The sequence below is a fragment of the Amblyomma maculatum genome, chromosome 3 (assembly GCF_055883805.1).
Source record: "Amblyomma maculatum isolate TAMU_Amacu chromosome 3, ASM5588380v1, whole genome shotgun sequence".
Classification (NCBI taxonomy): Eukaryota; Metazoa; Arthropoda; class Arachnida; order Ixodida; family Ixodidae; genus Amblyomma; species Amblyomma maculatum.
Genome location: NC_139346.1, coordinates 36,934,812 through 37,078,990, shown reverse-complemented (window position 1 = coordinate 37,078,990; position 144,179 = coordinate 36,934,812). Strand labels below are relative to the sequence as shown.

The 144,179-nt window shown below is 45.1% G+C and overlaps 4 protein-coding genes across 4 annotated transcripts in view; all 4 read right to left on the bottom strand.

Moving 5' to 3' along the window:
* LOC146194536 (3-beta-hydroxysteroid sulfotransferase-like) overlaps positions 1-4,964 on the bottom strand; it is a 9,209-nt gene extending 4,245 nt beyond the window's left edge. Inside the window, exon 1 of the mRNA XM_084596076.1 lies at positions 4,925-4,964. The gene's annotated coding sequence lies outside the window, so the exon portion shown is untranslated. The remainder of the gene's footprint in view (positions 1-4,924) is intronic.
* A 20,426-nt stretch (positions 4,965-25,390) lies between these two features.
* On the bottom strand, positions 25,391-29,121 carry LOC146194535 (3-beta-hydroxysteroid sulfotransferase-like). The gene is made up of 2 exons (XM_084596075.1): positions 29,030-29,121; positions 25,391-26,563 (listed from the first exon to the last, which is right to left on the bottom strand). The coding sequence occupies exon 2, from the start codon at positions 26,546-26,548 to the stop codon at positions 25,589-25,591; it is 960 nt and encodes a 319-aa protein (XP_084452201.1). The 5' UTR covers positions 26,549-26,563; positions 29,030-29,121; the 3' UTR covers positions 25,391-25,588.
* A 16,940-nt stretch (positions 29,122-46,061) lies between these two features.
* LOC146194534 (sulfotransferase 1C2-like) lies at positions 46,062-104,770 on the bottom strand. The gene is made up of 4 exons (XM_084596074.1): positions 104,684-104,770; positions 101,383-101,565; positions 49,391-49,727; positions 46,062-46,869 (listed from the first exon to the last, which is right to left on the bottom strand). Exons 3-4 carry the CDS (start codon positions 49,720-49,722, stop codon positions 46,245-46,247), a joined length of 957 nt encoding a protein of 318 aa, XP_084452200.1. The 5' UTR covers positions 49,723-49,727; positions 101,383-101,565; positions 104,684-104,770; the 3' UTR covers positions 46,062-46,244.
* Positions 97,070-129,579, bottom strand: LOC146194533 (amine sulfotransferase-like). The gene is made up of 2 exons (XM_084596585.1): positions 128,971-129,579; positions 97,070-97,278 (listed from the first exon to the last, which is right to left on the bottom strand). The coding sequence occupies exons 1-2, from the start codon at positions 129,449-129,451 to the stop codon at positions 97,070-97,072; spliced, it is 690 nt and encodes a 229-aa protein (XP_084452711.1). The 5' UTR covers positions 129,452-129,579.
* Positions 129,580-144,179: the final 14,600 nt, after the last annotated feature.

Genomic DNA, 144,179 nt, shown 5'->3' with positions numbered 1-144,179 from the left:
CAATTCGGATTTTTCAGGTGCGGGAGATAGCCTTACATTATCAAGGTAACTAACAACTGCATCGATACCTTGCTGTAGGGTCTCCTCTACTGCTCCAGGAGACCCAGAAGTGCACCTAAAAGTAAGGTCGTCTGCATAGATTGTGTGTTTTAGGTTTGGGATAGACGCTAAAATACGAGATAGAGGAGCCATTCCAAGGTTAAAAAGGGTGGGTGACAGAATAGCGCCCTGAGGAGTACCACGTGTGAGGGGGAAAGAATCAGATATCAAATCGGGGAGACGGAACTTGGCCATACGGTCGCGATGAAATGCTGTGAGGTAGCCATACATCTTTGGACCACAGCCAGTAGAGGCAAGGATGTTTAATAGAGGATCGTGGGCAAGTTTATCAAAGGCTTTTCGCACATCAAGGGCCACTATGGCTTGGATCTGGGAAGTGGGCAGAGGGTCAAATTCGAGCATGAGGAGAAAAAATATGTCCTGAGTAGACACACCTTTTCGGAAGCAAATTTGTTGAGAGGGAAAGAAATCTATGGATTCAAGATGAGTCTCGAGCCGAATGAGCACCATCCGCTCCATGGTTTTTCCCAGGCGTGATGTTAAAGAAACTGGGCGGAGGCTTTGAAGCGCAGCTTTTTTTGTCTGGCTTTGGAAGTAGGGTTATAAGTGATTGTTTCCAAGATGCTGGGAGTGTGCTTTCTTCCCAATGTAAGTTTATAATGCTCAGAAAATGTTCTTTGTCGTTGTCAGAGAGATTTCGAATGAGTGAGTATGTAATCTGGTCTTCACCTGGGACTGATTTCCGCTTTAGCTGTTCTAGCGCCCAGTCGAGATCCCAGAGGTTAAACGGCTGATCGAGTTCAACATTGGAAGCACCAGTGCACGAAGTATAAAGGCTGGGTAGGGGAGGAGGAATGTAGAGATCGCGGAGTTGGGCTGTTAAGACATCCGCGCCTAGTTGAGAATAGGGCTTCTCGAGAGTGGGAACAGACACCGGTTGAGGCCCGAGTAGTTCTCTGATTAAATGCCAGGTTCTTTTTTGATTTAGTGTGCCGCTAATGGTGTTACAAATTTTGTTCCATTGATTGGTGTCAAGTGTAACGCAGTGTTTTTTAACCTGTCGCGTCAATTCGGTGACTCGGTCAGAGAGGCGAGCATTGTTGGGCTGAGTGCGAAGAGTGCGCAAGAGTCGTTTCCGCCTCTTCCAGATGCGTACAAGGTAAGGGTCGGGATTATTTGACGGGGCTGAATTGGAACTCTCCTGCGTAGCTTGTTTCTGAGCATGTTTGAGTGCTTTTGTCCAGCTCTGAAGACTGCCAGTAGTAGGAGAGGTGTCGCGTATAGTGCGAAAGGTATTCCAGTTTGTGTGGGAAATTTTACGTTCAGGCGGACGGGTAAGGCTAGGGACAGTGATGTTAATAATGTAATGGTCGCTGAGCAATTTTTCATCTGTAACTTGCCAGGTGACCTCTCGAAGTCCGCGGCCCACTGTGAGGTCTGGCATGGTGGATTGTCGGTTCCTGTAACCTTCCCGGGTAATGGAGTTTGGGGTGTTATAAACAGTTAATTGAGCTCCGTTTAATGCGTCGTTGAGTATACGGCCAGGTCGGAAGGTGTGTGAGTAACCCCAGATAACATGCGGGGCATTAAAATCCCCCCCTATCAAGAAGTCGGAGTCTCGAAACAATCTTGAAGTAGAGTGCATTAGCGGTTTGAAAAGCGTGTACTCTGTAGGAGGGTTATAAAAATTCAGAATGGATAAAGGGCGAGCTAAGTGATCAGAATACAGTGTAAATGCAATAAGGTGACGTTCAAGACGACTGGGGACTTCAATGGCCTCAAATCGGATGTTCCGACGAATATAGGTTCTCACTAATGGGGCACAGTCGCTGTCATTCGCTGCATGCAGGGCACGGTAGCCCGGAATACCTTTAAGAGCACGCGATTCTTGAATGAGATTGACGTGGGGCTGCGAAGGTAAAGTCAGAAGCCATTGGATAAAGAGTGTTCGATTGGTACTCAGGTTTCTGCTATTCCACTGTACAATGTGTATGTGATTGTTCCCTGCCATTCTTAAGCTACGTTAGCGCGCTTCTCGGGAGAGACAGAAGAGGATGAAGCAGTTGCTTCAGGGGATGTAGATGGACGGGGCCGTTTAAGAGAATGATTTAGGAAATCCATGCGTTCGTCATCCTGCAGGAGATTGCTAAGGAGGGTATGCATGAGTTCGAATGCTTGGCGAATGGCGGAAATTTCTTCTGGAAGGTACCAGATAATAGGGTCATTTCGATCTTTTATGTGGCGCATATAATTCTCAGATGTGATAACTGGTGTGGAATCGGAAGATGTATAAGAGAAAGGTTTGGGAGGGGAAATGGGAAGTGGCGGGCTCGGCTTACCCGGGGGTGGGAGCGTAGCTGGCTTGAGAAGCGGACGTGGGGCAGCTGGCAGTTCTTGAACTTCTTGATGCCAGACATTGGTCCGAGGGGGTGGTGCCGTCTCAGACGTTTTTGTTTAGGTACACTGGCCCCTTCGTCGTGGTTACTTGTTTAAAAGAAGTAAGCTATGTGATCGCAAAAGTTACTTCCCACAATCTCAGCTACCGCACCACGCAAGTAGCTCACATGGCTCGTTTTAAGCGCTGCGTGCGTCGTCCAACGTGATTTGCTCAAGGAAGAGCTTCGGCTGCAAAGGGAGAAATTGTCACGCGCTACGCAGTGACAATTTCATGGATCACTGCCTTGTCGTGGCGGAGGGGCTTGCGAAACTCGATGAAGTCGTGAGCTCTGCTGTGTAGGGCCACCCAAGATAGACAGGTCACGGCAGAGAGTTCTGACAAAATGTGATTCACTGGAGAAGGTAATGGCAACCCACTCCAGTATTTCCTGCCAAGAAAACCCTATGGCCAGTCACAATACCATTAATGATATGGCGCCGAAAGATGAGCCCCACAAGTTGGAAGGCGTCCCACATGTTACTGGGGAGGAACAAAGGGCGATTCCTTGTAGCTCCAGGACGAATGAAGCGGCTGGGCTAATGCCAAAAGGAAAAGGCTGACTGCCGAAGAATTGACGCGTTTGAATTGTGGTGCTGGCGAAGACTCTTGAGAGTTCCTTGGACTGCCAGAAGATCAAATCAGTCGATATTGTCGGCCATAAACCCTGACTGCTCATTGGAGGGTCAAATTTCTAAAGTTAAAGCTTAACTACTTTGGTCATTTGATGAGAAGAGAGGAGTCGCTGGAGGAAAATTTGATGTTGTGAAAGGTTGAGGGTCGCCGGAGAAGGAGTAGGCAGCGAACGCGATGGTTAGATGGCATCCTCGAGGCACTGCAGATGAAGTTATATGATGTTAGGAAGATAGTGAGAGACCGGAAAGCGTGGCGTGGCATGGTCCATAGGGTCACTGAACTGAACGCAGTGCCTGGTGAAAAGAAGTTAAAGTGATGGCATTGAAAAGAGGAGGCTGATGATGTGCGAGGGACGCTGGCCTGTATACCTGTTCTTCCTCGATTTCATCCCCATCACCCCCATCACCAGCGTTGATCTGTGAATAAGCGCAACCCACCCTTAATAATATTATGAGCGAAGAATCACCATCCTGGCACTAGCAGACGGTAGCAGGCAGCTGACATGGCCGAGAACTTACTAGACATTACATTTGGCAGCAGCTGCCAACACCTGTGGCTCTTTTCACGAGGGAGGCTGACATCAGAAACAGCCTGCTAGGCCCTTGAATTCAAGTTGCCCCTATGACTCGCAGGTACGTTCAAACGGCTCAGTTAAGAGCGGGGCTTTATATGTGGGCTGGTATTCTAGGCGGTCGCTTCGTACCCTTAAAGGCAGAGCTTACGTCTGTCCCGTAATATTTTATGTAGCTTACGAAACGAGCGTGAAGGACGTTTAAAGGATGTTCACGAACTTCAAACATTTCGAATTACAAAAAAAAATAAGTAAAACATGTTAGAATTCTAACAAAAGCTCGCAATACCACAGATATGAAAGTTATACTAGCACATCAGCAGTGAAAGCCAGAAAAAACGATAGTTTGATGTTAAATCAGAAATATGAGATCATTACAGACCATCACAAAAGTGAAACAATATCGCTTAGAAGACTAGAGACAAAGTACAAACAAAGGGAGAGCATGCATGATGAGATTAAATGTTGAGAAAACTCCCGGATTAATATATTTTCTGCGGTGTATATTAAACCACAAGTATCTAACTGACGCCCCAATTCAAATACGCTGTTGGTATTATGCAAATACTAATCAACAAACTTTTTTATGCGGAACAAAATACCGAACTGCGTGTGGACAAATGGCTGAGAGACGAACCGCAATTTACGAACGACAAAGTTGGACTTGAATCAAAGGCATGGTTTTAGGGTAATCACATAATAAGAATTAAGATGGACAGACCCGAGAAAGTAGACGACGAAGCGTAACCTGCAGACTTTTGTGAGATTTAATATAGCCTCAAACATTTTACGTTCCCACCTCGTTAAGAGAACAAAAAATATCTTTCAATATTTTAGAAATACACTTCTTGTCGATCTGAAATTAACCTGCTGCTGTGGTAATTGCGACACACTGTTCCTGCAAGCTTTAGTCAGCACCCGCTCACATGACTTACTCCGCTCCATGCGTGCTCTTTAAGCTCGAGATGCTTTACGTACACGTATATTTGCGTATACTTCAGCCCCACGTTCTACCAACAGCCTGCAAACGAAGACCGTTACCCATTAACACCATTGTTCAGTTTGGAAATGGGGCATTCTGAGATACAATAGAAGCAGCAGTCAAGGGAAATGTGCTCGGAGTTCAAGACGGCCACTATAAACTACAATATAAGCACGTGTCCAGAAGTGATAAAATGGAATTGTTGTGCTATATTTTACCCAAGACGAAACTAAGCGCTTACCGGTGCTTTGTACGTAGAAGTTGATCAGAATGTTTTCTCGTTTCTAGAAAGCAATAGTGGCACTATTACGAGGGGCCCAAATGCTTGGTTACGCCGTTTATCAGCACATGCTTGCGTCGAAGAATCGAGCGTTAAATCTTATCTAGTGACGCACAAAGGGTCTCTATTCTCTTTTGCTCCTTTACTTCATGGCCTCCCTTTTGGACTTCGAACCGCTACAAATGACACAATTGTACTCGACCACGTTGATTACACCGTTTTCTTCTCTTTTAGATGCCTTTAGGAGCTCCTGATAATATACTTTACTTTGGCCACTCTTATCAGTTTCAGTCCCTGATAATACCCCCCACTCAAAGACTAGATAAATATTCAACATGACGGCATATTTCCTTCAGCCACAGCCCTACAAAGGGGACTTGTATATTATTCTGCTCTCCCCAGCGATGGTTGATCTCGGTGTATGATTCTCAAAATACCACCTATGTTAACAATTCTCTTTTCACTGCCGCGTAGCGCAGTGCGTTGAAACAAAATACCTTATGAAAAGATTCCAATGTAATAAATTATTCAGTTTGTGCAAATCTTACATGCAGTTAATGTTACATTGTAAAGAAAGCTTTTGGTGGCAGAGTAACTGAATCTTGCGTAAGTATGCAATGTTGTTGAAACCGCATCCGTTGATCTACATCCATGGTCTTTCATCAAAACAACTGGTGTGTCATGTCGCTGGTGACTAAAATGCGTCCGCATCCGCTGTTACGATCGAGACTCGCTAGATGCAGTATCATCGAGTTAGGCCAGGATGTAATGTAAGCGCCGTTTCATAAAAGTCCCGGTCTTTTGTCGCGACTCACTACAATCCCGGTACGTCCAAAATCATTGCGAGGTGAATGGCGTATGCAAGACGAACGGAGGGGTAGGTGATAGAACACCATTTTGCAAAAGCACAATAAACAATATCGCACCAGTTGTAAGCTTAGCTTTCACAGCCAATCCTGAAAAAAAGAAAAAGGAAAACCATGCTGTCCGTAGTCTTAATTATAACGCAATGTATCAAACAGCGTTAATAATTTCTGACCTCAGTCAATATAAATGTTGCAATAAAGAATGCGATTCAACAGAATGTACGAATATTGGATGGATACGTTGCATTCAAACTCTAAAGGGAAGAAACGTTTATTTACAGCACACGCATATTTTCATAGTTTGAGTCTTCTTGGCGGCGTCTTCTGAAGGCTGCTCGCCGCATTCCACCACTCCCACTGCTTGTAATTGTAATTCAGGGTGATCTGTTCTTAAAATAAAGCTTTAAGTGCGAAGTTTACTTTGTTTCTGAGACTATAGCGCGAAAATTAACTGACCGAATGCCGCGCACTGGCAGGAAGCGACAAAACACACACACACACACACACACACACACACACACACACACACACACACACACACACACACACACACACACACACACACACACACACACACACACACACACACACACACACACACACACACACACACACACACACACACACACACACACACACACACACACACACACACACACACACACACACACACACACACACACACACACACACACACACACACACACACACACACACACACACACACACACACACACACACACACACACACACACACACACACACACACACACACACACACACACATCACACACGCACTCACGCACACGCACACACACCGATACACGAACACACCGGATGTCCCAGCCAAATCTAATCAAGGTTTTAAAAAGTGCGGTGAGTCTAAGCCCAGTGAAGCTAATTGAGGGTAGTTCAGAGTCGCACTTCCTAATCAGCAGTATGCCCGCCGCGGTGGTGCAGGCGTCAGGGAACGCGACTTCAGGGCCTAAATAAACAGGATTGAATCCCGGCCGCCCCAGTCGTTTTCGAATGAAGAAAAACTAGGCTGCCGTGTGCTGTGACATATCTTTGCAAGGTCGGGAACCCCAGCTGGTCGGAGTTTCTGCAGGCCGCCACTACGACTTTTCTAACAGCCAGAATCGCGTTTGGACTTTTTAAGCCTAGCAACAAACTATGGACGTAATCTGCACTACATTTCATTTAATAAGACTAATGAATTACTAAATAAAGCATTTTTATTTATTGGCCTCAGAAAAGAAGTGTACTTACAAAAGTTGTAGACTACATCGAAAAACTATCTAGCTACGTTATTGGTTTGGTTTGGTTTACGGAGTTTAACGTCCTAAAGCAACTCATGCTATGAGAGACGCCGTAATGAAGGACTCCGGAAATTTGGACCACCTGGGGTTCTTTAACGTGCACTGACATCGCACAGCACACTTGCGCCTTGCTTTTCGCCTCCATCGAAAAGCCACAACGCTACAATTTACGTATCTTGATTAAAACCGCTAGCTACGTTATTTTCATACCGCTACAATTTACGTATTATGATTCATAGGCCTTACAAAATGTTGTCACGTGACCAGGTGTTATTTTATATCATTCGCCAGGTGCTTACTTTAGGCTTTATTGGAGCGAGCAATACAGAGAAAAACGGGTTTTGTTATCTGGGCTGCGTCTCCTGGCTTTCAAGGAGCGCCGCTCTCGCTAGGGAGGTTTTCTTTCTGTTTTTTTTTTCTTTTTTTTTGCGCGGAACACTGTTTTCGGCTAGTACAAGTTTACATAGATGCTAGCATTACAGAAAGAACGCAGCTAGTCGTTTTCCGACAATATCTGCAACTTTTGTATTGACGTTTCTTTCCTGAAACCAAACATAGCTAATTATTCTACCCAAATTATTTAGCTTTTATGATTGAAAATATAGCGCAGATTAGCATAGGTAGCTCTGAACACCTCTTTGTTTGTTTCACTGTGCAGGAGCCCACCGTATATTTAAATTTTTATTACCTTAGTCACATTTACCTCCGGCTCCAGTTATACATGGGTTGGTTTGGTTTGTGGGCTTACATCCCGAATCGACTCAGGCTGTGACAGACGCCGTAGTGGAGTACTCTGGAAATTTCGACCACTTGGTGTTCTTTAACGTGCACCGGCATTGCTCAGCGCATGGGTGCCTTGCTTTTAGCTACCATCCCCCATCCTTGTCTTAATATATGTTACGCACACATGGTGTTGCAAGGCAGAACTCAAGTAAATTTAAAAATAGGAAGGTAAAATAACATTTGCAGGAATGAACTCTTGGCCCCGGCGGGCATAATATGCTGCAAAGCTCCTCTAATTGTTCATGTCATTAACAAAAACCCAATAATTAATACTGTAATTTCAGCAGTTGGGTGGTTTCCCTCAATGGGGCGTTTGATGAAATGAACGTGACGATACTATTTCAACTTTTCAATGCAAAGAGCATTTTTAAAGGGCCTAGAATGCAAGGGATCCGACGCATTTTTACGCAGGCTACAGAAACTGAGCGCGCGAGGAGCACAGAAAGCATGGCGTAAGCGCAGCGTCCGCCAGCCACATGCGAAATTCGAAATGCGTGTGCTAATTTCCCAAGAACGTGGGTACTTCTCACAGCTCAAACCGCGGCCCACATTTTCACCTGGAATGGAAAAAACTCAGAGCGTGGAACAGATGATTTATCATTGATGTCCTCGAGTATGTTTCTCTCCGACCAGAGTAAGTGTCAGGTTGCCAACTCTTATAGAGCCGTCCCGGTTTCAGTATGAAAGTCACTCTCATGGCACAGGTGCCATCCGTGTCATGTGTGTTGAAATTATGCAAAACTAATGGCAAATGGACTGTCGATAGTACTGCTGCCAATTACACTGTTGATAGTACTAAGAAATGTGTAATCGATAGTGTTTGCTATCGATAGTAGGATCGGTAGTATTTCTTCCGGTAGGTATGTCGATCATTATGCAGATTGTGTTAAGCTATATATTACCAAACCGTTTACGAGTACCTACTGTTAGCAATGCTCAGAGCGTGAAATTTATGAGCAACTTTTTGCACTTAAATACGGAAATTCCAAACTGTGCAAGTAATCAAGCTCGTAGAAGGCAAACGCTGTGCGATTTTTAACGTGTATATGCTTGTCATGACGTTTCTAACACACAACCAAAGCAGAATGAGAAAAAGAGTTCTCTCCCGCATCTGCTGTTCATCGATGGTACAATGCTTTTACAAGTGCACTGTGGCACCAACAAGATATAAAAAAAATAGAGGCCATCCTACACCACTACTGTATTATACGAAATTTTCCCATAAGTATATATAACTTTTTTTTTTTTACTTTCTTACTTCACCAGAGTCGAAATAAGATGGCTTAGCATGCCGCCCGTCACATCCAGCGAAATATTACTCAGGCCTGCATTCGGGATATCTATTACTGCTTCTTGAAGTGCCTTGTAAAGTTTAAATGCCTAAAACGACAAAGGCTGTAATATCAGCTAGGAAACTACAATCGGTTCTGTACAAATGGTGCTGTTACGAGTATTTGAAAGCTGACAATTATTACACTGACGAAATATTATTCGTCTCCGCCTTGACGCTGAACGTTCTGAATAGGCTTACATGGCACAAGCGGCCGTTGCTAATGTTTTAAAGCAGAAGTTATACTGTAAAAAAATAAACGCGGATCCTGTCAAGAATAAACGCTAAATTGGTAATTCAAACCAATTTCTGTTCAGAAGCAGGAGCGTCAAACGACGCGTCTCGGGTCGCTGTTGCGAGCAGAAATAAAATATTGCCGACTGTTCACACTTTTTATATTGAGAAATTAAAAACAAAATGACGTCACCACAGCGGGGAGAATCATCCCCACAGATACTAACAAGGCCTTTGCATCACGTTCTCTTTCATCAGCGAACTTCAGATAAGCGATAATGGATCAACCAATAAATCTGCGCGTACGGACTTGGGTAAAGTGGCGAGAGGACACCACGTGACTCGACTCATAGTCGCGCTCCCAACTTCATTTGCTGCTATTTTGCCGCCCATCCGCCTGTCATGACGTAGGCTGCTGGGGCGCACAGGCCTTGTCAAGATCTCGGTAATTACGGGACAATGCACCTCACGCTTTGCCAGCAACATTGCTACTTTTGTTATCGGCGAGTTGGTAACCGCTGCGCCATGCTTTGCTGTAGGCATCTCCGGAAACGCATCATTAATACTAATCTTTTTGAACACGTCTGTAGATTTTCGAGCATCCTATTTTCGACACCATGGAGGAAGGAAACGTCAAGCCCCGCGCGGTGGCAGCACCTCATCGACCACCGAAAACACCGTCACGTTGGCCCCTCCTCCCGCAAACCTTACGCGAACGACACGGCGGCTCGCTAGCACCGACATCAGAAATAAAGCGTGCTAATGTTTTTTTGAATCTGGAATACTGAGGCAAATGTCAGGATTGAATCATTCTCCAGGATCGCTGACCAGCGCCAAATTGCTGGTAAGACCGATAACCGCGATACTATCAAGTTTCTGCTTACGCTAGCTGCTGCCGGTGCATTGCGGTTCACCGCTCTGCTTATACTAGCTCTGCAATTAATGCGTCGCCAAAGTTAATCATATCGTTTTTTTACGGCGGCAGAATAGGATTCACAATAAGGAAGTTCGGTTACTACACCATTTACGACAGCGTTGATCAGTTCCAAAGCGCCGGCCGCCGCAGCTTCGAAGATAAGTAATTTAGGCATGGAGGAAGGAAACAACTAAGGAGAGGCCTTGCCATTCCCAATGCATTGAAGAAAGTGTGGCGGAAGTGACGTCAAAATTTAGGGTTAGCCAAGTCGGGCCATTAGCAACGGCATCGCTGTTACTATGAGAACTCGGGCGACTAGCAAGAGCGTTGCTAAGGGCCCGAGGTACGTGAGCGTGGGAAATGCGAAGGGTAAAGGCCGCCGTACGCTCGTTTTTAGAGGCGCTGCGACCATCCGCCTTCCGCCAGCTCGCGGATGCGTTCGGCACGGGAGGCGCATAGCGTGCTTTACGGTCACTTTTGGGAGGAGGATTTCTCCAGCGCTCTGATTGGCGCGCCCGGCGCGCGCTGCTTCGAACGTCGAAACTGCATATGGCGGCTGAGGCGCTGGTTTGGGGAAACGTTTCCTCTTCACGGTGGCTCTCGATCATCGGCTATCACATTAATTTGCACCCTAACTGTAGAGTTATTGAGCCCCAGCATATTCAACACAAACAGTACGAACTCACCATTAGTAGAACGATTAAGTCGCCGGCGATGCAATCGTCCAACAACAGCTTAGACGCATGCATGCCGCAGCAGCGCCTGGTTTCGCCTTCTACTTGGTGTGTTTAAGTTAGTATGAGGAAAAGACAGCACGAATTTTTTCAATTACTCCCGGACATATACACTGAAAGGTAAAGTGTATATATTCATATCTCCCCTGCTTGTGTTCGCGCGTTCGCTTTGGTATAGCACTCGCGGCAAAGATGCAGGGGCTGGTCATTTAATGGTTTCATCTGAAATTACAGCCTAAACGCATTTTCAACAAGCCTGTTCTAATGTGAGAAAATAGACTGCAAAGCATAAAAAAACATGTACAGAAGTATTATTTACCGTGCGGTTCTCCCCGGTGGTAGCAATCTCTTAGTGGCGTACATTTCGCCACGTAATCCACATTTCTGGTTGCAACGTACAGCTGTGGTGTTGCATATGAGATATATTTGCATGCAGAAAATGTGTCTAGTTTCATGACAGTAACAAATCTTCAAAAGTGCATGGAATCATTTGCTATTCCATTCTTTCAATCTGTTTACTTCTTTAAAGACACTTAAAATAGCTGCTCAGCTAGTTTATTTGTATTCAGTTTGGTTTTCAGCACTATTCATATTTGATTCAGCAGCATGACTATGCTATTCATAATAAGTTTGGTTGGCAAAAATACAATTTGCATGCTCCCCCGTATGAAATACCAGTTTCTCCATCTCTGTGCTCAATGCTGCCTATATTAATGAGTACCTTCATGTCAAGTGCAGCATTAACTTCCTTTTCTTGAACTATTCCATTTGGGCTTCCTAGGTTTCATGTGTGTGCACTGCTTTTGTCATTTCAAACACTGAAAATAGTAAATGAAATCTGGCGATTGAGTGTTAACATGCAACACCGCTCCAGCTACTCAGCTGCGGCATGTACGGAAAAGGATTGTTATCAATTGAGAAAGCCTCTACCAGCCAAATTTCAAGTGAAATATTTGTACAGTTAGTGTTGAGCACAAATAAGCAAGAATTATGGCACAACTGTGCTGCTGCTGAGGAAGAGTCCATAATGTTTTCGAAACATCGCATGATATGCAATGACTAATTCTAAGTGCAAATATGTAAATATTAGATAATTTGTATGGAGTAAGGGTTTTATTCTTCTGTTGTTTTTTATTTCAGTGTTTCTCATACTTAAAAACAATACAGTCAAGAGTAAGCACTGAAAAGTTGTGACACTGCACGACAGAATAATAGTGCATGGCCGGAGCGGTCAGTTGGCCCCAAGAAATACAAGCCCCCACTGTCTTGCATCAGCTAAGGATTCCCACTTGTAGAGGAAAACTGTCTAGGTGCTAATTGTAAAACAATGACCAAATGTAATGGCATGCCACTTAGTTGCCAGGCCAGCATGCAGACTTGATGGAATTTTGAGTTGACTGTGAACATAAAATACTATACTTCTATGACTTCTGTGAATGAAATACTATACTTCCATGACTTGTGTACTTACCTATCCGAGTCCTTTGCTTTGTTTACATAATTATACTGCAAGCCCATACATCAAGTTCATCTTGGAGTGAATACACAGATCCTCAATACAATTCAAAGAACAGAAAACGATTGTAGTGGAATGTAAACACAGTGCATTTCTCCAAAAGAGTGGTGACAAAACTGCACTTAGTGATATCAATAAAATATCTCCTCTGAGAATTCAATACTCTTCTGAGAAAGAAGACTGTGCTTGGAACTCTGAACTGTCAAATAAAAGAAAAATGGATGGAAGCAAGTGTTTGTGGATGTTAGGAGTCTTTTCCAGGGGAGGCTAAATGCTTTGCAAACCCAAATGTTTTATACTCAGTGGCTTGTGTAACAAGTAACGAATGCTAAGACAGAGAGGCAAACAAAGAAGCACTCAACTGCAAGAGGTTTACTAGGTCAATATTACAACTGCGTATAATGAGAAAGCTGCTGGATATCATGTCAATCTAAGAAAAATGCTTTTAATGACTGTTTACAATCACCTGGCCTGTTTGAGACTGATTAAAAAAATGCCGGCGATGCCCACCAACGAACCGTTTGAAATTACGGTTGCATTTTGTACTTACACTTATTGCCTTACACTGGCAGTGCTTTTTTTTTCTCAATGCCACCTGTGCTCAAAAACCCATCTTATATAGCTTTGTGTTTTGGATTGCTTATCTCACTGAATTTTGTGTATTTACGGGCACATGGAGGCTTCTGGGTCATTTTACAATATCACCAAGCTGCAGGTGTACCGTAAAGAACACATTACATGCTTTGGCCAACCGCTGCAGGATCCTTCGTCGGGGAGTCTGTCTCTACAAAAGCATTGAACGTAAACGTACGGACCAGTGTGGCTTTATATAACTGCCAGAGGACACAAGCATATATAATAGTCATTCGCAACTCATCCATATGTGCCATTTAGAAACTCAAATAGCATCTGTCTTGCAGTGGAAACATGCCGCTATGATGCTACGCGTGCTGACCATCTCATGCTAGTAGAAGTATTTGCAGTAGGGCTAGTTGGTTCACACTGACCAATGGAGTGGCGCAAGGATATGTTCACGGGAAAAGAAGATGGAAAGAAAGAGTGCCTTTCAATCCCTCTTTTTTTCCTGTGATCGTGTTCTTGTGCCGTTTTATTGATCATGTTATGCTGTGTGGCCATTTCTTGAATGCGTAACAACGCCCGCGCTTCACTGCCACGAGAAGGTTCTAGTCTGTGCCTGGTTCAATAGCCCTGGGTTTAGATTGTCCCACCAGATTCTGCTCGCCTGTGGAGCTCATGCTGCTTGATATGTCATGCTGTCACGTGTTATATGCGTGTAGGTTTCTATATGCATTCCTGACTGTATTAACGTTTTTGCCTGTGTATCAATGTTACTTTTTAGATGTTTCCAGGATCCTGCACAAATTCCTGTGGAGCTTTGTGGATGCGTTCCCTCCTGCGCTGTAGTCTGTTCATTTCCTTCTTTGCCATTGTCATTTCCCTTCATTCACTCTCCAGGCCTTTGGGCTGCGTCGTCCAGGCCTTTGGGCTGCGGCCAGCACTACTGCTTCTTGTGCACCTTGTTTTTGTGCTTTTCGTTTCCACTTTGTTCCCCTTAAAACTGGATAGAAACTACTCCATGCACACTTGGTTGTACCTGTCTGCTTTACTGCGTAGTCCCCAAGTAGACAAGAGGGGGGGGGGGCTTTTATAATGCAGCAGTGATACATAGTGATATGCATAATATATAACAGTGATGGTCGTACCTTGTAAACTAGCAGACAGTGCTGTTTCGCCTTTGAGCAGTGTGGATGAACATATTGCTGGGTTCTTTTCTATCACAAATTGAATAAATAGATAAGTTGGCAAAGCACTACTCTTGCTCATTCATTGCAATCGTGTTTTCTTCACACATGCAGCCTTGTACTGTAGTCTCACTTCTTCACACTTGTGCAGTGTTGCATGTGCAGACAGGCTCTGTGGGATTTTCTATACAACGGGGTCCTTGCAATGGGTGTGTACAGTGACAGCCTCATTTAGGTGGACATTATAAATATACCCAGTGAGCTCAACAGGGCAAGAGAAGTACATTGCTCTGAGAGGACACATAACATGCTGTAAGGTGCTGTGTTCCAGAGTCGTGAAGCGCACTAAGCTTTCGGTCAGTCCGATATTGCTAATTAGGTACATGCTGACGCAACTGCATTAATTGCCACTTGAAAACCACATATGTGGAGTACTTAGAAGCTCTCCAGTGATTTTAGCTGGGTGTAACATAGCAGAGAGGATTATCAAGCGAAATGACAGGTAAAATTTGGCAAATTTATACTTATTCCGTAAGCTGAAAACTAAAGCCAAACGCTTCTCAATCCTGCGCAGAAATATAGCTGAGAAGAGTAATCTATTAATTTGCTGATATCCTCCCTATTAAATGTTTTTGACCAGCTTTAAGAGCTTATCTGTGTTGGAGCTCTGAAATTCCTTTTACATAATTTTGCTTTTGTTTTTATTTGGTGCTTAGGGGATTTATTACTTTCACTGTTCCGCCATGAGCCTTTCGAAGTTTGGATTTCTTTGGTTAGTTCTACAAACGCTCTAATCGTTGCCTCTCAGTCACATGTTTTGTGTTTCTTTGGTGTTGTGAAATTCAACTTAAACAACATTCAGAATCTATGTGCCTGCTTTGCGATGAACAGTAAGGAATAGTCGTCAGTATCCATAGGAAAAAGTAATCGGGACACCCTTTGAAGGAGAATTATGGCTGAAACTGGGGTAATACAGCACCTATGAAATATCGATCATTTAGCATTTGAGAGCCGCTTGTTCAGATCATTTTTGCTCAGTAATGTGTGCGTTTATGTGTTTTTCTATTCACGTAGAAGATGTCCGAGCTGTTTGGCAGCTTCGCTTGCTGATCATCTCTGCTGAGCATGCACTGTGTTTATTGGATGCCACTAACAATTTAATTTGTGCCTCCATTATCCTACACATAGTAATAAGACTACAGGTTTAACCTCCCTCATTATATGAAAATTCCAGCCGAGATAGGCTACAGGTTTAACCTCCCTCATTATATGAAAATTCCAGCCGAGATAGGCATAAATCCCCACATTAACCAAACTGTATAAACATAAGTGCGCGGCGCTAGGATACCTAGTCTAACTCAGGATACAAGAGAGTTCGAAGGCTGCAATCGGATTTCACCTCCGGTCATTTCTTAAATTTGAAGTACACGTTGCGGCGCCTGCCAACAAGGCCATGTCCTATAGTCCCGTAAAGATATATAACCGGGCGACCAGTCAATGCTCGGCCATGTCAGTTACCAACTGTTATAGCTATGCTCGTGATATTTCGCTCACAACGCCGATGTTGGACTTTCCTGGAAACGTGGACATAGAGACAAGGATGTTGATAGAGACTTGAACATTAGAGAGTTTAGCTCTAAATGCATGCGCTACGCTTGCATTAAATGCCCTCGGATCGGCACGCAGCGGTCAATGAACGAGTGAGCGACTGACCGAATGCGGCCGTGGTTGACCGGTCAGCGCTAGCGTTTAAGTAAAGGTCTCTACTAACCCTTCGCGTTGAAAGTGAATTTTGATCTCTGATATGCGCCTTTGCATGTTGAAGCGGCAGGGCTGTCACATGAGAAATTCTGTATTGAACAAGATGTCTTTTGTAGGCAGTTTAAAAGTATTACATCACGTAAGCAGTAGATTGGTGCATACCTGACTGCCATGTCTCCCTCAAATACGGTCTGAATCTTATGTATTGGCATTTTGTTCCTGGAGTCAGTAATAAACACGTGAGCTGATTAGCCATTACCAACTATTAAAGGTTCGACGAAAAATACCACAGACGAGAAAACTGCAGGGATATCAGTCTCATTTTTTAGCCCGGGCCCGCCACGTGCCCCCCTAATCATCACATTAAGTAGCCCAGCCAGGCCCGCAAACCTCGCCGAGCCATGGAAGGCTCAATCTCTCAGAAACGCACGAGGTAATGTCCTTACTGTGAGCTATACTAGTCTCCTCCTACACATATAAATAACTCGCCGACAAAAAGCTCACATGGCACTTACCCATAAATATTTTGGAGTACCCCTGAAAGTTATAACAAGGCTTGTTTTCCCGGTCAGCGTTCGAAATGTGGTCTAGTATATATGCAAAACTAAATTGAAGGAACTTGGAACTTCTAAGGTTGAAATGAAAACATTCCACAGATGCCTGTTAAGCTACTTTCACTTTCATCAGTACTTTTAAGCTATCATATTTGGACCTTGTGTTATGCAAATATTCAAGCGTCCTCGTATTAAGTGCGATGACATTTTTAAGAGCGTTAGTTCTTACTATTTACGCTTTACATTTCGCGTCAGTCCTATGTTCAAAAACGTGGTAGCGCATGTCATCATTTAGCATAGTATTAGAGTCTAGTAGTGCGTCATTACTTTCAAGTGACCGCCTTATGTAAGCTAAGATGGTGACCGAGGTGTGCCCCCAGGCGATCAGCGTGGCACGCCGCCATAGATATGACGTCCTTTTCAAGTGAAATCACGTCAGGTGGAGGAGTGACTTCTCACCCCCCAATGATAAGGTAAAGTAACTCACCTGCTTGTCTCTTGGTCATCACACAATAGCGCCTATGATGGCCCACCGCCATACCTAGAACATCATCACACTACGTGGCCACAAAAGCAAAACCACCAGGTAGCGAGCCACCATAAAAATTAAGGTGTGACGTCACCGCAGGTTTACCCTTAGCTCGCGCGTGACCGCTGCGCCAGCAGTTAACACTCAATGTGTCGTTCCGCTAGTTTTTGCCGCCCAGATGGTTGCTGAGATTGGGCAACTTAGAGCTACGATTTCTGTTCAAATTACGGTCTACTCATTTGGCGCCGAGGGTTCAAAGTAGTGGCAAACGATTTGGTACATTAGGAAGCAAAGAATTGCTGATCGAGTTGAGACTCTGCGTGTGTGAGGGCTTCGCACCGACGACGTTTGGGCCTCGAAACCCAAATGCGGTAACCTTGGGAAAGCCGTGGTGGCCGGGCTAATATTAAGGAACGGATAATACATCGTTACAGAAGACCGCCACTTTGTCAGAGACTTGCGGAATGCCGTGGTGACCGGACAAGGTGGCGCCGCAGGACGCCACTTCGTCACTTCGGGACGAAATTTTTGGCACAAAAATATTAAACCTAAGACTGAAACTTGTATATAGCGGAATCAGCTCATTGGATATAACGAAGGTGGTGACCGAAATTAGTCTAATCTGAACGACAGAGGTTATTGGAGGCATAGTCGAGACGTATCAGCTAAGGCTCCGGAAAAAGCGCGCTCACTCACATGGTGACGGACAAGGATGGGAGACCCGACCCCATATAGGGCGGCGATGTACAGTTGCCGCCATTTTTTCAAACCTCTTCAGTCAATCAGTCAATCAATCAATCAATCAATCAAAGTGATCTTTATTTGTATGCAACGAAATACATAAAGAATATTTGGACCTATAGCCGCGGGGCTAGTAGACGGTCCAGTTCAGTTCAGGCGTTCAGTCGTGTCCGACTCTTCGTGACCCTATGGACCATGTCACGCCACGCTTTCCGGTCTCTCACTATCTTCTTAACATCACATAGCTTCATCTGCAATGCCTCGAGAATGCCATCTAACCATCGCGTTCGCTGCCTACCCCTTCTCCGGCGACCCTCAACCTTTCCCAACATCAAATCTTTCTCCAGCGACTCCTCTCTTCTCATCAGATGACCAAAGTAGCTGAGCTTTAACTTTAGAATTTGACCCTCCAATGAGCAGTCAGGGTTTATGGTCGACAATATCGACTGATTTGATCTTCTGGCAGTCCAAGGAACTCTTAAGAGTCTTCGCCAGCACCACAATTCAAACGCGTCAATTCTTCGGCGGTCAGCCTTTTTCACAGTCCAACTCTCGCATCCATACATCACAACTGGAAAGACCATAGCACGGGTTATACGGATCTTGGTTGGTAGACTAATGTCTCTGCTCTTTACTAGGCGGTCAAGGCTAACCATTGCTCTCTTTCCCAGAAGCAGGCGTCTCCTAATTTCATGGCTGCAGTCTCCTTCCGAGGTAATCTTGGCGCCCAAGAATAGAAAATCTGTCACAGCTTCCACTTCTTGTCCATTGATGCTCCAGGACTTGATAGGGCAAGACGCCATGATCTTCGTCTTTTTAATGTTCAGTTTAAGCCCAAACTTCTCACTCTCTTCTTGTACGCGCATCAGAAGTCTCTTGAGTTCCACTTCACTTTCTGCCATTAAAGTGGTATCATCCGCATATCTAAGGTTGTTGATACGTTTTCCAGCAATCTTCACTCCAGCTGAAGACTCGTCCAGACCAGCCTTCCTCATGATGCACTCTGCATATAGGTTAAATAGGCAGGGCGACAGTATGCAGCCTTGCCTCACCCCTTTCTCAATCGGAAACCAATCAGTAAGACCATGCCCAGTTCTGACTGTGGCCTCTTGCCCTTCATAAAGGTTCCTGAGGAGACAGATGAGGTGAATTGGAACTCCCATCTCTTGGAGAGCTTGCCACAATCTGCTGTGATCTACGCAGTCAAACGCTTTCGCATAATCAATAAAGCATAAGTAAATGGGTTTCTGGAACTCTCTTGCTTTTTCCATGATCCAGCGAAGGTTGGCAATTTGGTCTCTAGTTCCTCTGCCCTTGCGAAACCCAGCTTGCACGTCCGGAAGCTCCCGATCCACATACTGCTGTAGCCTACCTTGCAGGATTTTTAACATCACCTTGCTAGCATGCGAAATAAGCGCGATCGTGCGGTAGTTGGAACAATCTTTGGCACTGCCTTTCTTTGGAATGGGGACGTAAACTGACCTCCTCCAATCCTGTGGCCACTGCAGGGTTGTCCAAATCTTTTGACATAATGTATGCAGTGTGTTAACAGCGTCGTGGTTGAGGTTTTGAAGCAACTCAGCTGGAATACCATCAATTCCGCTAGCTTTGTTCTTAGCAAGGCTGGCTAAGGCCCATTCAACTTCACTCTTCAGGATGCCCGGCTCGAGATCAGAAATCACAACCGTCCTATGTTGGGTTTGCACATCCGGGTCCTTCTTGTACAGTTCTTCTGTGTATTCCTGCCACCTCTTCTTTATCTCTGAGGCTTCAGTGAGGTCCTTGCCTCGTTTGTCCTTTATCACGCCCAGCTTAGCACAGAAGCTTCCTTTGATATGTTTGATTGTCTTATACAGAGCTCTTGTGTTCCTTAATTGGCTGTTGTCCTCAACTGCTTGACACTGTATGTTCAGGAAGGCATTCTTATCTCTCCTTGCTATTTTCTGAAAATCCGCATTCAGCACCTTGTATCTTTCTCTTTCCCCCATACCTTTTGCCATCCTCCTTTCCTCAGCTATTTGCAAAGCCTCTTCAGATAACCAGTTTGCTTTTTTGCATTTCTTTTGCTTTGGAACTACCTTAGTAGCAACTTCTTGTATTATATCACGAACATCAGTCCACATCTCTTCGGGCTCTTTGTCTTCTAGATCTAATTCTTGAAATCGATTCCTCACTTCCACAGCATATTCTAATGGAATCTGATCCAGATCATACCTGAAAGGCCTTCTAGTTTTCTGCGCTTTCCTCAATCGAAGCTTAATTTTGGCAACAAGAAGCTGATGATCGGTGCCACAATCGGCCCCAGGCCTTGTTTTTACTGCTTGTATAGCGCTTCTCCATCTCTGCCGGCAAATAATATAATCGATCTGATTCCTGTACAGACCGTCCGGTGAAATCCATGTGTACGGTCCAGTACAGAATAAACGTGATCAGGCAGCCGTAATGAGCACACAAACACAAAAAAAAGAATAAAACGAACAAACAAACGAACAATCAACACGCACGGAAGAAAATACGTTTCAGCAAACAATTAATAGGCGAGTAATACAAAACGCAAGCGCACAAAAAAAAAGGGGCGGGGGGATTATTATCAAGCAGAAACTTGTTCAGTTGTAAGGATATTAATTTTTCAAAAACAGTATTGATTATACTAAGCACAGATATAGGTCTGTAACTACTGGGATCATTGGGATCTCCTGTCTTGTAGACTGGCACAACTTTCGCAATCTTCAAGTTTATTGCATACTGGGAGCCAACCATCGCATGGTTAATTATGTTGCATAAGGGAGTGCAAAGAATTTCGATATTGTCTTTTAGCCCCTTCGATGGTATTCCGTCATAACCACAAGCTTTGTTTTCTCGCAGAGTTTTAATTACTGACCTCATTTCTTCTTCAGTTGTCTCCCGTAAAGCAAAGATATTATTTTTCATATAGGTCTTCCTAAGTGAGGCGTTGTTGAAGGGAAGGCATTAACCAGTTTCCTTCCGCGGTCGACGAAATTATTATTGAAGGTATTAGCCACCTCCTCTGAGATTAAGTCCGGAAGGATATGTTCTTTTTTCTTTAATTCAACAACATCGCTCACAATCCCCCATATCTTTTTGGAATTTCTTTCCTGTCTCGTAATTAGATTAGCGTAGTATTGTTTCTTTAAGTTCCTCATCATGGCGACCGATTTATTTCCGTAGCATTGAAACTGTTCCCGGCAATACCTATTCGTCCGATTGTTTTTCCACTTATGATAGTATAAATCTTTCTTTTTCAGGACTTCAAGTATCGCTTTTGTCATCCAAGGGCATATACCATGGTCGTAGTTACGCCTAATGTATGTGTAAGTGGATCGGTCAATGACGTCTGTAATTTTTCTTACCAGATACTGATATTCAATATCTATGTCGTCATCATGCATGCCTTCGAAATCGGTACACTGAAGCAGCGATCGCACTTGAGCGTAATCGATTCGGGTCGTACGTTTTTTAAATTTCTTGGAAGGATAGCGCAGAGGGTCACAGGGATAAAAAAGAAAGATGGGATTGTGGTCTGAGATGACAATGTCACACACACCGGCAAAAACATTTATGTCCTTGTTGCAAAGCACATGGTCAGTCAGAGAGACGGAGTGGTTAGTGACTCGAGTTGGCTCATCTATAACATTTGTCAAGTTAAAGGACGGTATCAGCAAGAGGTAATCACGGCAATCAACTTTCAACAAATCAATGTTAAAATCACCACAGACAATCAAAGACGATTTACCCGTCGCAAGCGATAATAGCGTAGTTTCCATTACGGAATAGAATTTGTTTAGACAAGTGCTAGGTGGGCGGTAAACAACACCTATAATGACGCCACACTTCAGTTCAATAAACAGTGTTTCAACTATACCTGCTTCATAACTAGCATTGCATTTAATGCAGTAATCGATCCCTTTGCGAACAAAAAGTGCGAGGCCGCAACCATGTGATACACTATCCCGTGGTCGCGAGAGGAAATTGTACCCATGAATTTCAATAGTTTTACCTTGCTTTTCGATGGAGGCGAAAAGCAATGCGCTTGTGTGCTGTGCGATATCAGTGCACATTAAAGAACCCCAGGTGGTCGAAATTTCCAGAGTCCTCCACTACGGCGTCTCTCATAGCCTGAGTTGCTTTGGGACGTTAAACCCTACAAACCAAACCAAACCAAACCTTGCTTGAGCCATGTCTCTGTCAGCGCAATAACATCAAAACGATACGAGACATGTGACAGATAAGTAACCAAATGATCGAGGTTTTTCCTAGCACTCCGGATGTTGCAGTGTAACACAGATACCTGACTGCACCCAAGCCATATGTTTTCGATTTGAACAGAAGTGTAAGTCATTCAAAGATAAAGCGATTACAGAGTAGCTAATTTTTACTGTACCTGGGCGAGGTCAGCCATTCGCGTCACCTGCAGTACGTGCGAGTTGTCTGTCTTGCGCATCAAGATTTTACATTCTATGACCAGGCATACTTCCAACCCTTCTCTTTTTTTGCCTTCAGAGCGTGGCCCAACAGCACCTTCTTTGCCGGGCACAAATGCTCGTTTACATAGACTGATGAACTCTTTACTTCTGAGCTGTTGAAACGCAGGTGAAATGTGTTTAGTCTTTATTTTTTGGCAGCTTTCAGCATTTTGTATCTAGCGGTATGGGAATGAAATTTAACCACCACATTTGACTCTTTGTTTGTTCATCGATGGCACTCGGTGAACGACATCAATGTCACTCTCACTGATTTCAATTTGCAAATGGCGGGATATATCTGTCAAAGTAGCGACAAGGTTTCCACCCTGAACTACAGGAAGCCCCTTGATTTCCAGATTACTTCTCCTACTATACTGCTGCAAGTCAGTCACCTTTTCTTCACGTCTTCTAGTTCTTTCAAGAGGCGATCGTTGTCTCTTATTTCTACGCTTGCAGCTTTCACATTTTTCAGTTCCTTTTTCATTTCAACTATTTCTGCCTTAAGCTCCTCAAAACTTCTGGTAATGAAATCCATGGGTTTCTGCACTGGCTCAAGCTCATCTTCAATTGCCTTTTTATATCATGTACAGACGGACGGAGCAGTCCAAGAGCCGCTATATAGCAACAAGTACCTTAAGTAAAAGAAGGCTCACACACGTACCTGCACAGAATGAAGCAGGCAGTTAGTTGCAGCTCAACGTTACAGCGTACTGGACTGCTATGGAATGGTGCTGAGGATGGGCTAGACAGTGGCTTTTATAGCCTTCCTGTGACGTCGATGCCCCTTCGAGCTGCGCAAGCGCAGCTGACTGGCGGACGATAAAGTGTCGCCGACGGCCCTTCAACAGCCCAACAGCAAAGCGCAGGCACAGCTGGTATCTGGCAGACGCAGCACGTGGACGCTCGATGTAGGCAGTAGGCAGGATTTCAGGCGATGGCTTGAGGATTTTTTTCGATGACAGGCTTCACAGAATGAAGCAGGCAGTTAGTTGCAGCTCAACATCACGGCGTCCTGGACTGCTCCGGAATGGTATCATCGTTAATAATGTAAAGTAAAATTCAAAAAAAAAATATTTTTAAACATGAAACAAACAATTTTTAACGTTCTTCAGTAGAACCCATGACAAGGGGTGGTTGCAATCTTGTATTGACCAGAATTTCGCGAGCTTAATTCCTGGCCGGACTGGTTCGCTTTCATCAAATACAAAAAGCAAAAATGCTCGTCTGCGTCCCACCTACAAGGTAACAACAACGCAGCTACATGCTTTCTGCCCCATTAGAAATGGGTCACGGGGGCCACGATCGAACCGCACACAATATTCAGTAGCCAAGCGCCTTAACCACAGCAAAAAAAAAAAAAAAGAGAAAAACACAGTACGAGCAAAATTAACTAAATGGCCCAATATACCACAAGTATTTTTGTCACCGCGCACCACGGCTTCACTCTACCTTTCTGAAAAAATGTATCGCCCCAAGTGTAGCTCTCTCTGTCAGCGTGAATCGCAAGCCGGGCATCGACGCCGTGTATACGGCCCTAGCCCGGTCTATGCCCACCCAGGTAAGGATCAGTGAAACCGCTTATGCACCTCTGCTGCTTAGCCAGTTCATTTTTCAGGGGAAGACTAGGTTAGGCATCATTCAACAGCCCTAAGCTGGTCTCATACTCCTAGAATACATTTTATTTTTATCAGCTCGGTTGAGTCAAATAGGGTCGCGAGACAGGGAATTTTCTAATACCGAAATCTGAATTCTTTCAGCCAGCAGAAATATATGTTTCACAAAGGAGTATTCTGGAAAATATTAAAAGGTGCTCTTAAGGCTTCCTAGGTGTTGTATTGCGAACACATTGCGAGTCCTCTTATGCCGCATCGTGGATTCGCCCGAAAACACGCTGGCAGACATTCGCCGCACTCAGCTCGACGGCTTGTGAGTATATGGCATATATACTCAGGTGAAATGAAGGATTAGTGCAAACTTCACAAGACGACGATGTTCATCGCATAGCGCAAGTGTGTTGAAGGTACAACTCGATGAAGACGACGATGTTTATTGCACAGCACGAGAGTGTGTTGCAGTTTTACATGAGACGTGATCGGCTGCGGAGGTGGTATTCAGCTCTCATGCCTAGGCCAGGGATGCGGATCTGTTCATTCTCGCATAGGTTCGAAGCTTTTTTAATGCTAGCTTTTTTTTTCTAATGATAGTTCGCGCAGACACACTGTGCGCAAAGTTACTAAACACGCCACGATTGAAACAAGAAGCGCTGTGACACAAAAACCTACACGTCTAACAAGCGAAATTGAAATGTGAGTTCAATTTCAAGAACAACACTTTGACTCATGAGGGAAATAAATAAGAGGAAATAAGGGACGAACTAAGGGGAATAATACTAGTACGAGAAATTTACGGAATAATTTATAACAGCATGCACCTTTGGACAAAAGCAATAAAGTATTAAAAAATAACAATAAAAATTACGTTAACATCACACAGATATTCTCCCTTTCACATTCTTTAAACATTTTGTGTTTTAATACGACGCCGGTTATGTGCTTCTAAGCGCTCAATGATGCGATGGCATTAGGCGCCGCACTGATAAAATTGCACTGCCCGATATAAGAACTGTCACTGCTCAGAAAAGAAATATTTAGTGTGCATCTTTGACGCTGGTAGTTGCCTGTCACCTTTAATGGAGAGCACTTCGCCTCCCCACCAAAAATGACCACCATGACTCTCCACTTATCTGCATTGGGTTGGTGCTGCCCTCACCACACGCCCCAGATGACACGTAGAGATGCTTATTGTGCACAGAGTATTATAGCCGTCTGGCGACATAATTCTGAAAGCAGAGACAAAGCTCAATTCAAAGGTATTAAAAACTTTTTATTGCTCTCGGACAGCGTATGTATAAGTTATTCGCATGTTCTTAGGCATTCTGATACGTTACATTGTTCGCAGAAAAGTGTGTATATTCTTGACTGGCACTCTTCTCTGCAAAACATCCTCCTACAAAATGACTTTTTAGTAGAGCAATACATTAGCGTCGGATTCCCTGTGACGCCTTGAAGAGTACATTTTTGCTGTGTCGGTAGGCTCTAGCACCCATCAGACAAAAGTTGCAAGGTCTCTTCTCTTACGTCTCTCCAAAGATTCATGAAAGACGAAGACTTCTCGGCTTCACGAATCCTTGTCTCCATTCGTCGCAGGAGTTCCGGTGTAAAGTACTCTTTCCAGCCTCCAACTTTCGCAGATCTCACAAACGCGTATCGATTTCCGTCTCCCTCGTAACCTTCTTTGCAGGTTACCTTCCGCCGGGAAAGCAAATCATTCCACTGAGGATTCGCATTTTCAACAAGATTGAGGACAACCACACTTCGCATGTACTCGGGACTTGAGCAGTCCAGCAGCTGGCCGAGCAGCTTTTCATCCTTTTCTAATGCCTCGCCGTACTGATTTCCCAAGAAGTGCGCCAGCTTTAATATCCCATTGCGGGTGTCTTTTTTCAAATCCTCGTAAGTGATAAAGAATACGTTTGGCTCCTCACGCAGCGCGTACCCGGAGGCCACGTGTTCGAAGTAGTCTCCGTAACCGAAACTGCCACTGACAAAAACATCCAGAAACTCTGGAAAAGTGCCGTCTTGGAACTCGAACAGACTGAGGTTGCTGGCCATCTTGTAGAAGGAAACGCACACATCCCAGGGATTGCGGGCAACATAGATGTACTTCCCTTCTTCAGTCAGCAAGTCTCTAGTTAAAGGAAGGTGCGTCGAAAATGTTCTCAAGGGAAGAGTCGATTTCCACTCCTTGGTATCCATGTACTCTAAAAAGCGCCACTCTCTGGCAAGTTCGTCATACGTAGTAACGGGTTCCCCCTCTCTTAAGATGAGCTGCGTGATGTACTGAACCCAGTGTGTTCCACTCTTTGGAAACGTGTGCTGCATGACATCGCCCTTTCTCGCTCTGAACTTAAGAACTTCTCGCAAGATCTTTGGGTCTATGTTCAAGCATCTTGGTACCCCGTCTATAATTTGATACTTAGGCGCCCGACGCTGCATACTTTTGAAGGGACTCTGAAAAAACAAAAAAGGGCAGGAGTAAGTCATTATAAAGCCTCTGACCGCTGTGGACAGTAACGGAATCAATTAAATATCAGAGCAGCATTTTCTTTCATTCTATTTCTACGGTAAGTGAAGGTGATGGTTTAAGACGTGCACAATGAGACTTACAGACACCGCAGTTAAGAGTGGCAGATTGATTTCAACGTATAGAGTTTATTAACGTTTGGTATATTGCATTGCTAAGAGTATTTTTGCATATAAACTTCATCCAAATGCGGCTGCCGAATTTTCGGAGAAGTTTTACTTTTAAGACATCGAAAGTTTCTAGAGGTTTTTTCAAAATTCTTTTCATTTCATTTCATTTCATTTCTTTTCAGTATTTTTACCTGCAGTGTTTCCGAATACAAAAAGCTCCCTTATGGGATGCTTATTTTCCTGTGAAATTAGGTAGCATGTAGGTCACGTTATTTCCTTAATTGAAATAACTATAAGATGTTTATTCAAAAGTACTAAAGGTAAAAATCGCTTATGATGTGAGTTAATAAGACGACAAACTTTAGATCAGTGGCAAGCAGAGAAAGCTGCAACAAAGCATCATCTTATGGCATTTATTACCATATTGTTTGCGCATCACGAATAGAAGATAACCTTCGCGCTCGTATGTGGTACGTAATAAAAAGAGGAACAAATTTTATGCTAGTTCCTTTTTCTTGTATAACCTCTGTAGCCGCAAAATACTAAGCAATCCCTCCGATGGTCAGTATCTCTCAGCTGTAGAAAAAACGTTGATTCTTGTAAAAGCGCTTTGTGTTTTTAGAGCAAACATTGAAATTAAAAATTGGAAAGACAACATTGTAATAGTAATAATAATAAATATTAATATATTATAAATAATAATAATTGGTTCACAGGAAGGGAAAGGCTCAATATGCCATATTTGCTTCTGTGGACACCTGCAGCCCCGCTGGGGTGGCGCAGTGGTAAGACGCCCGACTACTGTGCCGGAGTTCCCGGGTTCGAAACCGACCTCGGCGGCTGCGTTTCGATGGAGGCGAAACGAAGTGGCGTCCGTGTGCTGTGCGATGTCAGCGCACGTTAAAGATCCTCAGGTGGTCGAAATTACTCCGCAGCCCTCCACTACGGCTCCCCCTTCTCTCTTTCCACTTTCAGTCCCACCTTCCTCCCTTCCCTTACGGCGCGGTTCAGGTGTCCACAGAGCAAGTGTGACAGATACTGCGCCTTTCCCTTCGCGTGAACCAACCAACCAACCAACACCTGCACCGCGCCGTAAGAGAAGAGAGGAAGGTGGGAGTGAAAGTAGAAAGAGAATGAAGAGGAGTAGTGGATGGCTACGGAGTGTTTCGACCACCTGGGGATCTTTAACGTGCGCTGAGCGCTGACATCGCAAAAACGCGGACTCCTCTTCGTTTCGCTTCCATGAAAACGGAGCCGCCGCGGTCGGGATCGAACCCGAGTATTCCGGCACAGTAGTAAAACATCAATAATTAGAAAGACAGTGATAAGGAGACTTCCATTCTTTGCACAATTGCCCAAGTGCACTACACGTGAAAAGACTACAACTTGCAACTACTGTTTGTCTCTATGTTACTTACTTATCGACTTTATCTTACTATACGAGTTGTTTGCATGCTTCGTTCCTAATACTGGACAGCAAGCGCTTGCACCTGCAAACAAAGATCTCATGATCGTGTGCGACCAGCGATATGTCGGAATCTATCAGTGGTATGCCGGAACACTAGCGTCATGCATATCAGCATGGCACTAATGTGTGACATACTGCGACTGCCTCCATTCAATATCTTTGTTGAGCCAAAGTTAATCACATGCGGACCAGAAATGATGTTTTGTGCTAGCTGCCATTCCATATGCCGGAAAACAGAGCAGCCATACTTTTAATGCGGCGTCCGGTGCCTGAAATGCTTTTAACATCGTATCTGACCGAACTCAAAGATAAATGCTATAAGCGCTCCTACGGCTGCTACAGGCTTTGGCACGTACCCAGAAGCGGAGCTTGAATGTAGTGCAAGCTAGAAGCAAACGTCTTAGCCTCTGAATAGCGCCATTTCTGATGTCAGAAATTTCTCAGGATGCCACAGACAGCAGAACCGTTTGAATGCATCCCTAGAGGAAACAGAGAAAGAGTAATTATTTTTTTTTCTCATCCAATTATGCTAGGGGTTTACAAAAAACGAGTGAACACTGCGTAGAAGCTGCAATGTTTGGAGCACGTTTTCGGGCTACAGAGCAACTCGGCCATTTTGAGTCGGGGTTTACTCACCTGCCAGCGGTGATTATAGTTGCGAAAATAAAAACGAAAAAATTTGTGACAAAATATTGAACAGATTAGCAGAACAATCCTTGCACATGGAATTTAAAAAATATAAGTAGAACGCATGCGAATAATAAAAGCCTTCTCCTGCTTACGCAAATTATAATTGTGAATAAACCAACTCTCACATGGGGGGTTTCTTGCAGCAATTTTGCGGGAGGTCGATTCGCTTTTCCGCGACGCTATGGGCGGAAATCGCTGGGCTGAAGTTCTATTGTACCCAACTCTCCTCGTTCACAGAGATTATATCCACAAGCGCCAAAATCGGAAATCCGGAGTGCGAGAGCTTGGCGCAAGATCTCTGACGCGTGCTTTCGCGTCAACACCCTGTACTTGATCTTTGGACATAGACAAACGACATATCTCAGCTGAGATATAATCTCCGATAGCACTACATTCTCATGCCAGTCTTTTGCAGAAAGTGAACAGTGGCCCTCATTGTTAATTTTTCGCGCATTTTGTTGCTCTCACCTCAAAATAACGCTATCATGCAAACACGTTCACAAAATCGGAATAAGAATGTCTTCTTTCGCACGACTTGACACATAATTCTACAAAAATAAAACACGTTTTAACTTTCTGCGCGCTATGAAGTGAAGACTGGCAGCCATCACTTAGAGGCAGCATACGTACTATAACAACAACCACCAGAATTGTGTGGCAACTAGGGCTGCCGTACTCGTGCTGCGCGGCAGCCTTGTACTGTGAAGTAGGGATAACGTGTCTACTTTGAAACGCGTAGGTTTTAGGGACGTTCACAGTGCTGGGCCAACCAATCTTCCATTTAGTGATATTTGTTTGCTCAGACACTACACCGCTTTTAAAGCAACGCAGACTGTCTCGGTACGGCGCCGATAGACCATTTTCCGCCAAAAGGAACATGTAACGTGTTTCTGTTAAAACATCGATAAAAAGCCAGATTGTGCTCGGTCTGGTGCTACGGCGACGGAATATTTATCACGCGTGCTTGGTGAACCCCAAATGGTGAAATGGAGGACTTAAATGATCCATTAAAGTATAGCATGTCACGGGCTGAGAATAAATTAACACTGAAACGCTAATCAGCAATGTAAGATCAACAACATACACCCACAGGTACAGCCAGCACAAAGCGAATAAAGGCAAGTTCAGTCTGGACCTCCCTTGCATTTTTGTTTCTGCTGTACAGATTCATTTATTGCAGATAGGTTTACCATTATAGATTGTTTACCTCACAAACAGAACCGCTTGGCTAACTGTGCGAAAATGCTCACAATGATTCACACCTTGCTTGCATGCGAAAACCTAGACAAACTGAAAAAGTAAAGCAATAGACAAAAATTTATCCAACATAATTTTCTAGAAACTAGAAGCCACCGCTGTAAGCTCAACGCAGTTTATAAATTCATAAAAAGAACTGTTACATGGTATGTGTAACATTTAAAAAAGACTAGTCAATTAGCAGAACATTCGCTTTTCTATCCCAGTGTTGGCGCATGAAAGCATGTCGTAATGCGCCATACAACAAGTGCAACACTACACATGCTTCAATATTCCTATTTCAGTCTGCTAGAACTAACACATTTTTGTTTTAATTTTTCAGTTTGTTTTTCTGGTTCTCCTCATGAGCACTCCTATCTCACGTAACAGATACCAGATGAGATGGACGGGCACAGCCGCCGTTTTGTGTGACGTAATAACTTCATGTGTCTTCGCAGAATTGGCAAGGACTTCTCACTTGGACAGCACTTCCGAGGTTCCTGTTACCTCATTGGAACCATTGGATCTGTGCCCGGACAAGCTATTATTGTTCCATGCAGTAACGCTTGCAAGGTATGGTTAATGTAGGGATTCATATCCGCGTCGGGTGGTGTACATATAATTGGTATATTATCACTGTATGCAGAGGAGTAACTGCTACGCAAAATCGAAACGGAAGTTAAAACGCAGGTACAACTGCCCATAATGGGCATTTCATTTAACCTCGCTATATCACCAGTCGTTTTTGTAATTGTAGGGTAATAAAATAATTTATTTCACCCTTACAGATGGTTAAATACGATCGGAGGTTAGGAATTACCACGAAGGATGAAAATCATACGAGCTGTATTTATGCGCTAAGGATATGCAATGCTAACAAGCACACCAAGTCACAGGTTTACGATTGTAGAGAAAACGGGACCAATCAAACAAGAACCAGGAACATCTCGCCGGGCAAGCACAAAAAGTGAAATTTGAAGGGGTAAGTACTTTCTGGTTAAATGATCACCGTTAGAGGTTAAATTGACTTGTTCAGGCGCAACATGTTAGTTGGTGTAATTAAGAGATGATGGATGAATAGAAGGTTTGTATCTGCATGATGAGCTTGAAATTGCAAGCACTGCTCAGTGGCCGGAACACACGCCAAGGCTGTGTGAGGTAGAATACATGGCCATTAGCTGCGAGAATAATAATAAGATTGATTATCGCAAGTGTCCTCCGCTTCAAAAAATCAGTTAATTTGCGCTCTGCAAGAATTTCTGCTGCAGTTGCTTATAATGAGCCATGCTGCCCGATTGCTTTCGGCTGATATCCAGTAGCTTAGGCATTTTCGGGAGGGTTACTTCATAGGAAGTGACATTTTTGTAGCGGAAGCTCAGCTACTCCATATAAAGCGCAGCATTTCTAATCTCAATAACCTTTAGAACAGACCACGGACCATCCGATAACAGTCACTAGACTAGCAGCTTCTGTAATTTTAAACAGATGTGTAGGAAAAGAAAGGTGTTAGGCAAGGAGACACAATCTCCCCAGTACTATTCACAGCTTGCTTAGAGGAAGTGTTCAGAGACTTGGAATGGGAGCAGTTAGGGATAAGGGTAGATGGAGAATACCTCAGTAAACTGCGATTTGCTGATGACATTGCCTTGCTAAGCAACTCGGGTGATGAACTGCAAATAATGGTTGATGACCTACACTGGAAAAGTAGAAAGGTAGGCTTGAAAATCAATATGCAGAAGACTAAGGTAATGTTCAACAGCCTCGGGAAGGAACAGCAGTTTACATTAGGTAGCGAAGTACTGGAAGTAGTACGCGAATATGTCGACTTAGGACAAGTAGTAACCGCAGATCCGGACCATGAAAAGGTAATAACAAGAAGAATAAGATTGGGATGGAGCGCATTTGGCAAGCACTCACAGATTATGACTAGCAGCTTACCGGTATCGCTCAAGGGGAAAGTATACAACAGTTGCATCTTACCTATACTCATCCATGGGGCTAAAACGTGGAGGCTAACCAAAAGGGTTCTGCTCAAGTTGACGACGACCTAGAGGGCTATGGAACGAAAAATGGTAGGGGTAACATTAAGAGATAGGAAGCGTGCAGAGTGGATCAGAGAAATAACTCAAGTTACCGACAGTCTAGTGGAAATTAAGAAGAATAAATGGGCATGGGCAGGACATGTAGTGCGAAGAGAGGATAACCGATGGTCGCTTAGGGTAACAAACTGGTTTCTAAGGGAAGGAAAGCTTAGCAGGGGGCGGCAGGAAGTTAGGGGGGCGGATGAGGGTAAGAAGTTCGCAGGGGTCAAGTGGATGCAGCTAGCACAGAACCGGGTTAACTGGAAAAATATGGGAGTGGCCTTCGCTCTGCAGTGGGTATAGTCAGGCTGATGATGATGATGATGATGATGATGGGAATGAACGGCGCAGTACCTGTCTTACCTCTCCGTGGATATCTGGAAACTTGCCGTAAGAGAATGGAAGAAGTGGGTGAAAGAAAGGTGAATGGGATGGTGTATGAGGTCTCCAAAAGGATTTCGACCATCTAGGAATCTAATATGCACCGACATCGCACAGCTCAGGGATGGATGATGCTGCGTTTCGCCTCCATCGAAGCGCGGCCGCGGAACAACTGCTGCGGAACAATTTCGTCCCGGCAGTGTGGCGCTAAATTTATAAAACAGCATAGTATATAGTTCCTTCATGAATATCTTTCAAGCGACGAGAATGTAGATTCACTTTTTTTTTCATATCTTTTGCTACATCATTTCGCTGCCTTATTCACATTATTCTTACAGTAAATAAATTCCTGCTTTCCTTTTTCTTTCCTCGTAATCCAAGCGATGCTCTTTTGAACCAATGAATTTAAGTTTCCAGCAAATAAGCTAATAGAAAGCATACACTTGTTTACGGATAAGCAAGTAACTTCACGACCGAACGCCCCACGGCTGCACTGGAATGTGGCCGCACGGCCCGCCTCTGTCGGTTGTGTACTTTCCAGTTCCAATGAATGTAACAAAAAGCATTCAATTTTTGAACGTACGGGCATTTGTTTAAGCTACACTATAGACCATGCTGCATCTACCTTGAGCGCTAGCTAGCTCCACATTTTCGCCTTTTCACCATTGTCCTGGCCTCACTCACAAGGTACCTTTTTGTTTAGGACCTGGTATAGTGAATGAGAGTAGACATTTTGTTACACTTTTACGCATGCGCACAAATATTGTATTGAACAGTATAATTGATTAACTCCTAAAAATTTAATTATTAGACCTCGTACATTTTATTACACGCCGCAAATGGCTGTCTGTTGCTGGTATTTTGCACGAAGGCAAAACAATGTGGCTGATGTTTAGCATATTCTGTGCACGTTTCTCTAGGAGTAGAGTATTCATTTTTATTTATCTCTAATTATTGATGCCCGCAGAAGAAATGAATAGCTGTACGTTTTTCACATAGGCCTGCAAAAATGTGCCATCGAGGTGTATTCGTACATTTGAAGCCCTCGACACATCGAGTACACCTTTTGACTTCCGTTATACAGATTAGAAATAAATGAAAAAATCTGCTGCTGGTATGATACTCAGTTTCACTGTATGTGGGTGCGCTCCGCGGTCCATTAGCTGAGGGACATTGAGATCATTGCTGCCATTGTTGTTTGTGGATGCCGACATGAATATTCTTCGGGGATGTTCAGGAATGTGGGTACGATTTAGAGGAATCGAAATACTGATCCCTTGGTTAGGTGTTCGGTGATTGTTTGTATTTAACCAGGTGTGGGATGAAAATCAGGTAAGCCCCATTCAATTTCTGGTGATGTTTTTAATTATTGGATTTTAATATTTTTCCCAACTCAAACCAAGATCAGGTGCCTGGGAATACTTAGATAAGGCAAGCAAAGATGATCTTTCCTTGCCGGTCTCCGGCAGTGCTTTGACGTGGTACCTCACTTTGAATATTAAGTTCTCGAATGAAATTCGCGTGCTTTGCCGAAAGCACTCGATATATTTCGACCGAACACCATTTTCTAAACCGATAGAGCCTCAAAGTTAGGAGCCCACTTAAATTCTCACCACTGCGTGTACACGTTGGGACTGTGCCTCAGCCGCAGCAACATCTCTTTATGGTGAAACGGCTATTGAGAAAGCCTGATATAGTGGGAAGTCAGTGCACACGTGATTAAGGTATTTCTACATGAATCAGAACCCATCGGATCATCGGAGCATGATGATGATTGGTAGTGTGGAACTTTTTCATGAAGGTTCCGAACAAGCGACGATTTAAAGTGACTTTAAAGAGAAAAATGAAGTTGGTTTTTATGAACGGAATATAGGCTTCTAATCCCAAAAAAGACCCTTTTAACGAAAGAAAACCTCTTATAGCGTTGAGAAAATCGAGACAAAAAATATAGGCATCGCCGCACAGCGCAGGCGTGCTATTTCAAGTAACAATATGTGCGAGGCGTTCCGAAGGCTATCTAACGTGCTTTAAGTTTACATGACTGAATTGTTAGGTACGTTTTGTTTTGAAACCACATACGCACTTTTATCACGCAAATGAGATCACAACAAATCAGCTTAAACGCAGGAAAGCAAAGGACACTAGCCCTAGATATTCTGGGCAGGCAGCCAGTTCTGGTCTGCTTCCTTTTCAGCTTTTGACTATCACAGCTATGCATTTTGCTTGCCCATGTGATTTATTTTTTTCTTGCCTCGGTTTAAAAGTGTGTTGCATAAGAGGGGAGTTCATTTTCTCCTCGCTTTTCGACGTAAATATCTGGTATTAAATTTATGCAGATTTCCAGTACAGGCTGTCTGTTTTTATTTGCTGACACGGTTGCTTGGGGACAACGAAACGGCTGGGTTTTGATTTATGCGATATTAAATGACACGGATAATAATTAGGAACGAATTGAAATATTTTCCTTTTTTCCCCAGGATTCAAACCCGGACCACTGCGGATCTTTACGCCAGTGCACCGCGCTCCATTTTTTTTTTGTTTTGCTGTGTACGGCCTACAAAACGTAGATCAATACGGACAAAGCATCACCGCCACTCAGGAGTACGTGGTTTTATTAAAACATTCTCAGGCGTGCCAGGTCATAAATAATGTTCACCTACTCAGGCGGTCGCTTGGGGCACGTTACATTTCTCTACTGAACCTAACACAGTCAATAAAGCACATTCTGAACGTACATTGACATCTGCCCGACAGAACAGCCATTCTCTTCTTTCTCAAAGTTTGAACGAATAGGACCATAAACACAGAACACTATGCCCTCATCTCTTTCAATCAGGATGCAGCGAATTGCATAAGGGGTTATGGGAAGTTCATTTATCAGATATGCGCTGTAGAATATCGTCCTAAAATAAGGCCGCCCACCAATCAATGAAGGGTTGTTCAACAGTCACGTTTTTATTTTCACAACCAGCAATTAGTCATTCACATTACGAAGATTCCTTTCAGCTCATGCAATACCTGAGCAGAAAAGTTGTTAAAATGCAGCTGGAAGAATAATGTTTAAAGATTAGAATATACTGCATGAATTTGACTTCCTGCAGCGCATCTTTTATCGGGCCTCGCAATGCATCCTCCAATACAAAGGTGTAGGCATCGTGGTCTCAAATAAGTCTGCGAATAGGTATTCCTTTCTTAAAGTGACCAAATACTGGAATACGTGCACACAGTATTCTGAAGGACACAGAAACGTCTGGATAAAACTCAGTCACTTTTACACTGATTAAAAGATATGACATATACCGGTAGCAAACACACGATGCATTCTTTGAACGCTTGCGCGTGACATGAACATCACTGCAGTATAAGAAACCTTGACAATCAGAAAAATATGCATGCTGCATCTCGTTCAAGTGCTGATTATACCCGGCCTTGCCGCGTGTTTGCTTTGTCTTCATCATATCAGCTTGTTTGCTCCAGAACTACGTCTTATCCCGATAGTGCTGTAGGGGCACCCTTAGATATAGCGCAGCTACAGTAGCCCACATCATAAGTCAAAACTGCGTGTGCCCCGACCCGGTGTCTATGCCATCACTTTTTCTTTATAAATTTATCTGTAGATCCTTGTACTTACAATACCGTTTAGCAGGGCACACAACATAGAGCAAGCTTTCGCTGTTATCACAGCTCGCAACGTCGTTGCATAAGCCAGCATTTCAACTTCCACGGCGTGCAGTTCCTATCCACGTATGTTTGCACCTCGGATGTGTACGGTAAGAAAGGTTTCGCAGATGAGACAAAACACAAAGGAGGTATGAGACATTTGTCTGAATAATGATTGAAGTGGCACTCTCTAAATGAAGTATTTTTTGAAGATGACCTGCGTTTAACGATCCTCATAATGCATTTTAACACTCTCTAAAATATTTTTCTCATCACTGCAGTATTTTATCATACAGAAAAACACTGGTTTGTGAACCGCTCAAATGGCTGCGAAAGGTCAAGCTCTAGCTTTTCTTCCCGACTCTAAATGGCATCGCAGTATTTCAGTACGTTCCTTGCAATACGAGTGCATATTCTTTTCGGGCACTCTAGAGGGAGTGCGCTATTCCGGCCACCCGAACGGAATGTTTCATTATTATTCATTAGCGTGACTGCAATTTTAAAGATAGTTTTGTTAAGCGTGGAAATCGACATCGCCGTTACACGATTGCCCCTTACGTGGTTAAAGTCTTTGGCTGGCTATTAGGTGTACCATATCACTGATGTGCCGCATCTATAATAAGCGTCAGAGAAACCAAGTCAAGAACTGTCGTACTGTTGAATTTCGTTGACATCACGACAGTGGTAAAGCTGCGTTTAGTATCCTCTTAAAGGAACGTTAGCAGTAGTTCAACGCGGTTTAGAAATGAAGACAAAATAATGCTTTGCAATATTCCTACAGGCAAAATTAAACCTACCTTTCTAATCAGATCAATGCCTTGTTGTCTACTATTACGCTGGTTTTGTTCGGCATACAGAATCGTTTTGAGATAACATCTCTTCACACAGTGCTTGCTACACAGCCTTACATCTGTGGTCTCGCGGAACCAATAAATGCCTAGGACTGTCGATAGGTGAAGGCAAGGGTAATAATAGTCTTTTGAAGTAAAACAAAGCACGGGTCAGTGGCAACAGTGTGCTGTGTCTTCTGTGCTGCTGCAGAAAGGCACATCAAAAAGGTTCGGCTGGTCTTCCGGAAGGCGTACATTCACCTAGGTTGTATACATGCGCATTTTGCTCGTGCAGTGCGTCACAGAAAAATATGGTTCCTTTTGCCTGATCAGTTTTACTTTGTAGGCGACCGTACGCCCAAGTAGTGTGAGTCATAGCACCTGGAGTGCCCCGAAATCTTCTCATCAAGGCGCACTTTTCCAGGCTAACCTTCTAATATTGCGATAAATACACCTGTAGGTAACGCTCAAACATCGAAAAACGCCGTGCTTTTGCAACGTAACCGCAATCACAGCCGGAGTCTAAATAGCTGCTCACTATAAAATTATTGCACATAAATACCAACAAAGCATCCCAGAACGAAACGCTTCGAAAAAAGTACCATCGTCGCAGTAATGTTCTTTCCAGTAATCAGGCACTTGAATTTTGTAAGCTTTCCTTGTGTGCATCATCTGATACTATCCAAAAGTCGTAAAATGGCTCTTGTGGGCTTTCTAGTTAAAGCACGCACAAAATCTAATGCAGGAATGCTCCCCCCTTCAAAAGTTCGGGTTTACATTTTGCACCTTCCATATGCCTGTCATCATGCACGAGGAGCCCAGATCGGATTGATTGATTGATTGAATGTTCTTTATTGAATGGGAAGGCTCATGGCCATGGATGGTGGTAAAGGGGAGTAGACAGAATCTTCATTGTTTAGGTCGTCACTCAAATCATATTGCTCTAACCAGGCCACTAAGCGAGCTATACTTGGCAAATATCCGATATATTTGTTTGCAAGGCATGCGTGAAGGACATATTGGCCGCAATATTGAGCAGAGGCGCCACTTTGCAGTGCAGCGGAGAAACTACTCAGTGTGTATTTACGTTCCCGTTTTCTGCTAGGCACTAGTCTTTATGTACGCGCTTACAACCTGGTGCTTGTTTCGTAATTCCGGTAGGTTTTTATTCACTCGTCTACATCGTAAGACAATTATGAGCAAGCTATCATCCCACGCTCCAATGAAGGGAATAAGTCTTCTTATCGGCTATGTCTTGCTGTGTCGTCCGTCGGCCTTCGGCGTTTGAGATTCTTCGTCGCATGGCATTTCAAAGCATTGACGGCGTCGTTAGGCGTCGTTTTGAAACAAACTGAATGGTCGCTGACGTCCATATATATTAATGTATTATCTGTGAAGCGCATACGACAAGGACGAGTATACGCTGCACCGATAATGTCTAACCAGCATGCAAAAGCATCTGATTTATCTTAATGTAACGACCCAAGCTTTTCAAACTGCGCTGTTTTGCAATCCAGCAATTCAAGCAAGAGCCGGCCGTAACACTGTTGCCGACCAGATGCAGATTGGCAGGCCATCCTACGATCTTCGCGGATCACGTTTTTTGAGTGCTTTCCTCTTGTCGCTTTGGTACAATCGCTACTTTGCTAATTGTTGTTGCTCTCTTCCGTGCAAAGCCATTGTTTGTTAGAAGCAGTAAGCTTCACCCAGGCTTAACTATTTCTCTTTCGCAGCTCCTTGCTTGACCATGTTTACTTCCAGGATAAACAGGTTTGATAGCCGCAATGACACGTAGAGAAGTCAGTTTTTGTCAAAACTGTTTATTGTCTACCCCTTGTTCTGATAATAATCGCACAGTTTTTATTTGCATAACTAGGTGACTGCTCGACATTTAGAGTGCTAAAGAAATGTTTCTTTCAAAGCACCTTGCCCGAGAAAATGCGCACCCATGCTCAATTATTCGCACTGTCTTGGCAGCGGCCAGCATTCGTAGCTTGCATTTCAACGAAAACTAATTGCAGCAGGCGTAAAATTTTGGCGAGTATGTAACTTTACTAACATGCGGCTTTTAATGGTGACATTTTTATTAATGTATACACTACTAATTCCCCAATAACGAAAGCCACACGCATTATAAATTTCAATATGCTTTCTTCGGACATTCTGCAGTCACACTATCATATTCGCTGACATTAGCGGCGAAAAGCAATTGTTTAGTACTATTCGCTCCACACGGTGCGCTCCAGTCAGCTGTCCTATGAGGCCACAGTTATTGAACTCTATTATGCCCAGTCAGCTGCCCTAAGCGGTCACAGTTATTGTACTCTGTGTTGCGTAATCAACTGTCCTATGCGGCCAGAGGTATTGTGCTCTATCTTGCCCAGTTGTCGTATGTGGCTAGAGTTGCTGTAATCTATCATGTCTATTCAGCAGTCCTATGCGGTCAGAGTTATTGCCCTCTATGATGCCCAGTCAGCTGTCCTATACGTTCACAGTTATTGTACGCTATTATGCCTAGTCAGCTGCCCTATGCAGCCAAAGTTATTGCACTCTATCATGTCCAGTCAACATATGCAGTCAAAGTTATTGTACTCTATGATATGCCCAGTTAGCTGTCGTATGCGGCCAGAGTTATTGTAATCTATAATTTTCAGTCCGCATTCCTATGCGGCCAGATGTATTGTACTATATCATGCCCAGTCAGCTGTCCTATGTAGCCAGAGGTATTGTACTCTATCGGTGGGACATCGTTTTGGGTAGTAACTCGCAGCTGTGCTGGCTTTGTCTAGCCAGAGTTGATGTGCCGTTAAAGCTGTGCGTGTGGTCAACCCGCCGGGTAGGATACGCCATCTGTGCTATATTTAATCAGTTTGGTATTTGAGTCGAGGTCTACGTGGCAAGCTGCGCAGTTTCTCATTTTTAAGGCATGTGAGGGCGAGTACCTCGCATCTGTGTGGGCATTGCAAGTTGCTAGCACAGCAACTAATATTGTCCAAATTTCGCTATTAACTGCAGTGAGGCAGTCGTTGAAGGCAGGCGCCGCGGCTTCGTCTTAATAAAGTATCTTGAGGTAACAGCGCGGAACGTGGACGGGAGCACAAGATTAGAGGACGACACAATCGTCCTCTAATCTTGCGCTCCCGTCCACGTTCCGCGCTGTTACCTCAAGATGCATAACCAACATGCCCAAGCTGCTATTCTAGTTAGTAAAGTAATTGTGGACGAGGATAAGCGTTAATTGCTCGCTGGATCTTCTTCAAAGCACCCTGTACCAACAGTGACACTGCATGAGGCGAAATGCACTCGCCGTAATTGACACTACATTTTCCTGTCTTACACAGGTATCTGTATCTGACACGAGCGCACTAGGAAAAAATGAAGAAAAAATCAAAACTTCTTTGGGCAAGTGTAACGCAATGAAATTATCAGGTCCAAGCACTCGGCACTGAAACAAATGTGGGCAAAACGCCGCCAGCGAACTAAAAAGATGGTTGGTTGCTGGCCTTCACTAGTGAAAAAATTGTATAGGCAATAACGTCACATTTTCTAACAAACTCTCACTCAGTTCACATACAAAATCGCGTACAAGTCGCATATAATCGTATATGATCTCATAGCTTCTTGTACATTATCATAACCTATGGGAGATATTTTATGATAATGGTGTGCACCGTATGAGATTTTAGCAATTTGTTGAGATTGTGAGAGGTTATTGCCCCGTAGAACTCTTGTTTTGTCAATAGGGTTGTTTTCCTTCAATCTGCTATTCTTTTCATCATCATTCGCAAATTCTATAGCTTTTTCACAAACATCGAGACACCTTAAGAAGTAAACCGCTCATGATTTCCAAAGGGCACGTTTCTTCACCAGTAACGCCGCCGTAAGCTTGGAAACAAACCGACTCCCCATGTGTTTCTGGGAGCACCATCGGCAGCCGATCCACACTATTGTAGCGACGGTGCCGCCAACTCTAGGTCGATCTCGCGGCGAATAATAGCATACGAAGTCGAATTTAGATCAATTGTCAGGAGAACGTACACACGACCAATTCTTTTCATTTTCAATGATTCTGAGCATTAGACAAGAGCCAACCGGTGAAAAGTGCTCACCAAGCCCTTTCTTAACCTTTAGCTCCCGGAAAGTTTTATCAGCCATAAGGCGCATAAGCCAGAAAACCCGGCCGTCATGCAAGTCTTTTAAAGATTTGAGTGGATGTACCTGCTCTGCCTACTTTGTGAGACGGCCGAAATACCTTGGAACGTTTCAAAGGGTTATGTGATGATGGTCGTCGGCTCTTCCAGTTACTTGCTGCATGTAAAAGCCTCCCATGACTGCTTTCTGTTCACTAAATCTCAATTTTAAAATTCTACAGTATTCTACCGCCAGTGGTAGCGCATGCCTAAATAGAAATTGCGTATCACTTCCTTAGAGCTGCTGGTGGTCACCTTTAAGTCTCTTTGTACAAGATCGAGGTGAAGCGCGCCATACGCTGCCGGAACTGATTCGGTGGTTTCTCGCGTCGGCCGCTTAGTGACGAGGAATGATCTGTTGTTTCTAATCGAAGGAACTAGGCACGGCATCATTTCCCTTCTTCTGGGGCACCTGTGCTCTTCTTGAACGGCGGCAGCACTGCAACTTCAGTAAAAACAAATACTATAGAATTGCAACAAAGCTTCAGACAAGTTATTTTGCAGCTTTGCCGTATAGGACGCTCTTTTCTATGTGTGCGCAGCACTTTTTTGTACTCACCTTGCTTTCCGTCGCACTCATCTGTAGAAAATTTCCGACCAAACTCTAGGTTCCTAGTAACATATAGTGCTCTGAAATTATTTTATGACAGTGGAAAGTTTTCTGTGGTTTTATTTCCAAATTTACAGAGCACAACGATACTTTGAAAACAATTTCCTTATCATCTGCGAGCTGGCCTCGAGACGGAGCAGAGTCGCCACCTTGCGGCTCAGCGGCGAAACCTACTCAGTGTGGATGCGTTTTCGCGTCGCGTGCCAGCCCGCAGTGATTTAAGCGCGCGCATGCGGCGTGTACAGGAGTGTTTTTGTTTGTTTCGCGGTTCCTGTGAGATTTTGCTTACCTATATGCCTCTTGAAAAATAAATATGAACACTCTATAACCCTACGCTTCATTAAAAAAATATATATACTTGTCCGTATCGAGCATGCTTGGATAAGGACATCATCCAACGCGGTCTTGTAGTGGTCTACGGCGCTTGAAATCCTTTGACATGCAATGTCTCAAACGAAGTGGTACTGTCGTTACCGCCGTGTCAAAGCAAAACAGGTCGCTGCCATCAATAAAAGTTAATGCAAACGCTCAGAAATCGCATATTCCCGTTTCTGTTTGGAATACCGCAGCTACTAAAACATATGCCACCGCAGACTGCTTCATATAGCAGAATGCAGTTTGAACAGGCCGCTCTGTGCGTGCTATGCCATCTGTATGGACGATAGAGTTGTGTGAGTACTTTTTTTTTCTTTTAAACCTCTGTCGCGGTGTCTTAAGGGCGCTCGACTGCTGATTTCGAGAACGGGGGATTCAATCACAACCGTTTCGAAAGGCGCTCCTCTGCTGTGGGATTTGACGCCACAATAAACAATCCCACATGGTAAATATGGTGTTAATAATGAAAAAAAAAAACACCACAACCAGCCTCTGCAATCATCCGTCATAGCCGATGCCGCTTTCATGCGTTAAACCTGGGCCAATATGCATTTCTTTTCTTTTTTTGTTGTTGTTGAAGGCTTCTGTGCATTCGTAAAAGTTTTAGTGAGCACATTTTGCTTTAGAGAAATGCTCGAATGTTTGGGAAACATATTCCCTGCACCTAATTGTTACCCTAAATATTACATAATACACCTAGATTAATGTACTTTACTGGTAGCCTATATAATCATTATAATTCCTTTTCGTCCAAGTGCGGTCTTCCGAGCAAACTCGTCTTTTCTGACAAGGGGAGTAAAACAGCTTCATGCGGGCTTAAATATCAGTGTTCAGTTCAGGAATACATCTTTATAGTCGCATGATAAAATGACCTCCAGTTCTTTAGCAATAGTTTTATATCCGGCATCTGTTTTGGAAGCAACCCTAATATTTTACTTCGCATAAGATTTAGTCACCGCTAAATAATTAGTGATAAATAAACTTTCAGCCTGTAAAATTGCTTTCCAGAACCTGACAGTGCCCATGCGCAGTTTATAACGATGTCTTAATCACAGCGAGTAATTCGTAGCTTGCACTTTAACGTTACTGAAAATTAATCGCTGATTATTGTAAATTCTGTTAAGTGTGTAAAAGTTCTCTCACACGGTGAAATTTATTGGCACTGCAAAATAACATAATTGCACTACTAATTTACCATTATATATTAACATCACAGTCGGAAATCCCTTATACTTTTCTTGGTTTCAAAAATTACAGTTAGTGGCGCATGCAGTATTGCAATATCACATTCTATGACAATGGCCGCAAAAAGCATCTCGGCGAATTCAATTCACTCAGCGCTGTACACGTGAACAATCAGCTTTCCTGTGCGGCGAGGTTTCCTGATAGTGTCGGCGTGATCTCATTTTTCGGGAATACTTGTGCACGGTTGTCTGGTCCAGAGTTGACGTGCACTCAGTCTAAAGCAACTCGCCATGCAGTGCGCTGCCAGTGCTACATTTAACCTGCTTAATCCTCGAGTCAAGTACGATATAATGAACCAGGCTTTCTCGCTAAAGTACTGCAGGTATCTGCGTGGGCTTGACACTAAATTCGCCGGTCTCACTCGCATGAGACACGCGCAAACTGTTTAAAAGTCGATGAGAAAAACAAAGCTGTCATTAGGCAGGCCCAAGCATTAGGCGCGTGAGCGCGGTACAGCGCAAGAAACGTGCAAAGTAAATCTGGTGGTCTGGTGGTTGCGTGCTTTGTTTTCCTAAAATCCGCTCTTCTTCTGCTGCATTGGCGAAATCCATCGATTTCTTTCTGCAATATTGCAGAAATACTGCAGAAGACACGTTTTCATCGCCAACAAACACGCCGTAAACTCGGAAGCAGACCTACGCAGCGTGCGTTTCTGCGAGCGCCGCCGGCCGCCGATCCACACTACCGGAGTGACGGTGGCGCCACCTCTAGGTCGATCTCGCGGCGAATTAGGGTTTCTAAAGGACAAGGTAGTTGTACAATATATTGTTACGGACGACAAGGAAGAAGAAGCGGGCAGTGGCGCGGGCAGGAGCATTCGCGCTAGGCCCGCGAACATTCATTAAACGTCATCTACCCTCGCCATCGGTCATGTTCTGTCTCCTGTCTTCATCGGCTTGCCGTATCGTAACAATATATACAGACAGAGTATTGCACCTGAAGGAAACTGAGCAGTCGTAATATTAAATGTTAGGTCTGTTTTGATGACCTTCAGGCCATCAAAATTTAACAAAAAACAAAACAGTTTCACAATCCACAAAAATAATACAAAAACAGCTATTGGAAGATTGCCGTGGAGAGTCTTACAAACACCTAGCTTCACATAGGGACGACTCGGGGGAATGTAAATGTTTACCACAAAACATTACGTACTTTATTATTCCAGAGTTTACGAGGAACGGATTGCTGTTAGTACATTAGAAATTACATCACTCACCTTCCTATTTTGCATAACAAATCCTCACATCAATTTTGGTGATAACTTGTGTTTCCTTGTTTTCTCTTGATTTTTATTGAAGTAAGCGCTTATTATTATCATCTAGATTCATATGGCCTGTTATAAGGAAGAGAAAAAAGCTGGATAATCTTTTGGATGCTTTTTAAGCCTCACCACATTATACAACTAATATCTGATGGGCCTTGGATTGGCTAGAAGGCGCTGCCTCGCAGCAGGGCTAAAGGTGATTTCACTGAATATTCCTCCTCCCGGTGCTAATGACAGGAACACTTCAGCCTGATCGAATCACGCGCGTACGCTGGACCGGCCCACTAGCAAACGTCTTGTGTAGCCTGAAAGGGCCATCAACGACAACCGTAGCGGCAGCCGGTCGCAACTATTAAATTACTCAAAACCTATTGGGCGCGCTAGAAATTAACAGCCACAGCTAGCAATTTTTCGTATTAAAATAAGCATTTATTCGGTGGCAACTTTTGGTGTTGTTTTTGATGTTCTTAGATAAAGCAACTTGTAATGTTTCTAACACAGGCCTTCATACCTTATGCAGGGACCATGTTTGTCAGTAATAGGGCTGCTGAAGAATTGGCGCATTTGTAAATGTATTTACTTTACTAGCAGCTTAAGCGATTATTTCTATGCCACTGCAAGGTGTTTACGAGGCAAACTTGTTTGCCATTGTTACGAACTCACCTGATATTAGTGGCACATAAAAATTTGAGCGTGGCCTCCCTTCTTAAAATGAAGCAATAACAGGAGTAACGTTTGCTGACAAGGAGACAGAACTGGTATCACAAAGCAGTGCAGATGCTGTCGGCACGATGTCATTTTCGACTGCTAGTATATAGATTGATGAAACATATACGAAATTACCTCACGGCCACAGACTTGTGTCACAAATTGTGACCGTGCTCCACTTCCTTTTTGTCTTCCTCCTCTTCATCCACTTATTCGTTTTTTTCCAGTTTAGAGTAGCCAATCGCTGGCCTTTCTGGTCAGCATCCCTGCCTTCCCTCCTCTTCCCTATCTGTCTACATGAAGTTCAAGGTGTAATTAAATAAAGGGCTTTCTGCAATAAGTAAGGAAAGTACTAACTCTTCTATTCTCTAATACGGCGTTCACTGCTTTCTCCTTGGCATTGGTCGCTAATTCACGCCAGCTTGCTGCCCTTACTTTTTTTTTGATGCTCTGCCGAGTGGCAGCGCTAGCTAGCCAAAAAGCCTTGACCAGCTTAGAAAAGTTTATTGATCAGAAAAAGTGAAGATAACAACAGGCAAAACATTATTGAACAAATTTATTAAACAACTTTTTCCCAGGTGCTGCTTTAAGCAGGACGATCATCATTGCAAAATGTTCCTATTACGTGATTTAAATTATTAATATATGTTACAATTTTCGTCTTTGTACTTACATCCTCAACAACGCTTGGTGGCAAAAAGTTCGGAAAAGGCTATGCATTGACTATTCCAAGTCCAAGCAATCTCAATATGCGACTTTCTCAAAGGCGCGAAGCTTTGAGCGCTTCATTTCGTATGTCGTCCCACAAATGCATGAAAGAAGCCTTTTCACCCTGGGCTTGAATCTTGCTCTCGAGGAGCTGAAGCTGCTCGGGTTTAAAGTAATTCCTCCAGTCTCCAACTTTTGCGTTTCGAACGATTCCGTACTTCGTGCAGTCTCCGCCATATCCATTTCTGCACCTCATCTTGTTCCTGGTCATCATGGCGTCCCACTCGTTTGTCTCACCTCCAGCCAGATTCATAACAATTACACTCTTCATGTAGCCAGGGGACGATCTCTCCAAGATCTGGTCTAGTAGGTCATTTTCACTGTCTTCGAGGCGCGCGCCATGCTGGTGCCCGAGGAAGTGGGCCAGCTTGATCACTGCGGTGCGAATGTCTGCTTTCAAGGCCTCGTATGTGAGAAAGAGGACGTTAGGTGCCTCTCTGATGGCGTAACCTGAAGCCACGTGGTCGAAGTAGGAGCCGTAGCCAAAGTCACCGTTCAGGAATGTTTCAAAGAATTCGTCAAATGTGCCATCTTCGAATTTGTAGATACTAAGGTTAGTTACCATATGGAACAGTGACACGCAGATGTCCCACGGGTTGCGAGCCACGTATATGTACCTGCGAAGAGAGTAGTTAAATAAGGTATTATTATATAATTTTAAATTTTATACGACCTGTTGATATAGAAAACAGAAAAAAAGTCATAGCCCATTCATTTTTCAATGTTACTCAAGCCAGTTCTAAACCTGCTTGCAAGTTCTAGCTAGATTATGAACATGAATAATACATTGCGGGCTAGTTGGTTGATCATAACAAGATAAAACAGCGCAAAACCACACACAGGACGCAGAAAGGTGAGACGAACACAGGAGCCTGTATTCGTCTCACCTTTCTGCGTTCTGTGTGTGGTTTTGCGCTGTTTTACCTTGTGTTGAGATTATGAGGAATCCACTCATCTCTTATCCGGTGGAATAGGCGCTGGTTCAATTTTTTATTATTACCTTATTTAAAAATGGACCAAATAAGAAAATGTTAATAAATAGTTTCAGCGAGGCTTGTTCACCGAAAACCTGATATCTTGTTTCACTTGTATCATTACTACGAATTACAAACAAGCTGCTATTTCATTAGGCGTCTTTATTTTGAGAATAATAATGAATCGCTTTTCAATCAAGCTGTTCCCGTCAGCTTCACATGTTTTCCCTCTTCCAAAGAACAAGTTATGAGAGTCGATACTTTTAGCTTTCCTTCCTGCTGCCTTTAGCAGAATAAGAGCTCAAGGACCTACCGAATGTCAAACACGGGAGAAGTTTGATTAGTACAGTCATTTGCAGCTGCCACCATATAATGACCAAAACGCACCTTCCTAGTTAACTTCGATCTTATCAGCTTACAGCGCGTAATGTCTGCCCAAATAAAAGAAAAAATTGTACCAGGAAAATGTTCGATCAATTTATTAGTTTGAAACATATTTTATTTCAAATTTACGGAGAACTAGTAGTCACCAAAGTATATGCACCGGAAAGGTGTGTTCAAAAAGACTTGTAAATACAAAGGAACTCTTGCAACTAATAAGGGTTAAAATTTCTTTGATACAACTGTTCATTACCCATCATGCCAGTCAAGTTTATACGAAGAATCAATTCACAATGCCATAATAAACACCCCCAGAAGTAGTTAACAATCTTTATTAGTTTATTTGCGTAGCTCCCTTGTGATGGCGCAGCACAGTATAGAGCAATAGCTCTACTCAAAGCAAACTTTGCTCATCAGAATGTACCTAATGTGTGTCACGGGCATGAATCTGGCAGGTGAGATGGCCGTGCACCCATTTCAAGCGGGTTCCGTGACGTAGAGATACCTCATCACAAACTCGGGGGACGCTGCGAACTCGTGCAGCTCATGTGAGATATGTGCATCATGGTATAGTAAGACTCAACCCTCCAGGCCTCCTTAATGCAGAGTAAAGACCACTAGTCTTAGGCCATAACGGCACTGCCGTACGGATTTCTTAATGCGACCGGCAGCTGAGTAATGTGGCAGTTCAGGAAAATATACTAATAAAATTTTGTGTGGTATTAAAGGTAGAGGTTAAGGGCTTGTAACTTAGCGAGCTGAAATTGCACGCGCGCAAAAGGGGAGACGCAGGCAGGTGTCGTGAAAGATATCGCGTAATAACTTTAAAGGCGGAGTTTAAGTGCCAGCGTTACCAAAACCGCTGTAATTAGTTTCATCCGGCGAATTATTTGGCTTACTAAATCGAGCTATCACTCGTTAAACAAGGTTCAGTAGTAGGGCCATTATCATCATCATTATCATCATCAGAAGCAACTTGACTCTACACACTTGAGGGCAAAGACCTCTCCCATATTACAACAAATAGCCCCGAAGTTAATTGCAGGCATAGAATAAACCCCGTTAATTATTATTGCAATCACTCTATGACAATATGCATAAATGCTCTGCAAAATGCGGAGGTCGCTTCTGTGAAGAGATTCTCATAGAGAGTTCCTCGTACTGACTGTGCTCGACCATAAATTGTTATTGATGACGCTTTCGCGCTTTTTGATTAGTGAAAGCAAAGTATCGAAATCACATACTTACTATAATGGTTTGCACTATGTGTTCCTTTCCATCCCATATTCGTTTTGACCTTCCTCTTACTACTGCAACAAAGTCTGACTATGCTCTACTGGCCCGTTGTGTATATTTTTCTAAGTTACAGTTTCTACGAGTCTTATTTCCTAGTGTTTGAATGTGCATTATCCAGGGGAGCTTTGGTAACGCGTCTGTGCTGCTGCGTCCTAATGTTCAAGCATGCAGCTCTGCTCACTTTTAATGAGTCTCATCGAATTCGTGTAAACGTCACCACAAACGGAACCATTTAAATCCAAAAAACGTAAAAAAGCAGTGCCAAACGATTGGAAAAAACTTGAACGGCCGGCCGATGTAAATCACTTGGTAGCCGTAGAAACAACGCAGAACATGTAGCAGCGAGCATAAAGCGTTATAATTATTCACGGATATTTAAGAACCGGATATTAAAAAAGACCTAACACTAATAAAAGGCCAAAAAGAGGAAGATGAGGGTTACTTGCTATCTTCTTGGAATGCCAGCATTATTTGGTCACGCGCTCACCTTCCCTCATTACTCAAGGTTTCCAGACGTGGGGGCAGGTGAGTGGCGAAGCATCGTATTGGTAGCGATGATTTCCAGCCATCGATGTCCACGTACTCCATAGGCCGAGTATGTCTTGAGAACTCCTCGTACGAGTCGATGGTGCCACCTTCTTTCAAGATCAGCTGAATCAAATACTGCACCCAGTGGGTTCCGCTCTTAGGATATGACCACTGCACAAGATCTCCCATGCCGGCCTTGAAGTTCAGTGCTCTTCTGATGGCGACCGGATCTACGTTGGCACATCTCGGGACACCGTCGATAAGTTGATAGAAAGGCTTCCGCTTTTCCATGACAGCTGGAGGGCAAAAGACCGAAAACAAAAAAAAATATAATTATAAGGACGTTTATGAAACTCCCTAATAAGACATTTGAGCGCAGCGATTGAAGTGCTTTTTTTTTACATGTGTGTTCAGATAAGTACGGTAGTCTAGGTCCTATGACCAGTCTTGTTCTCAATTAAACTTTATATGAGGTGGGCAAATGTCTGGACACAAAGAATGAGTCTTATTTTTGCAAGTTATCCTTTAGTTATCTCCAGAAAAAAATTGTATATCACTAGAGCTAGTAAACGCCGTTATTGCTATTTCAAAAACTTGCAAATTTGGTGACCTGCTGCTTTCGCGCAAAGGTTTTGTATTCCATGACATTTTACTCAATACGTCTATACAGCATTTACTTTAAAACAAACTACTAGAAAGCCGTTTCGTTATTTTAGTTGATTTTGAAAAAGATCGCAAACTTCGCATCAGGAAGGACGCGCTGCAAAAGTGTCCTTTTTCAACCTTAGATACTGGCACGATGCAATAGATTTTTTTCGCCAAATTTTTTCCCTTTATTATACGGGTTACTTTCGCAATTTCGTACAAAAGTTTGTGTTGCAGATTGCTAGGCGTGTTCTCCACAAGACATCTAAATTGCACGAAGTTTGAAAACAGCAAAAAGGGGACACTGTTTCCAGTTAAAAAAAAAAAATCTTCGATTTTTGTTAAAATCTCTATCAAGAATCCTCAGTACCGCAGAAATATTATGGCGTAAAAAGTGTTGCATTATATTGTTAAAAGGTATCAATATAAATACAAAACCTAGCGCTTGTCCTGAATACTGCCAATATTCATCCCTACATTCTGGCAAGACGCAATAAAGTGTTGCCACTGAACATTTTTGCCTGTATTATCAAGGTTATGCTCTCCGTTACTCAAGAAGCCTAAAGCTCTAGAGTTGTTCGTTATTTCTCCATATCATTTTGATTTAGGTAAAAAAATTGACAAATTCAGTTCGAATTTAAAAACTAACCCAACTTCGATTTTTATCAAAAGCAAACAAAAGCGGTCCAAATTACTTTATAAATATTATGCACTAAAATTATGGCATTATGTAAAGTAGAAGTATAAAAATAAATATAAAACCTAACGCTTGTTTTTACTCTGTAGAAGGCTTATGGCTTTCCCTTAAGGAGTAGACGTCAAAACATCGATTTATTACTTGCTGGATTCAGCTACATTTATATTATCATTATGTCTCTCATCTATCTGGGTGTGAAACAACCAGACAGGGCTTGGGAAAGTTTCGGCTTGTAATCGCCGACAAGCTATGGCCTCGTTATTATTTAAGGGGGGACACGGCTCTTTGGCACCGAAAATCGGCCTGAAAATCGGATTTTCAATTTTTTCATTTTCGTATTCCTCGCACCATTCCGCATCTGCACGCAAATTTTCATCCTTATACCCCGCGTATTTATGAAGTTATAGCGATTAAAAAATGCAGTACCACACCCACTGCCCTTTAAATTGTGGACAATGGACACCCAATTTCGATCGCCCGGCGCATGAGAACTACGCGCTCCACCGCGGCGATTTTGGTCTCGTTCGAAAGCGCGCGCTTTCGGCTTATTTTTTCTTTCGGAAAGCAACCCTGTGCGCTCCGCCTTCCCCATAAAAAACAAACAAAAAGATAGCATGCAGCGCGCGCTACTATTGGCCGGTTAAGGCACGTGATCAAAATGGCGTCGTTTGGTTGGTTCCGGCAAGCTAGCCCTGAAATGCGGACTCCCAGTGACGCCATTTTGTCTTTCTGCCGACCACGCTAGTGCAACGCGAGAGTCATGCCAGGCGCGAAGAAGTACCGCTCTTTGCACAAGTTCGGGCGAAAGCAACCAAAGAAACGCGTTAAGAATGCGACTTCGTTGCATACTGTGCAAGAAGCAAGTGCCAGTGCTGCGGGATTGTGTGACGATCACGTTGCGGGCGGCGACGCTTCTCCGATTCCGCTGGACAACGGCGCCGTTCTTCGTGCCGACTGCAGTCGTGTACGTATTGATACCGCGCCTGTCACTAACAGTGACATAACTCAAGTGAGTGCCCGGGAGCAGGCTACGCTTGATAGACTGGTATCGACGCCGGCGACGGCACGAAAGACCGCGCTGTTCGCCGATGCAAGTGGTGCGTCCGCAGAGTCAGATGCGGACGGAACAGCCTCCTATGCGGTAATTGACCTCAGCATTGTGAATATTCTTCTGGATGCCGTGCGGTGCAAAACGTGTCGTGGATGCGTGCGTTTAATTACCAGCGACCGGAGCTATGGCCTCGCCGTAAAACTGATCGTGCTGTGCGACAACTGCGGTGAGATTGCGGCCGAGTGGAACTCGCGGAGGATTGACGGCGAGAAAAGGTGCAATCCTTTTGAGCTGAATATTCTGGCTAGTCGAGCAATGCTGTCGACCGGTAACGGCCAGACAGCAATGAACGATATCTTTTCGGCGATGGGGTTGTCGCGGCGCGGGATGCACAACAAGACTTTTCAACGGCATCTGAAGAACACACTGCAACCCGCTGCTACCCGAGCCGCCACGACCGCTATGGCACAAGCCGCGCAGGCAGTGGCGAAGGTCTACGATGACTTGTGTTTTGGGCATAGGGGGAACATTGCCGTGTGCTACGACGGCACATGGATGACGCGCGGACACTCATCACATATAGGCGTCGGTGCCGTGGTGGAACTCTTCACTGGTTACGTGCTTGATTATGTGGTGTTGTCAAACTTTTGTCTGGGCTGCGAAATTGGTCCCAAGCCAAACACTGACGGCTACGAACTTTGGAAATCACGCCACCAGTGCCAAAAAAACACCAACTCCAAGGCTGGTCAAATGGAGGTAGAGGCTGGCAAAATTCTGTTTGAAAGATCTCTGCAGCGCCACAACATGCGCTACACAACCATGCTATGCGATGGGGACAGTCGCACGTTCAGTGCTCTTAAAGATGCTGCAATCTATGGCTACATTGAAATAGTCAAAGAGGACTGCATAAATCACGTGCACAAGCGTATGGGAGCAGCTTTGCGCAACCTCTTGCAGAGACACAAGGGTGCAGGGAAGCAAAGTCTTGGCGGCAGAGGAAGGCTGACAGCTGATCTAGTTGACAAGCTGGCAATATATTATGGCCGAGCGCTTCGATCAAATGTAGGTGATGTGGATGCCATGCAGCGAGCTGTGATGGCGACATATTACCACATCACATCTACTGATGACTGCCCCAAACACAGTTTGTGTCCTACCGGTGAGAAGTCATGGTGCCGCCACAACGCTGCAAAGGCAAAAGAGGAGCCTGCACCAAAGCACAATTACAGTCTGCCAAGAGATGTGGCTGATGCTCTTTTGCCTGTTTATAGTCGTTTATCAGAGAAGAGCCTGCTGCAGAGGTGCATTCGGGGGAAGACCCAGAACTCGAACGAAAGCTTCCACTCGGTCATCTGGACCTTTATCCACAAAGAGCGGCACTCATCACTGTTTGCTGTGGAAGCAGCCACAGCAGAAGCTGTGCTTCGCTTCAATGCCGGCTGCAAGCATACAGCAGCAGCAATTCTGCAAGAATGCAGTACAAATGTGACAGCAACTGGGTCCAGGAGAGCTGAAGAAAAGGACTTGCACCGTAGCGCACGTTCTGCAAAGAAGCGGGCGGCTTCGCTTGGCGTTGCTAAAACAGAAAAAAGAAAACACCGCGACAGCATGCACCCCGACTATGCTCCTGGTGCATTTTAATAGCATGAGGTCTTTGGGGTTGCCCTTCCTGATTAAATGCCGTGAGGCTTGAGTGCTTCCGACAATCCCCCAATTTTGGTAGTGTTGCATTTTTTAAAGATCAATATCTCTGGTCCTGTTCTTGCTATTGCTTTAAAAAATTTTTTTCTAGAAAGGGAATCCTGCGAGTCTCATGAAACCAAGGTAAATGCAGTGACCACAAAAGAAAATTTGCTGAGAAGGTTATGTTGTCTTCGGTACCCAAATGGAATTTTCCTTTCAAACGTTTCCTATTGCGTAACTTTGGCTCAAATTGGCATAGGCCATTAATTTTCGCTTCAGATCACTTTCCACCTGTTTCTGATCTTGTTGACATATCAATCATTGACATAATTTACACCTACATGCTGTGAAGTGTTTTTCCTCGTTTTCTCAAAACTGCAATTTTGAGGGTGCTGCAATTTTGGAGGAGAGATATCTCTTGGTCTATTTGTGCTATAGCTCTCATTCTTGTCTTGTTAGAAAGAGAAAACCTTCGACAGTGCCGTAGGACAAAATATGTACAGTTATTATGCGGCAACATTTACAGAATTAATTATCAATCTTAGGTGCCAACCTGGGCTTTTATTCATAAAAGTTTGACTTATTGTAACTTTGGTTCAAATTCTTCTACCACGTTAATTCATGACTAGCGGCACTCTATGATCCTTCTAGATCACTCTGGCAGGGCTATTCTCATCATGCCATAAAGTGTTTAGTAATTAACTCACCTCCAAACGAAGAACATGAATTAGGTAATATTTTGAAAGCTATTTCATCTACAAGAAAACTAATCAGATATTTGAAATCAGCATGCAAAAGTACATTAATGGTGCAAGTTTCAGTCAGATCCACCCATAAATAAGGAAAAAAGTTTTAAGAGGGGTGTCCCCCCTTAAGCTAGGATCCGGCGACGGCATCAGACGTCTTCCTAGTCTATAATTTTCGATTATTTCTTTATAGGTTGACAAACGTTCGTACATCGCCTGGCAGTCGGGTGGCTCCGCGTTTGCCCGGAAGTAGAGATCTAGGACTAAATCATGGGCCGCCTCGTTGCCGGGGAAGGACGTGTGTGCTGGGACCAAAATTAGGGTGATTTGGCGATCGATTTTAGTTGCAGCGTTTAGAATTCGGGTTGCTTCTTGGGAGACCCTGTCTTTTCCGATATTATAGAGAGCAGTTTTACTGTCGCTAGAGATCAATCTAGCGTTCGTTCCGACGCAAGCGAGCGCTATTGCGACCTCTTCAGCCGTGTCTAAGTTTCTGCTTCGGATGGTGGCGAAGACGACTGGTGCGCCGCTACCATCGACTACCGCGGTGACTGCCACCTCTGATCGGCCACTTGCAGGGTCTACGTAGGCAATTTCTTTTGCTCTGAATACGTTTGCTCTATTTAACAGCGCTTCTGCTCTCTTCTCCTGTCTCTCCTTGTGGTATGAGAGAAAAAATGACAAATGTAAACCTTGCAAAGCGACGGGACGCTCGACCATATACTTTGGGAATGCCTTTAGTCTCCGGGCGCTAGGGACAACATTAAAAGTCGAGAAGACTGGGTAACCCTGCTGCGAAGCGACGTCCCCGCTGACCAGTAAAAATCCGCCTGTTTGGGGGCTGAGGCCGTGAATAACCAATGTATATTCGGCAGTCCTTAGTCGCGGAGGTTCCAGCCTCCGTTCCTCAGGCCTGCGTGCCAGGAGCGGGGAGTAGGGGGCCTCCTAAATTGGTGAAAAATAAATTTTTAATCAATCAATAAATAAAGATATATTATGTAATATCTAAAGCCTTCTCAATGCTTACTTGCAGGATTAACGATAGCCTAAAATGAAATAAATGCGCTCTTTCCGGCAATTTCATAGGAGAATGCAAATGATGTTTGAACGTTTTTTCTATACTGTAATCTCTTTTACTGCTGGGTGAAGGATTGAGAAGCTTTGTAGAGGAAGTGCTGCGCCTGAATGCTCGTGTGGACCCACAGGCTGCTGAGGAAAACAAAGTGCGTGCCTTGATGCAGGGCGTCCGAAATGAGATTTTTGCCTGCCTTATATGTAATCCACCGGCTACATTAGCCAATTTCGTGGCCGAAGCGACTAACATGGAGCTCGCATTGGCACCGAGGACAAACCACTATCAGCGACTGGGCACCTATACAAACATCTCGAGCCTCGCTGCTTCTGGTATTAGTGGTGGTGGTCTCATTTACGTTCGCGAAATCATTCGCGAAGTCGTGCGCGAAGTGCTCAGGAGGCACTTCCCAGCTCCTGAGCAGCCTTGACTAGTTTCCATCGCTACAGCCATTCATGAGGAACTGCGAAAAGCACTCACTCCGAAAGCCGTCGCTACTAGGCCAATGTTTGCTACTGCAGAACAACAACGGGCTGAGAGTTATGCTGTCATTGCCCGTCGGCCACCGCCCGTACCTCACGAGTGCCAACGGGCTACGGATCCTAGACCTCGACTTCATGAATTCCTGGCGCAGCATGGCGCATACTCGTAGTCGTGGAGACGACAAACATCCGACATCTGGAGAACTGCGGACAACCGACCATTGTGTTTTCACTGTATTTCCATCTAAAGCCCGTTATACCTAGTGGCACGGGCAGAGGCAAAATATTTTATGTTTTTTTGGGGGAAGCCTCACCATATTATATGTATTTCCATCTAAGCCCGTTATACCTAGTGGCACGAGCAGAGCCATATTATTTTATATTTTTTTTCTTGGTAGCCTCACCATAATGTATGTATTTCCATCTAATACAATTTTGCTTTACCCATGGTCTTCCAGCCGTAGATGCATTGTAGGAGTTAAAAAGTCAATAGAACAGGAGAAAATCAGTAAACTAAAACTCGTATTGTATCATTAAACATTAGGAATACATTTGGAAACAGCAAAAACTCATAATGTCCAAAATCAGAGAATACAACTTTCCTTCAAATCTACTTTCAAGCATAAGGACCATCCTTACTGATAGAAAAATAATTTATTAAATTCAAGACCAGACTTTGTACTTTAGATTACAGAAAAGTGTCCCTCACGGATCATTTTTAAGCCCTCTCCTTTCATCATCATCATCATCATCATCATCATTACCCTGACTATACCTTTTGCAGGGCGAAGGCCTCTCCCATATTTCTTCAATTTATCCGGTTCTGTGGTAGCTTCACCCACTTGACCTCTGCGAACTCCTTAACCTCATCCGCCCACCTAATTTTCTGCCACCCCCTGCTACGCTGATAGAATGTAGTTATTTCAGACCTTTTCAAACTAAACTTTCCTTCAGAGACAAGAATTCAGACTTTTGCAGATGACATATCATTAGTTGTTTACGGTAAAAGTAGAAAAGACTTGGAGGATAGAGCAAATGCAAGCAATAATATAGCAGTATCCTGGTCAAATGAAAATGAATTTACTTGCAATATTCAGAAAAGTGAGTGTATAATTATTGGCAATGAATACCAAAACAGAATTCCAACAATCAAGAATAATATTGAACAACTAAGAAAGTATGTAATTATATTATTAAGTATTAACTTGTATTGCAAGCTCTCCTTTTTACATCACGTGAACAATATAAAAAGACAAATTTAAAACTATCTCACTACAACTTGCAAAATTCCACAGTAAACCATGGGGCATTAACCCATGCAACTCAAGTACATATATCAAAAAGGATTGGAAAGAATAAGAATGAAGCCTTTCTTTTAACCCTCTCATGCATGAATTAAACTCAGTGTGTAAAAAAATTATTTATCGCCTAAAAATGTCCCTATATGCCACAAAGATCACAAAAATACTTTAATTCAAGTAATCAACGACATCCTTATTATATTTTTGATGTGTCCCCATATAAGGACAACATGCCGTAAGGTGGTTTAGGTAATTGGCTTAAGTATGCAACAAAGTAGTGACAGTCTCAAAAATATAGAGCTTTCATACCAGAACACTGAAAGAGGCAACAAATCACATTGAAAGTATGGCGATGGGTCTTGCATACTCTGCTTATGCGCTGTGGAAAGACTCAAAGCACTCTGGACATAGAGGGACGTTGCAGCGACCGCAGAGGTACCTTGTCTTGCTATGGCAGGCAAGACTTCGAAAGTGGCTGGCGTACTTCAGGATGCTCTTCTTTGGGAAATGCTGCCCGCCGTCCAACCTTTTTTCCAGCGACACATGTTGAAGCACCCTCTTATTTAGTGATGGTGGAGGAGGATCGTTGGATGGGTGGCCTCGTCGCTTCGAGCTCTGCGCTACTTCACCGCTGAATATGAGCGCCTTGGCAACGCGACTTCGGAACTCAAGTTGGTCCATATATTGGTCCGTGCCTTTGTCCCACCTCCATACAATCCAGGCGTTCACAACTGCCGCATTTAGTAGGTGGAAGAACATTCTCAAGTAGCCCCTTTTGTTCCGCACGTCATTTCTCTACCTTGCAATCAAGGAATCCATGAGGTCGACACCTCCCATGTGTTTGTTGTATACTTCCACGGAGTATGGCCTGCTGACATCGATTACTTTTCTCTTTCCTGTTGAAACTTTCCCTAGTGCCTTCAGGGTCCCGTCCTGCATAGCTTGAAACAACGTGAACAAGCGAGTTATCCAGCCACCTTGTCACCGTGATGTTGTCCGCTTATGTGCAAATCGATGTGCTTCCCCTTCCGAGCGCTTTGAGCTCCTTCAAGGACTTTAGCTTTTTATCTGCTCCTTGCAGACAGTTTGCTCGGCATGTCCTGACAAACATTATGCCATCCTCTCTCAGTTTCCTGACGAGGGCCATGGATGTGAAGAAGTTATCGGCATAAAGTTTACGATTTTTTCCTTGAAGTCCCTCGGACAGTCTGATGACATCACCCGCATGCAAAATGCCCAGGCCTGGCATTCTGTAGGTAAGGTTTTTAGGTGGCGCTCTTGGTGAGGCTACACCTTCAATGCATGATGTCCCCACTTGAGGACACATGTTCTCTTCTCTGTATACAAGTCAAAATCGAGAAACAAATGCCAACAAATCTCGCTGACAATTTTCAAGAGTTATACTTGGCGCAGATAATTTTTATAGTCGAAAAGAGCTATCGGCTGTCAATGAATTAATTGTTGTTTCTTAGGAAGATTGAGAAACCTCAAACAAGCCGACTCCCCCTCAGAGCCTGGCGTTTGAAGAAACATGGACAGCTAGTGCCATCTATGAAACATGTTAGGAAATTTCACATGTCCTCATCTGAGGACTCCATGCGGCAGTGACACGCTCCGAGCGACTGAAGGAATTTTATAGCCGGATAAATAAGTGTCCTCATATGAGGCCCGTATGCATGAGAGGGTTAAGAAAGCGATGCTTCTCGGCCACTGTTTGGGTACTTAGGGAGTTAGGAGGGATGGGAGTGTAGCTTCGTCTTCACGGTTCTTCAAGCATTTGCTAGTTGCTTGCCATACGGTCGATCTTCGAACTTTAAGTCAACCTCTCTCACACTACTCGAAGCAGGCCGTTCTCACTGCCGTATGTAGCATTGGAATGTTGTATTTCGGAACTTGATAGAATCTGATCTGGTAGGGTGGGCATGTCGTCGTGTGGAATGTGCGTAATTTTGTTTCGTCCTCGTGAAAACAAGGGACATTGCCATATAAAGTGTTTTAGGTCTGCTGTATACTGTTCCTGACAGTGGGTGCATATGTTGTGTTTGAGTGTTTCGTGTCTTCCTAGAAACCATTTGTCAAGTATGTGTGGTGTGTAAGCTGCGTTTGTTATTATTTTGTTGATAAATATCTCTTGTGGTCAAGTGAGCCCTTTCGTGTTATCAAACACCGGCCTTGGTGGCGCTTCATATAACCTAAGCCTGCTGTCGTGTTTTATTTTGGTGCATGCATTGTACATCACTGATCTGCCAGGGGAGCATTTAGTGAGTATTGTTTGGGAAGGATTCAAGTATATCGGATTAGGCAAGGAGTTGGGGTGTGGGGCATTGTACCTTTCAGCAAGCCCACCCGCGTGCGCGGTGGCTGCTTGCGCGGCTGCCTTTCCCCGTCCGTGCCAGTATGTCGCAGTGTCAATATAATTTGAATTTCTATTCCAACTTCGCGCATTCGCTTCAGCCCCTTTCTGATGTCCTTGAGCACTGCCTCGTCTGTAGCTGATGCCGTGAGCTCTGCAATTGCTGCATATGATTTGGTTAAAATTAGATGTCCATTGAAATTCTTTTCTGTCTGCAGCTGTGGTAATGTTTATGGCTCTCCATAAGGCACGCAACTCGGCGTGTAAAACTGTTCCTCCAGGTAGGTGGCACGTGTGCTGTCCGTTGTATTGGGGCGCTGACACACTCACCTATGTCACACTCACCCTTTCATTTCTTATTGCAGCATCAGTGTAGATGTCTATTGTAATCCGCGATCTTGTGAGGGCAGTTCTCTGTTATGAAAGGTGCCTAGTTACCCCGTTCTGCCTACTAATAGGTCGTTGTGGCCTTAGTGCGATTGCCGGCGCCTCCCACGGGGGTGAAGTGTCTGTCCCCAGGAGCCTCGGAGCAGTGTTGATTCGGTTTTCCCATGCCATAATCTGCTGCCCTTGCGTCGTGTTTTCTAGTTGGGATCGCATTCTTATTTTTTCTTCTCTTGTAATGTCTTGTATGGGTGGTATGCTGAACAACTTAATCAGCACTTCAATTCTCGTGTGCTTGGAAGCCCAGTAATGATACAAAGAGTGGCCCTGTGTAGCTTTTCGATGTGTTTAAGTTCGCGATTAGAAAACTTATACACGGTTGCCCTGTACAGAATCCTGCCGACAGCAACCGCTCTATACAGTGTTTGACACGATTTTTGTCGGGCTCCACTGTACTTGTTTGAAATCCGGCGAATCATATGCAACATCGGAGTCCGGTTACGTTGCAATTTACGAATCCATTCACGAGTACTGTTGTAAATAGAAATCTGTGCCCCAAAATTTTTGTCTGCCAGTTTGCAGACGTGATGTTGTGTTGTCCAAGATGCAGTGTAATCTGCTTATCTGCCATCTATGCTTATGAGTTGTCTCTTTTCAGGCGAGAGCTCTAGCCTCACTGCTTCTAAGCTGTGAGTAAGGCTGAAGATTGCTCCTTGCAACTCCTTCTGCATGACCTCTTCATTTGGGTAATCGACTGCTTCTGTACATATGGTGACATGAAGCGGGCCGAAGTGTCTCTCTCTCGAGCGCTTCCGCTACGCTGTTTATGACCAGGTTATATAGCAAAGGGCCACTGATAGAGCCCTGCGGCACGCCCCTATCTAAGTCAGAGGTTCTGGGGCTCCATCCCGAAGCGTTACCATGAAGCCTAATAGGTCGGCTTTTGAAGGAAGCTGCATATCCAATTGTATGCTTTTTGGCTGGGATATCTCTTCGCTAATTCTCGTACGATTGCCTGTTGGTTTACATTATCGAATGCTTTGCGCATATCAATCGCGAGGATGTAATCTGGTGTCCGTTTACGAGACCTGTGGCTGTTTAACCTGCGGAGCAGCCAAAGGCAATCATGCGTGCCAATTTTCGGACGGAATCCATTCTGAGCCCAATGCAATTACCTAGGCTGTGCGTATTCGATACGTATGCTGCATTCTTGCGGCTATCACTTGCTCAATCAATTTGAGATGGTTGACGTGAGAGCTAATGGCCGTTGGTTCTCTGCACGAATGTCGTGTTCTGGTGGTAGCCTTGCAAGAACTTTTCGAGCATTTCTATAAGTTTCTGATTTTCTTTTCGCAGCTCTTCCACTTGTTGTTGGTAGACAGGGGGCAGCGCAGTTTCCGTCGACGAGTTCTGTCGTGCCTTGTCTACCTATGTAACTTCGCCCTTAACTGCATCAGGGTTCTACTTATTTTCTTTAAGCTCTTTAGGTGCACGATTAGGACAAGCCGATTTGATTGAAATGTGGCCTGGTTTCTGGCAGGTGACGCAGAATAACTCTTGATCACATTCTGTGTCTTTAGAGTGCAGCTGTCCGCCCTCCTTAAAAACCTCTTCTGCTGTAGAATACCAAGCAATAGGTACCAGTCCGTGGCAGTTATAGCAGGCAATGATTGTCGGTCTGTACTCATATAGCCTTGTGATTCCGTAATCGAAAACGAGCCTTTTCGGTAGCTGCTCTGTATCGAATTTTAATAGCAGCATGCTTGTCTTTCCTAGGAGACGCGCGTTAAGAATAGTTGCAGTTTCACATCTAAGGTGGTCCTTGATGTACTCAATGATTTGACCAGGACGCACCTTGATAACGCCCCGACTTTCTTCCTCACCTCGTGTTGTTGTTCGTTCAATCGTGACCTCGTACGTGCAGACGCTTCGGTTCGCTTTTCCGGCCAGTCGCGTCAATGCGGTAAGTCTATTTGCGTGTTTCTCATCTCTGATGATGATGGACTGATTTTTATGGCGCAAGGGCATCTTTGGCCAAAGAGCGCCAAAACACATGGTGAAGTGACAACTGAATTTAATAAAATGTCCGAGGTGAGGTGTTTAATGAAGTACTTAAATACGATGGTGTATAGGGCCTAAAAGTTTTTCCGGAGTGTGTAATCTAAAAGCAGTGGTGTATAGTGCCTAAAAACATTGAGTTAATGTGTCTAGTGGTCTGAGTAAAACTGAAAGGGTGAGATGTACGTGTTAAAAGAATAAGTTGCCTCAGCAACGATTTCTTTAAAAGAAAGCCATTTAATTAAAAGAAATGGGCTGACGCCCATGTTGATAAATGACTCCGTATAAAAAACCTACTTTTAATAAATATTTAAAAAGCCTTTCTAAAGGAAACATTGGATGATCGCCAAGAAAGATGGATGGATGTGGCGGTATTTGTTTCGTGTATAATTCAGGGAAGTGACGTCTCCTATGCTGTTCAAGTCTTTGACATTCAATTAAAATATGGAGTACTGTGAGCCGGCAACCACATCTCGAACAACGTGGTGCAGGAGAGTTCGTTAAAATGTATGAATGTGTTGTGTATGTGTGACCTATTCTCATCCTGCACAGAGCTACTTCTTTGAATCTGTTTTGTTTTTCTGTAGTGTATCTGCCTATCCTTGGTTTTATTGTGTGTAGTTTATTCTCCGTTGCCATGTCCCACTCCTCTTGCCATTGTTGTCTGATCGTGTTTTTGATGTGTGGCTTGAGATCCTGATATGATATGTTGTCAGTGTCTGTAGTGTTTTGAAGGGCAGCTGATGTAGCAAGCCTATCTGCTGCCTCGTTTCCTGGTATACAGCGGTGGCCTGGCACCCAACACAGTGTAATATTAAGTTCTAGTTTATGGGCAGACATAAGGGAGTTATAAAGGGAATTCAGGACTGGGTTCTTATTGTGCCACTTTCGAAAGGATAGGGACATTAAAACACTGAGGGAGTCTGTGTAGATGATCGATGTCTGCATTTTCTTTTTTATAATGTGTCTCACGGCTAGCCGGATTCCATGGCATTCAGCGGTAAATATACTTGTATGTCTGTTCAGTGTTTTTGAAACTGAAAAGTGTGGTCCATGTGCTGCACAGGACACTTGAGCAGACTTCGAAGCATCGGTGTAATATTCATCACAAGTGTACTTCGCCTGAAGTAACATGAAGTGTCGCTGTATGGCAATAGAGGATGCGTGCTTCCCCACTGCAAGAAACGACAGGTCACAATTAACAGCATGCATTTCCCAAGGGGCAATTAAGTGTTTTGGTGAAGTTGTATGAAGGCTGTTAATCGGAACGTCCAGTTGTTCAATATGCGTGGCAACTCTGACTGGATATGGCGGTGTTAGAGATGGTTTTCTTGAGAAGAGTGCTGTGCTAGTTTTGTCAAGCAGGAGGCGGCGACATGGATGGTTCAGTTGGCATAGTACCTTCATAGCATAAGTTACACAAGTAAATTCTCTCCTTCGTTGCAGTGACCATCGGTTCGCCTCGACATAAAGGCTAGCAATTGGGCTAGTTCGAAAAGCGCCCGTAGCGAGGCGAAGGCCGAGGTGGTGCACGGGATCGAGTAATTTTAGTGCAGAGGATGATGCTGACCCATAGACCATCGAGCCATAGCCTATGCGTGATAGAACTACACTATTCAGAAGGCTCAGAAGGCAGTCGCGATCTGTACCCCATGACCGGTGAGAGAGAATTTTTAGTAGATTCATTGTTTTGAGACACTTCAGTCGCAACTGTTTTATGTGGGCAATGAAGGAGAGTTTTTTGTCAACAACTACGTCAAGAAATTTATGTTCCTTTTTAAAGGCAAGGCTCTGACCATTCAGTGTAATGTTGGGGTCAGGTCTGACGCCACGCTGCTTAGAGAAAAGTACACAAACACTTTTTTCAGAGTTAAATTTAAACCCATTGTCATCAGTCCACCTGGACAGTTTGTTAACACCTAGCTGAATCTGTCTTTCACAGATGGCCAAGTTGCAAGATTTGAAGCTTATCTGGATGTCATCAACATATACAGAGCAAGAAATGGTTTTTGGCAACACACTTTTTAAAGAGTTCATTTTGACTATGAAAAGCGTGCAACTGAGAACACCACCTTGAGGGACACCATTTTCCTGTATGTACTGCATTGAGTATGCATTGCCAACACGAACTTTGAAGGCCCGCTCAGGCAAGTAACTTCGAATTGTATTCAACATGTTCACTGTGATGCCAAGAGAGAAGAGGTCGCGGATGATACCATAGCGCCAAGTGGTATCATATGCTTTTTCGAGATCGAAAAAGACAGATAAACAATGCTGTTTATGTACAAAAGCATCCCTTGCATAAGACTCGAATGCAATGAGCTGATCAGCAGTTGACCGCCCAGCTCTAAAACCAGCTTGGTTTGGATGAAGAAGACCACTGTATTCAAGGAAATGTAGGAGGCGGCGATTTACCATTTTTTCAAAAAGCTTGCATAAGCAGCTGGTTAGAGCAATAGCCCGATAACTGGCAGCAAGAGTGGGTTCTTTTCCAGGTTTTAATATCGGGATAATGATCGCTTCCTTCCATGCTTTAGGAAAGCGTCCTGTGGCCCATATTTTATTATACAGGCAAAGTAGGGTTTCAAGCGTGCCCGTACGCAGGTGTTTGAGCATTCCATATGTGACCCTGTCAGGACCTGGTGCTGTGTTCCCACATGTGTCAAGTGCAATCTTCAGCTCCTGCATGGTGAAAGGGCTATTGTACCCTCCTGTGCACGGTCTTTTATCACATATAGGCTTCCTCTCCTCAGTTACCTTGTGCCGCAAAAAAGAATCTGTATAGTGCGCTGAGCTGAATACATATTCGAAGTGTTGCCCTAGTGTGTCTGCTTGGTGTTCAAGAGAGTCACCACTAGTGCTGACAAGGGGTGTTGGGAGAGTGTTATTTCCTTTGAGTGCTCTTATTCTGTTGTATACTTTGTGAGAATCAGAACAAGAGTTCACAGAAGAAAGGAATGATGACCAGCTTTCTCGCTTGGAGATGCGTCGAACACGTTCGCCATTTGCCTTTGCGCGCTTAAATTCTATTAGGTTTTCAGCACTGGGGTATCGGCGTAACTTCGACCATGCCTTGTTTTGTGTTTCACGGGCAGTTTTACAATCTGCATTCCACCACGGCCTTCGTTTGTTTCGTGGCTTACTTGATGTTTGTGGAATGTGTTTTTCTGCAGCATCTATAATGTGCAGCGTGATCAAGAGTTGAGATTCGTCAACGCCTAAGCCAGTAACTGATGAACAGGGCAGAGCTGAGTGTTCCCTGAACATCTCGCAGTTGGCCACATATTCTTTAAATTTCCTGGGACTAGATGCATTTACATTTTTGTTGCCTGTGTACTTCACAGAGATGGGAAAATGGTCGCTTCCATATAGATCGTCAATAACAACCCACTCTGTAGCTGCCAAGAGCGTCGGAGAGCCAATGGCTAAGTCAATGGCTGTGTACGTATTATGAGCTGAGCTGTAGTACGTTGGCTGTTTTGAGTTGAGTAAACATGATCCTGAGGACAACAAGAACTTTTCAATTAGTGCACCTCGGAAGTCCGTTCTTGTACATCCCCATAATGGGTGGTGGGCATTTAAGTATCCGACCAGCAGCCATGGTTCTGGGAGTTGGTCAATCAGCTTTTCAAATTTTTTGTTGCATAGCCTATGATCTGGCGGAATATACAGCGAACATACCGTTGTTATTTTACCGAATATTAAGGCTTGTATTGCCACTGCCTCTAAGTCTGTGTTAATCGGGATGTTTCGACAAGCGATTGACTTTTGTGTTATAATGGCAACGCCACCGGAGGAGTGAGTACTGCCTTGCCTATCTTTCCTGAATATACGATACTGCTTGAGAAAACTTGTGTCTGTTGGTTTCAGATGCGTTTCTTGCAGACAAACTGTGTTTGGTTGGTGTTCGGCGAAGATTTCATATACGTCATCCAGATTTTTTAGGAGTCCTCGACAGTTCCAATAAATGATACTCTCGGCAGCCATTTTGGTAGGTGTGGAAAGAATATAGAGTAGGGTTAGGACTCGCCGCCCTTATCAGGGGGCTTAACTGGAGTATGTTTTTTTTATTTGAGACGGCCCAGCAGGCTCCGCCTCTCATTGGCGGACTCCCTAGGCGCCGCTGACGCTGCGGAGTCCGTGCTCACCTCCATCGCCTCTGGTGAAGGCATGGAGACAGGAGGTTTTTCAAGAGGAACAAAGTCCCTCTCAGATGTCTTTGGTGTCCCGGACGTCTGGGGGAAAGTGACCTCCGGGATTGCAAAGATTGGTGCAGCCGGTGGCTGCTTAGTGAGGAGCCGTGGTGGGAGCACGTCAGCAGCATTGCACTGCGTGCCCACCGTTACTAGACGCGGCCTGGCCCCTCTGCGGGCTGCGTTAGCCTAGGGAGCGGAGGAAAGCATTCTGTGCTTTTTTCGGGCCTCTCCGTATGTTATCTTCTCAGTTATCTGTATATTGATTACTTCTTTTTCGGCCTGAAAGGCTGCACAGGACCGTGAGTATGCAGGGTGGGTGCCCTCACAGTTCACACATTTGTAGTCAGTTGCACTGCATTTATCGGTTGCATGGTCATGCGCGCTGCATTTTGCACAGGTAAGACGTCCTCGACATGTCTGGCTACATGCCCGTACCGCTGACACTTGAAGCACCTGCGGGGGCTTGGTATGTAGGGGCTAACTTTGCATCGGATAAATTCCACATTGACAAATTCAGGAAGTGTGCTCTGGTTGAAGGTGAGAACAATATGTTTCGTTTTTATTTCTTCGTTCTTTCGCCTGATTGTTATTCTTCGTACTGCTGTTACACCTTGGTTCTGTAGGCCCTCAAGGAGATCTGATTCTGTTTCGTTTAGGAGGTCTCGCTCAGAGACAACTCCGTGGCAGCTGTTAAGACTGCGGTGGGGTGATACCTGAACGTCAAGGTGAGCAAACGTTTTTGTTATGAGAAGGTTGTCAGATTGACTTTTGTCTGATACCTCTATTAGCAGGTCACCAGATCCTAGTTTTTTCGCTTTGTAGTTTGCCCCAATGATGGCCTTCAGAGAGTTGGCAATCAGAAAGACTGACAGTTCATTTACTGGTTGAGATTCGGTTACAGAGTGCAAGACAACAAATTTTGGAAAGTTCTCAGTTGGTGTACTGATTTTTTGCGTCACTTCGGTGCGACTACTTTTCGAGGGTCGATCAGGTTTTTTTAAAGGTAGTTTTTCCATGCAGTATGGATTGTTTTAAGGGGTCCTAATATATGTCGCCTCTGGTTCACCCTTATACGCAGAGGAAGGTCCCGGAGCCCCTCGCCTGGTGGACAGGCCAGGAGCCCATCGGCCGAGGCTTGACCATGGCCTCGACTGCCACCGTTCAAGCTTTCTTCCCTTCACCTCTCAACCTATCACCACGGTACGGATTACAGCTTCGGTATGGGGGCTCAGGGTCCGTGGTGGCACCAAGCATCAACACCTAGTTTACACAAGGTGCCCTTGCGGGGTGTTTCTCATCTCTGACAGTTACCTTGACGCGATTTGCTACTGCATCGTAACAGAAAACGGCCAAATCTGCCAATTCCCAACTTTTTTCGGTCATTTATATCCCCTTTGTAATGGCATGTTTATGTATATTATGCACATGTTCTCGGTTGAGTGGCCTGATCGAGAGTGGAAAGAGAGGGTGACTTACCCGTTCAAAACGAAGCTGTTCAGTCTTCACTTTCCTTTGAGGTTTCGGTTTCTTGAATACATTTCTGTTCCCGTAGTCGCCGACGTCCTCACTTTCATCTTCGGTGTCCATTTGGTCGCTTGCGTGTTGCTCCTTGGTCTTAGTGAGTCTCACGGAAAGACCAATCTCAGCGTCGCCTGCGTTCGGCAGCTGCTGCGTTCTCTCCTCTTCACTGCGCGTTGGGCGTCGGTACGCCTTTTCCTGGAGGCTGCTTTCATTTTTTATGGTGCCTATACATTTTGATGAACCCGCAGCTCCCGCATTTCCGCCCCTCGGGTGTGAGGGAGCCGACGCCGGCTTCGGCATGGTGCGTCCTGACAGCCCGGCCAGGGCAGCAGCTGAACTGCGTCTGGGTGTTAGGGTTAGCAGTCTGTCGCAGAAAACCTTGTCGCAGCCGGAAAAACGATGAATTCAGATGTACAAAAATCACTCCGCACTCACCGTAGGTACTCTTGGCGACATTTTTCTGTGTTTCGTAGCAAAAAAAAACAATATTTGTGTAAAAAGTTTAAAAACATCGAACAGCCGAGGCGCCACACGGTTGCAACCTGCAACCTGCCTCTTCGATTCGAAAGAATAATTTTAGTTGGCTCGCCGATATGGTTTTCAGACAAATCCCATATGCAGGAAGCTAAAAAGCATACAAATAATACTTTTACTCAAAATAGCTAAAGGTTACCGCACAACCCCTAATTCAGTAATAAACGCAATTACAAATATACCACCAGTTGGTAACCATAATTTGTTCCGATCTTAAGTACAAGCCATTTGGGTGTCGTTCGTGTAGAGCTTCATCTTCTCCGCGTACACCATCACGCTTGCGTTCGGATGCTGGATGCGCTTCTGAAGTAGAATATCGGCCTTTTCTTTACGGATTGTGGTAATAAATGTCTGCAGAAATTATGCTTTGAACGTATCCCACGTTTGCAGGCGAAATTCATGATTGACGTACCAGGTCCTCACCGAGTCCTCCAGGGCAAAGTAGACATGGCGCATTATCGCGTTCGCGTCCCAGGCATTAGAAGTGGCCACCCGGTCGAACTGTTCCAGCCAGGATCGGCGTCTTCATGGGGAGACCATGAGAGCGATGGCGGTCTCGCTGCTGAAGCAGGACGTTGGCAGCTATCTCTTGAGTGTTCACAGTGATAGTCTGTGCTTGTAGACCGTAGATCAGAAAGCGGACCAAATTTTGGAGATAGGCTACGTTGTCGCCGGCTGCCTTGGTGAACAGGCATTTCTACCCTGGGTGCGTCCTTGGCTGCAGTCGCGGCTTGAAAGTGGCCTCTGATACATGAAAGATCGACCCAGCACCTCCACCAGATCTCACGTTGCCAAAAAGATGCGTGAAGACCACAAAGCAGGTAACACAAAAAGCCCAGCGTTAGCGAAATCCAGGGGCGTATTATTATTTTTACAGTCAGAGCGCGGGAAGGAACTTCGTTGTCTTCTGCTTGTCTTCCTTGTCTTCATCAGACTGGCATCAATATTATGTTTCACTCGACACGTGTGTTTCTTCAGGAACCATGTTAGTTCATTTATAATAATTATTATATACTCTTGATGACTTGTTATGAGTCGAAGATTGTAGTTCTACGTCATATCTACTGGCCAAATTAAGCCACAATGTACGCACCTGTACCAATACTACTAGTTGTTTGGCTGTTCAGCTAAACAGTTTTCGCCTCTTTCTTCTCTATTAGGTATGTCACACTGGAAGGGGCCTTCGTGTATGCTTACTGGAGCATGAATAGTCTTCAGAGGCTTGCAGATAGTGTAGTTTGGTTCCTCGCTCTAAGGGATGTGAAGGTTCCTGCCCATTCCTTTCACCAACGCGAATTTCGGTGATAGGCGAGGCAGATCAACCCGGATGTTATCGAGCTAGGCACATCTGGCGGCTGGATGACAAAAGGATGAGCGTGCCGTATATTTTGTTAATAAGCAGTTAGAGGATATATGTGGATCAAGGAAGAGCTCAGAGCAACCGATGACTCAAACTTGCTCTATGCTTTTCAGTGAGTCTGCAGATTGGTTATCTTATTTGGCTTGTATATGTATTCCGCATTCACTTAACTACGTTCCGATGTTAGTGAGCGTCTGTTTTGTCTCCTCCAAGTCCTTGCCTTCCCTTTAGGTCGATTTACCATGACACATTACCGACTCGACCAAATGGTTATCCATCTGCTTATCGACTTTATAGAGCTTCGAAAAACAGGCATTGGGCGCGATAAGTTGTTTTTTCACCACTCTAAGAGCAATGTGATTGCAGTAGCAGTGGCTGTGGTCATCGAATCTACCGCTGATCATCTTTTACTGTTCGCCCAGGCTACCAAGCCCCTGCAGGTCCCAAGTGCCTGTACACCGTTCCGTTTTCCAGCAAGTTGGTTTGCGCCCTGTCTCGTGTCAACGAGGCGCGAACTGTATCTCATCTTCGAGACGTTACCTTCCGAAATCGTGCCTTCGATGAAGCGCCTGCGCGAACATCCTACTTGCAGCCTTACACGCAGTCACCTCCAGTACCCCAGCTTCATTTCATCAGTGGTTGCGGTCATCGAATCTACCGCTAAGCGTCTTTTACTGTCCACCCAGGTTACTAAGCCCCTGCAGGTCCCAAGTGCCTGTACACCGTTCCGTTTTCCAGCAAGTTGGTCTGCGCCCTGCAACGTGTCAACGAGGCGCGAACTGTATACTCATCTTCGAGACGTCACCTTGCGGAATCGTGCCTTCGCTGAAGCGCCTGCGCGAACATCCTGCTTGCAGCCTTAAAAGCCGTCCTCTCTAGTATCCCAGCTTCATTGCAGCAGTGGTTGCGGTCATCGAATCTACCATTAAGCATCTTTTACTGTTCACCCAGGTTGGTGCCTTTACTCTCTTGTACCTTAGACAACCTTGACTTGCGACCACTGCTGCTGCCAACTCTGTTTGCGTCGCTGTGTACTTTGTACTTTGTGCGCACTTTTTTCACGATGCCAACCAAAGCCGAAGTGGCAAAAAAAATAGAGGACTTGGAAGCTATGTTTGAGGCCAGGATGAGTGAACTAGTTAATCAACTGGTCACAAGGGTAACTATCAAGATTCAGGAGTCTGGAGTTGACGTGGGTGGATTGAATAAGGAAATGTTTGACATGAATTCTAGCCGCACGCTATTGAATGATATGGTGGAAAAAGTTCAGAACACTCAAGCTGAGCACTTGGCTGCTAATAAAGCTCTCAAACTCGAGAATGAAATGCTTAAAAATCGAATCGCTAATCAAGATTAGCATTCCAGAATCAATAACATAGAAATCAAAGGTGTCCCGTGTATACAGGGCGAAGACTGCGCTACAATTGTGGCGTCAATTTGAGGGAAACGTAGCTGCCCTGTAGACACTTCTGACTGATATTGTTAACCGGCTCCCTGCACAGTAAGGGCCGAACATAATTGCTAGATTCATTTCCCGCTCCAAAAGAAATGACTTCTCGGTAAGGGCTCGCAAGGCACGGCTTGACACTGGTAGCATTGGTTTCTCAGGGGAAGAAAGGATTCCCACATACGTAAATGACCACCTGAGTATGGAAAACAAGAAACTTCTCACTAGGGCACGAGCACTCAAGAAGGAAAAGGGGTGGCTCTATCTTTGGACAAAAAGCTGTGAAATTTTGGCACGCAATTAAGAGAATAGCCATATCTTTCGTATTAAATCCGAGTCCGACTTGTCGACCTTCACCTAAGAATGCGTGCTCTTTCTCCCCATCTCGTTCATTAGAATAGCCTCGTACTTCACGCCCTTCTTGCAGGCCTAAAATTCATTTTAACGCTCGAAGTCTAAGAAAACATTCGGACGACATTGCTAACTTATTTTCAGCTGCTCAACACCAGTTCTCCGTAATCTGTGTCAGCGAGACTTGGCTGTCTGAAGCAGATAAAGAACTATACTAATTGCCTTCTTACAGCGCATAATACTGCCATCGTACAGATAGCGCTCATGGTGGCGCAGCAATCTTTATTTCCTCTTGTTATCATTATCGTCGCCGTCTTGATCTAGCTCTAGCAGTAATAAACTGTGAATCTGTATGGATTGAACCGGATGAATCGTTCTTTTTACAAGACAAAAAAAATTAATCATCGGTTGCGTATGCCGATCACCCTCGTTTCCTGTCAAAGATTTTTGTTCAGCTTTACACTCAGTCTTAAGCGCCTTATTTATCGAACGCAAAAATGTAGTTATAATGGGTGAAATCGCCATTAACACGTTAGACCCCAACTGCCCTTCACATTAAGATTACTTGGATGTTTTAGATATTCATTGTTTTGAAAATCTTATAACCATCCTGACACGCGTTTCGGCGAGTGGTTCAAGCTCACTTATAAATCCCGCCTTATCCAACCTAATAACCGCCCCCTATGCAGGTGCTTAGAGGCTGATTGAATTGATCACTGCCCTATTTTTATTTAACTGGATAACTGTGTTTACCAGGCTATGTATACACTCCGTGTTAAAAAAAACAAACACTGAGTGCTGCATTATTTCTTGAACGGATTGCCTGTGTTGACTGGTCAAAAATCAAGGCCATTGAAGACTCTTATTCAGTTCCTTCTGATTATCTCTAATGCTCTTAATCAGTGCTCTACTGTATCTACGCGCAATAAAAAATAAAATATACAGCTCCGAATTATCCCTGGATGTCTTCTAGCCTATTAAAGAGTTTAATAAAAAAAAGATGACCTCTACAAAAAGAGCAAAAAGCAACCATTTACCATGAGACTTCTAGCAGGCTATAAGAATTATTCTTACGTATTAGGCATGCTCCTCACAACAGCTAAAAAAAGTACTACGAAAGAGAGTTAAATCTAGCCGGAAATGACGTTAAGAAGAAGTGTAAAATTATTAAGGCCTTCCGAAACAGAACCACCTCAGAAGTTCCCATATCTACAATTACTTCAGGCGAGAAAACATATAGCGACCCGGTAGACATTGCTGAAGCGTTTAGTGATTCTTTTGATTGACCTTCAGGTAATTCAAACATTTTACAAGTCAATCATTGGAACGATCTCCCCATAGCATTTTCCCTTTTCCTGTGTCACCTGACGAGATCTGCAAACTAATACGCGATCTAAATAACCCAAGTCCAGGTCTGGATAATACACGTTCTTCTCATATAAAGATGATTGCTCATGTCATTTGCGATGTCCTCGCTCACATTATTAACCTGGTGTTCAAATCCGGAATTTTTCTATACTGCGTTGAAAAAGGCTAAGCTTATTCCTATCTTCAAAAAGGGAGATAAGCATACCATTTCCAATTACTGTCCCATCGCTATTCTGTCATTTTTCAATAAAATCATCGAAAAAGCCACTGTTGTTCTACTAAACAGCTATTTATCAAAATTTGACATTTTCTCACCTAACCAATTTGGTTTTAGAATGAGATTCTGTTGTGAATTAGCTTCGATCGCTCTCACGGACCAACATAAATCCTTCATTGATGCGGGCAACATCGCTGGTGAATTATTCATCGACCTCTCCGAAGCATTTGATTCCCTTAACCCTACTATTCTATTCAATAAGCTTGATGCTATCGGAATAACTGGGCCTGCCCTTACTCTAATCAAAAGCTATTTATTCGAAAGAAAACAAGCGGTATTCATATCAAAGACATATTCAAAATACAAGACTACTAACATTGGAGTACAACAAGGTTCACTTCTTGGTCCCCTCTTATTTTTATTATGCCTAAATGTCCTCGCTATGTGCCTTAATAATTATGTTTTCTTTATGCAGATGACACGACCAACTTAACCTCGGGTTCACACATAAACAAGGTGGTAGAAAAGCTGAATGCTGATGCAGACATTGTATTCAGCTGGTGCCGGGATAATATGCTGTCCATTAATGCATCCAAATCTTGTGTTATAGTTTTCAGCTCACCTCAGAAAATTATCTGCGAAACCCCGTCTGTTAATATCGGCTCAAACTCTATCATTGCTTCTGATCTTTTGTCATTTCTGGTGTGGAACTTGATAAACATCTAAAATTTCGGAATCACATCACATCTATTTCTCGCAAAATGGCTTATGACATTATAGTACTAATTAAAGTTCGCCCGTATGTTGATATTCCCACTCTCATTTTTCTATATTACTCGTTCATCCACACTCACATTCAGTACTGCATATCATCTTGGGGAAACACGTATACCCTTCGCATTTATCTTCCCGGCAAATTATTCAAAATCAAGCTATACGCATTATTGCTTGTAGTCACCGCTCATAAACGTCCTTCGTTTGCTCCAATCACACAGTATTCTTTCTGTGAACAAAATATTCGACTACAGTTTATGTATCAATGTGTAAATCTATTAGAGAGCTACTTCCATTTTCGCTAACCAGCATTGATCAAATTCCTTGTCGTACCGACACACGTTTCGCCAACAACAATAACGTCTTGCTGCCTAAACCAAACACTAACTACGGGAAACAAACAGTCCGATTCTCTGGTGCCACACTGGAATTCTTTACAGTATCTATCAAAGATTATTTACTGTTTATGCCTTTAAATCCGCTGGTCAGTTTTTGTTATCACACTGATCGTATTTTTCAAGGTAAACTGTTCCAATGTTATCCTTTATATCTTTTTATGAATTGTTTCTTATGTTTTCATTATGTGATTAGGTGTATAATCTTTTTCATTAAAACAATAGCGCCTGTAATAAATTGACGTTTCGTTAACCCCATCCCACTGACGCAAAATATTGTATAAATTTTCTAACCGCTCAATATTTATTTCTTTACAATATTCATTATAGGAGGCCCCGTCCACAGTCCTTGACTTTGGGACCTCCTTCTGTATTCGCGTTTTGTTAACCTTTTACGTACAATAAACATATAATGGGCTATTCAACCTATCTTTACGCATCTGTGAGATGTTGCTTGTTGTTCACAGTGCAATAAATTTTAAATCTACCCTTTCATTACATCTATTGATAACACTTTCGCTTGCACTAGGTAAGCATCCCAGCTGTAACTTTACAGTTCCTAACTGTACAGTTCCGTCGTGTTGAACGCGTTGTGGACTTCAGTGGAGCTGAAGCATGGAATGAATTGCTAGTCGAGTTAAAAGAGCCAGGAATTGCAGACTGAGATGGCCAATTTTGTTACAGTTCTGCATTATTATTTCGATTCGCGAATTGCTGCTTCGGTGTCAGCAAATTTGGACAACCCTGCAATGGCGACAGGATTGGAGGTAATTTACATCCCCATTCCAAAAAAAAGGCTGTGCCAAAGAGTTTTCCAAATACCGCACGATCGCACTTATTTCGCATGTTAGCAAGGTGATGTTGAAAATCCCCCAAGGTAGGCTGCAGCAGTATGTGGATCGGGAGCTTCCCGACGCGCAAGCTGGGTTTCGCAAGGGCAGAGTAACTAGAGACCAGATTGCCGACCTCCGCTGGATCATGGAAAAAGCAAGAGTGTTCCGGAAACCCATCTACTTCTGCTTTATTGATTATGCGAAAACGGTTGACTGCGTAGATCACAACTGATTGTGGCAAGCCCTGCCAGATATTGGAATTCCAGTTCACCTCATCTATGTCCTCAGGAACCTGTATGAACAGTCAAAACTGAGCATGGTCCTACAGATTGCTTCGCGATTGAGAAAGGAGTAAGACAAGGCTGCATACTGTCGCCCTGCCTATTTAACCTATATGCTGAGTGCATCATGACGGTCGGTCTGGACGAGCCTTCAGCTGGAGTGAAGATTACTGGAAAACGTATCAACAACCTTAGATATGCAGATGATACCACTTCATTGGCAAAAAGTGAAGTGGAACTCAGGAGACTTCTGATGCGCGTACAAGAAGAGAGTGAGAAGTGTGGACTTAAACTGAACATTAAAAAGACATCATGGCGTCTTGCCGTATCAAGTCCTGGATCGTCAAAGAACAAGAAGTGGAACCCGTGAAAGATTTTCTCTTCTTGGGCTCCAAGATTACCTCGGAAGGAGACTGCAGCCATGAAATTAGGAGACGCCTGCTTCTGGGAAAGAGAGCAATGGTTAGCCTTGACCGCCTAGTAAAGAGCAGAGACATTAGTCTGCCAACCAAGATCCGTATAACTCGTGCTATGGTCTTTCCAGTTGTGATGTATGGATGCGAGAGTTGGACTGTGAAAAAGGCTCACCGCCGAAGAATTGACGCGTTTGAATTGTGGTGCTGGCAAAGACTCGTGAGAGTTCCTTGGACTGCCAGAAGATCAAATCAGTCGATATTGTCGACCATAAACCCTGACTGCTCATTGGAGGGTCAAATTCTAAAGTTAAAGCTCAGCTACTTTGGTCATCTGATGAGTAGAGAGGAGTAGCTGGAAAAAGCTTTATTGTAGGCAAAGGTTGCGGGTTACCGGAGGAGGGGTAGGCAGCGAACGCGATCATTAGATTGCATCCTCGAGGCGCTGCGGATGAAGTTATGTGATGTTATGAAGATTGCGAGAGACCGAAAGCATGGCGTGACATGGTCCATAGGGTCACCAAGGGTCGGACACGACTGAACGACTGAACTGAACTGAACTTCTTACTTTTGGCTTCTTAGAATGTACCTAATTTATGTTTTTATTTCCTTGCTCGTATTTCGTTCTGTGTATTTCCTAAACCTGCACTATTACACGCAACATAACTACTTCACAAAGTATAAGACAACAGCAACCGCCCTAGCTCAGTCGGTAGAGCACCGCACTCAAATTTCCAAGTTCGTGGGATCGGATTTCAGCGGTGACATATGGTTGCTTTTCTTCTATATTCAAATCAATTATCGTAACATTTATTTATTACTTAGAACTGGCTAACAGACGCAAATAATCCCCTATATTTTCCTTTGTGTCAGTAGCTGTTTGCTTCCTTTTATACATTTATAACACTGATTTCGTCTAGCCGTTCATCGTATGCGGGTGACCCTGCGAGCATTGAAATTTCGATGGGTCACGAAAACCCCGAGCTTCCGCTACAAACAGTTATTGCACATAATATTTGGATTACGGTAGTAAACATCGTTGAGAGAAATCAGTTTTGAAAGCGATATAAGAGACCATGACTAACAAATTTGGGTAACGTGATATGAATTCATAACTTACAATAACACAGCTCTGACAGACACAGAGATGAGACACCATGGACGCTCACTAAGGAATGTAATCATGACATTAACAAAATATGCAAGTAACACGTGAAGCAATAATACAAACTGAAATAATCATGTTATTGTATTACGGTAAATTGTAGTATATTACAATATTATATCATATTACATTAATATTTTTAATATTACACAGTGGTTAGGGCCTTCGACTACTGTTCCCAAGCATTTGGGATCGAATCGCGGCTTCGGCGGCCACTTTTCGGTTTAGCCGAAAAGCTAGGCGCCCTCGGGCTGAGCGATGTAAGTGCACGGAATCCCAGCTGAACGAAAATTCCGGAGCCCTCCACTACGGCATCTCTCATAATAATAATCAATCAATCTTTATTTAATATGCGCAGGAACAACCATGTGGTCTTCGTGCTACAGCACAAATAAAAGAAAGAAAAAAATTAATATGCACACACAAGTTTTATAAAGTTCGATTGAACACAAATGAAGTAATAAATAACACATGAAATGAAACTGAGGCAAAAGTGTCATGGAAAGAAAGAAATCAATGAGTAGCATGTCTTATATACACAGTGAAAGAATTGTTGAGCACATCAAGAACAAAAAACGATAGGTAGATAAAAAACAACAAATAACTGACACTGATTACAGTAATATAACAATACACATAAAATAAAAAACCATTCCAGGCGCTAAAACTGCGTGGTACCTTAAACACAGGCTATAGAAGTACAGGAAAATATATTAAAGAAATAAAAATCAGCGCTGAACAGTAAGATTCGAATATAATGTTTAAAGTTAAAATATAAATAAGGAACGAACAAAGATCAGCTCAACTAACAGACAGCAAAAAACAGGAGAAAAAGCAAAAAGTGAAGTAAATATATAAGTTTAAACTAGAAAGTGGGAGATATATGCGATAAAGTACAATTTAGAATATAACGCTACGACCATCCAATGTAAATGAACAGAGCGAGTTTTGGAAGATGTCAAGGTGAGGACTAAAACAGGTCTAAAACCATTACATTACCATTACTAAACCATTACTAAAACCATTACATTCTGTCCAGAGGGGAATGGGAATAAGGAGACAGAGGAACTTGAAATGGTCTTAATTCCCTCATGCTCTTTCGCGGAGCGCGCAGTAGAATGTACTCTAAGAGCTGAGGACACATAATGCGGCATCTAGGAGTTTGTACAGAAAAATGATATCAACTGAATCATTTTATATCATTTCATATCAAAGAGAAGGAAGATTCAGTTTAGTGCTCCTTGTGGAACTAGAGGAGGAAGTTGCGCAAGGCAATCGATATGATTTTTTTTTTTTACTTTGTTAACATTGTCCAAGTTCAATTTGGAAGTGCCATTCCAAACAACCGACGCGTACTCTTAAAGCGGCAAGCATGTGGACAGGTACAGGTTTAAGAACGGAAGGGGAGTACGGAACTCTCTCGAAAGTCTGCAAACGAATCTCAGTGTGCGCATAGCCCGCTGAGCAAAGCGTTTAGTATGAGAGGAGATTTTGAGGGTGCAGTCAAAAAGTACACCGATGTCGTTAATTTCATCAACCCTGTCCAACAGCACAGAATTCACAAAAATAATGGTAGAGAAAGCTGTGTGTTTTAAGAGTAAATGAGACAACCCTAGTTTTGGAAGAATTGAGGGTAAATCGCTTCGTCGCACACCACTCAGAAAACGCAGATATGTCCGATTGCAACAATAAGCAATCTTGAAAAGAATATATTACCCTAAATATTTTTGTATCATCAGCATAAAGAAGAACCAAGGAGTTCTTGATCGCCGATGAAACATCATTAATAAAAGCAGAGAAGAGAAGCGGGCCTAATACAGAACCTTGAGGAACTCCACTGGTTTCAAGGTAAACGAAGGAGGTCTGTCCATTGACACTAATAATATTATTAATAATAAAATAATAATAATACCAATAGTCATTGCCGGGGTCACTTTGAGACATAAAATCCTATAAACCAAACCAAACCAAAGAAATGTTACAATTACATTTATATTATTCCCTGCTTCATCTGGATATATTACAGTGTGTCATCGCGTGCATCACCCAACATAACAGTGCTGCCTTGATAGCAGAATATGAGGCACTGGTTGATACATTTCTAGTAATTGTTGATTCATTTGACCTCTACTCTTCAGGGAGACTGGAAGCATCAGTTCAATATTCAAACCTCAGGCGTCTATAAAGAGTCCCATGTTGGACCTGAACTTAGCAATACATTTCTAAGCTATGTTGATAGAGCTATCAATAAGAAATCCCGTGTCATTTTTCAGAACATCGCTTGATATGTAGACGACTGTCTGATAACCTTTCATGGTCTGACTTTAACCGTTACTATCTAGAATGTTAAGTCTATTAAGCTAATTATTAAGAAATTAGTGGCTTGGAATTCCCCAATGCAGTTCAGAAATATGGCAGAGAACAATTGCTGGACCTCAGTTTGCACGTGCGTTCTTATCATTTGTGTTGGCAGTATCATCTAATAACTATGAAAGTATAAATGGACTGCTGGTTAGCCCACCCAAAGCTAGTGAAGAATGGCATAGTAGTTTCTGCGTTCGGTCAGAGGTTCGCAAGTCTTGTGCTGTCTGTTGCATCAAGTGGCAGAATGAAAAGGAGTGGTCATCTTGACTACGTTATAGCTAGAGCGTGTGAAAAAGTAATGAGGATGGTAAAAAATGACGCAATGAAGCGGAATAACCCAAATGATTCAAAGGAGGTAGGAGGTGTGCCGTATGTTTTCAAGTTGTCACATATATTGAACGTGTATACTGAAAAAAGTTGAATGATGCAATAACCTCACAATTTTCTCTCACGCGTATCGCCTACGATCTTTGCAGAATCTCCTACATTATTATAAAGTATGAAAGCTATGGATAATAATTATGTCACCGTGTAAGAATATTTGCGATTTTTATGCGATTGTGTGAGGGTATTGCCTCACAAAACATTTAGTTTTTCAGTGGCGGTAAATATAATATAACTTGCTTTCTGTGGTTATCATTAAATCTATATTATTCGTTTACAGCAGAAGAGGAGATCTGAGACTACTTAGCGTGGTAAATATCGTGCATGCTAGGTCAATTGTTCGCCGAAATTTATTTTATGCAGTTTTAGTGTTGTGTACAAGTTGCCGCTCTCTTACGGTGGCGTGTGCATTGGGCAGATTGGGTTCTGCATTATCAAAAACTTCAGAGCATTCACACTTTTGTAATAAGAAGTCTCCTAATTGATCCGTTCATCTAAACCAGCATCATTGTTCGTTTTGTTATCACCTGGTCGTTTTTAGCGGAAACATATTACACCGTCGAAGATTTCAGAAGTCAGTTCGCATACAAAAAGGAAACGGTAAATATGTTTTTTCCGGGATTCTCGATGAACAGAAGTCATTTGCACCCCGCCAGTCTGGTAAAGACTTGTCTCTTAGAAAATAGACGGTAAGGGATGAAAAGAATGATTCTCAAAATGAAAACAATGTTCCCAAGCAGGACAACGATGCGACGCGTTTTCTTTTTAAAATGGAAGCCGTTAATGTCCTTTAACCCGAATAAGAGAAAGCACGTCGCAAAATACAAAGAGTAAGTCCTCTTGGAACAATTGGGCAAGCTGACATAAAACTTCGGCTGTTGCTACCGTGTGTGCGGGAGATTACAGTACACGGCAGGTAGTGTGGGATACTTCCAGACTCAGCAGTAACTACGGATTTTGTCCACCCGTCTTTCATCTCCTCAAGTGAATTTATAGGAGAATACGTTGGAATACGGCAAGTGGCCGAGGAGTAGAGTGCCTCTTTACCGATCGCATTGGTTACCCTGAAAGCAGGATTTGGAAAACTTGAACGCAGAAGCGCTGTGTCGGCCGCCATCATTGAACAATTTTTCTACGTCTTCTCGAAAAGCTCGGAGTGGTTCTGAAGCGTCAGGGCAAAGAAGTCTTTGCCGGTTTGGCATGTCAGTAAAAAATTCGTGATCTACAGAGAGGCTTATAGTGCGAGACATACGAGGACAAGCAAGGGAAACTGGAGGAGCGCTAACTTAAAACTGAAATTGGAAGCAGAAAACATTATACGAGCTCGAGGAACTGCATGCGCATGCTCAGCTGTGCACTAGATTTGGATAAAGGGGATAGATAAGCCAAACTGAACCAAGATAATTTAGGGCTACTCCAATACAGATAAAGCATGAAAAAATCCAGGAAGCACGCGAGATAAATTACACAGCACTTAAAACCAAAGCTTCGTTTTGCAACAGAACAACCGACATTTCGCTCACGCACAAACCGATTACTAACCTATAACTGACACCTCAAAAATCTTCCTTGTTAGTTGTCTTTTAGAACGGCCAACAGATTTTGTTTTACCAAAACGTGGATGGCACTTACAGCTCAAACAAACTTTAGGCACGTTGTTAAATTTGGATGATTTAAAAGCCACAGCGTGTTTCGTTAGGCGCTGATTAAGACATGAGTCATTCTGGCCTACGTAGACGCGGCCACAGTACAGATGGACTTTATAAACAACGCCTACTTTGCAAGCAACGAACTTGTTGAAATGTTTCATGCTACGAGACGGTTTCGTATGGCTTTGGCTCGCCAGTGTGCAAAGGCTAGACAGTTTTCGAGGTGCCGTGAAAACGACGTCTACACCAAACTGCTTGCTTTCCTCTTTATGTTATGCAGTGCGCGATGAACGTAATCTGTCTGCTTGAGTGGTAGTGCTGGGAGTAGCTTCCCTTTTTTCACGCTTCTGTAGCAGCTTCAGCAAGCCTTTCGCAACAGCCGTCAGCACAGAAACAGGATAGTCAGGATCCTTGATGCGTTTGGCCTTAAGTCAGGAAGTCGGTTCTACTTGGTGAATACACGATTTAGAGAGCGCAGATTTAAAGGCAAAGAGACGATGGCACGCTTCACTAGTTTTGAATGAGAGGAAGGTAGAGGGGCTTCCTTTATGCGTGGCATATAGGCCCAACAAATGCGGCTTAATATCATGTTGAAATACAGTCTCAGATCTGGTAGCTCAAATGTAAAATTCACGGAACTGGTGACGGCAAAATCCGCCCCAGGACTGAGACAGCAAAATATTCAATGTTATGATCCCTTAGTTGTAAAAGGACCATCAAATCGTCGACAAAACTAAAAATATGAGCAACTATATTTACTCACTTATCGTGGAAGGCTTGCTTGTAAGTTAGCGCTCGTGTTGTGTCCCCTTCTTGTCGTCGCCTTTCTCGGGCTAAGCCTCCCTGTAAATCTTAACCTACCAACTGGCCCAGAACTGAACTTCGCTCAGTACAAATTTGCTGCCACCGAATGTCTAGAGAGTGATGAAGACTTGGAGCAAGTTGAACTTGCACCGGAGAGGGAAATGCAGCTAGGGGAAGTGGCCGAACACGACCGAAGCAGCAAGCCAACTGAGCCTCGAATATTATTCTCGAGTGGCCTTGGTCGAGCCACCGTCAGGCCTGGTAAACAGCTTGCCGAGCCATGCAGCTGCAGATGATCCGGTTCCAGCCATTGAGAGTGGGGAACAAACAGTAACCCTGCCACCTGCCGAGTCAAAAGCGAAAGTTGCCCATCCTGGCGTGCGACGGAAAAAAAAAACTTTCTACTTTCAAAATTAGCGTCATTACAGAACATGACAAAGAAAATTGCGCAGCCCATTAGTTTTTATCAGTCAAGGCAGACCTATGATGAATACGGGGATGCTGTAGACAGCCACACTTCTGAAGCAGGCAGAGAGCGACTAGAAAGGATTCAGAGGAGTCAGGACCTTTCATGGGCTGAGGCTCTGAGTTGCATTCTTGAAAGCAACAGCCCTAGTGCAAACGCTGACGTGGCGTACTACACGGCCCTTGCGCGATCCAAAGCGCCTCAGCTGTCGAAAGAACATGATCTTGCGTCAGTTAGCCGTGAACGACACGCCACACGCAACTAGTGTTGTGTGGTGAGACAGCGATGGAAACACAGAGCTCTGTAGCTGGCGTGGGTGAGCCATGTTTGGCATGAAGCACGAGCTGCTGCCCGCGATGTAGACACAGCGCCACACTTACACGAGGCCAATACTACAATCGCCTCAGTTTGCCGCCAGCTGGCCAGAGATGGCTGCCGTTGAAAAGCAAAATGAAGAGCGCTTCATCACAGTCAGTCAAGAATACTTTGCCTATAGAACCGAAGGCGCTGTCTGAAAGTGTGGAGAGCTTTCGCGGATCTCAGGAGAACGCTAGGGCAGAAAGAATGAACCAGACGCCTGCTGTACCCACATGGTGACTGATTTAATACACCCCTCAGACACTGGGCATTGTACTATGGCGGATGCGAGTTAGAGACGATGCTGAAAACTGAAATATATTTTTTAATCCATCATGAAACTTCAGGAGGAAAGCGCACAAGAAACTAATTTGCAAAATCTACCACCCAAACACAATATGTTCATTTGCACGTGGCAATGCATCAATATATACTGAAAGCCAAGTCATCGAAACTAAGAAAAAGATCGGTCATTGTCACATCTTTCTTAATTTGTGGCTGTGATGGAAATTTAAGTTTAGGTATTTTACAACTGAAAAGCATTTATTACCACGTGGAACAAAATGTACATGTTGTTGGGGGGGGGGGGGGAGGGAAGTTTCAACGTCTATGAATATCGCGTGCCGCGTACCCAAACCTAATCAACATGGCAGCCATCTGTCCATTTTCTTGAATATTTATGATCCATCTAACTCACCCTTGATATATGTACAACAGCCATTCTAAACTAAACAAATGTACATTGTCCGGTATTGCGGGCAGTTGATCTGAAACGTGATCTAACTGGAATTGCAACAGCTGCGCAAGAAGCCTCCTACGCTGCCTAAGGTATCAACACTCCTGAATTCATTGACCTTTTTAAGCATCTTGAGACAGGGGAAGCGAAATAATGGCATGTTACTATATGCAATTGAAAGAAGATAACATTCAATGAAATTCAAATCCTACCACCTAAACGTGGTTGGTTTTTCTTCTTGTTTTTATTTTTTTAGGCACGAAATTTATAACATTGAATTCCAAAACAGTAAAGTTACATTTATTCCTTTAAGACTTTCCTAAATTCGCTCACTGTCCGTTGTTCCAATTTCTCTATATTCATCTAAATTGCTTACCTAGGTTGTGGGGTTTCGCAGTCATAACAGGGCTCCGGCGTCGCTCTCGTTTTTTGTGTTCGCTTCCATTCACGCATGCACTCGTGGTAGTGGAGGACATACAGCATCCGCCGCTATCGACGAGACAGGAAACGAAACGCGCAGTATCTGCCACACTTGTTCTGTGGTCACCTGACCGCGCCGTAATAAAAGGGAGGAAGGTGGGAGTGAAAACGAAAGAGAAATGGGTGCGGTAGTGGATATGACGTCAAGGATGTGACGTCCCGCAATAGGAAGAGGAGCCAAAACGGGCATATGAAGAGCTTGACTTGTGCGGTTTAACATTCCAAAGCGGCTCAGGCTATGAGGGATGCCGTAGTGGAGGACTGGAAATTTCGACCACTTGGGGTTCTTCACCGTGCACTGACAACGCACAGCACACGGGCGCCTTGCTTTTCGCCTGCATCGAAAAGCGGCGGCCGAGGCCGAGATTCAATCCAGCGTCCTTGAGAACAGTAGTCGAATGCCGTAACCACTGCGCCACCCCGGCGGGGTGCATAGGAAGGGACTAACGCGTAATTTGAAAGTACGAAAGACTAAAATGGGCAAACACGAAAGGAATTGAGCTACTAGAAGCAACCAACCGCAGCCTCCGTTATTTCGCATTTCTCCAATGTAGATTCTGCAATGCTCTTTAATTATTTGTTCTGTCCGCGCGAGGCAGCGGAGGTGGCTCAGCTACAAAGCCTGTAGCAGGCCCGTGCAGTTTCGTTTTCTTCTTCCTACAGCCACAACAACAGCGCTGACACAGCACATGGACGCCTCTCCGTTTCGCCTCCATCGAAATGCAGCCGCCTGCAGTTCACAGGAAAGGAAAGGCGCAGTATCTGTCACACTTGTTCTGTGAACACTTGAACTGCGCCGTAAGGGAAGGGGGAGGTAGAAGTGAAAGCGGAAGATGAGAAAGGTGTGCCTTCGTGGAGAGCTTTCGACCACCTAGGGATCTTTAACGTGCACGAACATCTCACAGCACACATATGCCACTTTGTTTCGCCTCCATCGAAACGCAGCCGTCGGCGGTCGGAACCAGTAGTCGGAATCGAATTCTCCCAAAACCCACTAAATCCTTCGTCAGTGCAAATAAAAGACGCACACGCCCTTTTATTCGAATACTTTTGGCACCAGGTCACGCATTTCTTTCTGGCAACGAGCGCGCCCACGCGCTCGCCCGCGAACGAACCTGCCGGGCACCAGGAGGAAAGACTGAAGACAGCCAATTACCAGCTAATACGGAAACCGGAGAGGAAGATGCTCCGAGGCCATCGTCAAGCTCTCAGCTATCAACCACCACAGAACCACTCACGTACACACTTATTCTCGAATACTACAGACAACAACGAAGAACACTTCCCGCACCGCACAACTCCCTCTCCAGAGCAGGTGCCACTACCTGGCGACAACTTCAAACGCACACATTCCCGAACCTCTACCACAAACACCCTTTCTTTCCCTCGTGGTATCCTTCGATCTGCCAATCATGCGCGAGCACCAAACCAAACCTATACCACTCCATATTGGCGTGTACAAAGCCGCAAGGCTCTCCGCCCATTCCGCACCCCACCGTCTTCTCTTGGGAAGCTGCTCTGTCTAGCTCACACCTGCAAGATCAGCGACGGCTGATCGAGCGGGTGCGCGGGATAGCAGCAGCTGCCGGCATCCTGGACTGAGGAGGCCGCCTGAAATGAACACGACCACCTAATCACCAGTGCATAGTTATTGGGTTCAAATAAAATATTTTTTCCTCCTCCTCAAAAAACCTGCAAAAGTACATTTATTGAAGCGACCGCATTACTTCGCTGAGTTCACAGATTTCTGTCCGCAGACCGTGTCCGCAGAACGTGTCCGCCATATCGGGTCCGAAGCATTTGTGGAAAATTGTGAATTGGTAAATGTTAGTCATCATCATCATCATCATCAGCCTGATTATACCCACTGCAGGGCGAAGGCCTCTCGCATATTTCTCCGCTTAACCCGGTTCTGTGCTAGCTGCATCCACTTGACCCCTGCGAACTTCTTTATTTCATGGACATGTGCAGGACATGTAATGCGAAGAGAGGATAACCGATTGTCGCTGAGGGTAACAAACTGGATTCCAAGGGAAGGAAAGCGTCGCAGGGGGCGGCAGAAAGTTAGGTGGGCGGATGAGATTAAGAAATGTTAGTAAGTGGTGTCAATTGATAGAGCGTGACGTAATGTTGTATCCGAAAAAATAATTAGGTCAATAAGCTAATTAGGTAAACAGTTAGAATAACTGATTCACAGGAAAAGTAAGGCCCATTATCTGCCACTCTTGTTCTGTGGACAGCTGAACCGCGCCGTAAGGGACAGGTTGAAGGTGGGAGTGAACGCGGAAAGAGAGAAAGGGGTGCCGTAGTGGATATGGCGTCAAGAATGTGAGGTCACGCAACCGGAAGTAGAGACGAAAAAAGGCATTTGTATGCAAGGGCTTCGGAAACGGACCTAAGAGGTCAATGCCTTCTTGATAAAATGGAGGTAGTTGGTGGGGTCTTCACAGGGTGTACCAAGCCAGATGGAGCTGTGGTGGGACGTTTGTGTCATTGACATTGCTTGCGAGTGGCCACATATTGTTCAATCGTTGAGTGCATTCTTGGCCAGTAAAATCTTCCTTGAGCACGATGGAGTGTTCGAACCAATCCAAGATGCCCAGAAGTCGGATCATCGTGCATGACATGCAATACGTGAGCGCAAAGCGCCTTTCAAAACCACGAGTGGCTCGCTGGCCGATAGGGGAATAAATCATTCCATAAGAGGCCATCACGAACGCAAAAACAGCTTGTAGCTCGGCGGACGTGGGTGGCTCCAAAGAGGGGTGCAGGTTCTTGTTCTTTAGCTGTTCTGTTTCAGAAACTTTCGGGTCGGGAAACGCCGCCTTGAGGGCCGATATATAATTGTTGAAATAATCTGTCGGACTGTGTCCTGGCCACTGGCACCCTAGATAGACAATCTGCGTCTGCATGACACCTCCCGCTTTTGTAAACCACGACGAAGTCATATTTCTGTAACCGGAGGGCGCAGCGTCGAGGCCACCTCATTTGTCTCGAAGGTTCTGCAGCCAATAGTGAATGATTGGCGGTTACGATAGTGAAGGACCATCCGTACAAATATGAAAGGAAACGCTACACAGCGAAAACGCTTCAGACGACGAGAAGGTATTGGGTGGCAGAAGAGAAAAAAAAAGAGATGAGAAAGAAGAAGCGGTGGTGTTTTTGGTTGACACGGCACGTCATCGGGCTACACAGCGAAAATTCTTCTGACGACGAGGAGGTATTGTGTGGCAGAAGAGAAGAAAGAAGAAGCGGTGGTATTTTTGTTTGAGACAGCACGTCATCGGGTAGGCAACGTCAGCAAAGCGATGTACAAAGCATATAAAATACGAACACAATCCTAGTAAGCTGGAGAGCTCCTACACTCTCTGCGGGGGTTTAAAGGACTCAAGAGTTGCAGTTTTCTGGGGATACGGCATAGCACCATCACCATTGGCAAAATGTTCTAGGACCAGGGCTTGGCGCTCTTCATCCCGGTCTCGGCGGCGGCTTTTCGATGGAGGCGAAAAGCAAAGTGCCCGTGTGCTGTGCGATGTCAGTGCACGTCAAAGAACCCCAGGTTGTCGAAATTTCTGGAATCCTCCACCTCGGCATCTCTTATAGCTTGAGTCGCTTTGGGACTTTAAACCCCACAAACTAAACTATCAAAGCGGTACTTTTTCGTGTTCAAAATCAAGGCGGCGTTGTGCGAAGAGTTTAAGACGCGGACTAGATGGTCATTGGGCTCTTGGAAGTATTTCGCAAATATGATGACGTCGTCAATATAGCAAAAGCAAATCGCCCATGGGCATGTTCCTTGGTCGTAATCGCCACGCTCTGTCACGAGGCCACTAAGCTTCCTGTCAGGGCATTCAAAGTTGGTAAAAGATGGCATTGCCACTTCATGTAATTGCGCCGCTATGAATAAATCGTGCCTCAACCTGATTGAGGAAAGTGTGAAAAGCCAAATTTCCAGGCTTCGGAAGGCAGATTTTTCAGAGGTCTCGACAGAAAGGTAATGTGAAAGAATGGTGCCCAAAATGAAATCAATCACATCCGTGAATCAGCCAAGTGCCACAAGGTCGCGGTTATGTCGTACATTTACTCGATATCTCACCGCCTCTAAAAAGCCCGCAAATTTGAAGTTGACGTTTTATTGTCGTCTCGCAAAAGGTATACCAATATAAGCTCGGACAACGAAGGCGCGAGGCCTACCTACTATGTAGGAGGGCCAAAGTTGACTGTACCATTAACCATGCTGAAAGGAGGGTAGTTTGCGGAAAAGTGGTTGTGTACAGAATCCCCCTGTCTCGTGGCGCATAGTATGTAGGACAGACAGGAATTTGCCTAAACGACTGCCTCAGGGAACACTCTAATTGTTTGGACAAAGCAGGCGGCTCGAATTTAGCTATGCATTGCAGACAACGTGAACGCACCGGCCCCCCGCTGCTTCAAGAGACGTCTGTCATTTTTAAACACAAATATCAGACAGTAAGAGATTTAGTAGAAGCGCATCACATTGATAAGAGGGCTTCGCGTGTGTCGCAAAACCGTCATTGTCATTAATTAAACGGTAAAACGGCTTTCTTGTGGAGGTGTTGCGGGAAGTTTAAGATAGGATTAGCAGTTTTTTCGTCTTTGTATTTTGGTGGAATTATGTATAATTGTCGTTTGGGATAATAAATCATCTGTTGAAAGTCAGCGCTCCTGTTGTTCTGTGTGTTAGCGTCCTCGTTTTCCGCGCTGTTAAATAACGGTTAACAATCAGCTCGCCTAGCTTTCTATTCCTCTCAAGCGAAAAGCTTCACTACGAGGGTTGGAGCCGAGCTTCGTGTATGCCGTACGCCACGACTGGTTGACCTCACAGCCGAGGCTAGCTGCGCAGCCACGTCACAAAGCTCTGCCGGCGTTACTCAGCAAAGCTTAAGAGGTGTGCGACTCCCCTTCATTAAACAAAAATTAGTCTCCACCCGGGAATCGAACCTCCAGCCCTTAGACCCCCAGCCGAGCGCTTTACCGCTGTGCCATGGGTCGTGAGACGCTCTTCATAATTTCGCTTGTCTACCGTGAGGATGCAATTAGCGCGCAATTTTAAAGTCATCATCATCATCAGCCTGTTTATACCCACTGCAGGGCGAGGCCTCTCCCATACTTCTCCAATTAACCCAGTTCTTTGCTAACTGCATCCACTTGACCCCTGCGAAATTCTTAACCTCCTCCATCCACCTATAACTTTCTGCCACCCCCTGCTACGCTTGAGAGTACCGAAGACTAAAAGGGGGTAGCCGAGCCTACGTAAGAGTCCTGGAAGATATATATATACTGGCTGTACAGCAAACAAAGTTTTGCTTAAAGAAAGTAACAAAATTCTCACAAACAAATGTGTTAGTCAAGGAGACACGATCTCCCCAGTACTATTTAGAGCTTGCTTAGGAGAAGTGTTCAGAGACTTGTAAAGGGAGCAGTTAAGGTTAAGGGTAGATGTGAAATACCTCAGTAATCTGCAATTTCCTGATGACATTGCCTTCCTAGGTAACTCAGGAGATAAACTGCAAAGGTAGACTTGAAAATCAATATGCAGAAGACTAAAATATAGTTCAACATCTTCGGGAAGGAACAGCAGTTTACGCCATAGATTGTGAAGCACTGCAAGTTGTAGGCAAATATGTCTACTTAGGGGAAGTATTAACCGCAGATCCGAACCATGAAATGGAAATAACAAGAAGAATAAGATTGGGATGCGCGCATATGGCAAGCACACACAGATTATGACTAGCAGCTTGCCGGTATCACTCAAGAGGAAAGTATACAACAGTTGCATCTTACCTGCACTGACCTATGGGACTGAAATGTGGAGGCTAACCAAGAGTGTTCTAGTTAAGTTAAGGTCAACGCAGAGGGCTATGGAACGAAAAATGGTAGGGGTAACATTAAGATATAGGAAGCGTGCAGAGTGGGTCAGAGAAATAATTCAAGTTATTGACATTCTAGTGGAAATCAAGAACAAATGGGCATGCGCAGGATATGTAGTGCGAAAAGAGGATAACCGATGGTCGCTTAGGGTACCAAACTGAATTCCAAGAAAAGAAAAACGTAGCAGGGGGCGGCAGAACGTTAGGTGAGTGGATGAGGTTAAGACGTTTGAAGGGGTCAAGTGCATGTAGCTAGCACAGAACCGGGTTAATTGGAGAAATACAGGAGAGGCCTTCGCCCTGCAGTGGGTATAGTCAGACGGATGATGATGACGATGAAAGACCAAAATTATTAGATCACTCCATTAGGGTGACGTCAAGGTTGCGACGTCACCCACCTGCGGTCAGCTGTGAGGACCAAGCGGGAACGAGTGTGCTCCAACGCCGCCGAGCGGCGCTTCCTGCCTTCCGCGATTGATTTGATTGAAAACATCTTCATTCAGTATTCTCAGAACATGTGGGTGGGCCGCCTAGTCCGGTAGTCCATTGGCTGCTGCTGCGGCGCTGGCCCTCCCCACCAGCCAGTGCTGACGGTCAGGATCATCGCTGAGCAGAATAGCCTCCCACTGCTCCTCCGAGGGGTTGGGAATGGGGTCAACTAAGGGATTAAATTGGCATGCCCACACCATATGGTAGAGGTTAGCTACCGCTCCACAGTGTGGGCACTGCGGAGAGTATAGTGTAGGGTACCACAGGTGTAATTTAGCTGGTGTTGGGTATGTGTTGGTTTGTAGTCTCCTAAGGATGTTCTCTTCTAACTTATTGAGGGATTTGTGTGGTGTTGGGTATTCCTTTCTGGCTGTTCTGTATGGCGCGAGATTGTCAGCACACACTGCTAAACCTATCAGGTCACGGCACCCTTCATGGTCATCAGGGGGAGACGCCCGGTATAGAAGAGCTCGGGCATGCCTGTGAGCGGCTTCGTTTCCTGCTGGTAGTTCCAGGTGACCGGGAAACCAGATGATTGATGCTTGGTTGGGTGGGTGCTTAGTTAGCAATGACAACCCTGACTTATGAATCAATCCGTAATTGAAGTTGCGACAGGCGTTCTGGGAATCAGTGAGCACAACGGCGTTGGGGTTATATGATACAGCTAATGCAATAGCTGCCTCCTCTGCATGAGTGGGGTTATATGTTTTCACCGAGGCGCAGTTCACCATCGACCCCGCAGGCGTTGAGACTACAATAGTCATGACTCCATTCTGTGGTCCTGCTGCGTCCACGTAAAGGGTGTTAGTCTGCTTGTCCCATTTCTTCTGCAGGGCTTCCCCTCTTGCTATCCTCCTCTCGACGTTATATGCGGGATGCATATTCCGCGGAATGGGGTACACGTTGATGCGTCTCCTCACATCGCGTGGGACCTCTTCCGTTTGGTCAATTGTATAGGGCTGATTAACATGGATCTTCTCGAGCAGTTCTCTGCCGGGTGTTGTAAGTGCGAGCCTATTCAGTTGTGAGAGCCATTGTGCTTCCCACATCTCTTCGAGGGTATTATGTACTCCTAGAGCCATGAGCTTGGCCGTTGGCGTGGAGTTCGGTAGCCCCAGGGCTGTCTTGTAGGCTTTCCTGATGAGTGTCTCCAACTTTTCAATTTCCGACCTGGAGAGGTTAAGGAATGCCGTCCCGTACATTATCCGCGAGATCACGAAAGCTTGCACTAAGCGGATGGTGTCCCTTTCCTACATGCCATGGTGTTTATTTCGGATACGATGTATCATCCGGAGGATTTGCTCGGTGGATGTTGTAAGCTTCTTCATTGTGGTGGTGTTCTGTCGCCCCTGCGGGATATACTGCCCTAGGATCTTGATCTCCGTGGGTTTCTGTACTGGGTGGCTCTCTATATACACCGAGATGTTCTGTGCTAGGGGTGTCCTCGGGTTCTTCAGAATTAGCAACTCGGACTTTTCCGGCGCACACTGGAGGCCTCTCTCCCTGGCGTACCGGGCCACCGTGTCTGCTGCTGCTTGAAGACGCTCCTCGATCTCGGCGTCACTCCCCGAGTTGCACCAGACAGTGATATCATCCGCATACAATGTGTGTTTGATGCCGGGAATTTCGGAAAGAAGGCCTGGTAGATCTTTCATAGCTAAGTTGAACAAGAGAGGTGACAGTACCGCCCCTTGCGGAGTTCCCCTCGGGCCTAGAGTGATGAGATCTGATTTTATTCCACCGAAGTTTATAGTGGCTTGCCTGGCTGATAAGAAGTTTTTGATATAGTTGTAGGTTCTTGTGCCACAGTTGGTATCGGCGAGGCTTTGCAGGATATTTTTATGTAGAACGTTATCGAACGCTCCTTTCAAATCAAGTGCCAGGATGGCCCTTGTCTGTGACTTGGGAGGTGTCTCAAGGAGGTCTTTGTACAAGTACAACAGGGCGTCCTGTGTTGATAGGTGTGGGCGAAAGCCGAATTGAGTGTTAGGTAGGAGGTTGTTATCTTCTAAGTATCTACTCAGTCTCGTGTTGATGACCTTCTCTATGAGTTTCCCCCAACACGAGGTCAGCGATATCGGTCTTAGATTATCCAGTTTAAGGGGTTTGTTCGGCTTCGGAAGGAACCGAAACTCGGCTGTCTTCCAGGATATTGGTAACGTTCCTGTAGCCCAATGCTGCTCGTTGAAGCATTCCACCAGCGAGGTGGTGCCATCGCTGAGGTTAAATAAGAGCTTCGCTGTTATCTGATCTGGACCTGGAGCTGCATTTTTCCTCATGGCCGCTATTTCTGCTTTGATTTCTTCTTTCGTGAGTGGGATGTCCAGCTCAGGATTCGGCAGCCCAGAATACTCCGGCTGTTCCACGACTTGGTCCGTGCACAGATACCTGGTCTTGAGCTTTTCCATCAACTCTGTGTCCGTATCCTGTGTGGCGTGTACGATCTTCGTGAGCCTGTCTTTAGTGGCCGACTTGCTGCTGCTGGGGTCGATTAGGACACGTAGGAGGTTCCAAGTCTTTGACACTCCTAGCTTCCCCTGAATACCATCACAGAGCGAATTCCAGTTCTGTCTGGCTAAGGATATGGCATAGGATTCTGCTTTTTTGTTTATCTCCTCTATTTTTTTCTTGAGTTTGCGGTTAAGCCGCTGTCTGCACCATCTCTTTGTTTTCTGCCTTTTGGTGTCGCTGCCGGGCAGCCCCATGAAGGGTGTGGTGCGTTGAAGTCGCCCCCAATCACGCAGGGGGAATGGCCCACTAAGGTCAGAAATTTCTTTATGAGGGAACCCAATTTTGCGTGCCTGTCTTTAGGAGGGCTGTATACATTCAATACGTGCGTGCTTGCCGCTCCTCTTTGGCGAGGAAGAATAGTTATATAGCAGTGCGCAATATCCGGCTCGAAAGGGTCGTGCAATCTGGCAGTGTATAATTTGTGCACTAACGTGGCAGTTAACTGGTCGTGCTGGTAAGTGACATAGTCTTGGAGTTTAATAGGTATTAGGTGGGGTTCTTGAATTAGGATAGCTGCCGGTGGGTCAGACTCCTGAGATATAAGTAGATTTAGAGCAGCCTGCTTTCTCCTGTATCCACGGCAGTTCCACTGCCAGATCTTTACTCTAGGTTTGGCTGGCATGTTGAATCCGTATCGGATGGCTCGTCCACTTGCATTGTACGAGCGAATTTCTACTTATGTTTTTTATACGCATGTTCCTTCCGAAGTGCAGAAATTGCCGTCTCCGTGTATCGTCGGTTGTTTGCAATCTGCTCTCGAATTTCTTGGAATTGGGCGTTCCCGTAAATTGGAAAAGCTTGAAACTCCTCCTTGCAGGACCTCAGTTCTTGGATAATTTGTTGATAGACCTCGCCTAAGGCGGGCTGGGAGCTAGGTACTACCTGCTGTTTTTGGTTTTGAGGAGTCGGCTGAGTTACCGGGGTTATTGCGTTAGTAGTAGCTCGCTTAAGCTCTTTGTTTTGGATTGTTAAAGCACTGACTTGTTTTTTCAGACTTTCTATCTCTTTTTTGAGTGCTGCCAACTCCGTGTTATTCTGAGGGGAGGACGAGGGGAGGGGAAGCCACTCTGCAAAGCTCACCTTCGAATCTGAAAGCTGACCCGAGGACGTCTCCTTCGGCGCCCCGGTGGTCTTGATGAGGTTCTCCTTCCCTTGTTCTTTACCCGCCTCCACGTGACTGGTGTTCTGGGTGGAGCCTGTTGCCCGGCGTCTTGAGCTGGGACGGCCGCGGGAGGCGGAACGAGAGCGGGAGACTGATGACGACGCTCCTCTGTGTCGCTGTGCAGGCTGCTTCTTCTGCCTTGGCCTGCTCCTATCTTCTTCATCTTCAAGTTTCGTTGTTGATGCCGCGTTTGATGACGCGGCACTAGCGTTCTTGTTCAGCGGACTCTGGAATTTCTCCTTGCAGTCTCTTGCATAAGTCCTGTGCGGGCCCTTGCACAGCGCGCAAACGGGTGTGCACTCGTGCGTCTCATCTGGACTCGGCGTTCCACAGGTTTGGCAAGCAGCCCCCTTGGGTTTCGGGCAGACATCTGCTCGGTGACCTGGCGTTCCACAGTTGATACAAGCCGCCTTTGTTTTCCGGTAGATGTAGCAGCGGCGCTATGACCACCCGTAGTTGACCGTGAAGGGAGCCTTCTGGCCGGCGAAGACGATGACTGCCGACGTAGTCCTGCCCAGTCGGCGCGCTCCCAGGATGGTATGGCTGGGTGAGGACAAGTCTTGGAAGATAGAGTCATCACTCACTTCAGGCTTGATATTATGTATGACACCCCTGCAGACATCCTCCGGCAAGGCAACATAGGCGGTGACCGTTATACTCTTGCCGTCAAGGTGACAGACAATTAAGCTTGGTGAGGCGGAACGCGTCTTCCTCACAGTGAGTACACACCATTATAATGTTCTGCTGGCTAACAACGCGCAGCGTTGGCTTTTCTTGTAGAGGGGTGTTGAGGGCTGCTTGGATCCCTAATTCGAGATCGTAGGAGCGTGGAGCCACAGATTGCAGATCCACCGTGGTTTTAGGTCGAATGATGACTTTGTATGGAAAATTCCTGAGACTCGGTAGACGCGGAGGTCTCGGTACAGGAGGCTCTCGGTGTTCTTTGTTCTCCTGCTCTTCCTTGGGAGGCGTGGATTTAGCTTGCGCCGCTCTGTCGTTGTTGCGCCGGGACCATATGTTCCAGCCATGGCTGTTGTCTTCCTTCGGGAGATCCTGCGGGGGCATCAGCTGCTGCTGGGATGTTGGTACATGACTGAAGTCCATCTCCGTCGGGTCGTAGCCTCTTAGAGAATTCATCGTGGTCGTGGTAGTCATCAATGAAGCGGGAGCACTCACTGGCGAGCGTCGTTAGACCTGCGTTGCGCGAACGCTATGCCGCGCATCCGCGAGCGCACCGGTGTCTCCGCGGCGGTAAGGCACCCCAACCCCTTGGCCGTTAGGGTTAGCGCTCTTCAAGGGGTAGCGAGAAGTCAGAAAGCCGAAAATGTGGCACTCACAGGCTCACTGGTGGTATCAGGCGATGTCAGGTGTTGAAGGCAACCCGTGGATGCTAAATATATGGTGATCCAATATTCTAATCCGCCGCAATCGAAGATTGTCAACGGAGCCCATGAATCGCACGTCCGCTCTCAGTGGTGGAGCTGCCTTCCGCGAGTGGCAGATACTGCGCCTTCGCTTTCCTGTAAACGAATTATAGAACGCCGGAGAACTTAGGCGCACTCGACATGGAAGCCAAGGAGAATTCAGCTGCCGGCGAACGGCGCCGAAAACTTCACAAATTACCTTCTCCTGATCCCGAAGTAGACACTGATTTTCGCAAAGTATATCCAGGCATATCAGAGCTAATCCATCTTTCGTTTTGTTTTCACCACAAATGGGCGTCCTCTTCAACGCCACTGGCACGCATGCTGCAATGCATGACCAGGGAATCGCAACGCATGATCAGGGACCAATTTCGGTTATTTGGGCATTTCATCGGCTCGGCGTTTTTGAATATTGTGTCGAATCGACGGAACGCATCAAGAGGACCAAAGGAATACGAGTTTTTCCAAGGTGGGACTCATGTTTCCGATTTTTTCGGACTTTTGTTCGGTGGACTACGTGGTGAAGCTACGCCTAACGTGGCCTAGCGTCTCGCGACGGCCCCGACGGAGACCCACCACTAGCCTCGCGAAGCCGACTAAAGCTCAAAAAATGAAAATTGTCAAAGGAACGCTGGTAGATCCGGAGGAATTTCATGTGCCTGGCTAAAGGTATAGCAGCAAGAAGAGATATGTGCCGCTCGAGAAGACCTTGCAACAAACTGAGAAGCAGCGAGCTGCTGAGAAGCATGCTGGAAGAAACATGGCTGCGAAATCCGTGGAAAAGCACCATGCTCGCCTACCCGATGGCGCCGAGAAGATCATTTTGAGGCTACGTGGCGGCCTCGTGCGTTTGCTCAAGTTTGGCAACGCAATCCTGGCTGACGCAATAATTTTTGCAGCTGGTATCCACCCGGGCGAGGCCGGGGAGGACGTCAACTCGACGAATATTAAGCAGCACTCGATCCTAGTGGCAACTACAAGCGCCGAAAGGAAGAGCCGCTACGCCAGCCTGACCCACCTCGTGTTCGAGGGGGCGAAGATCGGATTGACTGCCTACGTGGCGACACCGAAAGATTGCGGCAAGGGCGTGCTACATGACGTGCCGCTTACTTATCCCGACGGGATTATCATGGAGAGGCTGAGAATCCAAGGCGACCCGCAGTTTTGGGTGTGCGGAGACTGGGCAAAAATTCCAAAACTATACTAATTCTCTCTGAAGACAGAGACGCACCACGATGGGTTCGCCTGACTCCGAGGGAACAGTGGTGTCACCTTTACCGCAAAAAATTAGAAGTATGCAATGCCTGCTGAAGACTCGGTCACAGGGAGGACGTCTGTCCGGCCCAGAGCAACCTCAAGTGCAGGAGCTGCGGAATGGAGAGGCCACCGCAAAGTCCCCAGTGCGAGGGAAAATGCGGCAAGGGCCAGCTGCTTGGTGACCGAAATGTAAGGAAATATACAGAACTCCGTACGAGGTGAAGAAGAAGCAATGGGAGCGAAAAGTTAAGGAGAAGCCAGCGCACGACGACAACAGAGGGCGACCGAAAGTCAAGCAAGAAGGAGGAGGAGACTTCCGCATTAGAGAAGACTCCTTCTAAAGGCTGGAATCTACCGTCAACGAGCCGCCACCGCAGCAGCGAGGGCGTTCCAGTTCTCGCATCATGGGACGTTCCAGGTGTGGGTCCAGGAGATGCTCGAATTCCAGGGACGCGGCCAACCCATGGACCGAGAGGAACACCAACGGAGACCGGAAAAATCTTAGCTTCAAAAGCGGGGTTACGGTGGCTAGCGGGGCCTCCCAGGCTAAACATAGGCAAGATAAGAAAGACGCGGAAGTCGAAATTCTTAAAAAAGAAATTGACGAGCTAAAGGGCGTGATTAAAAAAACTAACGCAAAATGAAAATTTTAAACAGCAGACGGACAAGCAAGGGCCTCCCACTTCTGCGAAGCAGCTGCCACCTGCTCAGCCAACACCTCCTATACATTATAGGAGGTGTTGGCTCAGCCAGCCGTCCAGCCTCAAGCGGCGCCACTAGCGAAAGGGGATGAGCAAATGGTGACTGAGGCGTCTCGCCCTCCTCGGTGAAGCACAAAATTATTGAAACAGACCCGTTCCAAGCACTCGGGAAAAGGCTTGAAGAAAAATTGAATTCATTCATGAGCCAAATGACCCAATTCAAGAACCAAATGCAGAGCCATGTACAGGCACTTGCAGGGGAAGTGCAAAGAGTTCGAACCAAGCTAATAGCCGTCAACACGCGGCAGCAGAATGTCTAGCAAACGCTAGCACAGCTGCAAAATGGCCAGGCGCGTAAATGAAAACCAAATTTGGCAGTGGAACCGTCGCAGCTTCCAGCGCAAGAGAGCGCTGCCGTAGCAATACCTTCCACTCATAACTGAGACCGCCCTCGCAATCGCCCTTCAGGAAACAGGGAAGAGAGCCAAACTAATGGGATAACAGGTATTAAACAGCAATAGAGGCGCTAAATCGACGGTGACGACCTTTGTCAAGCGGAACGTAGCGGTGATAGAACATGATTCTGCCAGGTGGATGGTGCGACGCTTGATCGCAGGGTCTGCGCATCGCAGCAGGATATCCCAGGCTTCTCTATTTGTTATATTTTGCCCCACTTCGGGGGATTGCGGGCACTCCCAAATTATGACGTCGAGGGTCCCCCTCGCCCAACAATGTTTGCACTCTCCATTGCCCCTAAGGTATCGTAGCGCGTGAAACCCTCAGACCGTGTTCATAAAGGTATCAGTTTCCAGCCTCCTCCACGCGACAGCTTTTGTGTTATTTAGGCTAACATCTGGCGGGGGTACTAGTCTATGTCCCAATGTATAATGGCAGATGCTTTCCCCGTAATTTTGCAGACACTTGTAGTATACCCAGTGTTCGGGGGCTCGACGGCTAACCTGAAGTAGAGAGCTTGGGCTAGCTCGTGAGCCGCCTCGTTACAAGAGACGGCAGCGTGAGCGAGTGTCCAAGGTAACTGAAGTTTAAGCGTTCTTTGGGTGAACAGTTTGAAGGGATGCCTCCGGCGATATCCTCCGCAAAATTTTGGACGGTAGTTTTGCTGTCGCTAATTAAGAACATCGCTTCCGTTCCTACGCAAGCTATCGCTATCGCAACTTCTTCCGCAGTCTCTATGTTGCGGCCTCTGATGGCTGCCGCGGATACCGGCGCCCCTCGGCCATCGACTACAGAGGCTACTGGCGCACCTTCTCTGCCACTCGCCGCATTGACATAGAACGCTTCCTTTGCTTCTATGTTTTTGAACCGACACTCTAGAGCTTCGGCTTGTTTGGCCCTTCTTTCGACGTTAACATCAGGAGGCATGTTTCTAGGGAAGAGGGGGGAGGTCCTGCTTTCCCTACTAATTGTGACTTTGCTTTCGATTTGTCTGTCTGAGTTGCGTCCTACTGTTGCAAGGATTACCCTGCCCTCCTCGGTCGTGCTTATAGTATGTCCAACTGGAAAACTCGCCTGCCTCCGCCAATTCTGCCCATGTGCTGTGCACCCCGAGTTCGCATGTTTAAATCATTAGTTTCAACCGATTTAGGAGGCCCCCTACTCCCCACTTCTGGCCCACAGGCCTGAGAATCGGGGGCTGGAACCTCCGCGGCTAACGACTAGCGAATATACATTGATTATTCACGGCCTTAGCGGCTCTCATAGGCACGGCAGAAGAGGTCGCAATAGCGCTCGCTTGCGTCGGAACGAAGGCGAGCTTGACATTTAGCGACAGTAAAAGTGCTGTCTGGAATATCGGAAAATGCAGTCTAGCAAGAAGCCGCTCACTTTCTATCAGCTGCATCTAAAATCGATCACAGAATCACCTTAATTTCGGTCCCAGCACACACTTCTGTCTCCGGCAATGAGGCGGCCCATGATTTAGTCCGAGATCTCTACTTCCGGGGAAACGCGGAGCCGCCCGACCACGAGGAGATGGACGAACGTTTGAAAACTCATAAAGAAATCGTCGAAAATTATAGATTAGGAACACGTCTGCCGCCTCCAGTGGATCCTAGGCTAAATTATAAAGAGGGCATAGCCTCTCGGCTATTACAATCCGGAAACTTCCCAAACCCTGTCTGGTTGTTCTAAACCCAGATAGACGAGAAAACAAAAGATAAATGTAAAGCCTACGAAGCGAGGGATACTCCCGACCATTTACTTTGGGGATTCCCTAAGTCTCCGGGCGCTGGGGACAACAGTAAAAGAAGAGAAGCCTGGGAGACCCTTTTGCTAAGGGCGTCCACAAGTTCTCATGAATCGCCTGGTGACGTCATGACCTGTTACAACGGTACATCGTGCGCCCGAAGCCGAACACAACCAGTATTTCATTGAACACATCAAAGTTCACCGGCGTTCTATAAATCTTTTACAGGACCGTAAAGGCGCGGTATCTGCCACTCGCGGAATCTCGCTATCACACTCTGGTAGACAAGAAATATTATGAAGAGCGTTTCACGATTCGTGGCGTGGCGCAGTTGGTAAACCGCTAGGCTTGGTATCCAAGGGATGGAGGAATTCAACCTCCGATAGAGGCAACGTTTATAATTTATTTATAACCGTCGCCCTCGAAAACGTGACACCTCTGCTGACAACCTGTCGACAACGATGAGGCAATAATGGCTTTCGCCTCAAAATTTCTACCACCTCTTAGATGAGTGCCAGTTGTCAATCGGCATGACTCGGCACTGATCGGTCTGCAGATTGTACGAAATCCCTAAACCACGTTACATACCTACGTTGGCCGGAGATGCCAATCTGCTGTGAAATGGGAATACATATCAATACTATTCATATCAACCTGTGCGAAGTATACGGCGCCCTGCTGGAGTGGAGAAACATGGCAAGGGACTAGCAGCTCTAATCACCCGTTCAAAGATTGATCGGCAGCCTTAGATGGACGCATATGTCGATTCTGCCCATTACCTTGGGCTACGGACTGTGCCATCATAACCGGTTTGCATCCAAAATATAGGAGAAAAGCAACGGATCTTCTACAACCGCACTGCCAAGCCTATCCGACGTCTTGACAGGGGGTCTCCAATGTCCGCTTACAGCACATTACGCAGAAGCTGTCTCCAACACTAGTCATATGCCCTGAAGGTACACCTCGGTCAGGAAGCTACTCACAGACTGGGGCCTAGAGCTGCGGCGCACAAGGGAGCATCTCAGTTCCAAAAAGCCTCGTCCGACCCTGAAGCCACTGTTTCCGCGGAGCCGATATCTTATCGTGACTCGATGGCAGATCAACAACCTGAGCGCGCCCTTCGGGGATGTAACTGTCTGCATAGGAGACCGCAGCGTTATCATCGGCCAGAAACACCAAAGCATAGATCGTTGACAAATGCACATATTGTTTTTCTTTCCTTGGATAGGAGGAAGATGTAAACAGGCCCACTAGTGTGCTACTAAGCGCGCATTTTAAAGCTTATCAGCCCTTATATAAGCAGCTGATTGTGAGATAATAAACGCCGTTGTTAATTGCCTCCTGGCCGTTTGCAACCAGTAATAAAAAGAAACAAGGCCACCTACCTTTGTATTTGAGGAGTTAAAACACGAAAGAATCCTCATGAAATGGTGTGCTGAGGAGTTCCGCATGCTACTTGTATTGAGAGATTTTACCTCAAGAAACCAATAATCTATTGCAAGGAGACAACTCATAATTCATAAAGTGAATTTTTCGCCTATTTATAATGAGCTAGCTAGTTCTTTTTATTTATATAAGGCGTTTATTTCTATGAAATGTCTTAACTGACCACAGTGAATTCGTTTTGTTGGATATAGAACTTTTCATAGACTAATATTAAGCTATAACTACGCTCTTTGTGAATTTTAGTGATATATAAACCACAATTATTCAATAGAATAGAGCATAGAACGAACCGCCTACCTGAAGTGAAGTGTTGTAAACCACATGCAAATGATGGATGTTCGCCAATTTCTCTGGACTTCTGCAGGGACAAGGTTGTCCAGAACGCAGATTTTACAGAGACTGGGACTGCCGGCGACGAGGTAGGAGGATTTCTCCAAGTTGCAGACTGACAACAACTAGAGAAGGAGCCTTTTCTGGTTCCTGCAAGAAAATGGTTTACACGATTTTTTAAAGTACAGCTTATGGCACGCTTGAGAAACAAACCAATATAATAGGGGAAGCTTGAGCAAGCAAAATAACTGCAAGTATAAATGGCGAAACTTAATCAAACATTTTAGACATTTCGTCCCCGTACACTGAAGTAGGAACTCAAACAGGTTATGCATTCTTTTAGTCCTAAATTCCGCGCCGCTATTGCCGAGTTGCGAAATATAGCAGTCTTAGAAAGGATCACCGTGAAATTTTAATTACGTGTTTTGAGTACGCGGAGCTGACCGATTTATCTCTGTTGCATTATTTTAGATTTAGCTCACCCAAAATTTCTCAGTCTTGCCCCACAGGAAATTTTGTTACCAAAATATTCATGTATATATCCCTGAAGTCTAAAGAAATGTTACCGGAGGCATAACATAAAGTATCAAATGTATAATTAGTAATAAAAAAATTGTTTAATTGTACCTTTCTGTGTGCTGATATTTAATATTACATTACTATTATAAACATTAGAAAGATGTTTGCTGTCTCACCATTGGTGCTCCTTGTGATGCTTGACTGCTGGCTAAGGAAAATTCCACCCCCCAATAAAATTTTATCCGAGAAATGTTTTGCGAGTGACTGCTGACAGCCTTGCGCAACGCATTACAAGGACAAACCATTAGTCTTACGAAGCTATAAAACCTACACCCTTCTTTCATTCTGTCTTCAATGGGAACGCAAATGCCTGCAATGTACTAACGAAAGAAAGCCTCTGCATTGTTACAGCAACAGTTCTGACAAGTTGTGGGTCTTCTTATGGGCTTTACCAATTTACTTATCTCACCCAATTCTTAACAACCTATCTGTAGACACCAGTCGCTGCTTTATACAGACTTGAAACACAAAACTAGCTACACTTACGCAACACCTTTGAGGGTATAAAGCTAATAAAGCTACAGTGTTTTTGAAGATCTGCCCGAATCAATGTTCACGCACGTGCATTTTGTACGTCGCTTGTAACTATAATCCCTTATTTTGAGACTCTATTACAGCACGTGTTCACTACCATAGTTTGTGGATACCGCCGAAGGTAAAAAAGCGTCCGATAGAGGTATACATTCCCGCTTTAGACAAGGATGCGAACCTGCCTACGTGGCCAAGTTGTAGCTTTTGATGATAAAAAGACACCAGCGAGATTGATTCCTGCCTCGACCACCCGGGTCAATAACCACCGCGGTAGATTCCAGCGTTGGCAGCTGCTGTAATTCTACGCAGTCTAGTTACAAAACACAACTATACCGCCCATGCCCCCTGTTCACTATTACTTACAGAAGGGATGTTCGCATTTTTTCGCTCACGGCAAAGAGAACGACGATGGCGGAGATGACCATGCCGAATTCGAGCATTACTGGATTTTCTCCAGAAAAGGCCATATAGTGCTATCGCGCTGAAATATTCATTCACGGCCACAGAGTGGGTTGAGGCAGCGGGAAGGGTTTAGGAGGCATAATATCTATGCTGATGCCTATAGCGCAAAAAGAGATATATATATATATTTATATATATATATATATATATATATACATATATATTTATATATATATATATATATATATATATATATATATATATATATCCCTCTCCTAACAGTGGCGTAATGTGCAGACTTATTCTCCATACTCAATTCTACCTTGAAGAAGGACGGTCCACCGTCCGAAACTGTTGGAATAAAATAGATAATCGGGAAAGTTGTGTGACACCCTGTTTATATATATATATATATATATATATATATATATATATATATATATACGATGTTCCTTCAGCAAAATTAGGGAGCATAATGGATAATAGTATTTCAAAGTTTATTAACGATACCAACCTTTTGTCGTCCCCAGAACGTGGCCTTAGAAAACGATTTTCAGCTGTTACTCAGTCAGCGCATTTCAATTTCTTCCTTCTGGTTTTCTTTGTGGGGTTTAACATCCTAAAGCGACTCAGGCTATGACAGACGCTGTATTAGAAAGTCTTCGGATATTTCGGCCACCTGGGGTTATTTAGCGTGCACTAACAGTGCACAGTGCACGGGCGCGTTGTTTTTCTCCTTCATCGAAAAGTGGCTGCCGCGGCCAGGATTCGAGCTGGATTCTTGGGCACTACCGTCGGGCGCTCAAGCCACTGCGCCACCTCGGCTGGGCTTTTCTTCCTTCTTTTTGTAATATTGCCGGCCAGTTAGACTTAATTTCCCTCGAATTGAGTCAGACCTTTGGCCTTGCATTCCGTAACAAATTCAGGAAATTACAATCGTAGGACATCCTAATTCTCTTATTGCATGAAGATCAAGTAAGTTAAAGAAGGGTAAGCAGTAGGTATAGCAACAAAGAAAATACTCTGATGTTTTACTGGTTCCATCTGGCGTTCCTCAAGCCTGTGGTCTTGCCCTGCTGGATTTTTCGATATATTCATTTATCATTGATTTCAATAACTTCTTTATTCTAGTCTTTCACGCAATACAAAAGGACAGCGAAAAAAAGAAATGTCCTCGTCTGTTTGACAAGCTTCGCCTCTTGTTGAATTTGGCTGCAGCAAATGATGCACAGAAAATAAATAAACATTTGTTAAAATACTACTATTCAGGAGCAAAGTTAAAAGAGCACTCTCTAAACAACTCGTTGTGACGGAAATAAAAAAGACGGAAACCTCATATAATGGCAAAATTAGTAGCTGCTCTAGAGAAGAGAGCAAGAAGAAAAACATATTAGAGCACAGCCTAGCTATTACGATTATCAGCATTTTGGGCATGGTACTTGTTCTGCAGAAATAGTAAATATCTGAATTAACAGCTTGCAGGGAACGGGTCCGATAGCCAGGGCTCGCCCGACGAGTCACTAATTCTCTGTTCGTATAATAGTACTTTGCAAAGACACAACATTGCACGCAGCTGCGACGACAAGCATGCGGTCGTGGACCGCGACAGGGCAGTGCTTTGGTAACAAAAGCGAAGAGGTCAGTGCTTTTACACTGCACAACAAAACATAGCAGGGTGCGCATATGCAGTGTAAAATACATTGCTTTCCGTGTGCCAGCAGATCACGAGAAAAGCCTAACTAGGTCGGTAACTTACGTCTTCAACCTGGCAAGGCTCCCCCCTGCGCTCCGTGTACATCAGGATGCCACGCACCGCACTCTAACGGCTGACAGCACTCCGGCCGGAATTCCTGCCGGTTCTTCTGTTACGTCGCTTTATCTAGGCTAGCTACCGCGTCAAGCACATGCCACGCACCGCGATAAACTTTGGAAATGGGGAGCTGCGTTACCTCCGCGCGCACCGCTGAAAATAGCGTGCGAAGTTTGAAAGGCTATGAGGGGCGTATAAGGCGCTCACAGTACCGTTAGGCATACGAGTTGCGAATTGAAGACAGTGGCATAATACTAAGTTCATCAGACATAGATGTGTCTAAAACCGAGTCAATATAGACCTTGTAATCATGAACACATGATTGGTTCTTTGAATCTGGGGTTGGAAACGATGTGTGTTCTGTAAGTAACTGCAAGCGAAATATATCTCTAGTTTAGCGGTTGGATTCCAAAACGACGATACTGTGGTTTTTATCCCCAATAGGGTATGTATACTTGCAAAGACCTTGGAACTGAGATTGTCATCTGATTCGGTGTGAAGTACTTATTAAAAGGATTAGCAAAACCTATTGCTGGGATAACACAACTGTCAGCTCCGAGACTTGTTAGGGATTGGCTGCATGATTACTTTTAGGAGTGTAATTTTTTACCTCCATTTTTCTCTAGGATCTTTAGGTAGACGATGTTGAGTAAAAATATTTGCATAGTACTCAATTCTTGCTGTCTTGAGTTTTTGTTAAGTTCATGGCAGAAAGATTTGTATCGTGCAAGTAAGCCGTTACTTTTCGTTTGATAAATTCTGCGCATAGTTTTTATTTCTTGCTAAACATGCGAATAACTCGACGCGTAATCACAAGTTTCCGTACTTTTGGTGTGATCTCATTAAGAAGAAACAGACAACCAATATCGAAGTAAGTATGCAGAGAAATCCTAAATAGACAATGTTGCTGTAATCCTCACTACTCGGGAGTACAATCCAGCTGAGGCATTGTCTTTGAATTCTTCAAGGGACTTCTACAAGTGACAAGCTGCCGTTGATTTACACAGGTAGGTCGCAGATCAGGAACTTTTCGATGCACGAATAGGCAGGCACATGACCACTGATATCAGTCGCGATAAAAAGCACTGCTCAGGTTATTTATAGTAATAGGACCTAGTACAAAGGGCCAGGTGACTATGAAAAGGGTCGGCTGAATAATTAGGTTTCGAAAGCTGTAGGTTTCTAAGGTGATTGCTATTTTTGGCTGTGTAGGTTGAGTGCTCCCCCTATCAATATTGGAATTATCTGTAATTTGAGACCAATAGCTTTCAGATCACAAAAGAAAAGTTCTCGCTCGAAACACTCGAACAAATTGGCTCTTTCCCTGCGGCGGGTAATACAGCGCAGAAAACGTCAGGCAGCCTGACCTCACAGTTAGCATAACTATAGTGCCGTTTGAAATCCTGCTGTTGTAAAGTCATCACAGATCTAAAAGGTCAATAGCAGCCTGGCGACACCACCACCATGTTTATCGCTGCGATTTAGAAAGTAAGAAGCGTACTCAGTTTAGTTATATCGTCGATGCGCGAAGGATACCACGGTTCATATAAGAAAACATCAAAAGTAGGGGAGAGACGTTGAAAAAAGCAAATTCGTTGGTCCGCCTTCTTTGCTCCCGAATGCGTGTTGAAGTCTATTATCGTAAAGAACTTTCTTTCATCAGGCGTGAGAAAACTTTTGTAGTCAAACGAAGTAAAAAGAGGGCATACATACATCTTGCGGCAACAAGCAATATAGATATGGAGAGATCAATGAGATAACTTACGTCATTTTTGGAGTGTCAGCTGGAGAACAAATTCAAAGAGTAGTGGAAACTCCTGTGCATTTTAAGTCCACGCATACTTCCACTAAACTTTCTTTTTCTCTACTGCGTTAACGAACAAGCGTTTCGTTTCAGACGCCAGACGGTGGTTCACGTAGACTGTTTGCTCAGTTCCTGTTAGTTCAAGACGTGTAGTAGTGATCCACACTTTTTTTTCAGCCCCCAGATACGCGTCACGCTCGGCTCGGGAGCAAAATCGAATTATCATGTTGGCCTCATTGGCGCTTTTTCGTCGGAGGTGAAAGTGATGCGCCCTCGTCCTGTGTGATATCGGTGCACGTTAAAGAAACGCAGATGGTAGAAATTTCCGGAGCCCTCGACTACGACGTCTCTTCTAGCCCGAGTCGCTTTGGGCGTTACCCCATAAACCACCCGGCCAACCAACCAACCTTCTTTGTCGGGACAATGTGCGCCATGTAGATGTCAGATTCGTTTACAGTGAGGTGAATCACCTGGGAAACCTTCATAGCCATTCCAACTGATTGTCCGTGACTGTTGCTGGCAGTCCCTTGCTCTGGACATTATTTATTCGGCTGTACTGTCCCAGGTCCATGGTGTAGTTCGCTGCATTATTCAGTTCAGAGCTTATTTTCTTCGTTTAGTGCAATATACTCATACACACTTTAGTTGAGAGGGGACATCATATAGCTCAGAAAGGGCCTGCTTGAGGTCGTCCGCAGAACCTGAGCAGTTCTTGATGTTTTAGTTTATTGTTCGCATTTCAGCTCGCATTTTGAGTTTGAAATTCTGTAAGGCCCTCATAACATCTGATATATCGAAACCTGCAGCAATACAAGGATAAGTGCAAAAGATGTCGGGTACGTACGCAGCGAATGCGGAATAGGAAACCTGCGTTATAAATGCAACATGTGTTAATAGAGGACAGTATTTCAGCGTGGCTGGCTACTCTTTCGCCTGCTGACAGTAACACTGTCGACATGGTTAGTAAACTTTTGCAGATTCACATTTGTGCTGATTGCTGTTGTCTTCAAAGAAAGCCGGTAAGCTGCTAATCAAACAGTACTTATCCCGGTTCTTAACAGTATCCTCACTTGAAGCAATATAAAGGGTATGAAACGACACTGAAAATATTTATTCGCGTTAAGAGAAAATGTAATCAAGTTCAGTATTAGGTTTTCCTTAGTTGAAAATATATTACTGCAGAACCGAATAGAAATATTTGGTGTGGCATTACCAAGCAACTTAAACTGGAATACGCACATTTCTAACACTTATTCTTCTTCTGCCTTACGAAAACATACACCTGTCCGGGTTGAAAGGCTAGCATATTTAACCTTTATAAGGCCTAAAGTAGAATATGCATACCTTGCTTAGGATCCGCATACCATCAGAAGCATAAAGGTGCTCGAAAAAATCGAAATGAAAGCTATGCGCTTCATATTTTTTAAGTACAGTTTAAATAAATAAGTTATATGGCACTAATGGAATCACACTAAAATTCCGACCCTACAGTCCGAGCGGAAATTCCTTTGGCTGGAGTTCCTGTATTTATTATTTATTCACAAACTAGCATTAAATACTGCACCATATCTATCATCAAGGAGAACTGACATACCCGATCATTTAACTCTTTTCTTCAGCTGCGTACATCGCAAGGGCTAATTTATTTCTGGGCTCTTTCCACAAACAGCCACTGATTGGAATAACTGCATTTTCGCGCTATATATGTAATTACCCGTTTCATATTTTGTTTACCACTCCTGCTTGGGCTTTCCTGCCTGAAATGTGCCAAAATAAAATAATGAATTCTGTGATAAGCTGTGCGACTTCACTAAGACTTCGTCCGTCACAGTAGTTAGCCAAAAGCTGCTAGATAAATACTAGATTAATACCTATAAGGGGCGATTACAGGCTCATATGATGTATTGCCGATTTATATTTCTGTGAATAATAGTACAAGTCGATGACTCTACGCGCAAAATTTCTGTGCCAAGCGCACGCGCATAATGCGAACAACGCGATATAAATCGGAATCGGTAAACTGCACCCACCAAGAGCAACGAAGTGTCGCCTGCAATGCAGGCTTTAATATCAAATGACATTTCTCTCTTTCTTTTGTGGACGATAGACGCAGTGCTCGCACCTCTTGCAGATGTGCTTGATGAACATGTTTGTGCACAAAAACGGTAGACTAAGGTGTGGTTTCTTTGGCATATTTAGGGCACGGTCACAGTCAGTGAGCTGCGAGGTTATGTTCCCTAGCTTATCGACGTGCTGATCTGTAGATTACACCGCCAACAACGCCAGGATGACCAACCATCGCCTATCGTCGTAGTTTGAGGTTTCTGACCCCTCGGCGCCGACGGAAGTAATCAGCGGATGGTCGCCCTGTCTGTTTTGGTCAGATCAGAGACCGAGCGAGAACATCGACGGCCGATATGAGTTAATGGCCTGAACAGCTGCGCTTGTCTGTAACTTAGCTGCGTCAGAAAAAGAAAAAAAAAACGGGCAGCGACACTTTCCTACACTCTTAATTTTGGTTCCACATAAGCGCCACCGGTTCCGCATAAGTTTCAGATACATCACTTCTTCCAGATATTTTTATCTGAAACCATGGCGCTATCAGGTTACTCTTTGTGGAACGCTTGACTTATGTCGCGCCTATGTCCCTTTTTTTAACTGGAACTAGCTCGTATTAACTGGAACATACTATATTTAATTGGAGGAGCCATTTTTCCGACTTAGCGCTTTCCACTTACAAAGTGTTCGAAAGAAACAATGTGGCGTTCCACATTAAACTCGGCACTGGTGAAAAATAAACAGTTGATTCCAGTGAAAATTTGCAGTTGTGTGTTTTCCTCATAGCTGTTGGCACTATTAGGAATTTAGACCAAATCCCAATTAGTGCCCACTGGTTCAATTAAATGCGCAAGCACAATTGGAAATTGGGTGTATGTGAAAATGTGCATGTCATCTTGTGGTGGTGTCCTCCTGCCTACCGGCCAGTTCTCTGCACTGAGGCACCCGATGCCTACAGACCTTATGTGCTTAAAGCATGGCGCTTGGCAGCCAAGAGCAGTTCGAGCCCGCCAAACCAGGACAGGTGGACATGTCTAGTTGTATGCTGTGCGTCGTAAGGATCAGTATCCGAATTTGTGTTCATTCCTGTGCGTATTGCTGCTGCTCTTAGCTTTCACGGTGAGTTCCGGCCTTGCAACAGTCGAGAGCTTTTTCCCAAGCACACTGTTGGTTGTGCTCACATGCACACACAGAGGAGGCCTCATCTATTTTTTTTCTTCAGCTGCTGGATGGAGAAGCGCCATACAAGCAGTAAAAACAAGGCCTGGGGCCTATTGTTGCACCGATCATCAGCTTCTTGTTGCCAAATTTAAGCTTCGATTGAAGCAAACGCAGAAACGTAGAAGACCTTTAAGGAATGATCTGGATCAAATTCCATCATAATATGCTGTGGAAGTGAGGAATCGATTTCAAGAATTAGATCTAGAAGACAGAGAGCTTGAAGAGATGTGGACTGATGTTCATGGTATAATACAAGAAGTTGCTACTAAGCTAGTTCCAAATCAAAAAAAGAAATGCAAGAAAGCAAACTGGTTATCTGAAGAGGCTTTGCAAATAGCTGAGGAAAGGAGGATCACAAAAGTAATGAAGGAAAGAAAAAGATACAAGGTTCTCAATGCGGATTTTCAGAAAATAGCAAGAAGAGATAAGAATGACTTCCTGAACATATAGTGCTAAGCAGTTGAGGACAACAGCCAATTGAGGAACGCAAGATCTCTGTAGAAGACAATCAAAGATATCAAAGGAGGCTTCTGTGCTAAGCTGGGCGTGATAAAGGACAAATGACGAAGGGACCTCACTGAAGCCTCAGAGATAAAGAAGAGGTGGCAGGAATACACAGAACTGCACAAGAAGGACCCGGATGTGCAAACCCAAAACAAGACGGTTGTGATTACTGATCTCGAGCCGGGCATCCTAAAGAGTGAAGTTGAATGGGCCTTAGCCAGAATTGCTAAGTACAAAGCCAGCGGAAGTGATGGCATTTCAGCTGAGTTGCTTCAAAACCTCAACCATGATGACGCTGTTAACGTTCTGCATACATTATGTCAACACATTTGGACAACCCTGCAGTTTCCACAGGATTCGAGGAGGTCAGTTTACATCCCCAATCCAAAGAAAAGCAGTGCCAAAGATTATTTCAACTACCGCACGATAGCGCTTATTTCGCATGCTAGAAAGGAGATGTTGAAAATCCTCCAAGGTAGGCTGCAGCAGTTTGTGGATTGGGAGCTTCCGGACGTGCAAGCTTGGTTTCGCAAGGGCATAGGAATTCGAGACCAGATTGCCAACCACCGCTGGATCATGTAAAAAGCAAAAGATTGTCAGAAACCCAAATACTTCTGCTTTATTGACTATGCGAAATCATTTGATTGCGTAGATCACAACATATTGTGGCAAGCTTTCCAAGAGATGGGAGTTCCAATTCACCTCATCTGTCTCCTCAAGAACCTGTATGAAAGGCAGGAGGCCACAGTCAGAACTGGGCATGGTCTTACTGGTTGGTTTCAGATTGAGTCAGACAGGAGTCAGACAAGGCTGCATACTGTCGCCCTGCCTATTTAACCTATATGCTGAGTGCATCATGAGGAAGGCTGGTCTGGACGAGTCTTCAGCTGGAGTAAAGATTGTTGGGAAACGTATTAACAACCTGATATATGCGGATGATACCACTTTAATGGCATAAAGTGAAGTGAAATTCAAGAGACTTCTGATGCGCGGACAAGAACACAGTGAGAAGTTCAGGCTTAAACTGAACATTAAAAAGACAAAAATCATGTCGTGTTGCCCTATGAAGTACTGGAGCATCGAGGAACAAGAAGTGGAAACTGTGACCGATTTCTCTTCTTGGGCTCCAAGATTACCCCGGAAGGAGACTGGAGCCATGAAATTAGGAGACGCCTGCTCCTGGGAAAGAGAGCCATGGCTAGCCTTGACCGCCTAGTAAAGAGCAGAGACATTACACTGCCAACCAAGATCCGTATAACTCGTGCTATGGTCTTTCCAGTTGGCTGACCGCCGAAGAATTGACGCGTTTGAATTATGGTGCTGGCGGCAACTCTTGAGAGTTCCTTGAACGGTCAGAAGATCAAATCAGTCGATATTGTCGACCATAAGCCCTTACTGCTCACTGGAGGGTCAAATTCTAAAGTTTAAGCTCAGCTACTTTAGTCATCTGATGAGAAGAGAGGAGTCGCTGGAGAAAGATTTGATGTTGGGAAAGGTTGAGGGTCACTGTAGAAGGGGTAGGCAGCGAACGCGATGATTAAATGGCATCCTCGAGGCGCTGCAGAAGTTATGTGATGCTGGGAAGATGGTGAGAGACCGGAAAGCGTGGCGTGATATGGTCCATAGGGTCACGAAGAGTTGGACACGACTGAACGACTGAACTGAACTGAACTGTTGTTTTTCGACTGGGTGGTTACTGCAGAGCACAAATTATGGTTACCATTATACAGCGTACTGCATACATTTGATTGCCAGTTCGGAAATGTTTTATTACTGGCTTGACATTTATACCAATGATTACTGTTGTATTTCTTAAATTTGCATAATTTTTCGAACTGACGAGGCCTATAGCAAAGGAGATGAAAATATTAGGCTTGAATATGGTTTCTTTCCTTGTCTTGATTATTGGCACAAGGTTACAATTCCGAGTGTGAGTGGCGTATATTCTAGAGCTGCAGAGCTTTATTACATACATTTTTTTTCGATTTTTTTCACGGGTGTTGATAACCGAAAAAGAAACTCTGCTTTTGGAGAATCCGCTTCGACCGCTGAATATAAATAACTTTTTAGTCTTCCGATATTATTGCCAGACGACCGAAATGCTGCGATGATTCCATGTCGAAGAAGGCCAAGTAAATATGCGTTATCCAAAGGAAATTAAGGGTCGAAATATTGGTGCGCATAATTGCAAGCACTAGCGAAATAGTGTTAGAAGTGCGGAGCTCAGATTACTAGCTGGGGAAGAGGCTTGCGTTTGACTTTATCCCGCTTGGAAATAGTATTGTCGCAAAACACAAAATTATTGTGTATAATTATTTTTCTTCACCGAGCTGTTCCTACTTTGTGGTACAAAAACCGCTGCCAACATGATAAGTATACACATTACTCAAAATAGCCATGCGGATGCCTTTACATGCTGATTGTGATGCACGCAGGAGTACAATATTTGCGTCGATCCCAGTTGCTAATCTGTATAAATCACCTCATGCATCATTCTAACCGACAGCGATGAAAAATAAAACGACCATTACCTCAAGGAAATTGCAGCTGTGAAATTCCCGCACATCGCTGACAACGCAGGATAAGAAAAATCGTGGCAGGTAGTCACGAACTGATATAGTCGCCAGATAATACGCTTAACCGAATGCAAAGTGTAAAAACTTTACACCTCGTAAAAGTAAACTGCATTTCTAATCAGCCTAGATTGATCTTTTTTACTTGCCTATTATTGCATTTTCAAGCCCGCACTCTTCAAGACATAAACACAAAGATGTACCTCGTAAATGTATTTTCTGCACTCCTATTTTCTTGTTTACCTTCATTGATTACTTGTTTTAATATCTATTTTTTTGTGTGCATTAAGGTGAAGTGATCTTGTGCTGAGCTTGCGCTCATCAAATATGCACGAGGTCAAATGTCGGAGCTCCAGGCCGCCAAGTTTTGGAGTTGGGCCACCCACATTTGGGGATCAAAATTGAATTGCCGAGATTAAATTTAGATTGAACAACATTTGTGGGTAAATTCGGACGATGTCGAATTGGGTATCCAGGCGGCCGAATTTGAGGATGCGGTGAAAAACTCTCTGCTGATACTTTCCGCGGACAGATTCTGCACACATGGTTTGATATATTCATAAAATAAAATAATGAAGGCCAGCAGCATTGCGTGGGCGCTGCTCGTTTCAGCGCCTAGGGTCGGTATATATTCGCGCGGACACTGTAGAGCCGTGGCACCTGCAGTAAGCTCTGAGCGGTATGCCAGAGCTAACTGTGGAGGCAACGGCACAGAATACCGCCGCCCTTCCCGTTTCGCCTCCATATAGAACGATAGAACTCCGGCTGGCCCGGTTGGATTCGAAAAAAATTTGTGACCCTGTTGAGGTACTTCAAGTGTTGCGTACGGCGCCCTTAATATCACATTCGCAGCAGTGGCGGTCTTTGTCCGTATCGATGAAAGCTAAAGCAAGCCGTCGCGAGCGTGGGTGGAAAGAAAGCACTGTATTTCACAGGCCAAGTTGCTTTATTGCTAACCCTCATAATGCAATCTACATAAACCTAATCGACGCAAAAATACCGGCGATAACATGCAAGTTCTCTATTCCGCAAGTTTCCGCTCACGAAGCTGCGCAAACGAACGCTTGCGAAAACATTTCTGCAACTATATAGTTCGATACAAGCACGAGTCAGACACCTTACCCCCGTGCGTGAGTGAACGTCATCTTCAAAAAGGCTGGTCACGACGCTTGCTACAGAAAGTTCATTCTCCCTAAGCAGTCTAAACCTGCGTTGTACCTGCCACTATTAGGCAGACATGACCGTGCGTATTGTTCCGGGGTGCCGAGCCCGAGGGTCGTCAAAGATAGCAAATAGCAAATGAAACTCGTACACACAGTAGGTGTCAGCACGTGCGCACGGAGGCCTATTTACGCGCATTGCAACGAAATCGACGCAATACACTTCATCACGATATGACACGGACACGTTTTCTGATAGCCACGAATTAGAGCGCCTGATCAGCCATACGACTTCATTTTGTTGTGCTATAAGTGGGCAGCGAAGATATAAGTGGGCAGGGAAGAGGCCACTGCGCTGAATGCCAACGAATGCGGCTTTAAGTACCGCGAATCTGGTGACCAATGCAACATTGCCCATCGAATTTTGTATTTTATGAGGACACTTGCCTGTGGCGCACGGAACTTGAACAGGCGAGGTAAGTAATTTTTAAGCGAAAACTTACACAACTTTTGCGGCTAAAGAGCCGTCGGCGTTGTAGCTGCCTTCAGAGTTTGCCGAATATAATCAGAGCTGCTTTGAAAAAAAATGCGTTTAAATAATTTCTAGTTATATTGATTATGGTTTACTTTTGTGTGATATGCAATAACGATTCATGAATTCATTATATTGAATTATTTAGTTAAGGAAATGAAAATGGTTGTTCAAATGTGTCAAAATGGGCAAAATGAAAAGCAGATGATTGGATGATTGATGGTGATAATCAAGAACATTTTACAGTCTGATTGGTCAATAAAATAACTTCAATAATTGAAAAATAAAAAAGAGGTCTTTAAACTTTTCAGAACGCTCACAATGAAAAACCAACACGTAATAATGCTAAACAAGACAATATGAAGTGTTTAATTGACCAATTAATTATCAATGTTGAAAAAATAAGCGTTTAAAGAGAGGGATCAAAGGTGCTAATTACGCTCACAATGAAAAGCCATTGCTTGATTATGCTCATTAAAAACACTTAGTGTGTAATCGATGAGATAATTATTTTAATTATTCAAGTACGACACACGGCTCGCTGTGCCAAATTGCTCAGAATGGAAAGGCAATGTTTGCTGATGTTGAGAATTGGTGTGCAAAGAACTAATAAACAACAACAAAACGCAATTTAAAAAGTTAGGATCACCGTCCATGCGTGTGAAACGCTTATAGCTTGTGTCTACGTTTTGTATGTATCAGTTTTCAGCTGGAAATTGTCATGCTTTTCAGACTCGCAGTGCAGGACAAGCTATGAAAAGAATTCAGTTTATACGCTAAATATAAAATGCCTTTCAGTAGCCAAAGTAGTCAGGACCATAATGAGATTGGCGGTAGGAAAAAACAGTCAGACGTTCCACAAGTGACGAAGGACGAGGTCAAGAAAGCATTAGAAACTATGCAAAGGGGGAACTCAGCAGGAGAGAATCTGATGACTACACATTTGTTGAAGGACGGGGGGATATCGTGCTAGAAAAACTGGCCACCTTGTATACGCAGTGCCTCGTGTCATCGATGGTACCGGAAGCATGGGAGAATGTAAACATTCTCATTCATAAGACAGGGGACGCTAGGGACCTTAAAAATTACACACCAATCAGCTTACTGTCTGTTATGTATGAGGTATTTACTAAGGTAATCGCTAATAGAAACAGGACAACCTTTGACTGCAATCAAGCAAAAGATCAAGCAGGTTTTCAGAAACGGTACTCTTCTATCGATCATATCCATACCATCAACCAGGTGATAGAAAAATGTGCAGAATATTACCAGCCTTCATTCATAGCACTCATTGTTTACGAAAAAGCATTTGACTCAGTAGGAACCTCGACGGTTGTGCAAGCATTGCGAAATCAAGGGGTAGACGAGCTGTACGTTAAGGTGCTGAAGTTATATATAGTGGCTGCACAGCAACCATAGTTCTGCATAAAGAAACTAACAAAATTCCCATAAAGAAAGGTGTTAGGCAAGGAGACACGATATCATAAGTGCTATTCACAGCTTACTCAGAGGAAGTATTCTGAGACTTGGAATGGGAGCAGTTAGAGATAAGGGTAGATGGAGAATACCTCAGTCATTTTCAAATTGATGATGATATTGCCTTGCTAAGTAACTCGGGGGATGAACTGCAAATAATGATTGATGACCTAGATAGAAAAAGTAGAAAGGTAGGCTTAAAAATCAATATGCAGAAGACTTAGGTAATGTTCAACAGCCTCGGGAAGGAACAGCGGTTTACATTAGGTAGCGAAATACTGGAAGTAGTAGGCGAATATGTCTACTTAGGACCGGTAGTAACCGCAGATCCGGACCACGAAAAGGAAATAACAAGAAGAATAAGATTGGGATGGAGCGCATTTCGCAAGCACTCGCAGATTATGACTAGCAGCTTACCGGTATCGCTCAAGAGGAAAGTATACAACAGTTGCATCTTAACAAGGTTGACGACTGGGCAAATTGGTAAGGGTTCATATTTACCAGCCAAAGGTCGAGACACAGGGAAGAAGAGGGCAGGACAAGGCTGGACTAGCAACTGAATGTTTATTGAACGATAGAAAACAACGAAGACTCCTTCCGAAAAGCACGCGCACAACCCCACCGGTGGAATGGCAGGAAATTGAGAAGATGAAAAAGAAAATTCAAAGCCAAATATAAGTCAAGGCCTAACTAACGATCTTTCTAATAGAGCTAATTCCTTAGAATGAAGGCTAACCGATGTCTTAGCCACACACTTGTCCTGAGACTTAGCGATGTAATATGCTTCAACCAACTCTCGACAGAATTGTTTACCATTGCTGTAAACTACACTCGTATTACTGAAATCAGGCGCATAAAGGGACGGGTCATGCTCCGACTGACAATCTCGGGATTGCACATGTAGCGCAAGATTAGAACTCGCCTTCCCTCCCAGGGAATTAGAGTGCTGCGTCAGGCACACATTTACACATCTGCCTGTCTGCCCGTAGTAGCACCGGCCACAGTTGAGCGTAATGCGATAAACCACATTGTTTCTGCAGGTGGTGAACCTTTTCTTATGTGACACTGCACAACGAAAGCTATCACGAGGTACATTGTCGAGCCCCTTTCTAACTCTGGCGCACAAGCCTCCTATCTTGTTTCTCGCGGTAAATACAGCGTCAACGTCGTACCTTGCAGCCAGTTTCTTGAGTCGTTGCGAAACGCCATGGAGGTAAGGTATGGCAGCCACCTTCTTTCGCCGCGTCGCCACACCAACATCAATCTGCCCCGTTTTGCTCTTCCTCGAACGTGTTAAAACACGTTTTGACAGACGAGAGAGATGGACAGATGGAAAGCCTGTCGCCAACAACTTCGAAATTTGTTGTGAAAATGCATCTTCAACATGTTGATGGCAAGAATGCGGTCTTGATGCACGGCCGCCAACCCATCCTTTACCAACCTCGAGTGGGCTATAGAACGAAAATAGTAGGGGTAACATTAAGAAATAGGAAGTATGCACAGTGGGTCAGCGAAATACTCAAGTTACTGACATTCTAGTGAAAATCAAGAAGAAGAAATGGGCATGGGCAGGACATGTAGTGCGAAGAAAGGATAACCGACGGTCGCTTATGGAACAAACTGGATTCCAAGGGAAGGAAAGCGTAGCAGGGATCGGCAGAAAGTTAGGTGGGCGGTTGAGGTTAAGAAGTTCGCAGGGGTTAAATAGATGCAGCTAGCACAGAACCGGATTAATTGGGGAAATATGGGAGAGGCCTTCGCCCTGCAGTGGGTATAGTCAGGCTGATGATGATGATGATGATGATGATGATGATGATGATGATGATGATGATGATGATGATGATGATGATGATAGGGATACGATTGTGGTGAGAAGTGCACTGAATAACTAATTGTTTAAATTTAGCAAAGGGAAGCATTATCACGGCTCATTTTCATTTAAACTTTGCTTCATCAGTATCTAACACGTTATGAATCTGACAGCCGCACAATGAAAGAAGATTTTGTCAAGTTATCGTGAAATATTGCCAGTCAAGTGAATGTGTCTCTTCAGGGCGAGAACTTCATGTCAAAGTTTTATCCATTGGGATACTTTTCTTGTGTTCATTGTCATTGACCCTCATCTATGTAACCTGCTCGCTCTTATTCGCAACATGCTAGAAGAAGCTATACAAAAGGTTGGTTGGCAGGAGTACGTAGGTATAACGCCAATAGGTAACCCCTTAACAGAGCTAACTGGTAAATACTATTATCTGTATGGTTATTTATACATATTGTCACCTCCTGACACACAAGGACACGATGGCAGAAGATACCTCGGGTCAACAGGACAACGGCGCAGTCCAGCACAACAGCAGCGGAACCAGCACGCGCGCGAGTCGCGGCAGCAGCGTCGACTTTTCTCAAGCGATCGTGCTTCTTCTTCGTCGGACGTTGCACTGCCTGCCTTCTGAAAGAAGCCTCGTCTCGATGCTAATCGAAAATAATTTGGCAGAGGCTTAGCTGAGTTAAGCCCGGTAGGTTGTGAAAGCAATACCCATGGCTACGCCCAGGTTCAGGTAATGTATGATTGGTGGTGGTGCTTCTGGATATGCTTGTTATGGTTAGACTGTGGTGGTTATACAATGATTCACTCTAAATACCACATGGCGTCACTTTATGTTTCAATTTTGATTAAGCCAATAAAGACGCTTTGATGATCGGTAAAGAAGTGGATAAGCCTTCAGCAAAGTAGGAAACATCAATGCACTAACCGGTGTACGTTTATCCTTGTGGCATAACCGGTCGCACACGGAACACGCATAACCGCACGGGTTGTTGGTGAAACGTCTGTGAAATTCACGCGTGGCCGTTTCAAACTTGCCGCCTCTTCTCTCACAGTCTTCACGACGCTGGTCGCCCTCGCGGTTGGTCAGGCCAGCCTTGGCGAGCGACTTCTCCCGCTTCTTCTTCAAGCGCTGTTCTCGCTGTTTGGGTGTTTCTTCGGCAGGTCTTTTCCTTTGGCGTTCATGTACCTTGTCACTCAACAGACGTTCCTTCTCAAGCCGTTCCTGTCGTTGTTTCTGGGTTTCCTGGACACGTCTCAATCGTTTTGTCATGTTCCAACGTTCTCCACTACTGAGAGATACACTACTCATGGCTTCGGTATCACTGTCCATGGCATTGAGCGATTCCATAAAATTAACACTACCCGTCTCATCTTCCACTGTTTCCACTGAAGAGGCTGCAAGTTCACGCCGAGCTGCATACTGGGCACGTTGTTTAGCACGATTTGTTCACGCTCTTCGTTTGCCTCCATAGCTCGCCGTTGTTTCATCCGCTCATTACGGCGAGCTGCCTTAGCAGTAGGCGGCATCGTAGTCATGCGCACCGCCGTTTCTCACAGACGGCGCGAGTCGGTCGCCGCTTTATACAGCTGTATAACGTCACAACACCTGTGGCACTCCTGGCGGGGAGAGCGGGAGTTAGGCCGCCGTTCATGCGCACCGCCGTCTCTCACGAACGGCGCGAGTTGGTCGCCCAGCTTTGAGGCTTGACGTCACACAGAGCAAATGCGAAAGGTCATTTCATGTGCGGCGCCGTCGCACCGCAAAGGCTTGCAAGTGAAAGTTGTATTGCTTTCGCAATAAAAAGAAAGGACCAGCAAAAGCACGATTAGTGTCTACACGTGTTGTTTCGCGATAAAAGTTCAGCGGAGAAACCATTGAAGGGTTCCTTCAGGGACAAAAGTAATACGGCTTAAGCCGGACAACATGGACAACTTCAGGACCTGAGGAGGACCGGCTTACGCTGGGAAGCACCTCGTAGTTGAGGTCACCGATGCAACGAATAACCGTGTGGGGTCCAAACTAGCGCTTCATACGTTTTTCCGAAAGGTCTCGACGGCGAACCGGTGTCTAATTCCAGACCAGGTCACGTCTCCGAAGGTTGTAGTGATAAGCGTCGGTACGTTGTTGGTGCTGTATGTCGAGTCGTGCCAGTTGTCGAGCCTCCTCCGCGCGCTCGCATACAAGTCAAGCATCATCGGCGACGCCGTCAGAAAGTTCGTGCGGCAGCATAGCATAGCATCGAGCATTGTAGTGACCTTTCGGCCATGCACTAGTTGGAAAGGTGACATACGTGTTGTCTCCTGCACTGCAGTATTGTAAGCAAACGTAACATAAGGTAACACCTTGTCCCAATTTCGATGGTCGGTGTCCACGTACATGGCGATCATATAAGCCATCGTCTTGTTCAACCTCTCCGTTAGTCCATTGGTTTCAAGTTAATACGCAGTAGTTCGACGGTGGCTGGTATAGCTTAGACGCAGGATCTCTTGCAGAAGTTGTGCCAGAAATGCGGTACCCCGGTCAGTGATCAAAACTGCCGCTGCGCCATACCGCAAGACAATACACTGAACGAAAAATTAGGGTGCCTCCGCAGCCGTCGCAGACGGAACTTCTCGGAACTCTGCATAGCGCGTCATATAGTCTGTCGCTATTATGATGTATTTATTGCCGGACTGGGACGTGGAAAATGGGCCAAGAAAATTCATTCCGATTGTGTGGAACGGGGTACTCCACGGCTCGATTGGCTGAAGAAGGCCCGCCGGGCGTGTGGGTAGCGTCTTCCGCCGTTTACTCTCGCGACAAGCTCTTGCGTACTTATACACATACTTAGCAAGTTTGGGCCAGTAATATTTTTCCCGAATCCGTGAAAATGTTCGGCTGTAACCAAGGTGACCAACTGTAGGATCATTATGGCAAGCTTCCGTGATCTCGCTACGCAGATCTTGCGGCGCAACAAGAAGCCACGATGTCTGGTTGCTGTCGAAGTTCTTTTTGTATAGGACGCCGTTCCGAATTTTAACTGTAGGCAGGACACGCACGGAAACACGAGGTACCACGTCGTCGTCTCCTTCAAGGTGCGCCATTAGCTGGCCAAGCTGAAGATCATGTCTTTGTCGAACCGCCATATCTGCCGTGTTTAAGACTGCAAAAAAGCTTTCAGCGTCATCATCGTCTCCTGGCGTCGGCTCCAGGGGGGCTCGAGACAAGCAGTCAGCGTCATGATGCTTTCGGCCGGACTTGAATAAAATAGTGATGACGTACTCCTGCAGTCGAAGGCTTCATCCAGCAAGCCGCCCCGCGGGATCCTTCAGCTTGGCCAACCAACATAATGAGTGGTGGTCGGTGACCACACGAAAATGGCGGCCGTAAAGATACGGTCGGAACTTTGTTGTTGCACAGATGACAGCGAGGCACTCCTTTTCCGTTGTGGAGTAATTACAATCTGCCTTCAAAAGGGCGTGGCTAGCATACGCAATAACTCGCTCAGCGCCGTCCTGCAATTGCACAAGTACTGCCCCCAGTTCTTTGTTGCTAGCGTCGGTGTGGAGCTCAGTGTCGGCAACTTGATCGAAGTGGCCTACTATAGGTGGCGTTTGAAGGGCTTGTTTTAGCTGCCTGAATGCTGACTCCTGCTCCTCATACCATCAAAGGCAATACTATCCTTTGGAAGGTGGATCAGAGGCGCGGCGATATGGGCGAGGTTGTGATCATTTCAACAAGGGATACACACACAAGCGCTCATGTGTGTATCCCTCATTTTGTCTTTGTCTCCTTTGCGCTACGCTTCCTAAAATGCAAACGCACCAACTCGCCCAATTCAGCATTCTTGTGCAAATGTGGTTCAGTAGCATTGTAAGAGTTCAGGGGCAAAGGCTACTGTACAGCATACTGCTTGTGTGCAACACACAGTGCTTTTTTTCCGCACACCTGAAGCTTTGTGATTTGTTCCTGTTTGTATTGTATTTTTTCATTCCCAAACTCATGAAGATATCGAAACCAAGGAATGGGGCAACCAATCTGTGTCACCTTGCACTGTCTTGCATGCTGAGCTTGTCTACTTTTGCCTGATATATCTCCTTTGTTTGCGTGTAGTCCACTGTCTTTAGAGACACTAGTTCTCAAAGTTTTGTTCATACACACACAAACAGCCTCTTTTCGCCAAAGGGAAATTTTAACTTCATAATGCACATACTAGGTTTAAGCAATAAAGGTACAGAGATCATGCTTTCCTTACTGCGTTTCTGATTTAGAATGATGCGTTGGACATTACTAAACATTTATCACCACATGCGTTTCATCTACGCCCAGTAACGGCACATACAGAAATTGTCACAACAAATGCCGGGGAGTTAGTCACTGTCCCTGCTGCAATAATCCAGAGCACAAGGCAATATCACTGATCAAAGCCACGCAATTCACTAATTTCGGGCGATACCACTCCGTGTTACAAACTTTCAAGCCTGCCACAACGGATGCGAATGCAATAAGACAGAAAAACGGGCGTTTAAATTTGAGCAAACTGGCCATAGGGGACGCAAAACAAATTGACAGGTCGAACACTACCCTGGCACGACGCTGCCAAATTCGGTTTTTCAACAAGTGCTTTCTAACGACTTGACAGTGAATATAACCAGAACACCTGAAGAAATATGATGCATACCTGCAGTAGCCTTTCCTCCCTCGGTGTTGCATATTATGCTCGAAATATACACTTGAAGTTCTGTCCAATTTACTTTTTTTTCATGAACACGTTATTTGAATATCGGGCGTAGTATGGAAAACGGCATTCTTAGCGCTAAAAATGCACACGCACACGAGAGAAAAGGAAGGCCATGGGTTAGGAATAGGGAACACGGTAGTAGAGAGCTTAACAGTGTCAACAAAGGCCCAAAAATGCACGCCCATACACGCAAAAAAAAAAAAGAAAACTAGTGATCCAGCTCAAGACGTTCTGCTGGTGCTGCTCGTTTTCCGGCTTTCCAGGGGATGTTGGAAGCCGTGCCTTGAATGTCCTTGGTTGTATTCCCTTCTGTCATAAGACGGAGGCCTATCGGCGATCGTAGGGACGAGGTGAACATTCAGCTTTTATTTTTCTGCCTACTTCACTAGATAATGAGGGACATCGGGGAATCCCATACTCTGAGCGTTTGTCCCGCATAAATAAAAAAATGGCACCTAAACAGCTGTGCAAAAATAAATCCACGCGAGTTCCACGCAGCACTACACAGCACCGCGCCAACTCTGAACAGCCGACATTATTAACCGCCATTAGTGCGACTCCCAGGTTCGATGCGAATGAATCAATGGCGCTGAAGTCGTAGGGGCGTAGACTTGTTGGGAAGGTTGTTTAAAATAAATCAATATATGCCTTAGCGAGAGCTACACTACGCTAGCCGCTACGCCTCTTTGCCGTGATCGCTCTTTTGCCGTAGGCGTACTGTTCCCATGGTCGCACTGACCTTGAGCCGTTGCCTAGCAACCGCCGCAGTTGGCGGCGCTGTAGTACTAAGTGAGACCGCTGGGCCGGTCTCCCCAGGAAAAAAATTAAAAAAAGAACCTATTCCTCGCGAATCAAACCTCCATCAATCTGATCCCCAGCCGAGCGCTTTACGAACTACTCCTCGTCCGTTGGTTATTTTTTTTTTTTTGCTTTATAGCACGCAAGAAGCCTGATTTACCCAGGTCGCATCCAGCAACCTGTCTTACACAGTGACACCGGCATCTAGCTGTCACTTTGTCTATACATCAAAATTCCGATAAACATATACATGCATCTGGAAAGGTTGCCAGGCAGGAGGCCGATCCTGCACAGCATATACCCACCGCACTATAGCACACTGTTCCCTGAACAGAGGCATCGATTAACGTGGGGGCTCTGCTAGAGAAGGATAATCAAGATGCGCTACTCACGATCTAGGGCGTGGAGCTCTGTGGCGCCGCATTCATCTCTAGCGTGATGATGATAGTAGTGATAATGATAGACTAGTCAGCGGAGCATTTCGGACGAGCTTGTACCCAGCATTAGACAGGATCGGATTAGAATAGATTAGAATGGACTGGTCTGGATTGAATTGGAACTAACTAGTCACTAAGTAGTAATATTTGGTCATTAGACATGACTAAATAGCCATGAGTAATGACGATGACTGGCTATGATTGCATGACATGGTGACGTCATAATTTTGCCGTCTTTCTTTCCGCCTCGTATAATATGATTTCTATAGTTTGAAGGCCATGCGGGCAGATGCACGTGATTCATCGCACCATCAGCAGCCTAAAATTTATCTTTAATGCGCACTTGCATATATAGGCCCGAATGCAACGTCATCATGACGTCACATCCGGTCATGCCTAATAACCAGAAGTGACGTCATACTGAAGTTGCATTCAGTCATGATGTCATGATTGGTAATGACATTACTAGGCGAAGTTACAGAAGAAAGATAGAAAAAACGATAAATGCAAGCAATGTGAAGAGAGCGGGAACCTCGACCATATAATCTGGGAATCTGCTAGCTTTCTAGGGGCTAAAGAAAATATCAATTGTAGAGAAGCCTGGGAAGCTCTGCTGCGGAGCGAGCTCCCTGCTCCACAACAATAAGCCATCCGCCTGGCGGAAGAAGCCGTGAAGAACCTAGACCTCTTGGCCTGCTTCTGATCACGGAGGTCCCGGCTCCCGTCCCTTAGGCCTGCGTGCCTGGGGCGGGGACTAGGGGGCCTCCTTATCTCGTTGAAGAATAACGTTATCACATCACATAACCCCGCAGGCAGTTCGATCCAGGCGTCCGGGCGGCGCCATTCATTTGGCGCTTCCTAGAATGCCGCACACCACAGGATGTACAAGAAAACTCTGTGCAGCCGGCATCAGCGACGTTTCAAATTCGTTTACAGAAAAAATAGGACACAGTATCTGTCACAATCCTCTGCGGACACCTTAACCGAGCCGTAAGGAAAAGGAGGAAGGTGGGAGTGAAAATAGAGAAAAAGAGATGCCGCAGTGGAGAGCTTCAGACTACCGCGCAACAGACGCTTTCGCCTCAGAGCACTTAAGTGGTCAAACCAAACTTAAGTGGCATAAGCAAACCTGAAACCATAGAGTAAACTATTATTATGTGCAAAAGCCATGTCTAAGAAGAACGTAAGCGTTGCCATGCAGATAGCTCTCGCGTAACTTCAAGTTTAATCACAAGCTAAATCACAGCTTATTGTTTACCCGTTTCTTGTGCATAAGAACTAAATATGAACAACGTTTTTGTTCACATTGATTTTGGGGAAAAATTATCCTGAAGCAAACGAATATCACGCATGGAGGCGTTGGACCCATCCATCTCCAGCCTTATTGTTCAGACGTAATGTGAAAAAATTGCATTGGCATTAATAATTTTACATTTCGTAGTGGCGTTGAACGTATTCCCAGTGGTCCTTTACATTACAATCAATCATGATTGTTTTTCTGCTTTGTGATTGGTGGGAGGGCCTGAAATCATGATGGTGGGGGAGCTAGTTGAGCGATGTAATAACATAAAGTCGATGGGGGACTCCTTGCGGAGTGTCGAGGTACGCGGTGAAGGCGGTGGATGGGAGGAGTTTCGGACTGCATTTAGCTGCAATTTAACTGAGTGATGGGTTAGTTGTAATTCTGTACTAAAAAGATTGACGGAAATCGAAAACTTGTAGGGAGGAATGGGGAAATACGCAACAAGAAAAAGCAACTGGAATAAAATTCCGGTTAGTCATTAGCTCGTACTAGCACGAGTATCACACCAAGGGAGAGGGGCTCATTTGTTCACTGCTTACAAAGAAGCGCCTAATAAAATTTGGGGGACGCTTAAGCTTCGCCTTCAAGAGTGGAACGCGATAGCGTTATTGCACCTCGTCGAGAAAACTTACTAAACGCAAGGGTATTGGGGCATCCTCGCACCGTTACCCGCGCGGCCCGAAGGGGAGAAGCGGGTGAGCGAAGATAGTGATCTAAAGAAAGGGAAGACGCTTGATTCTACAACCTGTGAGGGTGCACGGTGAAACGTCAGGGGCGAGTGGCGCGCCACGTGTCGGGGCAGCGCCGCACATTGCGAGGAGGGGTTCTTCTGTGTTTGCCGCAAGATGGCTCTGCATGTGCGCAGAGCGCAGAAGAAAGGTAGCGGAAACGTACTTCGCTACTCGTGTAACTGCGACTTCTGTAAGTAACATGCTCATAATTACCGATATACACCGCAGTATAACGTTCTACGGCACGTTTCTAAGGCAACACCGCATTCACTAGAAGCGCTTTTGTACCGCTTTCAAGCATCGAACTCGTGGCTGAGATTTTGTAATCAACATACAAAATCTCAGCCACGAGTTCGATGCTTGAAAGCGGTACAAAAGCGCTTCTAGTGAATGCGGTGTTGCCTTAGAAACATGCCGTAGAACCGTCATGAAGAAAATCTTCATGAAGGTTTTAGCGAAGAGATTGCAGAGTGTAGCCAAATTAGTCGGACCGCACCAAAGTGCGGCATAAGAGGTCGCAGCATCGCCACAAATATACATGTGGCACGAACCGTACTGGAATGTGTAGACACGCTTGGAAGTCAGGTTGCCATGATTCGGCTGGATTTGGACAAAGCGTTCGATCGCGTATCACACGACATCCTTTTCTCCATTCTAGAGCATTGTAACCTGGGCTCGGTAATCGTGGAGGGAGTGAGAATGGCGTACGCAAACTGCTCGACGCGTATTATAGTGAATGGCGATCTCACTGACAGTCTCGCAGTGCGTTCTTCGGTGAGGCAAGGATGCCCACTCTCTCCTCTGCTTTTTGCAGCCTATCTCGAGCCATTATGCTTGGCCATTCTCAATAATGAATGCATCTCGGGTTTCAAGCTTCAATCGGCGCATGTGAAGCTACTTGCATACGCGGAAGACATTGCAGTATTTTGTGAAAGCAGAGAGAGCATTTGTGAATTGGTTAACGTTGTTGAAAAGTTTTGTGACCAGACTGGATGTCGGGTTAACTGGGAAAAAAGCTCCGGATTTTGGCACGGCTTATGGGATGCTGAACCGGCTTCTTTCTCCCAATTGCAATGGTCTTCTGTGCCAATGCAGTATCTGGGTGTGCCCCTACAATGTTATCGCGATCCTAGCTTACATTGGAAGGAAGAAACAAATAGAGTGCGAGAGAAAGCGGAAGCATGGCAGGGAAGGCAACTGTCAATCTTTTCACGCGCGTTCATCTGCAATGTTTTTTTGATTTCAAAGATATGGTATGTAATGAATGTTCTATGTGCGTCACGAACTGCCATTCAAAAAAATTCATCGTGTGTTTGCGGTTTTACTTTGGACTTCGACCTGGGAAAACACGAGGTGAAAGAATTTACTTTTTTCTTTAAAAAGCGGAGGAGTCGGTTTGATTCATTTGTTTCTGCGCCAAGTGGTATCGCGCTTTTTTTTTTCTTCGCGACCAAAATGACACCTTTTTAAGAACAGTCATGCAAGTGCGGCTGCAAAGGCTGTTACCCGGATTTGTTGTCTCCTCAAGTGAAAACATGCGTGGTGCTGTCACAGGATATTTGCGCGAGGTAGTTCTCTCTTACAAGTTGTTAGAAGTGCGTTTTTCCCGTGAATATTTGTACAGTGTTGGCAAGAAAAAGCTGTATAAGGACCTAGTGGAAATAATGCTGCCGGCACCTTTGTATCGAGAGCCCTACCGTGGAGGCCCAGGGCAGGATATTTTAAAACGAGTGAAGAGGATGCCAGTTCGACCGGCTGCCAAAACGTTCTTTTTTAAGTTGCACTCGAACACTCTACCCGTCAAAACCTGGCTTCACGAAAAAGGAATCCATGTCCCTTGGACGACAAACTGCCTGCTTGCAAGAAGCCAGAGACAATTGAACACATATTCTTAGACTGCTGGGATGCAGTATTTCATTGGAACGTTCTCAAAGAACAATTAAAAAAGAGCTACCACTAAACCCTTATGGCATCCGGTTTTTACCGGTGGAGAACGAAGACGTACCCTATGATTTAATAATGCTTCTGGGCCTCCACAGCTTGTGGAAAACACGGATGCAAGTAAGGCATGAAGATGTTAACATTCGCAGTGTACGTGAAAATTTTGTTGAAAGTGCTGTTTATCTACGGGAATGTATCTGCACGCTCCCCGACCCACCACAGTGGGCAGAAGTTCTGGATGACCTGGTAAAATTGAAGAAATTTTAACCTCACACGCGTCAGCTCAAGGGCAGCTGAAGTGTTTTATTAAGGGTGACAATTTGTTGTTCATGTATACCTCGGAAATAAAGAAAAAAAAAACTCGTGGGTGAGTGGTAGCGTCTCCGTCTCACACTCCGGAGACCCTGGTTCGATTCCCACCTAGCCCATCTTGGAACTTGCTTTTTATTTATGAAGCGCATGTTTATTTATGAAGTGCATGCCGGGATTTATCGCTCACTGGACGCCGACGACACCGCCTTTTCTGCGACACGAGCTCCTTAACGCTACCGCGTTAAAACTACAAGTGGTGATCATTGGCTGTAAGACTAAGATTCACTTTTCCGCAAGACGCACTGAGACGCCACCCAGAGCTGGAAGTCAGTGAACCGGACCAGGGGCCCATGCAGTGTGTAGCAGAACGTACCAATAAGTGCACATTCAGGTTCGGTTGTGAACGTCTTTATTAAAGATGTGCGATATTTGTGAAAACAATGTCAGTATATCTGCTCTTGTTTTAAGTTCCAGCCTATTAGAGATCTATACGTATTTGCCGTACTAGGCAACTAAGAGCAACTACTATTATAGACGAAGAGTAAGCGTTGAGTACAGATTAAACCAGCTACTAGAAGGACTGGAAACCTAGCGTTTACAATTACATTCTTGACAAAGCGATTGCTTCTTCTCTGATGTCGCTCCAGAAATGCATAAACGACGCATTTTCTCGCTCTTCTTGAATCCTGCGCTCTAAACGAATAAGCTGATGTCGCGTGAACTGTTTCTTCCAGCTTCCAACCTTTCCTTCCCTCACATTCGCGTACTTTAACTTGTCACCATTAAAACCTCGCACGCACGAGGGGCGATTCGCATCGAACATCGTTTCCCAACCATTCGAGGTGTTATTCCCAAAGTTTATGACGGTGACGTTCCTCATGTACTCAGCATTTGACCATTGGAGTATCTTCTCTACAAACTCCTCATTCTGCTCCAGAGCACGGCTGTATCTGTCACCCAGAAAGCTCGCAAGGCGCAACACAGTAGCTCGAGTGTCCCGCTTGATTTCTTCGCAGGTCAAGAAGAGCACGTTCGGCTCATCTTTCAACGCGTACCCTGACGAAACATGCTCGAAGTAGCTGCCGTAGCCCAGGTCAGACTCTAGAAAGCCATCCAGAAAGTCGTCGAAGGTGCCATCTTGAAACTTGTAGATGCTCACATCGGTCATCATATGGTAGAATGAGACGCATACGTCCCACGGGTTTCGAGCCACATACACGTATTTGGCCTCTTCGCCCATGGCCTGCCGACGGAGCGGCAAATGAGTGAAGAACAGCCTCATAGGTAACGCAGGGATCCAATCGTCGTGCCTCATTACTCTAGTGCGTGCGTGTGACTGGTGAATTCGTCATATGATTTAACCGGTTCTCCACCTTTTAGGATCAACTGCATCATGTACTGCACCCAATGCGTCCCGCTTTTTGGATACGTGCTCTGTACAACGTCATCTCTCCCGACTTTAAACTTCAGGCTTTCGTGGTAGATGTCGGGATCCATCAAGGCACATCGCGGTACACCGTCAATGATTTTACGGTATGGCCGTCGCGGTGCACTGAAGCTGAGACGCTCCTCTTGGCAGAGAGCCTTGGTCTGAAAAACAAAATAACAAACAGATTCGTCTCATTGAATACAAAGCGAAACGTGTTAAATTAGTGTGAAGAGTTTATGGGCTGAAGGTATATTTATTGCAGAAACTCAAGGCTTTCCCTCCTTGAATTATAATCCATATGCCGTTTTTTTTCGCGCGCAGCTGGTTACTCCTTAGTCTCGAAATGAGCATAAGAATCCAGCAGAGTGGTAAGTGAAGGCTAGCAGGATAAACTGTTGTAGTAGTATTAAATATGTGGTCGGAATAACCATGAGAAACTGCTTAGGTGTTCCTCCTAACCGACGCCCATCGATCATGTATGGAAATTATTCTGACTCTGAGAGCACAGACGTTTGCATCCCATTTCGCGAATACGCATAATACTTTGAAAAGGGTATGATAACAAGTTTAATAAAACATGCTTGAAACATTATTTATTGGAATAAATAAAATGTGTATATGTCGTGTTCTCTTCTTTACAACGTTGTGAAAAACACGTTACACAGCAACCTGTTTATGAAAAAGCATTTCACTCAAGGGAACGGTATGGGAATTACCACATGTGTACGAAGCTAATTTGATTTTCGTTTAAACACATCGATTCTTAAAAAGAATCTGTTGCCAACGGCCTTGTGGGATTTCTGTGGCACAAATGAGGCATTCTTAATCCACTAGTTAAGAATTCCGCAATAGGAAATAAATGCTTTAGTGTAGAGAGCGCGTATTTTCAGTATGTACACCTGCTACGGAAAATGTTTAGCACAAGTGGCTTGTGACGTCCGGAGTAGAAACATTTCGATACGCGGTGCGATTGTTGTCATGTTCGCCGATAGCGAGTGCCAGACAGACTCCATTTGCCAAAGTAGGGGTGGCTGGCAGAAAGCAGGAAGACCGAAAGCTTGCATTTGAAGGGCAGCTTGTGATTTGGTTATCGGTATAATCACGCCCCAATATTCCTGCGCAGATAATTCGATTTCTTTTTTAGCTGGTATTGCAGATAGCGGTAGAATACTGAAAAGGCGTCTTCTTACAAAGCCCATAATTCTAGGCACTATACCTATAGTTTGATGGACTTAAGCTATTGCTTTTCTGTGACAAGAACATTTACCGCGCATTGCTTGTGACAGTGCAACACTCCGCCGTATTTTTACCAGAAAGCTGCTCTAAGGATGCCACTGCTCCCAACGCCGGTAGAAAACAAAAAGGCAAAAAGAACCAAACTGAACTATTTGCGTAGCCAGGTAGCCGCATATTTCTCTCGATAAAGAATGCACAAGCTTTAATTCAGGATGCAGTTTCTTGGATAGGTCATCGCCGAAACGGGCTGCTTTGTAGTGGGCACTCCTGATTTTGAAAATGGAATGGGCCTGATATTATCGCTAAAATGAAACCTCGGTAAAGTGGAACCTCCGCTGCTCTGTTGTGATTTGTACGCTTGTGAGGTTATTAGTTTATTAGTAGTATAGCTATGCAATAGAAGTTTAGGGCAAACGCAAACTGGTAAAATATCTTGAGTCATTTCAAATTTCACATCTTTACCCAGCTGCCCGCGAGTCATGCGTTCTACGCTGTAAGCAAAAAGCAGCTCAAACCTCAGTAAACAGCTTGACATCTGGGGCACAAGCCTTCAGAGATATTTCATTCAAATAGATGAGTATCTGGTTGTGTCGTATTAGGTATTTACAACTACAAAGTAAGAGAGGTTGCATAGTCCCAACTGAAAGCAAAAACGAAGGTAACGAAATGTTTTTGCATCCCAGTTCGGACTCATTTGTACTGTCATATGCGTCGTTGCTATATGGCAACGGAGCAAGCAGATAGGTGCCTGCCTAAGCTGTCGGTTAGAGAGCCTAGCAACAGCTGTGCTTTATGTGTTTGGTTTGGTGTCTGCAGGCCGGGTCGGCGGGGGCGGCGCTATAGAATTCTCTTGTCTTCTTGCGCTTTGTTAACTCTTTCGGTTTTTTCTTATACTAGAAGAAACGCGTAACCGTGCAAAATCTCTAATCACCTGAAGCGAAATTGCATTGCAATTTTTATGCATAATAATGCAGTTGACAAAAGACTTTCGGATTATGTTCAAAATGATGACACACTCAAAGTTATTCTTACATGAGAGTGTTTTAAGGCGGAAGCCTTTAATGCCTCATCGTTGTCGGTAGAAGATTGTCAGAAGAGATGTCACACTTTCGAAAGCGAGATTTCAAAATAAGTTATAAAAATTGTCTCCACCAAGAATCGAACATTCATCTCTTGGATGTCCAGCCTAGCGCTTTACCAACTGCGCCACTCCCCGGACTTTTTTATTTATTGTCTGGCTTTGGCAGACAACGTAACATGAAACTCAGATCAAAACAGATCGTGAAATGCTCTTCATAATTCCCCTTGCCTGCCGTGAGGAGAATGTCTGGTTTTTATTGCTGTTAAGAACTTTATTCTTCCACCGATGTAGGAGGGCCCTTACTCCCCGCCGCGGCATGCAGGCCTATAGGACGGAGACCGGGGCCTCCGCGACCAAAGACCGGCGAAACGAGTGTTTCTTTGCGGCTTCAGCCGCCAGATGAGTAGCTGGCTGCTGGTTGGCGGGGGACTCGCTCCGCAGTAGCAATTCCCAGGCTTCTCTACTATTTATGTCTTTCTCGGCGTCAGGGGAATCAAGGCATTGCCAGATTATATGGTCCAGAAAACTTCTTTCTCCGCGGGTATTGCATCTATCTACCGCGTTTTCACCCACGTGCGCGCGGAAAACCCTGTCAGGACTTAGAAAATTTCAAGCTTACAGGCGCCGCCAAGCGACGGCCACCTTGTTATATACCGATCGGTCCGATGGTGGCAGGGACCTTCTGCTCAGTCAGTAGTGTTCTAAGATTTCCGTATACGTTTGCAGCCTCTCGTCCATCCCATCGCAATCAGGCGGATCTCCGGCTGCGCGGAAGTGGAGAGCGCGTGCTAGGTCATGTGCCGCCTTGTTGCCTGGGACAGATTTATGCGCGGGGTTCCAAATATTTCGAATCCATCTTTCAAGTTTTCCATTCTCTACAATTTTGCTACCTCCTTCGCTACCGTCCCTTTTCCAAAGTTCTAGACAGCTGTTTTGCTGTCACAAATAACTGTGCTGGCTCCCGTTACAACGCAAGCGAAGGCTATCGCAACTTCTTCAGCCGTGTCTACATTTCGGCCTTAAACAGACGCGGCGGCGGCGGCGGGTACTCCGTGGCCGTTGGCCACCGCAGCCACCGTCGCCCCCAACTTCCCGCTAGCCGCGTCCGCGTGAGCGACCACCCTCAGTTTCATTTCCGCCGCTCTCTTTGGGAGCGCCTCGGCCCTCTTTTGTCTCCTCTCCTTGTTGTACGCAGGGTGCATGTTTTTAGGTAGGGGGTGGCACTCATGTATTCGCGACACTTATCTGGAATTTCCACTTTGCCGCTTGTGCCTCTATCTGACTGCAGTCACACCCAGCCCAGGATAGCTCTGCCCATGGTAGGTCTGCTCGATCTGTCTAGTTGCGCCCTGTGCACAGCCTCCGCTACTTTCGTCCAACTGTTGTGCACCCCCATTTCGAGGAGGCATTCAGTCGAATCGAGATGGGTAGTCCAAGAGCGCTCTTCGCGCATCGTCTTATGAGTGCGTCTATTCTCTGCTTTTCGTCTGATGTGATGTTTAAGAATGATGTGGCGTAACAAACGCGGCCAGTGATGTAAACCTGCATTGGTTTCAGAAGGCGTTCTTTCTTGAGGCCTCAACCTTTGAGCGCAATACCCTCGAACAGACCAGTGACTTGTGTGGCGTATATGAGTTCAGCTTCTTTACCGCTGTATCCTTGTACCCATCAGCTTGTAGAAACAGCCCCAAGATGCTAATTTGTTCGACTTTCGGCACTGTGTGGCCATCTACTGTAATTCTGATGTTGATCTGGCTTTTGCAACTTAGCGCCTTCTGGTTGTAAATAAATAGTTTCGATTTTGCGGAGTGCACGAGAGGCCCCTTTCGGCCATGTAGAACAGCGCACGCGGTGTCCGCCGCCGCCTGCAAGCATTCCTCGGTGCTCTTGTCGCTCCCCTCGGTGACCCACAGGTTGATGTCCGTGTACACACTGAATTTCAACTTTTCAACCTTCCTCAGTTCTAACAAGAGGTTTCGCATGGTAGCAATAAAGAGGAACGGGTACAGCACCGAACCCTGCTGCGTACCCCTGCTTCCTAGTTTGACGGAGGGGGGGGGGGGGGGGGGGGGGGATTCAATGTCCTGGAACTTTATCATTCTACCAATCAAGAACTATTTTGCGTAGTCGTATGTCTTCTTTCCGACCCCCAATTCTTGGAGGCTATAAAGAATCGCCGAGTTTTTTACGTTATTGAACGCCTTTGTCAGGCCTAGACCCAGTACCCTCGCGTCCCTGCTTTTGTTTTCTATGATTTCATGTCTCAAGCGGTGCATTACGCCCTGTGCGCAAAGGTCGGGCCGGAACACAACCATTTCGTACGGAAACAGGTCGTTAAGCTCCAAGAAACGCGTTAGTCGCGTTTGGACTACACGCTCCAATAATTTCCCCATCCAGGATGCTAAAGAGATTGGTCGCAAGTTCTCTAGTTTCGGGGGTTTGCTTGGCTTCGGTATCAAAATAACGTTTGCCGTCTTCCACTGTTGTGGGAGGCAGCCTCTGTCCCATACGACGCGCATGTATTTCGTGAGCGTGCGGACGGAGTTATGGTACAAATTTCAGCGAACCTTGTTTGTGAATCCGTCTGGATGGAAGCCAATTTTCCTTTTAGGCCTAATAGTTCAGCGTGAACTTCCGCCTCCGTGATCGGCGCGTCTAGACACTAGTTTGAGGGTCCTTCGCAATCCGGCAGGAGGAAGGTTTACGCTTTGCCTACGTACATGTTTATTAGTTTCGCGATGAGCTCCTCGTCCGTGCCCTCGAACACGTTTACGGCGTTCGCCAGTCTTATGCCCGAATCTGTTTTCGAATTGTCAGGATCAAGTTGGTGTCTGGGTAGGCTCCACGTATTGACAAGGTTCCTTCCATCCCGTTGCACCTACTACGCCAGTTTCGTTCGCAACGTTGCACTGCGTAATCTTCCATCTCTTTGTTATATCTTGCTATCCTTCGCCTAAGGTTCCTGTTTCCTCAATGCGACCGTAGACGCCTCTCTATGCCGCATTTTGCTTGCCACATATGGAGTTTGCTGTTACCCATCACCGGCGCATCATCTTCTCGTAGAGTAGTGGTTGCTTTCTCGCCTTGATTCTTGAACGACTCCGTCCTTTCGTCTATTCAGCGAGTGACTGATACTGCGCCTCTCCTTTCCTGTAAACGAATTATAGAAAACTGGTGAACTTAGATGCCTTCAATGAGATGCTGGTTGCTTTCCACAAGGGGCGCGCGATGTACCTTTACGACCGGTCATGATGTCACCATGCAATTCGTGCATATATGAAGCAGACCCCGCTGGGCGTCCGATCCAGGTGTCCGCGCGACGCCTTTAATTTGCCGCTTCCTTGAACGCCGCACCGCAAAGCAAACATAAGGATATAATTTACGCCGTATCAGTCACAATTCTTCGCGGACAAATGCACCTCGCCGTAAAGGAATGGACGAAGGTAGGAGCGAAAGAAGAGAGAGAGAGATAGATGTGCCGTTGTGGAGGGCTAAGATCGACCGCACTATAATGTTTTTCGCCTCATCGCACTTTAGTGGCCCAAAGTGCCCTTTAGAATGTTTCTTCTGTGTTCAAGAAGTTCTTTTCTCCGTCTTGCAGAGCTTCACTTTGCTATACGAAGCGGCCTCATCAGCTCTATCAAGAGCTCAGCGATAAAAGACTTAAAAAAATTACAAAGGTTCAGCGCTGCTGAAACAAATATTGAGCGAAAGCATTAGCTGCGGGTGATCGAGCGTTTTTATTCTCTCTTTCTTCTTTCTCAACGTGAATGCCAGAGTCCTAGCAGGCTGATTCTGACATACCCGTCCCATGTGAAACGCGAGACTCAAGTTGGCAGCTCCTGCCAGCCCGTGTGCCACGTGCGGTGTGACATCACAGCGTCAGGTGGGTAAGGCGTAACTGCGGCCGGGTCACGCGAAGGCTTTCAAGAGCGAGTAGTATTGCTTTCGCAATAATATCACAGTGTCAGCTTAATTACAATATACTACACGCGAATGGAATATTGTTCAAGCCCCACATATAAGTATGTGAAAAACGGGCCTCAACGGCAGCATCAGCTTATGTTTTATCAGTAGGGGAGAAATGAATGTCACTTTATGTGAAAACACGACGGAAGTTTGAGCGATGAGTTGTGTGCAGCCTCCAATACAGTCGATAGATTGCCAGTTAGCGAAAAAAATGAAACCAACAGTCTGTAAGCTAACGAGTGGATCTCAATACAAAAAGAGCACGGCAGGGAATGGCTAAACGTTAAACGGGTCGATAATATTGGGAAGTGTAGGGGGATCAAACCGATGCGGCTGACACGCTCACACAGTGCCAGAATAATTGTAAGACTATTGGATAGGCCTTTCCTCAATAGGGGCGTGGCCAGCTCATTTTTGACGGTTATTATACGATGTAAGACAGCAATGATCCAATCTGTTTCAGCAACAGGCGCCTTCGAACCAGTAGGGAGGACAATAGAAGGTTTAATTTGGTTTACGGTATTTACCTCCCAAGGCATCTGAGGCGATAAGTACGCCGTAACGGAGGGATCCGGAAATGTCGACACTTCGTGTTCTTTAGTGTGCACTGACATCGCACAGCACATGGGCGTCTTGCTTTTCGCCTCCGTCAAAAAGTGGCCGGCGCAGCTTGGGTTTGTTCTCGGATCCTTAAATAAGTACGGCAGCCAAGCGCCCTAACCTTCGCGCAGCCGCGATAGAGCGAAGGAAGAGAGCTAGCGACCACTTTCAAATCCGTGATGACGTAAGTTATCCCTCTACTAGCCGACTGATCAAAAGTGAAAAAGAATACATGTGTGCGAGCAAATGGCGAAAACAGATCTTTGAGACTGAAGTTTATGATTTGAGCAGATCTGAGACCAAAAATCACAATATTTCATATTGATATTTTGAAAATCAATATTCTCATTTATGATTTATTAATCTTTGAATAGAGTAAAACATGAAATATGCCTGAATGTCTTCCATATTGATGGAGGAGGGAATCTCTTTGCACACAGTTTGCCGTCAATTCACGCGCAAGAAGACTGGTTCTTGCTTGTAATGTAGCCAAATATGAACACTACACTTTTACATTTAGACGGTTTACAAATAGCGCCACGACGGTCTTACACAAGAGCCGGTGTTCGTGTCTAAGAAAGACTCAATTCGCTCTGAGAACAAAATGTATAGCCGCACGGGGATATTACGGAATGATGGCGTGTACGTAGCTTTAGATTTACATGGCGTGTTCTCTAATGTGTTCGTTTATCATGGATGAAGCTGGCGTCCTCAGGAGAGCAAGGTTTCCCGCTTTGTAACTTATGTTCGGTGTGGAAGCATCGCGCAGCTCCATGCTGTAAAAAACGAAAATACTAGTTATGTTCTAAATATTAATCAAGGCGGCCAAATTTCGATTTACCAGTTTCTTAAAGCTGCTAGGAGGGTCGTAACTGTCGTGAAAAAGTCGACGACAACCTAATCTGGCATCCTTCCGCGTTTAGATTATGATCTTCTCCACACAGCCATGATTCCATTCGTTGTTTTCCACTGGCCTGTGCAGTCAGGCTACGCACAAGCGCAACCGTGAATTAGCTCTTCTTGGTTTGTGGCTGTTGAGTACTTTGTGAGGCCTACTATACTGTTGGCTTACATGGTAGGACCATAAACAGGCCGACGGCACGCACAGAAAAGCTCGAAAAATCTTCCAAAGACTGTGCTTGGTACAATCGATAAAGCATGTAGTTTGTACAGACGGCAAGTAGCCAAGATGACTTCGCCTTTCTGTTGTCTCACTTTTCTGATGCCCTGTTTTCTTTTCATGTTGCTTGGAATGCCGCAAGTATGCCAGCCAAGGCAAGCAAGGGAAGTATAAGTGGCAAAGGTACCTCACAGTGGCATGTATTGTTAACTGCGATTCACGCTGGATGAAGAACACTGTTTTGAGACAAAACCCCATAAGAATGGAAACAGTGTACCGAAAGTTTGAATGGCGTTCATAGGACAGTCATGTCGGTGAAGTCATTCAATATATAATTATTTCAGGACATACGCGGGACTACCACAAGTGCACCCTAATTATAATTATTCTCCTTCTATGCCCACCTCGAAGGCAACGAATGAAGCAATTTTCTTCTACAGGCATACTTTAGAAGCAGTCGGAGATGCTTAATCGGGTTTTCTTACTGTAGGAACTTATATGGCCATCATTAAAGAAAAGCCAAAAATATTTGATTAGAACCGCTGCTCTAATTAAGATACCTAATAATTAACCTGACTTAAATTCGGTAAATAGTATAATGGGTGAAATGACTCACTTTTCTGCCATACCACCCACCAGTACAAATATTGTTACAGTCCATATGATAAATGAAGATGAGGAGCTCGGTAGTAGTTGTGTTTTTTCCTGAGCGACACCGCCCTTGTCTGATTTGAATCCTCACCTCCGCGGCCGATGGAGGTGAGGCCGCAGGTTAAAGTTCACTTTTCGCAGAAATACCTCCTTCCGTGACTATGCTAAAATATAAGACGTGTGTATGTTGACCATACTTCTACAATGGCATTAGTGGCCACTGGTGCAACAATATCCATTACGAGTTGAACATTTAAAATTTTACTGGGACCAAAAGTGTTTCTTGGTACAGATATGCAAATTTTCATAGCGTTAGTGGAGAGTTGTTGTGTCCCGTTGGAGTGTGCAGTGCCAAGGCGTGTCTTGGAGGAGCCGAGTTTTCTGCGGAATTCGCCGTGCTACCCCACTCCACACATGATCTAATTCTTAGTATAGATTTGCTGCGCATGTTTGGCGCAACCGTAAACTGCCGCACGGGCGAGATCAGCGCTGACGGCTGCCTAACGCCTGAGTTCTTCGAGGAAACTCTTGTTTGTGAAGATGTGGTGTGTGTATTGTGTGTGTGTGTGTGTGTGTGTGTGTGTGTGTGTGTGTGTGTGTGTGTGTGTGTGTGTGTGTGTGTGTGTGTGTGTGTGTGTGTGTGTGTGTGTGTGTGTGTGTGTGTGTGTGTGTGTGTGTGTGTGTGTGTGTGTGTGTGTGTGTGTGTGTGTGTGTGTGTGTGTGTGTGTGTGTGTGTGTGTGTGTGTGTGTGTGTGTGTGTGTGTGTGTGTGTGTGTGTGTGTGTGTGTGTGTGTGTGTGTGTGTGTGTGTGTGTGTGTGTGTGTGTGTGTGTGTGTGTGTGTGTGTGTGTGTGTGTGTGTATGCGTGTGTGTGTGTGTGTGTGTGTGTGTGTGTGTGTGTGTGTGTGTGTGTGTGTGTGTGTGTGTGTATGCGTGCGTGTGTGTGTGTGTGTGTGTGTGTGTGTGTGTGTGCGTGCGTGCGTGCGTGTGTGTGTGTGTGTGTGTGTACGACGATACTCATCATCATCATCATCAGCCTGATCATACCCACTGCAGGGCGAAGGCCTCTCCCATATTTCCCCACTTAACCCGGTTCTGTGCTAGCTGCATCCACTTGACCCCTGCGAACTTCTTAATCTCATCCGCCCAACAAACTTTATGCCGCCCCCTGCTACGCTTTCCTTCCCTTGGAATCCACTTTGTTACCCTCCGCGACCATCGGTAATCCTCTCTTCGCACTACATGTCCTGCCCATGTCCATTTCTTCTTCTTAATTTCTACTAGAATGTCGGTAACTTGAGGTGTTTCTCTGACCCACTCTGCACGCTTTCTATCTCTTAATGTTACCCCTACCATTTTTCGTTCCATAGCCCTCTGGGTTGTCCTCAACTTAAGTAGAACTCTCTTGGTTAGCCTCCACGTTTCAGCCCCATAGGTGAGTACAGGCAAGATGCAACTGTTGTATACTTTCCTCTTGAGCGATACCGTGAGCTGCTAGTCATAATCTGCGAGTGCTTGCCAAATGCGCTCCATCCCAATCGTATTCTTCTTGTTATTTCCTTTTCGTGGTCCGGATCTGCGGTTACTACCTGTCCTAAGTAGACATATTCTCCTACTACTTCCAGTATTTCGCTATCTAATGTAAACTGCTGTTCCTTCCCGAGGCTGTTGAACATTACCTTAGTAATCTCTGCTGGTTCCTAATTGTGTGGTGTCGGTAACCAAAGGCTGCACGCGATAGTGAACTATTAATTGCTTCACGCAGCCAGTTCTTTTAGCAGCTGGAATCAAGCTTGCCTCTTACAGTTCAGACATGCCAATATCAGTGGCTTTGGCTACGGACGCACCTCAGCCGAATGTCGCACTATCCCAAGTGAATGCTCAACTGCGTGGTATGATTAGTAATTCTCCGAACTCCACAGAGTGTGATGCTTTGAAAGATCTGCTGTCGAAGTATTCAGGAGCGTGAACTGATAAGCTCACGCTCCTTTCCTGGGTCTCGCACCAATCATCGAATTGACACCGGGTATGCACATCTAATTCGTCAAAAACTGTATGATGTGGCGCCGTCCGAGCGTCATCAATGAGCGAGTATGTGCAACGTTGGATCAAGGTCTCATTCAAGAATCGTGTAGTCTCTGGGCGGCTTCAGTAATTCTTGTGCGAAAGAAAGATGGCACATGGCGATTTTGTGTAGATTACTGCCACTTGAATTCAGTCACTCAAAAGGATGTCTACCTGCTTCTCCGCATTGATGACGCTATTGACTGCTTGTATTCTGCATCACACTTTTCATCTGTCGACTTGCGGTCAGGATAGTGGCAAATCCCAATGCACCCAGCAGACAAGGAGAAGACGGCTTTCATCACTCCCGGAGGACTGTTTGAATTTAATGTTAGGCCTCCCGCCTTGTGCAATGCGCCCGCAACATTTGAAATATTCATGGATTCTATACTGCGTGGTGTGAAAAGAGAGGTCTGTATGTGCTATCTGTATGATGTAGTCATCTTTGGCCGGACATTCAAAGACCACAACGACCGCCTAGTCCTCGTGCTGGACTGCTTGCACCAAGCTGAACTTGTTCTCAATTCAAAGAAGTGCCATTTTGGGGAGGGACAGGCGTTGATGCTTAGTCACCTCGTCAATGGTGACGGCGTCCGGCCTGATCCTCAGAAGACCATAGCCTTTGCCGCATTTCAGCAACCTCGGAATATGATGGAACTCGGCAATTTTCTTGGTCTTTGCTCATATTTCCGACGCTTCATCCCTCGTTTTGCAGATGTCGCCTACCCGCTCACGTGCCTACTACATAAAGACGCTCCATTCCAGTGGACATATGAATGCGACTCATCTTGCAGACAACTGAAGTTCCTCCTAACATCGCATCCTATCTGACGGCACTTCAGCCCTTCTGCTCCAACTGAAGTACATACGGACGCAAGTGGCATAGGCCTATGTGCAGTCCTCGTTCAGCGCTATGACGACCGTGAACATGTGATTGCTTACGCTGGTCGGACTCTGCAAAACGGAGCGCAACTACACCACCACCGAGGAGGAATGTCTCGTGGTTGTTTTCACTGCTACCTGCACGGATGGCCTTTCGTAATAGTAACCGATCACCATTCCCTATGCTGGCTACTCAATCTCCGTGATCAGTCTTGTCGCCTGGTCCAGTGGGCACTTCGCAAGTATACGACTACAGCCTTTCATACAAAAGTGGCCGACGGCACGCAGATGCGGACTGCCTCTCCCGGTTGCCACTTGCCACGACTTAATGCGACGAGGACAGCTTCGACCACTACGTCGCTGCTTTATGTCCGAACTTTCCCGATACTCACACCTTTCGAACAGAGCTGCACAACGATCAGCACCTGGAGCCGTTCATGAGTGCTGCTCAGGACCCAGCCTCGAACAGCCAGTTTTGGCTCCACGAGGGGCTGCTATATAAGAAAGTTTACTCAGACACTGGCCATCGGTTTCTTCTGGTAGTACCTGAAAGCCTTCGTCTTTTTATTTTACGCGTCATGCATGATGATCCAGCTTCGGGACACATGTAATCTTCGATAACTTTGCACCGCACTCAGGAGCGATTCTATTGGCCTCACATGCGCCACACGATTGACCAGTACGTTGCCAGCTCTCCTCAGTGCCAGAGTCACAAAGGTCCTACTGGTGTTGCACCCGGAATGCTTCACCCTGTAGCGTCGCCCAAGGCCCTTTTTGAGAAAGTCGTAGACGACCTTTTGGGTCCCTTTCCAAATTCGCAAGGGGGCAATCGTTGTATTGTTGTGTGTAGGGACCATCTTGCTCGCTACTGTGAGACAGCCCGCCGCTACGGCGTACCAAGTTTACCTGTTTATGCTATATTCAGTCATCTTGCGGCATGGCCCTCCGAGAGTTGTCATTAGTAACAGAGGTGGCCAGTTTACTGCCGATCTAATTGAAGAACTTCTCCACTTATGTGCATCTGATTTCAGACATTTGGCCCCTAACCACCCTCAAATGGTTTAACTGAATGCACAAACAGAACTCTCACGAATATGCTTTCAATATACGTCGCATCGGACCATAAAAACTGGGACTGTGTTCTTCCGTTCATCACATACGCCATCAACACCGCCAGGCATGAGACCACAGGATACAGTCCACTCTTCCTCCTGCATGCCCGCTCCCCTCTACACACCCTCGACACCATCCTCCCATTTTCCTCTGAAGACGACCCGTGCTTAACCGAAACCCTTTGCTTGGCCGAAGAAGCGTGGCGAATAGCCCGACTGAGGACTATGGCAACACAAAAGCGATCGAAAGCTCGCTATGACGGTCACCATCGTCAAACCATCTACTTCCTCGGTGACCGAGTCTGGCTTTAGAAACCAATAAGAAAGCGCGGCTTAAACCAGAAGATGCTGGCACGCTACACTGGACCGAACGTGATCTTAGAACGACTCGGCGACCTTAACTACCAGTTTGCACGCCTTATGGCCAGTGGACGACGTTCGGCACAAACTGAGGTTACACTTGTTGCCCGTTGGAAGACGTACCACTCTCGAGACAACACCTGACTCGCCCGGAGGGCTTCGTTTCTGAACGTGGGCAAATGTTACAGTCCATATGATAAATGAGATTAGGAACTCGGTAGTAGTTGGAAGAAGAAGAGAGTGGGAGTGCCGCCTGTCTCGTGTACATTATTTCTTGGGCTTAGAAAGGTTGATTACATAGAGACAAGAGCGTTACGAGATAAATACGAAACCACTGTGTAGGCCGAAAAGCCCATCTTGAGATTTGTGGCCGGTAGTCCCAAATCTCCCGATATACTGATAAGTAGTTGCAAGACTTTCTATTCACTCAGCTCAACTGGTTTATACTCTTATGCTTACCTGTCCAGCTAAACTATAAAGTTACCCAGATTTTAACCCAGCAAAAGGACTGTTATAAGCTTCAGCAATCGTAATTTTTATATGCAGATCGTATTTGCTTCCGTTGCACTTAACAATCCCCAACCCTGCGCCTCTCTTCTTATTTTTGATTGTAAAAATGGTAACGAATGGTTTGCATAGCATTTCTCTTATTCATGAGCATAAATTGCATTAATCGCAATTTTTTTCGCCCATCGCGTATTGAATTCAGTGGTGTTAGAAATGCTTGGCGCTACCGTAAAAAAGTTTTCTGAAAGAAATTGGAGCCTTGGTTGCGCTCGAAAGCTTACTAGGAGTGGCACCTGCATGAACCATTTTCTTTCCGCAGTTTGCTTTGTCTGTGACAGCGAGCCCGGATTCTACTTTTACAACATAATATTTTTAGATCACAGGTAAGTATTATAAACAGCTTAACCACCGAACTCAGGGCTCCTTCGTAATGCGTAGCACACGCTGTTAAGAACAGCGTTACTGCCTTCAGCAGTCTGCTTACTCCAGGAGCAAATCAGGCAAGTATGAAATTGTATTGTACCTACAATAAACTGTTAAATCGTTGCAGAAGTACTTCGTTGATTTCATATCGCTTTCCCTAAAATCCACCATTGTTCCTGTTTGATGGCCAGAGCCCTGCTCTTCATTTCCCAAGAGAAGCTACGACGGGCAAGTAGGATGAGCCAGGGTGACTATTCTTAAGTGGGAGCTGTAAAGCGTGACCCGCATGGAGCGTTTTTCCGGGCGATTCGCCGGCGTCGATGGCAGCGGAGCGTTTTTTTGCCGCCGGAGAGGACGATTTTGCCAAATCGTGGGGATCTGGCTGAACAGATAAAAACGCCGACGACGCGCCGACGCCGGAAGTCGGCAGCGGCAGAGGGCCAATGAGAACCGGAGCAGCCGTCACGTGATCCCGGTTGGAGCCACGCCCACGCCGGCCGAGAGAGAGAATCCCGCGAGAGCGGAAAGAACGGCGGGGGTTTGGCGCTCCGACGGCGCCGAGGGTTTCGGGTTTCTCGGCCGAAACGGCCGAGCAGCAATGTAGTCTTTC

Coding starts and splice junctions, on each gene's coding strand:
- LOC146194535 (XM_084596075.1), bottom strand. CDS start 26,548: ATGCAGCGTCGGGCGCCTAAGTATCAAATTATAGACGGGGTACCAAGA.
- LOC146194534 (XM_084596074.1), bottom strand. CDS start 49,722: ATGGAAAAGCGGAAGCCTTTCTATCAACTTATCGACGGTGTCCCGAGA. Junction 46,870..49,390: donor ACCTTGAGTAATGAGGGAAG/GTGAGCGCGTGA, acceptor CTCTCTTCGCAG/GTACATATACGTGGCTCGCA.
- LOC146194533 (XM_084596585.1), bottom strand. CDS start 129,451: ATGAGGCACGACGATTGGATCCCTGCGTTACCTATGAGGCTGTTCTTC. Junction 97,279..128,970: donor TGGGAATAACACCTCGAATG/GTTGGGAAACGA, acceptor GCCTATGTTTAG/CCTGGGAGGCCCCGCTAGCC.